At 36.5% G+C, this 142,633-nt stretch overlaps 12 protein-coding genes, 1 long non-coding RNA gene, 1 other non-coding gene and 3 pseudogenes across 22 annotated transcripts in view; 4 read left to right on the plus strand and 13 right to left on the minus strand.

Annotated features, from left to right (window-relative positions):
* The window catches only part of LOC130744211 (uncharacterized), a 6,774-nt gene extending 3,831 nt beyond the window's left edge, over window positions 1–2,943 (minus strand). Inside the window, exons 1-2 of one of the 3 annotated variants that reach the window (XM_057596404.1) lie at window positions 2,786–2,943; window positions 747–1,657 (exon numbers count right to left, since the gene is read on the minus strand). In XM_057596404.1, the coding sequence (XP_057452387.1) occupies window positions 747–1,597 (851 nt within the window). In that variant the 5' untranslated portion in view covers window positions 1,598–1,657; window positions 2,786–2,943. Of the gene's footprint in view, window positions 1–746; window positions 1,658–2,439; window positions 2,728–2,785 lie in introns of those variants that run through there. The other 2 variants (XM_057596412.1, XM_057596408.1) reach the window with 2 other exon arrangements.
* A 2,963-nt stretch (window positions 2,944–5,906) lies between these two features.
* LOC130744225 (uncharacterized) lies at window positions 5,907–10,944 on the minus strand. Its single transcript, XM_057596420.1, has 9 exons — window positions 10,838–10,944; window positions 9,729–9,959; window positions 9,281–9,512; window positions 8,477–8,627; window positions 7,965–8,187; window positions 7,780–7,871; window positions 7,260–7,395; window positions 6,659–6,990; window positions 5,907–6,236 (listed from the first exon to the last, which is right to left on the minus strand). The coding sequence occupies exons 1-9, from the start codon at window positions 10,882–10,884 to the stop codon at window positions 5,977–5,979; spliced, it is 1,704 nt and encodes a 567-aa protein (XP_057452403.1). The 5' UTR covers window positions 10,885–10,944; the 3' UTR covers window positions 5,907–5,976.
* Window positions 10,945–17,566: 6,622 nt separating this feature from the next.
* On the minus strand, window positions 17,567–23,931 carry LOC130744231 (RNA-binding KH domain-containing protein RCF3). Its single transcript, XM_057596427.1, has 8 exons — window positions 22,995–23,931; window positions 21,771–22,226; window positions 20,636–20,884; window positions 20,178–20,396; window positions 19,408–19,487; window positions 19,124–19,232; window positions 18,042–18,168; window positions 17,567–17,912 (listed from the first exon to the last, which is right to left on the minus strand). Exons 1-8 carry the CDS (start codon window positions 23,646–23,648, stop codon window positions 17,893–17,895), a joined length of 1,914 nt encoding a protein of 637 aa, XP_057452410.1. The 5' UTR covers window positions 23,649–23,931; the 3' UTR covers window positions 17,567–17,892.
* Window positions 23,932–33,045: 9,114 nt separating this feature from the next.
* Window positions 33,046–35,016, plus strand: LOC130744246 (protein PLASTID TRANSCRIPTIONALLY ACTIVE 7). The gene is made up of 4 exons (XM_057596440.1): window positions 33,046–33,188; window positions 33,338–33,397; window positions 33,502–33,561; window positions 34,560–35,016. The coding sequence occupies exons 1-4, from the start codon at window positions 33,156–33,158 to the stop codon at window positions 34,893–34,895; spliced, it is 489 nt and encodes a 162-aa protein (XP_057452423.1). The 5' UTR covers window positions 33,046–33,155; the 3' UTR covers window positions 34,896–35,016.
* A 1,202-nt stretch (window positions 35,017–36,218) lies between these two features.
* LOC130731998 (protein NRT1/ PTR FAMILY 8.1-like) lies at window positions 36,219–40,168 on the plus strand. Its single transcript, XM_057584141.1, has 4 exons — window positions 36,219–36,502; window positions 36,642–36,886; window positions 37,413–37,963; window positions 38,955–40,168. Exons 1-4 carry the CDS (start codon window positions 36,406–36,408, stop codon window positions 39,772–39,774), a joined length of 1,713 nt encoding a protein of 570 aa, XP_057440124.1. The 5' UTR covers window positions 36,219–36,405; the 3' UTR covers window positions 39,775–40,168.
* A 516-nt stretch (window positions 40,169–40,684) lies between these two features.
* LOC130744253 (agamous-like MADS-box protein AGL103) lies at window positions 40,685–41,887 on the minus strand. The gene has a single exon (XM_057596446.1). The coding sequence runs from the start codon at window positions 41,885–41,887 to the stop codon at window positions 40,685–40,687; it is 1,203 nt and encodes a 400-aa protein (XP_057452429.1).
* Window positions 41,888–45,543: 3,656 nt separating this feature from the next.
* On the plus strand, window positions 45,544–50,008 carry LOC130744267 (protein phosphatase 2C 57). Of its 2 annotated transcripts, XM_057596457.1 has the most exons (11): window positions 45,545–45,977; window positions 46,855–46,983; window positions 47,082–47,184; window positions 47,388–47,498; window positions 47,927–48,006; window positions 48,124–48,177; window positions 48,934–49,050; window positions 49,142–49,196; window positions 49,271–49,303; window positions 49,539–49,585; window positions 49,800–50,008. In XM_057596457.1, exons 1-11 carry the CDS (start codon window positions 45,664–45,666, stop codon window positions 49,921–49,923), a joined length of 1,167 nt encoding a protein of 388 aa, XP_057452440.1. In that variant the 5' UTR covers window positions 45,545–45,663; the 3' UTR covers window positions 49,924–50,008. The 2 variants fall into 2 exon arrangements, with proteins under 2 accessions (XP_057452446.1, XP_057452440.1); XM_057596463.1 differs by lacking the exon at window positions 49,539–49,585 and having other exon boundaries at window positions 45,544–45,977.
* Window positions 50,009–63,041: 13,033 nt separating this feature from the next.
* On the minus strand, window positions 63,042–64,444 carry LOC130744294 (uncharacterized). 2 transcript variants are annotated; one of them, XM_057596482.1, is made up of 3 exons: window positions 64,169–64,444; window positions 64,026–64,099; window positions 63,042–63,414 (listed from the first exon to the last, which is right to left on the minus strand). In XM_057596482.1, exons 1-3 carry the CDS (start codon window positions 64,230–64,232, stop codon window positions 63,304–63,306), a joined length of 249 nt encoding a protein of 82 aa, XP_057452465.1. In that variant the 5' UTR covers window positions 64,233–64,444; the 3' UTR covers window positions 63,042–63,303. The 2 variants fall into 2 exon arrangements, with proteins under 2 accessions (XP_057452465.1, XP_057452467.1); XM_057596484.1 differs by having other exon boundaries at window positions 64,026–64,081; window positions 64,169–64,406.
* Window positions 64,445–68,041: 3,597 nt separating this feature from the next.
* LOC130744258 (uncharacterized) lies at window positions 68,042–70,394 on the minus strand (annotated as a pseudogene).
* A 1,052-nt stretch (window positions 70,395–71,446) lies between these two features.
* LOC130744308 (uncharacterized) lies at window positions 71,447–74,579 on the minus strand. 2 transcript variants are annotated; one of them, XR_009021495.1, is made up of 3 exons: window positions 74,068–74,479; window positions 73,627–73,848; window positions 71,447–73,405 (listed from the first exon to the last, which is right to left on the minus strand). It is a non-coding gene; the product is annotated as an uncharacterized LOC130744308 (long non-coding RNA). The 2 variants fall into 2 exon arrangements; XR_009021494.1 differs by having other exon boundaries at window positions 71,447–73,848; window positions 74,068–74,579.
* Window positions 74,580–75,212: 633 nt separating this feature from the next.
* LOC130734928 (U6atac minor spliceosomal RNA) lies at window positions 75,213–75,340 on the minus strand. The gene has a single exon (XR_009018262.1). It is a non-coding gene; the product is annotated as a U6atac minor spliceosomal RNA (small nuclear RNA).
* A 14,232-nt stretch (window positions 75,341–89,572) lies between these two features.
* LOC130744275 (protein FAR1-RELATED SEQUENCE 5-like) lies at window positions 89,573–90,697 on the minus strand. Its single transcript, XM_057596466.1, has one exon. The coding sequence runs from the start codon at window positions 90,695–90,697 to the stop codon at window positions 89,573–89,575; it is 1,125 nt and encodes a 374-aa protein (XP_057452449.1).
* A 36-nt stretch (window positions 90,698–90,733) lies between these two features.
* Window positions 90,734–92,072, minus strand: LOC130744282 (protein FAR1-RELATED SEQUENCE 5-like). The gene is made up of 3 exons (XM_057596473.1): window positions 92,043–92,072; window positions 91,795–91,935; window positions 90,734–91,720 (listed from the first exon to the last, which is right to left on the minus strand). Exons 1-3 carry the CDS (start codon window positions 92,070–92,072, stop codon window positions 90,734–90,736), a joined length of 1,158 nt encoding a protein of 385 aa, XP_057452456.1.
* A 4,910-nt stretch (window positions 92,073–96,982) lies between these two features.
* LOC130744331 (cysteine synthase 2-like) lies at window positions 96,983–100,781 on the minus strand (annotated as a pseudogene).
* Window positions 100,782–100,831: 50 nt separating this feature from the next.
* On the plus strand, window positions 100,832–103,754 carry LOC130744340 (heavy metal-associated isoprenylated plant protein 25-like). 3 transcript variants are annotated; one of them, XM_057596544.1, is made up of 4 exons: window positions 100,832–101,678; window positions 102,532–102,664; window positions 102,750–102,825; window positions 103,220–103,754. In XM_057596544.1, exons 2-4 carry the CDS (start codon window positions 102,641–102,643, stop codon window positions 103,657–103,659), a joined length of 540 nt encoding a protein of 179 aa, XP_057452527.1. In that variant the 5' UTR covers window positions 100,832–101,678; window positions 102,532–102,640; the 3' UTR covers window positions 103,660–103,754. The 3 variants fall into 3 exon arrangements, with proteins under 3 accessions (XP_057452527.1, XP_057452522.1, XP_057452516.1); XM_057596539.1 differs by having other exon boundaries at window positions 100,833–101,678; window positions 102,559–102,664; XM_057596533.1 differs by having other exon boundaries at window positions 100,833–101,678; window positions 102,573–102,664.
* Window positions 103,755–107,316: 3,562 nt separating this feature from the next.
* Window positions 107,317–112,501, minus strand: LOC130744362 (secretory carrier-associated membrane protein 1-like). Of its 2 annotated transcripts, XM_057596563.1 has the most exons (9): window positions 111,931–112,501; window positions 111,453–111,553; window positions 111,300–111,362; window positions 111,167–111,200; window positions 110,949–111,071; window positions 109,423–109,559; window positions 109,146–109,239; window positions 108,579–108,674; window positions 107,317–107,794 (listed from the first exon to the last, which is right to left on the minus strand). In XM_057596563.1, the coding sequence occupies exons 1-6, from the start codon at window positions 112,007–112,009 to the stop codon at window positions 109,525–109,527; spliced, it is 435 nt and encodes a 144-aa protein (XP_057452546.1). In that variant the 5' UTR covers window positions 112,010–112,501; the 3' UTR covers window positions 107,317–107,794; window positions 108,579–108,674; window positions 109,146–109,239; window positions 109,423–109,524. The 2 variants fall into 2 exon arrangements, with proteins under 2 accessions (XP_057452546.1, XP_057452539.1); XM_057596556.1 differs by lacking the exon at window positions 107,317–107,794 and having other exon boundaries at window positions 107,820–108,674.
* An 8,028-nt stretch (window positions 112,502–120,529) lies between these two features.
* On the minus strand, window positions 120,530–124,130 carry LOC130744378 (pectinesterase QRT1-like; annotated as a pseudogene).
* Window positions 124,131–142,633: the final 18,503 nt, after the last annotated feature.

A 142,633-nucleotide genomic window follows, 5' to 3' on the forward strand; every position in this document is an offset into this window, starting at 1 on the left:
GCCACACCACCATCACTGGGCCTCCTTCTTCTTCTTCTTCTTCTTCTTCTTCTTCTTCTTCTTCTTCTTCTTCTTCTTCTTCCATGAGAGCCACCGCCGCTGGCCACACCACCATCACTGCGCCTCCTTCTTCTTCTTCTTCTTCCATGAGAGCCACCGCCGGTCACACCATCACCTCCTCCTCCTCATCGCACGAACCTAAAGGGCAGCCACCATGGCCACCACGTGGAAGCCATCACCACCATGAAAACCTAGGACCGCCGCCTTCAAAGCCCGATCTACGGCGAACCGCTCACGATCTCGACAAACCAACACCACCGCTGTGCTCCTCTCCTCGTCCGCAACAAAACCCACAAAGAAATTTCCGATTCCGACGACCTCCGCCGTGAACCGCCGTGCGCCGCCGCCGGAGGCGATTTCCGGCGACTCACCCTCTTCTCTTCTCTTTCTCTTGCTAAATTAGGGTGAAATTAGGGTAAAAAATTGGGGGGAAGCGTGTTTGTGAATTAGGGGGAATTTTTGGGTGAAAAATTTAATCTTAAAATGAAAAAGAAAATCCACATCACTACTCCGTTTGGTCAAACTAACGGAACATAACAGAAGGGCCCCGATCGCACTTTTTTGAAACGTTGGGGTGCCTGACCGCTACGTTTAAACACGGGGGGCCCCGATCGCTCATTTGTGAAAGATCAGGGGCCCAAAGTGGAATTAAGCCTAAATTGTAAAGCATTCCTCTATAGTGTTACCTGAAATGCTCGTTTGAATCCTGAAATGAACAGCCAGAAGAGGGGGTTCCAGATGTATAACCATCCGCATTGGAAGAACCAGTTTCAGCTTTCTGGTTTAGAGATGATGGTGTAGTTTTATCATGATCAAAACCCTTTTGGTAGCTGGCTCTCTGCTTAGTCTGGGGATTAGGGAGATCACAGTTCTCAATATGCTCCATTGACTTCTGAGCAACCAAGGAAGCCAATTCATCTTTTCCCGCAGTGCGCCACCATGGTCCAGTTTTCTCAGCTCCCACCAAATGTGATTCCAGATCAGATGATGTCATTTTACCTTGTTCAGAGACCAAGAAACTGGAGATATCACTATCCGCAAAATGATCATCTAAAAAATAGAAATCCATCTGATCTTTCTTCTTAGGAGTAACATGTAAATCCTTATTCCGCGAAGCCTCGATTTTTGGCATTCTGGTATTATTGTAATGCCAGGGCTGCTCTACAGATAAATTAGTACTTCCAATATAGGAAAGAGCATCAAAATCCATGACAGATTGTTCTTCTACACTCTTGACATTGCCATCAAGAAATTCTGCATAGAAGGCACTGAGCTCAGACTTGCAGGAGTTCAGATTTTGACTTGTATAATCTGCTTCACCCCCCATATTGCTCTTCACATGTAGCCACCATTTCATGTCTGGTAGCTTATCAGAATTGGCAGGAATTTGATCATTTTTATCATTACCAGGTGCCCTATCAGATACTGAGTCTTTTGAAACTGAAGATGGATGGTCTGAAGAATTCAGGGGAATCCGGAAATCTTGAGTGAAATAATTGGCTCTATAAGAAGGAGCCCTCCTTTCTGCTGATGCCATCACCTCTTGGTCTCCGAGTATTGACCTATTTTAAGAAGCAATATGTCATGGTTGCCGCATCTGTTGAATCAGAAAAGAAGACTCAGAACATTAGTTGCAATCTACGCAGATTGCAAACTCACTTAATGAAAGTGTTAATCCCCAGACCTCAAGCATATAAAGAGATTAAGAAGCTTTAAGCAGACTTAATAATAGAGAATTGCTAAGGATAATATATTTAGTTACTTTTGACATAAAAATGAAAACGAAACATAGTTTAGTCAACAATTTCAAGTCATTTTCCCTCCCCTCCAAACCTCTAAACCAAAAGATTTTCATTAAAACCTCCCACCCCCATATAGTTAGTAACATTAGATATTTATATCATCTAACCATCTTCAAACATGACAAGTGACAAAGCATGAAGCAAGACCAACAGAACAATGGCTCATGAAAACAAAGTGATCCATATATTGGTACTAATATAGTGAGTTATATTTAACTCCGCTTATGATGTGTTATAGGAGGTCCTAAACCTGGGTAAAGGAGGAAGATCTCTAATATGGATCAAATGATCCATATAGCCGTAGCCGATCTCACTTAGTGGTATAATTCTTTGTTATTGTTGCATAGTGAGTTATATTTATCATGATAAAAGAACATGGATCCAATAAGAGCAAACTTTCTCTGCCTCCTTTTCCCAGGAAAATTGAGTGAGAAAAACTAATTGCCAACACATCATCATGGACAGGAATCATGAAAAACTGAAATCAATAAAATATTAAACAGCTCTTGATGATATAGATTCAATGCAAGGGTCAAAACAAAAACTTTGGCCATTATTTGCTAGATGAGGAACATACCAATTCTGGGTCTGCAAAATTCAACTCACAAAATTCACATTGCTGATTGCAGCAAGTAAAGCAGATCAGAGCAAAACATCACAGATAAGACAACTTTCACAATTTCTTTTGCAAGTTAGACAAATAATTCATTAACCTGACACCACCCCATGTCATGAATTCAAAGAAAATCATTTTTGACAGAATTCACAACAGCATCATCATCAAACAATAGAGACATGGCTTCACAAAGAAGCAAGGAAGCACATGAATATTCGATTAACTGATTAAAGGGAATTCTGCACACAAACAAACACATGAAGAGAGAGAGAGAGAGAGAGAGAGAGAGAGAGAGAGAGAGACTTGCCTTGCTAATTAAGATCTGAAGTTTCCTTTTACACCGAAACATGGCAAAGATTCATTCATGTGCATTGAATCGAAGGACGAGATCAATGGAGAATCCCTATTATATACTATGTACTATGCGTGTACAACTGAACCTTCTTATAATATTGATATTTAATATGTGCTCAGTCGTTTACCGATTAGTACAAAGTTTGTATGAGCCGTCTCTCGCAGCTAGGTACAAGGTTAGTACCAGCAGTGAGTCGCATCGAGGGATTAGTCACTATTGTCGGTCGGGATGAATACCTAAGCGAAAAAATATTTTATATGTAGTGTAATGTAAGGACATGATAATTATTAGGGGCATCATTTTATGAAATAAAAAAAAGCTGATAATTGTGTTACACTCAACTCAAGTAAAGATCTAGTGTCTCCTTTACTTGTTCCCATGTCTTTGTTACTTGTATTTTGTTGTATTTAAGAATACACGTAATGGGTGTCCCGTCAATAAAAAATATCTGATTGCTTTTTCAAAACTGTACCAAAAAAATAAGACTCCATTTTCAATTCTCGGGAGGTTTGTGTCATTATCGCTAACCTAAAAAAGAAGATAGGGAGGTGACAATTTTGCAGTCAACTTCGTGGCTCATTGTTTTTTTCTATGAAGCAATAGGTGGTGAAGCATGCCATGTCTGGATTGTTACACTATGACAAATCCATAAATTTGTTTATGTACACATCAGTTTTCTTTATTAATTTTTCTTTTTGTCTTTTAATTTCATAACAATGTGGTTTAGTGGTAAGTATGCTAGACTCTCCTGTAAAGAAGAGATACATGTTCAAATTATTAAAAAAAACATTTGTTAGGAGAGACATGCAACTGTTTTATGAACGAGTGACGATATATATTAATAACTGAACAAAAATAATTACCTAATATTTCTTATTTCAAAATTGTAAACAAATTATAAACAAGAGGTTTAATTGCAACTTTGGTCCTTGACGTTTACCGATTCCACAATTTTAGTCCCCCCACCTAATTTAATTACACGGATGGTCCCTGACTTTGCTGTCCGTCAACAATGTTGGTCCTGCCGTTTATTTGTTAACGGAGGAGGCTTACGTGGATGTTCAATTGGAGAGAGAAAGAAGGACTGAAGAAAGAGGGAAGCACGTGAGTTGCACGTGAGACCTGCAACGGTCATCTTCTACCCTCTTCCTCCTTAAAAAACAGAGCACCGTGAGGAAGATGTTTTGAAGCTTGAGATTTAGCGAAAAGGGAAGAGATAAAGAACGAACGAGTCCCTAGAGGCGAGGAAGAAGGTAGAATCAGTTGCTGGTCTCTTTCTCTCTCCAATTCAACTTCCACATCAGCTAAGTGACCATCCACGTAAACCTCCTCCATTAACAAACAAACGGTAGGACCAACGTTGCAGACTGCCAGCAAAGTCAGGGACTATCTGTGTAATTAAATTAGGTAGGGGACTAAAATCGTGGAATTACTAAACGTCAGGGACCAAAGTTGCAATTAAGCCAACTAAAATTTTATCATGCTTTTGACAAATATGTGAATGAATAAATCACTTTAATATTTTTATTATTAGAAAAATTAAATTTACATATAACTAACTTCAATATTTTTTATTTTATTTCGATATTTCTACGGGTGAATAATTTTTTTATACGTCAGAAAATTTACGGGTGAACTATATGTTTGGGTAAAAAAAAAATTTGGGCTTGCTTACCATGATTATAATAATTCAATCATAAATGGACTAATAGTATTATTTATAAAATTTCAAGTAAAAAATGAGTGTATCCACTTATCTCAAATGCTATTAATTCATCTAGAATATAGTTAGCTAATGCCATGCGGTAAGTTAGAAAACCTTTTTTCAGTCCCTCAATGATAGGTCAAGTGGTAAGAGTTAGAGGACGTGTGGGTTGGGAATGAGAGGTTCAGGGATCGATTACTTGATAGTACAATTTATCTTTCCGATGCAAAAAAAAAAACCCTCTTTTCAACAATCATTTTCTTAAAATAGTCAATTTTTAGATTATAATCAGAAATTATTTGAAGAAACTTTTCAAAAATATTTGTTTTCAGGAAAAGAAACAGAAACCATAGTCAATTAAAAAAGTATTTTTTTATGCAGGTAAACAAACACAAATTAGCTTCTTCACAAGTTAGCGAGGGATGTTGATGGTGAGGTTCTTGCAGCAACTACTTTAGCTCTGGTCTGATGTAAGCCGCTGGTTTAGCTGAGGCCCTTTGTCTTTGGTGGGCTATGTGTCTTGCAATTGATCTTGGGTTCCAAGCTGTTTGTTTCGAGACGGATTCTTTACCGCTATTTCAGTGGTGGAGGCGTCGTAGTTGAAGCAGTTCTTATCTTGATTTAATTATTTTTTATTGTTGTTCTATTTCGTTGGCTTTTACACAAATGGATGCTTTATTTGTTCGTAGATCCGACAATTGTGTCGCTGACTTGTTAACCTGGAGCGTCTCCTCTTTTCCTGTTTGGATATAGGAGGGACCACTTGGCCTTGATGCTTTTGTTCGCTTTGATGTTTTGACCTGTGTGCTGCTTGATCTAATATATTTGATCCACTTTCAAAACAAAAAATCATAAAATCTCTTAAAAACAATTTCTTAAATGATAGATGAAACCCAATGCATTTTTTACTAATTTTTTCCACCTATACCCTCATTTAATAAGTTTTCTCTCACTTATCACATTTCATATTAACCAATCACAACTCTTATTATCAACTACATTCTTCTCTATTCAAGCAAAATTTAATATCTACACATGATACAAGTAAAATTAAATAAGGGTACTTTAGTAATATTACACTATCAATAATTGTCATCTTACTCTTTGTGCCACAACCTTAAACAATAATTTTTGTGGATGAGGGAGTAACAAAATTTGTCTAGATTTTAGGAATCTGAAATCTATCATTCACTTATTTTCACATAGAAATGTGAGTGTGTTTTACTTTTATGTTTGCAACAACTCAAACATAAGCTTGTTCTGCGGTACTAACCAACTATTGTTTCTTTGAGTTGGGGCATTAGAATTTGTGCTAAATTGTAAAGAATGCTGAAAACCTTAAAGAACTAGCACTAATGCATGATTGACTGCACATGGAAACATTTGGAGAAACGCTTCAAGCATTAAAGATAAATTACAAACATAATAAATCATATTGTTATTTCCCACTATGAGGAACCATCATCTTAAACTTCTTCCTAAGCACAGATAACCTTCTCTCTAAAGGTAGCTTTTCATTTTTTCTCCCTAGCTTATCCAAGTAGTATACAATTTTTTGTAGTGTAACCAAAACCTCTTCACTTTCATATCCAAATTCCTTCTCTTGGATATTTAAGATCCTTCTAAGAGCATCAAGTAACTCATTTTCATCCTTACCCAGTCTGGTTTGAATAGACACCAAACAATCCAAAGCCTCCCCTGCCATGCATAATATAAGATTAATAATAGTCATTAAAAGAAAAACAATATGGGGGAAAGTTAGGTTCATGGTTTTTTTCTTCATTGTAAGAATTTGATTAGCACCCTCATCAATGAAATGAGGGCGAGCCTTAGCGCAACAGTAAGGTTGCTGCCATGTGACTTTGCGGGCATAAGTTCGAGCTGTGGAATCAGCCTCTTGCCAAAGTGCAAGGTAATATTGGCTACATTAAATCCAAACGTGGGGCCAGCCCCTACCTATACCTCACACATAGCGAGAGCTTTATAGCCCCAGGTTTGCCCTTACACTCATAAGTGAAATGCAACTGAAATTAACTATCTACATAATGGCTGTTTAACTGTCTTGATCATATTAACTATTATGAGGAACCATGTTTTCAAGGAGGAGACGGGAAACTAACCAACGGGAAGAGAATAATCCCCAAATGCCTTCTCGCGGATGCGCAAAACCTCCAGGGCAAGTTTCTCTGCTTCTTCGTCGTTTTTCAAATGGTATAGTGTAACGGCAAGTTGCAACATAGGAAAGCTAATGGATTGGTCATCAGTTCCCTTATGCTTTACCATGATCTGCAAACTTCTTCTCAGCAAGTGTTCAGCCTCTGCATAATTCTTCGACCGTGAATATGAAGTTGCAAGATTTATCATGTGTACCGCTAAGTTCGGGTGATCCTTTCCATTGGACCTCTCAGTGATTAATAAGCACTCCTCTAACACCTCTCTACCTTCTTGTCCTCTTGAATTAAAGCAACAGAAACCAACCGCAATAAGTGTCGAGTTACCATATGCACAACACTTCAACTCAATAACCTACTTAGTCTTACTTTTTTCTCCTTTTTTTGGTATAGGTGGGGGGTGGTATAGTAAAACCACTAGGTTATTTGAAGATACAAAGGGTGTGCAACATGAAAAAGTAAGACACCTTATGTTGCCTGGTTTTATTCTTAAATGCTATCAAATACTTAAATATTTCTTTCTTGCTAAAAAAGTTGTAGAGAAGCTTACCTCCCAGCAGCATGGAGTAACTCAGCTAGATCTACCCTCATCTTTTCCATAATACTGTCATCCGGTGACATGTAATTTGATTCCTTCATGACCTTAAGAGCACCTTTCAACAAATTAACTGCTTCATCTGACTTCCCTGCAAAATATATCACACATCAATAAGTGCGTAAAAAAAGGGAAAGTAAAAGAAAGCAGAAGTTAGGGCCTGCTCTTGGACAACATTTTTAAAAAATGGCATGCAGTAATTTTCTTATATGGATTAACACCAAATAAACTTTATGTGTAGATATAGGTGTTTATTCCACCATTATTCTGCATGATACAAGACCCATACATGAAAGAAAGAATAGACAAAGTCTTAGCCAGGAATGATATTCCCAACAATCAGACTCCCAGGAATATTATTCCCAGGGATGTATTTCCCAACCTTCTACCTAACGCCCCCAAAGGGGAGGGGATATTTAAGAAAAAAGGAAGATTGAGACACAGAGAAAATACATGAGCAAGATTATGAAGTTACCTAGAGCACACTTCACTTGGGCTAGGGAACTCATAGCCATTCCTATTCTTCCATCCTTTTGTCCATATACTTTTGTGTATATGTTTAGAACCCTAGAAAACAACAATAAATAGAGTTAATATAGAGGAAAGAGAGCCACTACTAGACAGAAATTAGAAGGAGAAAACAAAAATAGGAAGCTTAACCTAGTAAAGTGGCTTTCTGCGTCATTGGCTTTCCCTTCTTTCAGTAAAAGGTTGCCAAGACTAAGTAAAGGTATAACCAAGTCCTTACTTTCAGCACCTCTACTTGATTCCAAGAGACTAATAACATGCTGGTATATCTCTATTGCTTTTGTTGCTTTTCCAACGGAACCAAGAGCTTTTGCCATACCCAAACGGGGTGTCACAAGCATAGTGCTATCCTTACCTAAAAGAATAAATTATATTGAGAATACAAAGATTTGGAAAAATTAAATACAGAAATTAAAAGCTAAGTTGGCTTCACAATGAATCATTTCCACTATGGTGTATCTGGAGAAGAACTTTTAAAAGTAGCTTCTAACTAGACATGCAAAATTGAAAATATCATGAAAATAGCTAAAGTTTTGTAATCAAACAGATAGGCAACACAACATAACCACACCCCTTAATTATAGCTAAATAAGATTAATTAAATAGTAAATAAGACTGGCATTACTAACTGAAAATGCACTCACCATAGGTCTTCTCCATAATGTACACAGCCCTTTGATACGCGTTCAATGATTTTTCAAACTCGCTTAACTTCACAAACAGACTGCCCATATGCACAAGTATTGAATCTATATGTGGTGCATCATCCTTTAAGTTGTCAACAACTTCTTTCATCTAATCATTAATTAAAACATAAAAATGCAAACCATAGAGAAAGGGGAGTGAGTCACTAAAGGGTGGGAATAACAACAAAAAGAGATGTGCATAATGTATGCCTTTAACAGAAATGTGGAACATAACATTATTTGAAACTGTCAGTTAGGTTAATACATACTAAGACAGATACAAAGGAAGGTACTTCAGTATGAAGGAGTAAAAAATGTGATACTAATCGAAAGTTAATAAGCATACATGTGGAAACACTCAGTCGCGTGCATGAAAACATGCCCATCAGCGAAAAATGATTGCAGTTAATTTGGCAGCACATATTTTGGTGATCAATTATTCATTCAAGCCTCACAAGCCAGGGAAAATTTGTTAACTCATGAAAGTAAATAAAAACAGTTGACTTCTTACCGTACTCTCATTTTAGTAAAAACTGGAACTATTACCATGGCATAAATCTTTACTCTTAATTCTTAAACAGTTAAAAAGGCATAGAATATGGATTACATACTTAAACATGGTGTGGATTCTGAGAGTTCAACTAATGACCCATGCTGACATAAATTTAAGTTACTATGAATCCAAAGAATCTCAAATATAATTATACAAGATATCAAAATTACTGAAGAATGCACAAGATGGAGACAGGAAGGGAGGAATACCAAATTCAACAGAGAACCAACAAATTTTAAGTCTCCAACAGCCATGTAGCCCAATGCTAGGATGTCTAACATTGCAGCTTCTTCTATGCCTTTAGTGCCTGCATTCATCTGCTCTTTCACCACTTCATAATTTGCATTAAGCAGGTCTATAGCATCATTTTTCTTTCCCGTTTTAATCATTCTTTTCACTTCAACAAATAATTCTTCCAACTCTTTCTCAAAATTGCTATATCTGTGGAATGTATAACTTGCAGAGTCAAGAGAGTTTTCATACTGAGAAATTTAAGTTATAATGATGATACAAAAATGCTTTCTCCTTAAAGGATAAAATTCTAATACATTGGTCCGGAAATTTTAGGCACAACAAGAATATTGAAATATTTCAATATACAACAAGTATAAATAACGGAAGAAAAGAAGAAGTTAAATCATTTGAACCAATTCCCACCTCTGATTGTCATTTGGAGCTGAAAAACCAGAATGAGCATCACTATGTGGGCCTGTCCCACTGAATTCCAATGACCTAACTGAGGATCTTGAAGTGCAGAACCCAGAAACAGTCCTAATGGGTAGAATGTAAAACTTTCGATTGTAACTTTGCTTCTGATTACAAACTGAGAAGCATATTATGCTTTTCAACTCACGCAGTGACAGCACATGCGGAAGCTCTTTGCTAGCCCTAAAAATAGAATAGATTAGAGAAAACATTAGACCATGCCGCCACGGCGCCACCTATCATTCTAATCAGATATTTACAACAAAATCAAGACTTCACAACTAAAAAGCAATAAGGATAACCAAATACAACTATTTTTACTCACAGATTAAAAATGCATCTTGGCCAAAACTTGCACCTGAATTATTTATAAAATTTCTGCCTCTATTCATATACATTAGTGTGCTGGTGTCCAGTTCCATCTGTTTAATGAATCTTAACTTTTCAAATACAATCTAAAAGTTCAACCCATGAACAAGATACAATATGTTTTGAATCCACTTTTAATCGTCTCAAAATCACTTCTCCTCCCACAAAAGCTACTCCCTGTAGCAATGTTAGCAAAATCTTAAAATCCCACAATTTTACGCTTCCGCACCGCTGTTTTTAGCTGAGTCAGAGTAGCTTATGAATAAGGGCTTATACCTACCTACAATCTGTTTTGAACTTATTTCAATAACTTTCTCAAATCAGCTTATGAATAAGCACTTATAAGTTGCTATAAACACTTAATTAAGTTTTTTAACAAAACTCACACATGCTCCTTTCCAAGTATCCAATACTTCAAAAAAACAGATATCATATAGGAGATGGTGAGCTATCCAAAAGCAGTTGAACAAGTTTAATAATTGTAAGGAGCATTATCCTTTATTATTCAGCACGTACTTAGTAGCAAACAAGGTTGAATTAATCAAATTGTTCTTATCTAAAGGTGATTGTTGCAGCAAATTAACAAAACAGTGGCATGTAAATGGATATTAGAGTTGAACCAAGTAAAGTGAGCACAATTCAGAAAGACCCACCTCACAGAATTGCAAGCAAAGTTAGAGAAGAGAGAGTACCTGAATCCAGTGACTGAGTGAGAGGGAAGAAGAAGCGAAGCTTCCATTGCTCATAGAACAGAAACCAACCAACCTTGTCTTGGTTCGTTTAAGGATCAAATCTTAGCAAAAACAACAGATAAAACGCGGTTTTGTATTGTGGGCTACTTGTTATTCGTTTCAGGTTGTGAGTTGGCCCATTCATTTTCCTTTATGGGCCATTTTTAGTCCAAAAAAGGGTTTCTTTGGGGGTTTCATTGCTCTTTGGTTCTTAGTTTTTAAAATAGTTATTAAAATGTATATTCTGAGAAAAACTTTTATTTTGAAATTAAAAGAGTCAAGTCAATAAAAAAGGATATCTATCTATCTATCTATCTATCTATCTATCTATAAACTGTATAAAGGGAGAGTTTGTGCAACTTTGAGGGTAAGATGGGAATTCAATAAATGAATGCACATGAATGAATATTTTTTCATGGGCATATATGTAAATTTGTGACTAATTAATTATGAAATCAATCTTGACCGTTGATTGCTTCTAATCCTAGCCGTGCATCCTTTTCTTATGAAACCCTTTGAGCAACCTTTTCACATTCTTGATTGTTTATTTTTTGTTACTTTTGTAACTCTTGATTGTGGTTACAAAAATCAGCAAGAGTCTCTTCATTTTTCTCCCATAAATTTATTAAGTTTTGAGTCTTTTCATTTCCTTTCAAATTCTTTTCATCTTTCTCATCTTGATATCCATAACCTATATTCATATGCAAGAAATACCTCCCACTGGATTCTCCAACAGCACCATTTATGCACAAGAAAATCTCCCATCAGGTTAGAAAAATTTCTTCTTCATCAATCACTTCTTCTTCATCATTTTTCATTCTTAGGCGTTAATGTTCTTCTCCATCATCATCATTCATCCGGTAAGAGCCCATTTTCTCCTTTTATCTCCATTTTGATTTATTTATTCTGATTTCACAATCATTTATTTTTCACATTTCGTTCTCAAGATACGTTCTTCTCAACCGAACTTCTTTTTTCCCATCCATTCTTCTCATTCCTCATCTTCCACTGCGATAAGATTCAGTGTTTATTCGTAATATGCATACTGTTATCACTAATTCAATCGGTAGAAGTTACCCATTTTAATGTACTTTTGTCATTGATGCATGTTTTGTTCTTATGCTATGGATTATTAACATTGTTATGATCTTTTCTTATCTTCTATTCCATTTTAAAAATTATTTTTCTTTACTTCCAGTTGTAACATTAAACGGTTAAATTCATCTCCTTTATCATTTCTCTAATTGTGTTTCATGCACAATTTTATGATGTTGCTTCCCTTACTTTACGGTAATCTTCAGTTAATGGAAGTTTCGCGCTTTTTTTATTTTCATTTTTTTATTATCAACTAAATTAACCAAATGACTGTTTCTTCGTTTAACCTAATTCATTGTAGCCTTTGTTCTCCTTTTACATGTAACTGATTTTATTTTAATTTTTTATTCTTTCAGATTTTGCCTCTATTGTTCCCATTCTTCCAATGTACTATCTTCAAAATATGTAAGTTTCTTACATTTTATGTACTTTTTTATTGTTTCATTGTCTCCTAAAAATGACTATTTAGGTAGCATCATTTTATTTTACTTTCTGTTGTTGATTGTGGCGAGGATGCAGGGGTTTTGTCTCCCAACAGATATGTCTTGAGAAAGCAAAGCGAGAAGGAAGAAAACGGTGAAGGGCAAGATCGCTCTCTCCAACTATGGTAAGAACCCTTCTTCTAATTTTTTTCTACCATTTTTTTTTGTGGAAAACGAAGCAAAAGGGAAGAAATCCACAAAGAGCAAGATCGTTCTCTCCAACTATGGTAAAAACCTTTCCTTTTTTTTTACCTTCTTTCTGCGTTTTGACTTCAGAGTTCAGACTTATTTTTCTACAATTTATTTTTCACATTAGGTTGTTGTCTTCTTTATCCTCATTTCTCCTCTTCCAAAATCTGATATGAATACCAAAATAAATGTTGGACTAATCTTTCCAACTTCAACAAATTTATAATTAATATTAGTTACATATTAGGTTAATAGCAATAATAAAATTACATAGGACATGATGAATTATTTTAATTTTCTATTAATATTAATCTAAGAAAACTTATATCAGTTACGAAATTCCTTAAGACATCATAAATTATTTCAGTCATATGTAATAAATTAATTTATATTAATACTAAAATTAAAAACAAAACTAATATCATTTATGGAATTCCTTGATAATTTATTTTTGGATTTATATAATGTATTAATTAATATATTTTTTGTGAAAGCAAAATGATATATATATATATATATATATAAATGATAAAGGGTTTGAGAACAAGCTCAAATCCAAATCCAGGGGGAAAGAATGATTAGTACATCAAAAAGCTAATTACCAAAAACCTACAAACAGCAGCCAACAAAAAGAGAACTAGAGTAACCCAACAAAAGCAAAAGAACTAGCTACCTTTTTCTAAACCTGCGAGACCTAAATGTATTAATTAATATTTATATTAATCTTTAGCAATTCAAACTTGAGATTTTACCATTAAATTTGATATTAATGTCAACTTAAACTTTCTAATAATCCTTCGACCTAAACCTAAATTTCTTATTATTAAAGTTTAATTAATATTAGTAACAAATAAAATAAAAATAAAATCATATACGGAATTTCATAGGACATGAAAATTACTTTTAATTAAAAAAATTAATATTAATATTAATCTTGAAAAAAGTGATATCAATTATCGAACTCTCTATAGTACATGGTAAATTATTTCAAATTTATAAATTATGTAAATCAATATTGATATTAATCTTTAGATATTAAAGTTTGGGATTTTAACATTAAATATGATATGAATGCGACAATAAAATTTCTACTAACCCTTGCGCTTTCACTTAGTTTTTCACTTAGTTTTTTGTTAATTATTTAGTTAATATTCTTTACACATCAAATAAAAATAAAATATTAGTCACGAAATTCCAAAAGACATGATAAATTTTCTAGGGAATTATAATATCAGTTACGGAACTTCACAAGACATGAAAAATTATTATCAAATTTATACAATACATAAATAAATATTCATATTATTCTTTAGCATAATTAATTTTAAAATTTTAACATTAAAATTGATATGAATGCAACAATAAACCTTTTACTAACCCTTTCACTTACACTTAGATATTTTATTGGTGTTTAGTTAATATTATTTACACACTAATTAAAATTAAAATATTTAATATCAGTTAGGGAAATCCACAGGACATGCATGATAATTTTATTAGTATTATAGAATATAATAAGTATTTTTTTTACAGCAAAAGAGATAATTTATTAATAGCTTAAACTTCATGAGTACAATCCACTCATGAATCAAATGAAAAAACCCGAAGCTCCATGTCTAATAAGTATAATAAGTATTATTATTATTATTAATATTTAAAATGTTAATATCATTCACAAAACTCCATAGGACATGGTAAATTATTTTGGATTTCAAAAATATATAAATATTAAACTAAGGATAAGATGTGTATTGTGTTTATGATTTTATTAAACGGGTGAATCAAATTATACTAATGAGAATTTTACCATGAATTTCTTTGCACAAAATTTTTTAATTAATATATTTAATAATTCTTTTGCTGCAAAAAAAATGTGTTATAACAAAAAAAGTTGTAACCTTTTTGCTCCATGTAGTTAATGAATGGGAAAATTAAATTAATAAATAAATAAAATCTAATTATATTTATCCGATTATACTAATTATTGTCTTATTCTATTTTTTTTCTTATATTTCGGGAAAGCTAGCGGATCAATCAAAATCTCAAGTTACATTCTCAATGTAATAATCATTCTAAGTGCAAACAAATATTAGTATAATCATTAATTATTCAATGTCTTTTATCAGCTCATATATAATATGAGAAACGGGAAGATACACTGTTGGTGTAAAAATTTTTTTACACAAACATCCAATTGTTATCCATCACATCAGAAACTATAATTGTAATTTAATTAAAATAAATGAAGAATAGACTCATTTATTCCACATGGCATACAATAATTGGAGAACAGTGTAAAACTTCTTTACACTGACAGTGTACATCCATTAAACTCATATAATATTTCATCTCAGTAAAATAAAAAATTGAATTATTATATAAAAGACCAAATTAAATATTTCAACATTAAAATAAACGTAAAAAACAAAAATTAGTATAATTATTACATTACCACAAAACAAATACAAATTAAATACATGCGACACACAAAAAAACACTACAAAATTTAAGTTAACTTACATCTAAAATTAATTTTAATTTTTTAATTCATAACTTTGTTTTTATAAACTTAATAAAGATAACATTACTTTATTAAATATCAACTCAATAAACATAAATAGTACCCCGTGCACCGCAGGGTAACAAAATAAATTTTTTCCCCTATAAGAAACTAAATTAGATTAGCGCAACATTAAACGCAAAACCCACGAATAAATAAATAGTTGTTCTTCTACAAAATAAAAATAAACACATTCTTCATGTAAAAAAATTACAAATTCGTGTTTTCTTACATTCAAAATTATTTTTGTCTTTTTAATTCATAAACTATTTTTAAATAAACATAACACAAATTTAAAATTTTTCATACAATACATACAAATTAAAATCCCCCGTACATCGCACGGGTAAAAGGACTAGTACAAGGTTTATAAAAATGTATCATTTCATTTCTTTCTTTTTAAAAAAACGACATACCAGAAAAGGTAATAAATATAGGGAGAAAACTTACATACCGTACTTTTGTCAATCATAATCTTTTCTGTTTCAATCAACGTGTCATTTTGTAATTGGACAATAGTAAAAACTATACATGTGAAATTGTATATAAGTTTTACCCTAAATATAATATAACTGTATGTGTGAATTACAAGATTTTAACATAATGTTTTAGCCATAATACAAAAGCATAGTTTTGATTATTATTTCTTGGATGATAAAAAGATGGGAGAGAACAAATATACCTCTCCGGTAGGGATGGCAACGGGTAGAATCGGGCACGAGTTTTATAATTACCAAACCCAAACCCAAATCCCATAACCCAAACCCAAATACAAACCCTCATGGGCGATAAAATGAAATCCATGCCCAAACCCATTGGGTTTTGGATTTACCCGAAACCCAAACCCAAACCCAATACTTTTATAGAAAGAAAAAAAAAATTATTCATCATCCTTATCCATCGCCAAAGTGAGACGACAATAGTTAGTTTAGAGTTTACTTTCTCAAACATACAAAAGTATAATTAATCATCAAACACTAAGAACAAAGTTTATAAATATATATGTATGAGAGTTTTTTTTTTTGCAATTTAATGTTCGGGTATCTTTGGGTTCGGGTTCGGGTTCGGGCGGATGTGGGCACGGATTTAACTAATACCAACCCAAACCCATAAACTGCTACAGTAACGGGCAAAACCCAAACCCAAACCCAAATCCAGTCAACTCGGGTTTTATCCGTCAAATCGGATCGGGTTCGGGCGGGTACCCATGGGTTTGGGCAAAATTGCCATCCCTACTCTCCTGACTAAATCTTACATACCAAGCACACCATATATTTAATTATTTATAACTGCCAAATCAAGCCAAAAATACCAATATAAAGAGGGTACTTCAATAATCTAAATAACCCTTAATTACAATTTATACCTATGAGCATACCCTTTTTTTCCAATATTTAATATCATACCTATACATGTATTAGCCTAATAGCTATCATAGGACCAAACTGGCCATTACTTTGCTAGTCCCGTTCTGGAAAATATAAACAAGATTCATCTACTTAATCATATTTTATTATTTCTATTATATTTTAATTAAAATATTTTTAGTAAATCGGAAAGATAAATTGCTCCCACCAGGGATTGATCCCTAGACCTCTCCACCCAAACTCATATGTCTCATAACTCTTACCACTTAAGCTATTATTCGGGGATTTTAATTAAATTTATAAAATACTAAAATTCAGTTTGTAACATAATTAGATGTTTTGTAAAACATATTAGGGTATTTTAAATGCAATAAAAAAATACATTCAATTTTTTTATCGAGTTTGAAATCCAAATCAGTAATCACCATTTCAAGTTATTTCTAGAACTCCATTCGTTTACTAACTTTGTTGCAGCAATGTAAAATCTTTTTGCATAATTGGCATGAAAATGGAACCTTTTCAGTACTACATGAATTCATTAATTAAATGCCGTACAACACCTCAAACTTAAATTTACAAGTAATTACAAATTAACTTTTTTTATTTAAACATATTTTTTTCCCAAATTTTCTGAAGAATAATTTTATTTTTAATAGATATTTAGCACCTTCTAATTGTCAAATATTTTGTTTTGTAATTGAATTAACATTTTCAAAATATAATAGTAATTTATTATTGCTGTCTTTTAAACAAATCTGGCATTACCATTTCAAACTCTATAGTAGAGTTATGATTCATTTCCATTTCACTTTCTCTTGAGTTACTCTCTATTCCCATATCTCTTCATCTCCTATCATTATCATATCACTCAATCATTTCCGCCTGTTTTTGTCTCTCTTGGTGTAAATTTAAAAGAAGTCTGAACAAAACCTTTTTCAACTGCAAATCAAGCGTCCATTTAGTGCTTGCTCAGTGACTGGTGATGGAGCAGTTGTAATAACAAAACAAATCCAGCATGCCATAAAGCTCAGGATTGAGATTCAAAAATATTTGTTCAATTAGGAGGTACAATGGCCATCGGAAATGAACTATACAACTGTTGTTGCTGCTGAATTTAGTTTCATGAAACCATATGACTAGGGGAGTACTAAGTACTACAAACAAAATGAACAAAGGAGCTCTCTTGGTACAACATTTACAGGGGAATACTTCTCTCATTGAAAATTCCACCTTTTTGTAACAACAATCTCAGACATGGAAAACCAATCCATGCATGGAACAAAATGTCTCGGGCACTAACTAAATCAATGGTGTATCCATAAGTCAAGGGCCATCTTCTTGAGCTGTAAAAGGGTAAAAACAAAAAAAATAAAAGCCATGTCAATTGATAACAAGACATGGGTGTTTAAGAACCAAGAATATGCATGCATGAGAATTAACATAGCTAAACCCAACACATTGATAGGACTTACTGCTCAAAATAAATCCTTGAAGTAAGCTCTGGGCTCTCTCTGCCTGCTCTGGAGTACCAGATATCTGAATAATTTTCTGCGTCACATCTGGTCTATCCTCAACAAGAGTCACATTGGCTCCGGATAACTGTTTTCATCAAAACATAAGTGAATAAGCATGACTTTGTATTAAAATTTAAAATTGCGACAATGATAATTTGCAGAATCAAAATCCCAGACAAAAAGATATTGCCAAGTTATTAAAATTTGCTTTTCATTCATAGAGCTAAAACAATAAATAAAAACGACTATCTGGGAGCATAGCAATGTAAAGAACAATTCATTAGTTATTTAAAAAAGGGTCAGTCATTCTTATTCCAGGCAGAGGTATCAATCGTGTGCGATAGCACTCATAGCAGAGTGATAGAACCAGTTCGTACAGCAGCACTCTCTTTTCATGGCCGTCAAGGCCCCTACAGCAGTGGGAATTGCACGGTTTTGGTCTGTAATTCTGAAATATATAGAAAAATCCTGTTTTTCAACGTTTAGAGGGGAATCAGGGATCGAAGAGGACAGGACATCCTTTATCCCTCTCGTCTCAGTCTCGTATCTACCTTCTTTCTCCGCCATTGCAGCACCGGAAACCCATTGCTAGACACTGTTTTATGGTCAGAACCTAGTGTTTTCTGGCAAACATACCCTCTGTCCATCAGCTCTGCATTTTTCTGACTGCCACTGTCTGACCTATTACTTTATAGTGACTTTCCAATCATGATCTGGTGTTCTCAAGACAGCAAAAATCTGCTTTCTGGCAGCTCACTGCTCCGTTTTCCCTTTTGTCTCACTACCCCCATGTTTACCCTTTTTCCATGTATATTGTTTATTATGTACAAAAATTTCAGAGTAGTGGCCACCCTGCTATAGCATTTTTGTGGTTGGCACCTCTACATGCCGCTATCCGGGATGGATAACACTGGTTCTAAGAGTAACTAAGTTGCTCATAGAACAAGGGGGAGGGGAAAGTTCCCCAATGATATAATAGGGTGCATAGGTAGTAAGCATGATAATATATTTAAGGGATTGAAAGATCTAATCACACACACCTCACTTATCTGTGCGAGCTTGCTTCTGGATTTTGCTGTAAGCTTCGGAACTGCATACTCTGGTATGACAACTTCAAGTGTACTCCTTGTGACGAGAGGCACAGCAAGCCTAACCACAATTACAAAAGGTGGGGGGAAATAACACCATTATAAAGGGAGAAGGATAGAAAGAAAACACCTTAACTATTTACACTTCAACCTACTGAAGAAAAGGATGAGATTTGGCAAGTCACTCCACACTGAAAAACAATACCCTAACATGAAATGTGGTAGGGACAAGTTACCTATTTAAACTGCCGAGCACATCATCTCCACGGTCACTTTCTTTTTGTTTTCCTGCCTCAAAGCTAGATCCTCCACTTTCCTTCAAAACAGAAAGAAAGAAAAGTAAGTTTTTTTCCTTCAAATAAAATTTTAAAACAAAATCAACATTCTCTATAAAGTGATACAAGCCATCACTGCATCAGTGCATCACTATTCGCTACCATTGACTCCCCAAACTATGGAGAACATTTGAGATAGTATGCTGCATATAAAATCCATTCCAATATAATACAGCTTGCTCTATGGGAATCTATCGAAGATTACAGGACAAACTAAATGTAAACCCACACATTGCATTGGAGACCGAATAAAAATAATTGTATTATCCATATTTGTACTTTGATACATTATATAATATTGACTTTGTGCTCATTATTTCCAATAAATTTTAATTCCAGAATTACTAATAAGATCTGATTGTATATGCAATTGATTTCAATTTAATAGAATTATTTATTGTAAGTTAAGAAGTGATCTGCTGCGCATAAATAATATGTCTAAACAGTAGTATATAGAAAATGGATGTGATATCAACTCTTGTCATTGACAACTAAAAATTTGAAAGGAAAATTAAAGAACCCTATAGGAAAGTGTATAAGTCTAAACAATAAAAAATTAGAGTTAAAGGAAAATAAGTAAAGAAGGCTAATAAATCTCCAAGACTCCAAATGCCAGTCATAATAAGCAATAAAGAAGGGTAATATTGAAGATGAAAATGGCAAAACAATACCTTTGATGGAAGGGCTGCTGCCATACTTTGCACATTCTGATAGATTGAGGAAGTTTCAGCAACTAGAGAAATATTATTGGAAGAAGATGCCTCAAAACCAGGTAGGGAGGCTGATGGTGGTACTATGTCCCTTTGAAAGAAATCCCTATACAAGTAACTTCTTAATCTTGAGGTCACCTCAACAACAGCATCTCGGGCTGCTTTTATCTCTCCCACAATCTGAAGAGGTAATAAAGAAGCAATTGAGAAATGAACAAAAACAGCATAATAATACTGGATCTTTGTTTTAACCTTATCGATAGGCAGGGCAATGTCGCACATATGCATTCAGTATCATGCTTTTAGGAATAAGATCTATTATTATCAATATAAAGTTCAATATTTATCATTCATTCAGACTACATATACCAAAGGAATCTATTAGAATGTTTAACCAAGCTGTAGGCCAAATGACAAACCTGTACCAATTCATCAGTTTTTGCAACACAGGAAGGTAGTTCTTCTCTAGGCAATATTTGAATATTAGCCCCAGTCAACCTCCTTATTTCCGATAGTGATGCATCTTTTCCATCTAAGCATTCAATGTAGCTAGAAGGAACAACAAGCCTGGTGGTTATAAAATTGTCCTTATCAAGAACAAGATCGACAATACGAGTTTGTATATGTAGCAAAGCTTCCTGAGCTGGGAACAGCACATCATCAGGACCCTTAGGTACAAAATAATAACAGTTAGAACTTTGAACATGCGGTATATAATACATGTATGTTGAAAACATATTGAACTGCATATAAAAGAGTTTAAGTTACAGATACTGAAGCAGAATTATCCCAGAACACTTCCAGCCTTAACAAGTGACCTACAACCATGGCAGTCAAATCCCAATTTTAATTCCCGAAATCCTACGATCATACGACTAGGGAGGGGGCCAGCGACTTAGATCGATACCGATTTGGATGAAAAATCCTAATCTGGCTAAATTCCACTGAAATAACTATTTTAATTCCAAAATTGCAGCAAAATCCCAATTAACATTTAGAAGAAATTCTTATTTGAATCGGGTTTTCAACCCTTTTCCTTATTTGACCCAATTTCACTAATACCCCAACCCTAAAATTTTCTATCGGCGGCTGCTTCAACCCTAAAGATTCTTCTTCCAGCAGGACTATATATCATCTTCCTTGTGCTCTATCGGCGAGTTTTCTGTTCTCCGTCCAAGTTTCTTCTGTTCGAGATTTCTTCGTTCACTGTTTCTTCCTTCTCAGTTTTACGAGTTCTCTAAGGCATATTTGTTAGATTAGACACCTAAATTCTATAACTAGAACGCTGCCATTTACTATTTAGCATTGGTGTTAAAGTTTTATGCCTTGAAATTCATCAAAAACTTGATATATGGGGTTTGGTTTTATTTTTCCTTCTTATTTTTATATGCCTACGTAAGAGTTTATATGCATTATGAATTTTGCAAAATTTTACAAAAAGGTATGTGATTTTGTGATTTACAATTTTTGCCCCTTTCCAATTTTGACTACCTTGCCTACAAGAATTTGCACTACACTACACCATAGACGGAGAAAATCAGAGAAGGAAAGTACCTCTTCGGAAGTAACGATAACTATCTGTTCATTTGAACCGCCAACAGGATTGATGACCCTTACATCTACGCCAACTTCATTCTGAAGGAACTCTACAATTCCATCTGATTCCCCAATAATACGATCAACTTTCTCAACTGGACAAAGTATACGAAAAACAATGTCCTCTCCATACAAGGGCTGTGCATCATCAGCCACAGGAGGAGCCCCTTGCTCCATTGCATAACCTAATGAGGAGTGACTATTGTTTCTGGTATTGGTGGTAGCTATTCGTGATCCAAAACCAGGCCGGTCCATAGATGATCTACGAGGAATATAATCATCGTCAGGAGAAAAGAAACGTTCTGGTGAATGTCCACGTCCATGAAAATGACCACGGTCACGGTGTTGGCTCTCCCTCAATCGGGATGATATAACTTCTAGAGCATTCTTTACAGCATTAACATCACCTGTAACCTGCACAGATCATCGTCTACTTAATTGTCTTCAGTTCAAATATCTTCTAAATCAGTAAAATTTCAGGTAGATTACATCAGATCTTTACAAATGGTCTTGCTCAACTATGAAACTTCATTAGCACAATGATGCCCCCGCTAAAAACCAGTTAAAACAGAGAACCATGAAAAATAATATCCTCATATCGGTTCAGGACTGCTTGTTTTTTGTCTGGATTAGCAGAACGAAAAACCAATCAATAAATGCATGCACTTGATCTAGCCGAGTTCTACCAGATCATTGCAGAAACACAGGATCCACCACTTAATCAAAAGCAGTTGCTAACAAACATGGGAAATGCAGCACAGAACTAACAATCCATCATAAAATGCACTCCATAAACACCTATCGAAAGCCAATCAGATTGCTTCGGAGCTGAAAAACTCTCCTCCTTTTCCAGCATTTTTAGCTGAAAGTAATAAAGGAGCTTCAAATGCCGTTCATGCCAAAGCTAAAATCAGTTATGCTTCATCATTTTTATTTAATTATGCTATAAGAAGCTGACTATTTATGATAGAAAGAAGCAAACAGAAAAGTGAAACGTGAAAATGCTGCCATTAAAATCTTCAGTTCTGCAACTTTAATTAGTCCTCCAAAAGCAAAAAAAGAACCACCAAAACAGAGCATGCTCCACACAAAAACAAAGAGTTTCAACTTTCAACCATGATGCATGCAATTAAAAAGGTTCCAAGATTCTTATTTGTTTTTCTTTAGTTCATGTTGCAGCACCTGAACAATCTCTTCTGACATGGAAACACAACGAGGTAGATTGTGATCTCTTGGTAGTATTCTAATTTGGGTCTTGGTCTCCATCCTCATTTGTTCAATAATCTTCCCTCCTTTCCCCATCAAACACCCTACATGCATTCTCGACACCACCAACCTCGTCGAAACACGGCCACTCCCACCACCGCCACCACCACCACCACCCCTTCCATACTCCTCATCCTCCTCCCCAACCCCCGCATCAGCCTCCAGGATCCTCTCATGTATCATCAGCAACGCCTCCTGCGCCGGCGAGAACGACGGCATCCTCCTATCCGGGTCCTGCCGGCGCGTGTCACTGATCTCGATGATCCGCTCCTCATCTCCGGGCATCAGCTCATGCACGTTGATCCACGCGCCGGTCCGCTGCCTGATGGACTTAATAATCCCGCCGGACTTCCCAATCACGCCGCCGGCCTTCAAGTCGTGACACAGAATGCGGTAGCTCGTCGTCACCGTCACCGGCGGCTCCTGCGCCTTAACATGCCTTCCGCCGCCACGGTGGCGGTGGGAGCTGGCACTGTAGTGGTGGTTATACCTCGGCCTGGTCCTCGCTACGGTCTCAGAATCATAGTCTTGGTCATAGTAGTAGCTTCTCTTAGATCTAGACCTCTCCATAACACTCTTGGTTTTCAAGTTCCAGAGTAGTAGAAAAATCAAGGGTTTTTGCAAATTCTCAAGCTGCAATTTCTTTGAGAATCAGTGAAATTCAATCCAGCATTATAGAAATGTTGTTGACTTGGTTGTGAAAATCAATCAATTAGAGAAGTTTTCATCATCATCATCATCTTCAACACTGTGTGTTGTTGGTTTGTTGCAAACCCTAGAAACAAGTTCAAAGCATCTTAGCAGAGTTGAGTTGAGTAGTAAGAAGAGCCAAATGTGTCTGGTTTTAATAATGTTAAAAAAAATTATATATTTATAGTGGCTTTATGCTTGCTTGCTCTCACTGCCACTCAACTCATCAGTCAAGGTCCAACTTCACCAGCTGTAGATAAGTAGATCAATATTTTAAATTTCAAATATGGTTTTATTTAGTATTGCTACAAACTTTTTCATTTTTTGGATTGTAATATTGAAAATAATTTAAGATTTCAACACATTGTTGAGAAACAATATTTGCCATAAGTGTTGTTTTGGCATACAACATGTGATGCTTTGGTGTTCACACAATATTTCCAAGAGATCAAGCTAAGATCTATACTTGCTCAATCCGAGCTAAAGTCCATTGATATCCTTAGTAGCTATTTTTTTATCCACCTTTATGATTCAACCATATTATTCCTCTAATTTACATTATTATTCGGTAGGTAAGTTAGATTTACATCGAATTATCTAGTATTATAATTAGCTGGTGATATAAAGAGCGCGTGACTTCTCAAGCCTTGAATTACGCGCCAAAAGATCAAAAAATAGAAAGATATGAAAAAATAATTGTTAGAACGAATCTTTAATGATTCATAACTTTATGATTCATTTAACACACATAATTACTCGGTCGGCAAGTTAGATTTTAACAAAAATATCTAGCACTATAACTAGCACCGCTATCCGTTCGGTGAGATTGCACAATTCTCTATGCAATGAGTCAACGACGTGGCACAAGGAAACCGAAAATATAAATATCATAAGAATGAAAATATAAACATCATCAAGAGACAATTTTAATAAAAGAGACAATCTCTTTAGTAGTGTAAGGAACATTATCGTTAGCAAAGGGGAAAAATATATATATATATATATATATATATATATATATATATATATATATATATATATTGAAGGTGGTCAAAGTAGGACAAGAAAAAGAGGTTTGAATTGTGTCATCCAAAAACTTGGATTTCTAAACGATTAAAGGATTCATCATCTTCATTAGGATCATTTGGTGCAGCGGAATTGTGATAGTAGGGAAGAAGTTAATAAACGTCATCGTTTTATCCTGGTTCACCCCCTTAGCGATAGGGCTACATCCAGTCCTTGACGATACCAAGATTTCACTAAGCTCAAGTATTAAGAACTTCTCCTTACAAGTATTATTTTACCCCTGCCTCTTCAGGCATAACAAGTATTTTTTGTCCCTGCCTCTTCAAGCAGACTAAGTATTATTTTTCCACTGCTTCTTCTTGCATTACAAGTATTTGTAGGACTCCTCCTCACTAAGTATTATCAGGACTCCTCCTTTACAACAAGTATATAGGACTTCTCCTTAAACAATCTTTTTCAAGATCATTTCATCCACAATGTTGTTACTTTTGGTTGTCTACATTTTGTCAAAAACAACCTGATATCGAAGCAGATGTTGTAACATCGTGCTGTGACATGTGTCCCTGCGAATCTGATGTGTGTTTGGCTGATTTAAAAATGAAGCTTTGGATTGTTTGCGTGGTCAACAAGTTAGGGTTGTTGAGGAAGCTTTTATGTGCTATCTAGAATATATTATAGTGGAATCAAATTTGCTGAAGAGGATTTGATTTGTTTAAATTGTGAAAATTGTTATCTTTTGTTCAAATCTTGTTTGATAAGATTTGTTACTGGTTTAAAAGGTTTGTTCCAGATCTTTTTTGTGGACTCTATTTTCGTGCAAGCCCATTGAAAATTAAGACCTGAAGAACGGCTATTTAAGGAGGCTTAACCCTAGTTGTTAAGTGTGTGTTGGGCACCCAAGGATTGGGTTTTTAGGGTTGTGTTTTGTGAGTCCTTATTATGTTATTTGTACACCACTCTACTGCCTCCATTGAAAATCATATGGCATAGAGTTGGTTTGTTTTAGTTGAGGTGTAATCTCTTCAAACATGCGTTGATTGTTGTTACCAATCACTGTGGTAGTGATTGAGAGAAAGTGAGAGAGACTCTCATACTTAGGTCGATATACTAAGTAGAAAAACACTGGGTAGATTAGGAAAAGAACTATGAGCTGATGTGTTCATGAGTGTCTGTAGTTCCTAAATCTTGAGATAGTGGATTTCCTTTCTTTGGGCGAAGCCCTCCAGATGTAGGTGATGTTGCACCGAACTGGGTTAACAATCCTTGTGTTTTGTTTACTTATGCTTTTAAGTTATTGTTGTTACTGTTAGTCGATTGTCGAACCTGTTGTCCCAGCATTGCGTAGGACATCTGTCCTGTGCGTGAACCAGAATTTCAATTGGTATCAGAGCAGGCACCCTATTCTGTTTTGGTGAGTTCCATGGAATATATTCTAGTTTCATGGACAACGTCAAGGAAGAAGGATCAATCAATAGATCTGATCTTGTGATCTCATGTATCCGCTGCTGTTTATGTTGTGTCAATGATGTGCAACTGATAGATGTTGATAAAGACTTTCTCCACCACTGTGCCCACAAGTTGTTTTAGAAAAAATTCTGCTAATAAGGGGGAGTAGTGTGATTTTGGTTGTGGTTTCTGATTTTCAGCAGTAGTGTGTTTGTTGTTGTCACATTTGCATCTGGAAGCTGTCAGGTTGTTTTTGTAAGTGGGCTGTACCGTTTGAGGGGGAGTTCCGCTGCTGAGGGGGAGTTATGTTTATCTTCTCTAAATCTCAAGTTGTTTTAGACAAAATTTGACAAAGGGGGAGATTGATGTTACTTTTGGTTGTCTACATTTTGTCAAAAACAACCTGATATCGAAGCAGATGTTGTAACATCGTGCTGTGACATGTGTCCATGCGAATCTGCTGTGTGTTTGGCTGATTTAAAAATGAAGCTTTGGATTGTTTGCGTGGTCAACAAGTTAGGATTGTTGAGGAAGCTTCTATGTGCTATCTGGAATATATTATAGTGGAATCAAATTTGCTGAAGATGATTTGATTTGTTTAAATTGTGAAAATTGTTATCTTTTGTTCAAATCTTGTTTGATAAGATTTGTTACTGGTTTAAAAGGTTTGTTCCAGATCTTTTTTGTGGACTCTATTTTCGTGCAAGCCCATTGAAAATCAAGACCTGAAGAACGGCTATTTAAGGAGGCTTAACCCTAGTTGTTAAGTGTGTGTTGGGCACCCAAGGATTGGGTTTTTAGGGTTGTGTTTTGTGAGTCCTTATTATGTTATTTGTACACCACTCTACTGCCTCCATTGAAAATCATATGGCATAGAGTTGGTTTGTTTTAGTTGAGGTGTAATCTCTTCAAACATGTGTTGATTGTTGTTACTAATCACTGTGGTAGTGATTGAGAGAAAGTGAGAGAGGCTCTCATACTTAGGTCGATATACTTAGTAGAAAAACATTGGGTAGATTAGGAAAAGAACTATGAGCTGAGATGTTCATGAGTGTTTGTAGTTCCTAAATCTTAAGATAGTGGATTTCCTTTCTTTGGGCGAAGCCCTCCAGATGTAGGTGATGTTGCACCGAACTAGGTTAACAATCCTTATGTGTTGTTTACTTATGCTTTTAAGTTATTGCTGTTACTGTTAGTCGATTGTCGAACCTTTTGTCCCAGCATCGCGTAGGACATCTGTCCTGTGCGTGAACTAGAATTTCACACAAGAGTCTCTTCTAGAAAGAGTGATGGTAGATACAATTAAGTTCATGAATCATAAAGTATTTTGTATAAGATTTGACTATAAGGTTATACTTTATGTTCAGTTACATGAAGGAATTAGTTAGAGATTTGACTCTTAAGAGAAACTTCTCTTCGTGTTGAAGCAGACGATATTGATGATCATTTCTGAGTGATGAGCTCTGAGACTTCTTTTACGCTTAGCATTGAAGCTCAATCTTGGTGAGCATAAGCGCTAATTTTGCAAGCCTTTTGTTCTTCACTTTATACTCCTGAATTTGTTATGAGAGAAAGATAGCCGTTGGAGCGTGTTCTTTACAGAGCTTCTAGCCGTTGGATCAAACGGTACAATGTACTTGATTCAGATGCGTTGCTGGCATAATACTGTTTGATTGAGACCCTTTGCCAAAATGACGTATTATGTCAGCTTGTAGGTAGCATAGGTCTAAGCTTCTATCCTTTGGTGTATAGATATAGAAATGTGATAATGACACCCTTGTACTTTATCAGAGCATGTGATCTTCACTTTGCAATACTTCTCCAAGAAGCTATTCTAAGCTATTTTCCAATTTGTCTTCAACGGTCATTAATCATACTTTGCAGCTTCATCTTTTGATAAACTTTGTTTCACTCAGACGATATGCTTTGATTGCTTTTCTGCTTCTGCCTTCTTTCCTTTCTTCATACAATCTTTCATCATCGTTCTTCAAGTCTTCAGACGATGTCCCTTGCTTCATTCATTCTGCTTTCTTTCAGATGATCTATCTAATTAGCTTGTTCTTCTTTCTTTTCTTACGACATTGCAGTCTTCATTTCCTGATAGACGTTGTTCCTTTCAGAATTTCTACTTCCATCGTTCTTCTAACGTTTAGAGGATGTTTCTTGCCTTAACCTTTTTCTCTCCGAAGATTTATCAATTCAGCACATGCTTCTTTCCTTTCTTCTGTTGGTCATTCAAGGTTGAGACTTTAATCTTTGACAAATTCACTTGTACTTCTCCTTAAGAAATGAATTGTCTTGTGTCGCCTGAATAAGGTAGATGCTTGTAGGCGTAGACAATAAGCTTTGCTCCATTTATTCATTTCTTGCTAGAGGGAGAAAGAGGAACTTTGAAAGTGACATTGTTGTACTTGTTTCGTTGATCAATGTGTTTTGTAAAGTATCACGTGATTCCTTAGCATTTGAATTTCTCCTCAAGAATGTCAGAGATATTTCCATTTGAATATGACACTCTTTTCTCTAGACGTTCTTTCTTAGATCAACCTTGAGATGGACGTGGAATGTAGATGTTGAATGCAGTCTTCTCAGAAGGTCTGATAGTTTCGCTTGATATTGCATGAGTTGAATTGAAGCTTTAACTTCTTCTGTGGATGATCTTGGAGCTCTTACTCTACTTGCTCTTTGATCTTTCTTTTCTTCTTTTAGTCAGACGATCTGGCGGGGTTGACATTCCTTATGAGTTGTCGCGGATAGATTGAATAAGAAAATGTATGAAAAAGATAAAAGATACGCACGCAAAGATTTATTCTGATTTGCCCTAAATTAGGCTACTTCCAGTCCTTTACCTTTTTAGAGGATGGAAACTTGTTTGAACTGCTAGACAATATACATGCTTCTTGCTTGAATAGTCTCATAAATACTAGAAGATTTGACCACTTGCAACTGTGGATTGGAAGCTTGTACAATATAATTCATGATAGTTGGTTGTACAAGTTTTGTAGATAATACCTTTAGATTTGCAGAGGATGATGAATGTAGCTTTGACATTCTACACATCTTTGTGAAGACTTTTTATCTCAGTTTTACTAGTACCTAAAGTGTTAAAACATCATGCCTTTACCTTTTATAACTTGGTGTTTGCTATAATCAAAACTCAAGAAATGGATTGTGAGAGCTGAATATTTGAACTTAACAGCTTGTACTAAAGATAAAATATACATGTTTTCCTCTGCTCTCTTCCCAAGTCCCCACTTATGAGGAGATTACAATTTTGGTGTGGGCATCTATTGTGATGTCAAATGTGAGTAAAATGTCTCACTTTAATGGATAATGAAGTGTTAAACAGTTTATAAGTGAGATGACTCATATATTAAATGTTATAAAGTTTTGAGTATAAAATATAATATCTAATTCACTTGTAACTTGTTCTTCAACCCATTGTAATGATCCCGATAGCTTTATCCAATCCTTTGGCCCAACACTATCTAATATTTTCTTTCCTTTACTCTACTCAACAACCAAACAAGAGAAAATATCTTGTTTCCTGTTTTCTTTCTTCATTCATTCTTTCATCTCTCCCTCCCTCCCACCATATAATTCATAAATAACAAAAACACATAATCTCTCACTTGTAGGATAACCTTTTATTACATACACTCTATTAATAAATATTAAAATGCCAAAATATTAAACATGATTGCTTTTTTTAAGAGAGATATCCCATCAACCCCAAACAAGTTAAATATATTCAATTAAGATGCATAATAATTTTCTACTACTTAAATATCAAAAAATATGATGAATAAAGGGTAAAATAGTAATATTTAATAGCTTTTGAAATTCTGGTTCGTGCACAGGACAGATGTCGAACGCGATGTTGGGACAATCAGTTCGACAATTGCACAACAGTACAGAAATTGAGCCACAATGTTTAATACAGTAGAAACAGCACAGTAGCAACAATATAACAATAAAGAACACAGAGGATTGGTAACCCAGTTCGGTGCAACATCACCTACATCTGGAGGGCTTCCACCCAAGAGAAAGATAATCCACTATTATAGAGAATCAAGTACAAAAAGGTCTTAACAGAACTGCCCTAGTTCCCAGCCTTTCTACCTATTCCTACCCGTGGTTTATTACTTAGGTCTCCCCCTAAGTATGAGAACCCCCTCTCACTTTCTCTCACAATCACTGCCACAGTGATTGGTCTCTTACACACAAGAGTATAAACGATCTCAAGATCAAACACATATTTGAAGAGATTACAACTCAACTAAACAAACCAACTCTAAGCCATATGATTATCAATGGAGGCAGTAGAGTGGTGTACAAAATAACAGAACAAGGACTCACAAAACAAAACCCTAAAAACCCAATCCTTGGGTGCCCAAGGCACACTTTGCAACTAGGGTTAAGCCTCCTTAAATAGGCTTTCTTCTGGTCTTGATCTTCAATGGGCTTGCACGAAAATAGAGTCCATAAAACAGATCTGGAACAAATCTTTTAAACCAGTAACAAATCTTATCAAATAAGATTTGAACAAAAGATAACATCTTTCACAATTTAAACCAAATCAAATCTTCTTCAACAGATTTGATTCCACTATATTATATTCCAGATAACAAATAGAAGCTTCTTCAATAACCTTAACTTGATTATCACGAAATCCATCCAAAGCTTCTAGAAAAATCAGCCAAACACACAGCAGATCCGCAGGACAAATGTTACAGCACGATGTTACAACATCTGCTTCGACATCAGGTTGTTTTTGAAAAAATGCAGACAACCAAAAGTAACAACAGCTTTAATTTTTGTTCCTCTCACTTTTTATCCAACCAAGCTCTTTACTTTTTTCACACAATTCAGACAATTTTAACACTATAAGAATAATGCTCATTAGTGTCAACCAAAAAGACGCTAATGAGGTAAAAGTCGACGACGTTACAACCATATTATAAATTAGTATTTTCTCTTTGACTTCTAACGCCTTGTGTCATTGGATCAAGTTCATGCTGACACCCAACATCGATGGGCAAAAAGGAGTAAAACGAAGGTCAGAAAAAAGGCATTGTAGGGGAAGCTCTGAATTGATTCTTCCCAAGGCTAAAGAAAGCATTGAGTGAGCTTGCTCAGAAAATAATGTAGCGTAAACTGGACTAAAAAATAGAAAGGATGATTGAGTTATTTGGTACGTGTGGTCAGGGGTTAAGAGGTTTATTCCAACCTGCCCTCATTTTTCACATGGGAATATAAAATTTAGAAAAAGTCCTCTTGAAAAAGCTTGAACGTGTCAGGTGGACCCATAAGGAACTTCTTGTGCCTATAATCTAATATAGCACCGATATTGATCATCACACGAGCAAAGTGGGTCCCACATGTTCAGTCTTTTTTAGCGATTTTCCCATAAATCTTTCTCATTAATGACACCTTATGGGAGGAAATCAACAAACAAACAAGGGGTTGCTCTAAGTTAGTAAGACTTTTCTGACTACATCATTTGAAACTTGTATAGACTATCAATTTCGCTTAAAGATCTTAACTAAAATGCATTGTACTCTTTTTTCCTAAGCCATGCTTTTTTATTTGAATTTTTTCATAAGATATTTAATGAAGCAATGTTTAATAACAGATGATAGAATGTTGTATTTTTTCTTTCACTATAATTTTATCTGAATGAATTTTTCTAGTAAAGTTTAACTATACACATTCTTAAGATATAGTCATTTAAGGAGAAGTGTTATTATTAGATTGAATGTGTATCATCATATTTAATTTGATTAAGGACAAATTTGTGTATGTTTTGATTGTATTGTGCATCCACCATTATTATTTATCTATCCCTTTACATACATAAACCCTATATTATAATTCAGATGTACTTCAATGGTTAGTTAATCAGTTATGATATATAGACCAAAAAGCATTACAAACATATCTCAAACATTACATTATAGCCCCGTTTAGAAACACAACTTGGTTTTGTGGCACAAGATGAGAATGGTGAAATTCTTGCAGCGGGTTCTCTGTATCCAACGGTGGTTTCATCATCAACAATGGCTGAAGCTCTTTGCCTCTGGGGGGCTATGGTGGTCTCTTCTTAGTTGAGATTAAGGCGCGTCTAATTTGAGACAGATTCTTTGCAGCTGTATGAGGATTGGACGGTCTGTTTTGTTTTCAGTTATTCATGATTGTATGAGTTTTTTGGGTTTATTTGACTTTGTTGATTTATCCTTTGTCCGTAGACAAAGAAATAATTGTGCTGATTATATGGCTCGGAATGCCTCTACTCTTTCTAATGTGATATGGGTAGAGGAGGGTCCTTCAGGTTTGTATAGCCTGTTACAGGCGGATCTTTTAACTTACATGCCGACTTTGATTTAATTTAAAAGTTGCTACGTTAAAAAAAAAGGTTCGAGTTCCTTGATGGTCAACTAAACATTTTTCGTTGTTAACATACATTCTTTCTGTCTTATTTCTCCTCTCTCTCTAATTGCTTACTCCCACTAACAAAGTTTTTTTTTGAAATGCACTAACAAAGTTAACATCAACATTGTATATAATTGAACTTCTTAAATATTTAATTTGGGGTTTAATCTCTTCAAGATATAACACAAAGAATATGTATATATATTTATACATAAAGAGTTAGGTAATTGCTAAAAGCATCCCTGACATCTAATTCCACCCCAATTTTTCCACGCACTTATAAGTGCTTAGTGTGTAATTTACACACCTAAAAGGTGGGGGTAGAATTAGATGTCACATGTGCCTTTAACAATTACCAAAAAATTATTGGGAGACACCAAAGTAAATTCAGCTAAACATCTCTTGAAGTTGAAGTTTATAACAATCATTTTTGGTTTTCAGATAAGGTGAAAAATTTCAGAGTAGGCGACTGACTACTACACAGGCATGAGCACCCTCACTCTCTCTTCCGCTTCACCGGTAATCCTCCGATTACTCTCTCTTTGTATCCCTTCAAAATACGCAGAATCACTTCAACTGTATAACTGTACAATTTCCCTCCTTAAACTTTCTTTCAAGTATTCATTTCTTTCACTGAACTTGTGCTTTGTGACTTCATTTTTCTGCAGAAGATAGAGTTAAGAGGTGGTGGAAATTCATGGAGCCAGAGGCTTTCTGTTAACTCGATGGTACAAGAATTTTGAAAATAACTTGAACTTGAACTTGTTTATGCATTTGTTTGTCCCTTCCTCCTGAACTGAACTTGTTTATGCATTTGTTTTACTTTTGTAAGATGATGCCCCAAATGCGAAAAGAGGTTCGTGGACGACAAATCTGGAGGCGAAGGAAATTGGTACCCTTTGCACTCATCTTGTTTTTTTTTCTTCTTTTTTACAATCGGGGTGTTTGGGGTTTTCTGTGTTTATGCTTGCCTGTTACCTGTTTGACTAAATTCCCCAATGAAATATAAGTGCTTGCATTGAGCCATTGAGTAAAAGTGTTTGCTTTGTTGTTGTATATACCTGTTACCCAGTTGGGGAAGTTTACTGGCATAATCAGATTACTTATACTCTGTAAACGTTTTTTTTAAGATGTTAATGTTAATTGCTGGACTCGTGTTTTGCAAACTGATGAGGAATGCTAATAGCACACCTGGGTGACGTTCATGTTCTCCTACTAGTGCTAAGTAGTGGCTAAGTTGTAACATGTTTTTAGTGGATGTTGCTAGCTAGCTTGACGGGTTAAGATTTCAGCTGGAAGGTTTTTGTTGTTTCAAATGTAACCTGATGAACCGGGAAGTCGTATTTCCCTATGAAACACTGACCCATGGTTTTTCATTTCTTGGAAAAGAAGGTTTTTATAAGAAATATAAACTTAGTGGAGGTTAAAGAGAGATATATTGTGCTATCAGACTATTTATTGGGTTATAGGTTTTAAAAGTAGACTGGAATTATGAAACAAAATTAGCAATCTGGAGTTTTATCTTCTGCACATGATAGTTTCATGTCATTCCAAGTAAACATGCTATCACATTTTGATGTGATGCTGCAAGGAGAACACTGGAACTTAAAACAATGAAGATGGTAAGGGAAAAGAAAACAAAACAAGGTTGCTTCTCATGGCATGTATGTTAACATTTTGCTCCCAAGTTAGCTCTCATGCACATGAAGATTCTGCATGCTTATCTTTCTCCTTTTCTAATTAATTTAACAATATTAATTGTTGCAGTATGAATACATAATGGTTGTGCTGGTGAATAATAGTATCCATTACTCATGCTATTGGCGCAGCCTCTTCTAATATCATGTGTGATTAGCCTGAATGTTAAGCAAAAGTTTATTTTGTTCACAGACGAAAAAGGATCCATATCTTCCCGAAAAAATTGAGCGTGTTCCTTTCCTTGAGGAGCAGGTGAGGATGATAAAGGAACAAGGAACGATCTTGCAACTGGACATAGAGAGGCTACTGCTATCCGAAGATAACAGGTATGATTTCGTGAATGAGATAGCTGCTGAGGCCAACTCTTATGTTGAGAACAATATGGATGAGTATGGAGATGAGAAGAAGGCCATTCTTCATGTTTTGAGCAACCGAATGAATGATGCTGGAATTTACCGACCAGAGGCATATGCTGTGCCTGATCCCTTCAAGCCTGGGCCTCATTATTTGAGAGAAGAATATAGATAAAATGTTATGCTATGACAAAATCAAAAGAAGATGAAATTATTATGCTGTGATTGTAAACTAGAGATAAGAATATATATTTTTTCTTCACATTTCATAATTGATGTCCGTCTTAATTTGCTGCTGTTGTTTTTATGCATGCAAAGCTATGTTCAAACTGGAAAATAAAATAAATGTAACTGGCACTTAGTTTTCCAATCAATATTTGCTGGGTGGGACTATGGGAGTCAATGACTCTGAAATCGGGTTTGCATTTCCAAGGGACAAGAAATTGGTTTTAATTTTTAACTTCCAACAAACTGGTCATAAGAGAAGATGATGAGGGGGAAGAAAAGTTAAACGAAGGGTATATTTGAGTTTTTAAAAACAGATAGGGGTGTGATTTGGGTGATGGAGATGTACTTAACAACACCGAATGAGATTATTTTAGAAAGTAAAGGATTAAAATATTTCACTAGAATTAAATATTGATAATTTTAGAATAGCTATAAACATTATTTTTTTGTGAAAGAACCTATATAAACATAATTTACACTAAAGATTAATTTGGTAACTGAGCCATAGTTTACTTCACGTAAAAGCATGTGGAAAGCTAATGTCATGTGGTGGTCATCCTTCCCACAGGCTGTGGCCTGCAACAACGAATGATCTAGTATACACTACTGGATTAGGAGTTGGAATATTTTTTGTCCTGGACAAGCTGGTGAGACAGGGGTGTGGGTTGGTGAGAGGAAGATAGGCGCAGTTGGTGTTCAGATATCTAATGAAATCACTTCTCATGGGATGGCATTTAACATGATCCTGATTTGAGCGGGTGGGAAGAAGAAGAAGGGGGGAGATGCTCTTATAAGTGTTACCCAATAATGATATTGCCAACAATCATATTCTCGAGAATATGATTTCTGGGAATGTGTTTCTCGACCTTCTAAGTTCTAACAAACGCCCCCAAAGTGCTTAACTTATCCTACTCTTATTATATTCTCATAAGTGGTGTGAAAAGGTTAAGAACTAGAGAGATTGAGAGAATAACAAGATACGAAGAATCATGGGACAATGGGAGATACTCACAGGACAAAACCATGACGTTATTTGACGAAAGTGCTGCGGTGATATTCAAACACATACACTCCTGTTTCTTTCTAGTGATTTGGCTTTGCACTTTCACATACGATGACGAGGTGCTAACCTGAATGCTCAATTTCTGTCACTCTGTCTTTTCTTTATCTCCACTTGCATTGCATGCACTGTTCATCAATTCTTCTTCTTTTCTATTCATTTCGGATTCGTGTGTGTTTGGTGGGTTTCTTGAATTCTTTCTGGGTTTCACTCTGCATTTTCCGATATTAAATATTCAAGCCAAATTGGCCAAATTTGGAATTCTGTTTCTGAGTTTGTAGCTGCAATTATGGATTCATTTATCTTAAGAAGCCTACAGATTGATTTTTGCAGGTAACTGAGCCTTTGAAGTTAACAAAGAAAAAGAACCGGCGAATCGGAAATCTGCATTAGTACTATGGCAGAAGAAGATGACATATATACACAAGATGGGACCATTGATATCAAACGAAAGCCAGCCAACAAGAAAAAGACCGGAAATTGGAAAGCTTGCTGTGGTTTATTCTTGGTATGATGGGATTGTCTTTATTTTTTCTGTTTCTTAGAAAGTACAAGTTATGTTGTGTAAACTTCTATGATGAATCTGAAATCTAGTATATATATCTTTTTATTAGAGAGTTTGAAGATCCTAAGATGCTGAATTATATGCATTTATGGCAGGAAATGAATGTTGTGAAAGATTGGCATACTATGGTATGAGTACAAACCTGGTGAACTATCTTGAGGATCGTTTCAACCAGGGAAATGCAACTGCTGCTAAAAGTGTCACAACCTGGTCTGGCACATGCTACATCACACCATTGCTTGGAGCATTTTTAGCTGATTCATACTTGGGAAGATACTGGACAATTGCCAGTTTCTCAACTATCTATGTCATTGTAAGTTTAAGTATAAATTTTTCTTGTTTAGTTTTTACCACTTTATATTACTTTTTTATTTTTATTTTGATGAATGTCAAGCCAACTGAATTGCAAAATATATGTTCAGTTTCATTACGTTTTGAGAAAGAAATGATACTTATTTTCTTCTATTAATCTTCATTTTTTGTTTAAACACCATTCATTATTCCATTTGAAATTTTCAAGTAGTTTTAACTTTTGTTATATTTGAACTTGTGTTGGGATCGGAATGAGACGAGGCAAATTGGCTCTCTATTTGGCTTCACATATAATCAGAGCACTCTCTGATATGTCTCACTGACACTTTGGTGCTGGCACCGTTTCTAGCTCATGGAGCTCAGCTCATTGTCTGAACCACGTTAAATCTTGGTCTCTTTTATGTTCCTCGTCTCGTTCCAATCCCAACAACTTGAATTTCATAAGCTTTTATGAGGAATAAAAGGATAAACAACAAGTAATTATCATAGTGGCTTCTGAATTTCAAAAGCTTTTATTTACTCTGCAGGGAATGGTACTTCTAACATTTTCAGCTTCTGCACCTGGATTAAAGCCAATGTGTGATGCTAATGGCTGCCATCCAACATCAGCACAAACTGCAGCTTGCTTTATAGCGCTCCATTTGATTGCTCTTGGAACTGGCGGTATCAAACCATGTGTCTCATCTTTTGATGCGGACCAATTTGATGAAGCAGATGAGAAAGAAAGGAAAAGCAAGAGCTCTTTCTTCAACTGGTTTTACTTCTCAATTAACATTGGTGCGCTCGTTGCTTCATCAGTATTGGTTTGGATACAGATGAATGTGGGATGGCGATGGGGTTTTGGAGTTCCTACTGTTGCAATGGTCATTGCAATTGTGTTTTTCTTTATCGGTAGCCGGCTCTACAGGCTTCAAATACCCGGAGGAAGCCCCCTTACAAGGATTTGTCAAGTCATAGTTGCAGCATGTAGGAAGTTTAATGTTCAAGTGCCAGAGGACAAGTCTCTTCTTCATGAAACTATTGATGTAGAGTCCGTCATCAAAGGGAGCCGCAAGCTTGATCACACAAACAACTTAAAGTGAGTAAGAGTTATTCAAGGCAACTTCACATCTGCTAGTATAATTTAACATGAGTCATGAAAATGAAATCTCTTTTTTTCTGTTCTTGAAGGGTTACTTTTTTTTAAGACAATGAATTTTATTGATAATATATAGTAAGACAACTGAGTACAGCCCAATCAGATAAGCAGAAAGAAAACACAGCAATTATTCCATTGTTGTTACAGCCCATAAGTCATTTGTTCTACTATCTTAATTGTAAAAGTGTTGGATAGAGATATCTATAGTCAACAAGTAGTACTTTTTAGTGATGATTTCATTATAGGATATTCAACTACTAATGAATATAAAGGATCAAGCGTTAATAGGAGATATAACACTTCTAATGGAGATATAACACTTCTAATTGCCTAATCTGGTCTGCATCCTTAATTTAATTTAGAGTGGATTAGTCAATTTGGTTGTTTAAAGATATAGGGTTGATGAGGAAATGTCAAGGATTTCCATCCTTAATTTTATATTTTGCTTTCGAAAAAAAAAAAGATATAGGGCTGGTCAACTTTGAATTAGTCAATTTGGTTGTTAAAAGATATAGGGTTGGTCAACTTAGTCCCTGAATGATGGAAATAGACAAAATAGTCCCTGAAAGATGGAAAACGGTCAATTTAGTCATTGGAAGAAGAAAATCACAATCAGTATAATACTTGAAAGATGAAAAATGTGATTCATTTTTTTTCCCAGAAGGACTAAATTGAAAATGTTTTCATCAGGTGCTATTATGCTTATTTTCATAGTAGGGGATGAAAGTGACCGACCCAATGTCCTCATGGGTCCGAATTGATAAATGTCATTTTGATTTATATTGTGTCTTTTCTGATTACTGTCAAACAACCACTTATCCCAAAAGCTTAAGCTGTTGGGTAAGAGATTTCCCTGCAGGAAGAGAACATGCTCCCACTTTAATGGTTTTATATTATATCTAACAATTACGAAAGCGCGGATTCCATCCAGGTGTTTGGATAAGGCAGCAGTAGAGACTCAATCTGACCGCATGAAAGACATGCCTAATCCTTGGGGGCTCTGCACAGTTACACAAGTTGAGGAACTCAAATCCATAGTTCATTTTCTTCCAGTTTGGGCATCACTGATTGCCTTCGCAACTGTATACAGTCAAATGAACACAATGTTTGTTCTACAAGGTAACACAATGGATCAACACATTGGACCTCACTTCAAAATCCCCTCAGCATCGCTCTCCCTTTTCGACACACTAAGTGTTATATTCTGGACTCCAGTCTATGACCGCATCATTGTCCCGTTTGCAAGGAGGTTCACCGGCCATGAGCAAGGATTCACACAGCTCCAAAGAATGGGAATCGGCCTCGTCATCTCCATAGTTTCCATGGTTATTGCTGGAATCTTAGAGGTTGTTCGCCTCGACATGGTTCGGAGAAACAACTACTATGATCTTGAGATCATTCCCATGTCAATTTTCTGGCAAGTACCTCAGTATTTTCTTGTTGGGTGTGCAGAGATTTTTACCAACATTGGCCAGCTTGAATTATTTTATGGTCAGGCACCTGATGCTATGAGAAGTTTGTGTGTGGCTCTCTCACTCACAACTAATGCCATAGGAAATTACATAAGCACTCTGCTCGTTACCATTGTGACAAAAGTTACCACAAGGGATGGAAAACTTGGTTGGATTCCAGATAACCTGAATAGAGGCCATCTTGACTATTTCTATTGGCTCTTGTCCATTCTCAGCCTTCTAAACTTCCACGTGTTTCTCTGGATTGCAAAGAGGTATAGGTACAAGAAAGTGGCATGAAATACTCATTGAGATAGTAGCTCAAGTGTTTCATAGCTATATTTGTTTAAGAGTTCTTTTAGTTAGTTTTTATCTTGTTGTTTGCATCATTATCTGTATATATATTTGGCAGTTGTTTGGATGGGTAGATAAACAGGAAAATAGGCTTGGAAGCTCTTAAATGAGCTTAATTTTATTGATTATCTTAGGCGGGTAAGGGTCCTCATGATTTAAAATATAAAATTTGTGCTAGCTGCTAATTGCTTTTTAAGTTGTGTTTTGCATTTAAAGTAAGTCAATTATCTTGACTTCATTGTAGAAATCTGCATCTCTATGTCTTTTGTTGTAATATAACCTTTTGATTGCAATCTCTCTGCCATTTGCTAGAACTCTCTGCAAATGGTGAGATAACGGTCTTGAGAGAAATATTTTAAAAACTGTTCCAAAACCTCCTAGCCCTAACTTGATACAATCATGACAAGATCCAGTAGCCCTGTCCAATGTAGAGAGAGTACTTCAAGTTCAAGTTATAAGTAACCTGAAGAACTCTCTTGGATTGCTCATGGGAACACCACATACATATACAAAAATTAAGTGAAAAAAGAACTTGTCTTCCTCTCCTTCTCGTGTGTTCATGGCTTCTGCTGACTGCTGCATGCTTATATATGTTTAAGAAGGTAACTTGAAGTTCAAAACAAAATCAATGTCCAACGTACAAGTAATTCAATGTCCAATAATCAGTTATGGAATAGAAATTATGAAGTCATATAAAACCAACTAAATAACAATGTCAAACGTTCAAGTAATGGATTACTATTAAATAATGTCTAACCAATATTTAATTAATAATTAACTTACTGTAAAATAAATAAATAATAATGAAAATTCCAACAACGAATAGATAGATATATGCTTAGAGTAGTAGTATTGACTACTTCCTTCCAAATCCATGCATGTGGCTGAACATATGAGCCTGAACCACATTTGTATGACAGAATCCTTTAGGTTGGAACCCAGGTGGTACATCTGACATAAAAGCGGGAGAAGGATATTGAGTATGCAAATTACCAATACTATATGGCTGCTGCATTCTCTGCATATTTCCATTGTAATAGCATTGTGACAAGTTTTGATTATTTCCAGCTCCACCTCTATTTATAAGCATACCAGTTGTGGAATCATAAGCAAGAGCACCAACTTGATTATCCCAACCCACCGTTCCATTTTGATCAAAGTTAAGCAAGGAAGGTGATGGTTGAGGACTCTGGCCAAAGTCATTAAATGATGGGAAGCATGCTAACTGGTTTTTATCATTGTTCATACCAGTTGTGGGATCATAAGAAAGAGCACCAACTTGATTAGCCCAATCCACCCTTCCATTTTGACCAAAATGTAGCAAGGAAGGTGGTGGTTGAGAACTCTGGCCAAAGTCATTAAATGACGGGAAAAATGCTACCTGGTTTTTATCATTGTTTGCCTTCATCATATTCATAGGATGAGGAGGGAAAACTTGGGCTTGAGACATGTTTTGCATCATGAGACCATTGAGTTGGTTCATAGGATTTGAGGCTAAGTAGGGTGGAGGAGTAACCTGTGTATCATAGCCGGTTGGGGAAACTGTGACAGTCTCTCCAAACATATGATACTCTGCTTTTTCTTTTCCCCCAAGATCATGACCTCCTTTTAGGATATTTATCCTTTGATTACAAGCATCAAGCTTAGCATCCAACTTGCTAACAAACGTCCTCAATTGCTCCTCTCCATGATGATTGAAAGAGTCATCCCAAGTTGGGTACAAGATCTTGTGCTTCTCCTTGTGCACTTTGGAAATCTCAGCTTCAATTTTTTTCACCTTATCCTTATAGTACTCATGCACATCATAGATCTTAGGACGCTTATCATTAGTTATGTTACAGTATTTTTGAATGATACGTTGAACCTTTGTGTCTTCTAGAGGCCATGTTTTTGGCTCAGCAAATTCTTCAGCATACATAATTAAACAAACATCAACATCACAAAGAATGGAAAACTCCTCCAATTTCTTCATCAGACTGTCTCTTCTCTTCCGGAATGTTGTCCTGCGAGTCTTCTCATTCTCAATAAGTTCCACAGGTATTCTTCCACCACGGCCCATTTTCTAGTAACAAGGATAAACTATCATTTAGAGTAATGCATCTTAAAAAAAAAAGAATAATATTAATAATAGCATTGACAAATAATATATAGCTATATGTATGCAATTTTATAACTAATATATTATATGTATATGCATGCGCATATTCATTATTTACTTTCCCCAGGTAAATCAACTTGAAAGAAAAAGCAACGAATTTTTTTAGTTTAATTTTTATGCACTAATAAGTGTAAAACAGTTTTACAAATACATCCAATTAAACTATGTCACATAAGACCACAAGCAATCCTTCTTAGATTTAATTAGAATAAAGTAAATTTTTAATATGAGGGAAATTAATCAGATTCCCATATAAAAAAATTACACTAACCAACATTTTTTTCCCTTTCTATTAAGTCCTATTTTTCGGAAAATTAGCAAAAGGATTCACGTTTTAGATTTTTTTTCAAAGCTTACGACATTAACCCAAGAGTTCAAGACAAATGACACTTACAAATTAAGGGAATCAAGTTTTAGAGACGATTACTTTCAAAAAAAGAAGTTCTAGAAACGATTAAGCCAAAACAAAAGACACTTACAAATTAATTAAGAGAATAAAGTTCTAGAGAGCATTATAGCATAGCACCACATATACCATTGAAGAACAAAGCAAACTCTAAATCTCTAATCCACTTGAATAAAGAAAATCCAACAGAAAAAGGAAAAACCATACATAAAATCACGATTGACTGCATTTAAAATTGATATTAAATTTCTGATATCGCTCATTTGATACAAGTTTTGGATGTGATTAATGTCGGTTGGTATTAAGCTCAATCAGTTTTCTATTTCTGTGAGGCTTAACAATCTGGAAATTGAGCGAAACGGCCCAAAATAAAATATAAAAACATTTTTATTTTCTTTGAACACAAGAAAGAAAAAAACCTAAACTAGTACGGGCCAAACGGTGCAGCACAAGAGCAAGAACACTTTAGTTGAACTTGTAAATGATTTACAGGAGCACATGAAGTTCAAACAATACATATACATATACAAGTAGCATATACACCAGAAAAGAAGAGAAGAGAAAATTATTACTTGATGCAAAAGTATGTCCTTGCTTGATTGATGGCTTCTTCTTTCTACTCCTTGTGCTCCTTTTTTTTCAGAAAAATTAACCTTGCCGTGTCCTCAATGGGCATTAACTATTTATAACCCCATTTTCAAATCTTTAATTACCCTTAATATGTGATTTTATTTTCTCATTTTATTGCAATTGATTGATCTTTCGAGTTTTTTTTTTCTCTTTTGGTAGTATTTGATTAGATTCAGTGAATAAATCAAAGTTCAACCATCAGTGCTCTTCTTTCTCGTTTTGCTTTATTTTTTGTTTAATTTTTGGATTTTTGCATTTCTTGCCTTTTTTTATTACCATAAACATCACTGCTACCAGAAAACAATTTACGGTTGGATAAAACTTTTAAGACATTTCCTATTCTATTTCAATTAGAATTTATACAATTATTGATAGTTTCCATTTGGTATATTTCCTTCCTTGTGTTCCAATCAAAATTATTACCATTAAATGGTATATTTCAATCAGATTAATTTCCTAAATGGTATCTTGAAGAATATTCTGGTAAACCGACTTGAATTTGTCAATTGCGAGGCATTTATAATTATAAGTGATATATATATATTTCCTAGCATTTATCAAAAAGGATCACTACAAGAAATCTGAAGATTATCAAATATTTCCTAGCAATTTTGTAGCAGCTTGTTAGAAAAAGAAAAACTAGGTTTGGCTGCTAAACTTTTTGTAGCATGAAACAAGAGGTTTTTTGGTGTAAGACATGTGTCTTTCTTCGGGTAAAAACTCTTCCAGCGGAAGTTTTTTCCATCCACAAAACTCGAACCCAAAACCTTGCTTAAGGGGAATCAAACATGTACCACTTGAACCAAGTTGATTAGCTATTCCCAGAATTAAGCCATAGCAAAATCTTGTTAAAATTTATACTCATAACTCTCCTAGCTACGTAGCTGTAAGAACTTCCAGCTTTTCCTAGTTAATTGGTTGAAAAACTTTGTAGCAATATTTAACCAATTCATAGCTAAGCTAATGTTATGTTTATCATAAGTTCAAAAAAAAAATGTTATATATTTTTAATTAGGATCTACTGAATCCTAATCCTAAGAATCCCATCTACCATCCACTTATCATTCAAACCAAGACAATAATTAACAGACTTTATATAGGTATGAGATGTTAGCCTAACAAAGCAACCAATATTATTTGGAGCAGAAGTTAAGGAGCTCCCTTTATATAAGGGAATGAGAGATGAGAGGAGAGAGACATACCCAATGTGGGACTTAAAAGAGTTGACCAATGATTGACAACTATAGTGTAAAATTTCAATTTTTCTTGGAAACTTTGATAATATTTTTACTATCCAAACATTGGAATTAGAGCTTGGTCATTCTCACAATATTTGTAGATGATGACATTATCTTTTAATGTGACCGAATTTATATCAAAATGACATCTACAACTCTAGATATGAATTCTTGTTTACACCTCAAAAAACATGTTGTAACAACATATTGATTTTGTCTTCTAAACCAATAGTAGACACCTAATTTGCCTCTTAGAGTGTTCATAAAAGATTAAAAGTCATGGACATTAGTTCTGTCTTGCCAAAAAGATAAAAATCAACCCAATATCATTACTATGACGTAAAATACACCTGAAATTGCACAAATTTTCTCATTAAAAAAAGTGCAATTCACTCCAAATTTTGCATACAACCTGTGATGCTTATTACTAACAACACTAATGTGGAGTCGAAGCTGGGCAGTTTCCCTATCTCACATTTCTAGAGAGATTAACATAGTTGCATATGCGTTGGCTAAGAGATAAGAGAGAAATGTCACGTATAAAGATTAATGTTTTATTCACACGTTTTTTACATTTACACTAAGAGAGAAAAATAAAAGATATAATGAGTGATTGATAAGTAAGGAAGTGTTAGATATGAAGAAAAAATTAGAGAAAATGAGATAAAAAAGAAAATTAAGTGTGAATGAATTAAAACTCGTGCATAAGAAGAGTGTATTGCTATATGATGTGCAGTAATGCAAACCGACATTCAATGCAAGATAAACAAAAAAAAACTCTTTGTATGAAACTATGTCAAGTTGCGCTAATTAGTATTGGAACACACGAGATTAATCCAAATTAAGCAAAGTTATCACTACAAAGTGCATGTTTCTCCATGCACCAACGTAAAAATTAGAATTTGCTACATTGAGTTTCCTGTGGATCGAAAAATTTAAAATTTTAAATGTTGCCCATGTAGATTCACGTTAAGTTCAACGAGCAAAGTCGCGTATAAAATATTTTTTTATAGACAAATGTTTGTTGTTAGTAAATTAGTGATCCTCAGGGTTCGAACCTTGAACTCTTCACCCATCAACCCACCCAATCCTTATGTCTCTAGATCTTACCATTTGACTTGAGCTATGGGCAGTCGCGCACAAAATAGAAGTTGAGATGGGATGTACCACGTTGCAGTTTTTGCCATGTCAGTATGTGGGGTGGGTCCTCTCAAGTCTCAAAAGACAAAATCATGAACACCTCTTTAAGGTTAATTAATCCACAACCTTGCAAGGAATCTCATCCCTTCATAGAATCCAATCCGTTAGTGCAGTTAGAGGCTTCTATTAACTCACTTATCATCTACCCGCCACTAAACACCAAAACCCAACACACACTCTCACCTTCACCTTCAAACCCTTCAATGGCTTTGTCAAGCACAAAGCTACAAAGGTTCCTCTTCAGCAAACTCCATGGCCGTTCCACCATCTCCAAGAACGCCCACAGAAGCAGCTTCACCATCGGAAACAGCACTACCCGGTGCTGCTCCGCCATAGCCATTGATGCCCCATCATCTATGACTGAGACTCCTGCTATAAGATGGGGATCGGTTTCTCTGCAGGGTCCCCGTGAAGAGATGGAAGATGATATCGTTGTTCGATCTGATGGGCTTGATGGGTTCTCTTTTGCTGCTGTGTTTGATGGCCATGGAGGGTTTTCTTCTGTTGAGTTTCTCAGGTGTTTGTTAAACTTTATTTTGCTCATTGCATGTTTGTATTTATGCTTAGGTGCAATATTTCATGTGCTTTTTGCTTGCTCATATTTTATATTCATTTGAATGGGGTTTGGGATGTATGAACTATGAACTGATGCTGCTGGGTACAAATTTCTAATTTTTTTTTTGCATAGATTACTTGAAAAGAATTGAAAAGCCCCAAACTATAGCTCACTTCGAAGTTCAAAATTAGTAGCATAGAATTTTTGTTCTGAATACTCGAATTAGATTTCATTGGTTATCCTCTGATGGCTTCAAGTTGAGAATAGTGGGGGTGAACTTGCAAGTTAATGCTTATTCATGTTTTAATTAAAGTCTTATAGTTGATGAATTTGCAGATTGTGGGTCACTGCCCCTTTTTAAAAATATGATATAAAATTATTAAGCTTCTTGGATAGTTGGTTCACGACACGAGTTTCAGAGCCTCTGACTAAGAGGTCTAGAGTTGGATTCTTGTTGCCCTCATTATCTAATAAAAAAAATGGATTTCAGCATAAGATAGATGAGTTAGTGCTTTTGCGCTTGCTTCAAGCCCAATGGGCCATTGTGTGAGCGAGTGAGTTAGAAATATGATATAAAACCATCTTTGTGTTTTCACCCAAAAGCTTAAAATTTTATAATAGTTTGGTTCATGGCACCCCTTGATCTATGCAGTATTTTTCAGCACTTTAACTCATCATATTAAAACTTTATTTACATGTTAGAGAGTTCATCCATCTTTGCACCCACCCGTCTCTGTTTCGTAAGGACATGTGATTACTTTTGATTCTGAATTGATTCTGCTGAATTCATCCATCATTCCACATAATCTGAATTCAATTGTTCATTTGGTAACTACAGGGATGAGCTGTACAAGGAGTGTCTTGAAGCTTTACAAGGTGGGTTACTATTAGCTGGGAAAGATTTCAAAGCCATTAAAGAAGCACTAGAGGAGGCATTTATCAAGACTGACGCAAGGTTATTAAAATGGTAAGGCCTTACACTAGTGTAGAGTAGATAGTCTCCCTAAAATGGTTCTAGATAGCCTTACACTTGTTTAGACTTTAGACAGTGTTTCATTTTTGAAGGCTTGAAATGAATGGGGAGGATGATGAATCGGGTGCTACAGCAACTGCAATGTTCACAGGAGATGATGAGCTGCTAATTGCACATATTGGTGACTCATCTGCGGTATGTGACTGTGTATTATCCATCCTTATCATTCTCCCAATCTGACTCCAGATTTTGATGAAAAAACTTTACTTTATATACTTATCGGTTCACATGATCTATCATGAGGACTAGTCCGATATTCAAATTTAAATTAGGGTATCTAAGAGATTGAATGTTTTGAAAATAACATGACTTCTATTAAAGGTAGTTTATTCTTGTAGGTTCTATGCAGATCTGGAAAAGCAGAAGTGCTGACTAGTCCACACAGACCATGTGGGAGTAACAAGACTTCCCTCCAAGAAATCAAGAGAATCAGAGAAGCAGGTGGATGGGTGTGTTTTCCTTGTTCCTTCATTCTTTTACATACTATTTGATCATCTTCTGCAGTCAATATTTTACATAATGAAAACTATATTCTGACTTGAAAATTGAGGTGTTACAACTTAAGACATGGATAAACTTGAAGAACATATAATATATGTAGTTTCCCACAAACTGAATCAATTTATCTTCTCCCCCTGTAGCCTGTCATGTGATAGGACATTGGTCACTTTTGAAATTCAATATTTCATTGATATTTAGGGTTTCCTTTTCAGGCTTAATTCATGGTTCAAAACTTCAAATTCGGTTTTATTTTTTTAAGATCATTACTTTTAATTGAGCTGGCACTGGGCCATCATTTTTTTTAATGAAGGTTGTCACCATTCTTTATAAATAAAAGCTCATTACATGGCTGATGATAAATGTATGCTGTCTCTAGCTTAACAATGGTAGAATTTGTGGAGACATTGCTGTATCTCGTGCATTTGGGGACCAGCGATTCAAAACAAAGAAGAATGAGTATAGTCCCTAATCTCTACATCATTCCTTCTTGTAGAAAGGAGCTTGTGCTAAATTTTTCTTATAAATGGTCTATCACTGTTCCTAAGGGTTGTCTAACTTTTGCATGTGAAAAAGAATGCTGCAAAAAGGAGTTGAGGAAGGAACATGGTCAAAAAAGTTTATTTCTCGGTAGGTAATTTCCATATTTGTACCTTGTGTTCTTTTGTATTACATTAACATTTAGCAAAGAGAACGGATATGAGTTGTTTTGCCTTGATTAATATGTAGCTAAAAAATAAACCACTAGAAAGGCAAAAGGGGCCTAAGGAGAATAGGAATTAACATATAATATGGTCAGTCTCCTAGAAAGTGTTAATCATGCTTCTCTGTCCCTGGAAGTCCTGATTTCTATAGGAAGAATGGTTCAAAGCTTCATTTTGATTATCAAATGCTGAGAAATGAGTAAGTTTGCCACACTGTCTTCTATAGCACATAATCCGGATCTTCAGCTCCTATTTTCATGTGCATCAGCCTCATTCTGCAACATGCAAAGAGGACAATAATTTATACAAGAGGAAGGCTCCGACCATAGGCAGGGTTTGGGGAAGGCTCCGACCATAGGCAGGGTCTGGGGAAGGCTCCGACCATATGGTCTATGCAGTCTTACCCTGTTTTTTACACAAGAGGGTTTTTTAGACAAGAGGCTGTTTCTAGAACTTGTGTTGTGTTTTTTACACCCAGCCTCTTTGTTCTACAATAAGAGGACAATATATGTAGAAATTTCGTATTTTTCATCCTTGAGGCTCTTCTGTCATATTGACATTGACCTTTAACTGATTTTAAAAACTTCAAATTTTAATATAACAGCAATGCTATAACTACCACTTGTATTTCGTATAGTAACATTTAGTACTTTCCTTAATATAATGATTCTTTTTGACCCAGTGTACAGTTCAACAATGACTTGGTTGTTGCATTCCCTGATGTTTATCAAGTAGCACTTGGCTCAGATACAGAATTTGTAGTACTAGCATCTGATGGCTTATGGGATTACATGAGCAGGTCTGTTGCATGACACTTAGAATCATTTCTGCTACCCTTCTTTTTCTGACTCTCTAGAGAATTACCTTCACAATATTGCTACCATTTGCAGTTCAGATGCAGTTTCTTTTGTGAGGGATCAGCTACGGAAACACGGAAACATACAGGTACACATAATTCTTTATATTTGAGGCCATTTATCCAAGTTGCAGCTATAATTTTTTGCTTGTTCTTATTTCAGCAAGCTTGTGAAGCGCTTGCAAACGCAGCTCTGGTAAATTTTATCGCTTTTTTAGATCACCTTATTTTTCCTCAAAATCAATCCTTGCACCCTAAAGCTACTCATAGAAATTTACCTTCATAATTGATTTTGACTTTAGAATAAATTTTAGAAGAATTTTCAAACATGCACTTAAAAAATTACACGGGAGCTGTTGTCATCATTTCATGAACTTATTATAATGTTGACACTTAAGAGTTTTATTGCTAACGATGTATATACTCTGCAGGATCGGCGTACACAGGATAATGTCAGCATTATAATTGCTGATTTAGGGTATGCATTTTTTCAAGCTAATAGAAATAGTTTTTATAGGACAAAATTTGATTGAGAGGTTTAACTGTGAATTCGAAAACACTGAATATTTAGTAAGATGTGGTGTAAAGCATCTAGAAAACTAGTATAAAGTTTATATTTATCTTATATAATCAAATTATTTGATATATATTTTTCCATTAATTACCCTGTGTCTAATTTTGAGTGCTTGCAGGAGGACAGACTGGCAGAATGCGCCTGTACAGCGACAAAATGTTGTATTTGAGCTAGTCCAAGCGCTTGCTACCATTGGAATTGTGTCTTTTGGAATTTGGTTTTCATCACAGCTTTCTTTATAGATTCATAAAAAAATAGGCTGTCTTGTACATAACCAAACACATACTTGAACTTCCTGCTTGTATAATCTAAAGTGTACATGTCTCACATCTCAGAATCTACTTGGTTTAGGGCACTAAATAATTGGTAACAATAAGTATTTGTTCACACTCTAACCGCATTTACCCGAAGATAGAGAAAGAAAAATAATGACAAAATATGGTAGGAATGGCAACCATTATCTCTGGTTTTCAAAGACTTTTGGAAAATGGCCAGTACATAAAAGAATGAACAGTTTAAGCACACTTAAGTGCGTTTTGTTCAAAAGTTATGAGTTTATGACTATTGACCACTTGAGTGCATTTTGGTAAAAAGTTAGGACTATTGACCTGAAATTGAACTATCAATTTATCATTTCAGTTAATGATTATAAATGTTTTGAGGAATCAGACCATGTTTTTCTTAATTGTTATACTTTAAATGTAAATTCTATTTAAACATTTTGATTATTTTATTAAATATAAAATGAGCTAATTGACTAATTCAGACACTTTTGTCTTTTAAATAAATGGTATATATCAGGATAAAATTATGTTTGAAAAATAAACGGAATAAAATAATAGGCTCAAGTATAATATTGACAGTGTCCTACATATATGAGGATAAAGATTCATAATTGAGGTAATATATCAACTATTGTCGGATAAATATCTATTAACATATCCCTATTATATCTATACATCTCTATCATATCTATACATGATTTCCTCCATGTATGTTACACCATAGTGAATAAATAACATTAAGGGGTCCTTAGGTACACTACATTTTAACATTAATCCTTTTTCTCCCTTAGCTTTGTTGACTTGAATGTCAGAGTGCCTTGCAGGTACCCACCTCCAGTGCCCAACTGATCACGAGATACGAGAAGATGAAGTCCTTCCACGGAGAAGTCCAATGAAGTACACCTTCTACATTACCTCACATCTTTACTCAGGTTCGGTAATCGCTTACTAAAATATTGACATTGTCTGTGAGGAATCGATAAACAATATTCTCATCCACCTCTACGAAAAACAAAAAAAGAAAACAAAGAAACCACACTCCCTCCTAAGAAGGAATGCATGTCACGCTGGATGAGGGACATTGTGAGACCCAAGTTTTTAAGCTTAGAATAAATTAATTAAATTCATATTCACGATTAGGTTTCGATGTATCGCGAAGGAAACCTGAACAAGTGTTTACCGAATGGAATAAATTTATGAAGGAGAAAGTTTAGGAAAAGACTAAGAATAATATTAAAATCGATATAAGTTATAACGCGAGTCTTATTCGCTTATGCCTAGGGCAAGAGCGTTAGTATATGACTAATCCGCTCTTAAAGCAATGTAGAAGCGAAATTCAAAAATCTTCAGAGGAATATAAGAATTTCTCTTATTCCTTTCCATGACAAGTGTTCCGATACGAAACCCTGAAATGTACGAACGATCGATTCCAATTCTCGGAAGTTTGCCGAAACTAAGTTCCTGATAGCTCAAGAAACCCAAAATAAACGGTCGATGAAGATTTTTTCTATTCGGAGCTTCAAACGAAGATTCCACACGCGTACACCTATTTATCTCGAGTTTTCCAATCTTTCTTCAGAAAGAAGTTTTCTCATCCGACATCAACTGCAAAAAGTAGTTTTTCGGGTAAAATAAATTTACACCGACTTTGGATCGTTTGTCTTAATTCCAAGAAAACTATTTTGAGTTCTGGAATTCTGTCGCCAGAACCTATCTTAGAATTCACACAGGAAGGCACAGGAAAAATCGGAATTGTGAAATTTTCATTTTTCCGCGTTTTCCATCTCCTATAAATAGCATAAAAACTCAAAATCCTCACCATTTTCACCATCAAGGCCGCGAGCTTGAGGAAGGAGAGGGGAGGAGAGCTTTTCGCCGTTTCTTGCCTGATCGTCGCACTGATAGTTGCTATACGTAGGCCTCGAGGTACTAATGCTATTCCTTACCTCTGATCGTCAATTCTATTGCTTTTCTCTATGTCTTTCTATGCTCAAAGTTTTGAGCTTTTTGTAAAAGTGTTCAAATAACTTGATTTCAGTGTCTAAACTTATTGCCTACATGCCCAAGAGCATGAATATCCAGTTGTTTTCTGCTGAATATCGCCGAATCGTCGCGGAGCTTCAATTATGTGAAAATACCCATTTTCTGACCAAAGCTTCGTTCTTTGGATTAAAAACTCTCGACTGAGCTTAATGTCAGTAGGATTAGTTGTTATAAATGTCGTTAGGAACACGCTCATCAAATTTATTTTTCAAAATTTCGACTTTGAGTTTTCGGGCTAAAAACACTGACCAAAATACCACTGTGTTAGTTTTCGTCCCGATAATTTTTCTGAGAGTTTCCCTGACCTAGATATCACCTAAGAATACCTAGGAATTAAATTAGATCGAAGAAAAAGTTCGGGAAACCCTACTTTGATAGTGGCCGAAACTTATTTGCTATGGTACGGTGTCCAAAACTAATTTTTGGGTCTGTATGACCTAAGTTATAGCGTAGCTCTGTCCGTTGTCGAAATTTTGGCTTTGGTTTCGTGTCATTTCGGGTTCTGTAGCTCTAGTTATGCACGTTTTAGCGAATAAAGTGTTTTTGTACAAAACTTAAATCGAGTCAAAACTCATCCATTCGGGGAAATCCCTTCCATTCGTGCCTAAATGTTGTACTATGAAGCTCCTTGAGCTTTGTCTAACGTTAGTTAGTATTGTTTCGATTGTACCGACTTATTTTGATTGATTTTTGCTTTGTTTGCTATAAGGTTCGTTTGTGGAAACCTTGGACTTGACTGAGCAAGCTTGTGAGCGTGACTTACACCGTGATTCTGGAGGAACTAGAGGTGAGGGCAACTTACCTTGCTAGCTAATGTTTTAGGCGTCGATGAATTCGACATGATTTATTGTTTATGAACCTGATTGTGATTGACTGGGAAACGTTTTCTGAGGCTTCGGTCGACATTGGTGATTGAGATTTATTTATCGCTTGATTTGCCATTGATTGATTCATATGCTATGTGCTAAATGGTTAATCTAGGATGTGTTGATATATGTCCCATGACTTTTGGATTGTGCTAATTTGATTATGCAATTACACATATATCTGTTGTATGTCAGAGTGAGGATATCGGGCAATTATGCCACACTTATCATGAGATTTTGGGAAAGTTTGATGGGACGAACCGATGATCGGACCCTTATTATTTTAGTGGATCGAGACCTTCTTTGGGAGTTATTTGGGATGATGAGATCTTTTAAACTTATAAGATTAGAGATAAACCTAAATGGAAACTATTTTACAAGGAAAATTCATAATACACTAAACAACCTCTGAACCCGTTTAATAATGATAACAATGTCAGGTGAAAGCTTAGGGCTTGGATATTAGTTTTGGAAAATGAGAAGTGTCGCCGAATCCAAGTTTTGGGGAAACTAATAAGTTTCTGAGTATGTTGGTACTCTTCGCTCGATGAGTAGTTTGTTGTTTGGCTATCTAAAGGATAAGCCGGGAAACTAATAAGTTTCCAAGTACATTGGTACTCCTTCGCTCTTTGAGCAGTTTATTTAGCCATCCAAAGGATGAGCCGGGAAGCTTCACTGAGGCGTGAGACTTCGCGAAAGCATGGAACTTCACTGAAGCGTGAGACTTCGTGAAAGTGTGCAAATTCACTGAAGCGTGAGACTTCGTGAAAGCAGAAACTTCACTGAGGCGGGAGACCTCGTGGAGACTGGAACCTTCGCTGAAGCGGGAGACTTTGCGGAGGCGTGAAATTTCACTAAAGTGTGAGACTTCGTGAAAACAGAAACTTCACTAAGGCGGGAGACCTCGTGGAGACGGGAAACTTCATTGAAGCGGGAGACTTCATGAAGGCGCAAAACTTCACTAAAGCGTGAGACTTCGTGAACGCGTGAAAATTCACTGAAGTGTGAGACTTCGTGAATGTGTGAGATTTCACTAAAGCGTGAGACTTCATGAAAGCGTAAGACTCCATTGAAGCGTGAGACTTCATGGAAGCGTGAGATTTCATCGTCCTTTACCCTAGGGAAACGACAGGGAACATTGGTTTAGTTGGACACTTGTGCATTGGGAGGGCGATACATTGTTTGACTAACCTTATCACCTAACTTCATATGTTGAGATTTTGATGATTTGATATTGGTAAACATCGTTATGTTATTTGTTGAATTGTTGAGATATTGAATATTGTGTTGTTACTAGAGATTCGATAACATGCCATGTATATACCTTAGAGTAGGCAATGCAGAATTTATATGTATATATACAACATATATATATACTCCCTTATTCTTCACATGTTGCTAGTATTATCTATTATATTCTGTGAGTTGACCCTCGCGCCTTGGCATTGTGTTCATGTTTGTGTTTGGGCGGTCGGTCTGCTGCCAGACGTTCAACAGCTGATTCGTGACGGTTCATCGTTCGGGGAGGACCCGGAGCGAAATGACTACTACTGAGCCTTCGACGTGGACCCGGACTTCATGCAGGATCGGATGAGGGTCGATGTTAGGGGTGTAGTATATCGGGTGTCGTTGTCATAGCTCTGATTGTTATTTCTTATTTTGGGGCAGGGTAGGTCCTCGACTATTAGCTTGTTGTGTGGTTTTCTTCCATGAGGATCACAGGGAGTTTGTCGGACGTAGGAGGTCTTTTGGAGGCCGTTCTAGGCTGACTTACTTTCTTGGAGGACTGTATTTATAAAGGTTATGACTTTGATTATGAGTCGCACTTATTTTCCCGCGGGCACCACTTTCAGTTACTTTCTGTCACTTGAGGACACTCGTGACGATGTTTCTAGTTGCAGCGAGGGCTGTACTTATATCGTATGTTAGTCGCTGTTAATCGTGATTGGGTTGAGTCTTTATTTCGACAAGTCTTTTTATTTAAACAAAACGAAAAAAAAAAATACCTGCTTTTCCACTTTATTTGATTTTTGGTTACTAAAGTGACGTCACCGAAATCGGGGTGTTACATTGTGGTATCAGAGCTTGTCGAGTCTTTCGGGAGTCTTTGGGGAATAGGTCTTCTGTGCTAAGTTGTGTGACTCTGCAAAGAGTAAAACCTTGATTGTCTGCCAAGCGATTTTCGCTTTAATTGATTGAAGTTGCTACCTAATCATATTGTATAGCTATGCATAATACTATCTTATGATTGGTACTGACTATTTGCTAAACGAATACAGAACATGGTGAACGCGAACCAACTTGCTGAGATGGTGGCCACTTTGGTCCAAGCAATGACTGTACAAACGAATGACAATGCACATAGGCGTGCTGCTGAGGATGCACGCGAGCTACACCGGCTTCAAAGAGAAACAGCCCTGGACAAGAACATGGGACTGAATGATTTTAGAAGGCAGGATCCACCCAAGTTCACGGGTGGAGATCTATGGAGATCTATGGATCCAAGAGATTGAGAAGATTTTCGAAGTACTACAGACTACTAAAGGGGCCAAGGTGGGCCTGACAAGTTATCTGTTGCTGGGAGATGCTGAGTACTGGTGGATAGGTACTAGAGGAATTGTGGAAGCTAACAACGAAGAGGTGAATTGGAACTCTTTCCGTACTGCATTTCTAGAGAAGTAGTTTCCAACTAGTGCTCGAGACGAGCGAGAGGCACAATTTCTGACCCTTTCTCAAGGGAGCATGACCATACCTGAGTATGCTTCCAAACTGGAATCATTGGCTAAGAACTTCCAGTTTTTCAACAACCATGTTGATGAACGCTACATGTGTAAGCGATTTCTGAATGGGCTGAGAGCAGACATCGAAGATTCAGTGAGGCCGTTGGGGATTATGAGGTTTCAAGCTTTGGTTGAGAAGGCCACCGAGGTGGAGCTGATGAAGAATAGGAGGATGGACCGGGCTAGAACTGGGGGGCCAATGAGGTCGAGTTCCCGGAGCTATCAAGGAAAAGGAAAATTTCAGATGGAGAAGCCATATCAGCGTCCTGTGGGGGAAAGGTTTACCCCAGGATCGTACAAGCCTATGGTTACTGCTGCTGCTGGAGGAACGGGAAACCCGATTGCAACCCAAGACGTGAAATGCTTCAAGTGTGGAAAGTTGGGGCACTATGCAAGTGTGTGCTCAGAATCGAGGCCCAAGTGTTTCAACTGCAACCAACCGGGGCACAACGCCAGTCAGTGTAGGGCACCCAAGGCGGAGCCGTCTGTCAATGCTGTGAGGGGAAAATGCCCCGCTACTAGAGGAAGAGTTTATATCATGGACGGTGAAGGATCGGAGGGGTTAGCCAGAGGAGAGCGCAAGAGCGATGGTAACCTACTAACTATTCTTTCTCATTCTAGTATAACATGCCATTCATTACTCTCGTAGCGTGTGCAACACGCCTAACTTGCTTTTACTGTCTGAGTTTTGACCTTATGGTTATTACACCTATTAAGACTTTATTTGACGGTTACTCGTGTTTTAACTATAGAAGTACACGAGGTTTAGAATAGCACGCTAAGCCTAGAAAGTAGTCTTGCACTGATGCGTTTAAAAGGAAGCGAGAAGCTAAAGAATGAATCTCAGAGATATTCCTTATGGGTAGTGTACGTATTATGTTGAAGGTGTGTAGTTCCGTAGCGGTAATATCAGGGTATTTGTGACTACTGGATGATAGGAACTCATTGACTGTTCCAGTGGGTTTTTCTAAATTTCCACCTTCGATGTATTAGGCCTGATCAACTTAATATTGAGGGGGTGATATTCGGAATCACAGCTGGCTATGGACTTTGATAGAAGGATTGGTAGGATTAACTTGATTTGATCGAGGATTAGTCGGGTTTGGGAGAAAAATTTGTGTTAAGTATTTGTTTTCCTTGCGAAGGAGTTGTAGTTTTAAGAGATGAATATTCTTTTAGGAAATGTTGAAGAGTTACAGAGTATCAGAGATCCAAACTTTGAAAAGGTTTAGGTTTTAAGTCTATGAATGCTTGTCTAAAAGTGCGTAGGACTCGAAGTTTGTCAGAATTTGATTGAGAGATTAGGAAGTTGATTGACGAGATGGTGATCAAGTTACAGAAAGGAAAGTGTTAGTATTAAGATGAATACTTGAGGTTTTCGTATTTGGACAAGTTGCTTAAAGTCTAAGAGTGAATGAAACTTTGTTATGGATTTTGATGATGCATATTAGGGTTAACAAGTGAATTTTACTAAGTTGAATGAGAGTCCTAGGGCTAAGGTTGACCTAGTGAGCTGAGATTCATGTACACTTAAGAGATTTAGTGGTGTTAGCGGTTACGATAACAGTTAAATCTCAGAAGGTTGGAGGATCGGATGATAAAATGACTAGTTAAGTCCCTTGAGGTATAGTTATGATTTGATCTTCTAGGGGATGAGTCCTTATTTGTGTGAAGTGTTAAGGATTTCAGTAAGTGTAAATTGGTTTGAGTGAGGAAAGTTTTGAGGAAGGAAATGACAATAATGGATTGTTAGATATTAAGAAGATGATTAGCTTATCGGTTGTTTATGAATTGATGTTAAAGGGAATGAGTCTAGTGATGCACAAGGTATAAAGACTCAAGTCGGGTTTTAATTCGAATGGTGACCAAGTAGAAGATTGATTTCATGGTGCGAATGGGGATAGTTACGAAGTTGGAAGTGACGTTAATGGAATAGTAGATTCCAAGGGAATAATTCGTCTAGGAGTGATCAAGCGATCGAGTTGAGTTTTGGATCATGAGTGAAGAATATGAGGAAGAGTTGAACATTTACTTTGAAATGACAGAGATGTACCGAGTTTAAGAAGAATTTCGGACGACCGAAAGTAAAGAAGCAAGTGGTTAAGATTGTGCGATTGCACGGAGTGCCAACTAGTATTATTTCAAACGGAGACCCGACGCAAGTGGTCGAGCCGGACAACATAGAGCTGAAAAATGATATGTCTGTTGAGAAACCTTCGGTCAACATTGGGGCTAGAAGAGTGAAACAATCGAGGGGAAAGCAGAGTGCTTTAGTGAAAGTTATTTGGAACAAAGACACAGACGGTGCTATATGAGAGTTAGAGGAAAAGATCAAGGAATAATATCCGGAGCTTTTTACTGAACTCTAAGTTTCGAGGTCGAAACTTTCTTTTTGGAGGGTAGTAATGTGGGACCCAAGTTTTTAAGCTTAGAATAAATTAATTAAATTCATATTCACGATTAGGTTTCGATGTATCGCGAAGAAAACCTGAACAAGTGTTTACATAATGGAATAAATTTATGAAGGAGAAAGTTCAGGAAAAGACTAAGAATAGTATTAAAATCGATATAAGTTATAACGCGAGTCTTATTCGCTTATGCCTAGGGCAAGATCGTTAGTATATGACTAATCCGCTCTTAAAGCACTATAGAAACGAAATTCAAAAATCTTCAGAGGAATATAAGAATTTCTCTTATTCCTTTCCATGACAAGTGTTCTGATACGAAACCCTGAAATGTACGAACGATCGATTCCAATTCTCGGAAGTTTGCCGAAACTAAGTTCCTGATAGCTCAAGAAACTCAAAATAAACGGTCGATGAAGACTTTTTCTATTCGGAGCTTCAAACGAAGATTCCACACGCGTACACCTATTTATCTCGAGTTTTCCAATCTTTCTTCAGAAAGAAGTTTTCTCATCCGACATCAACTGCAAAAAGTAGTTTTTCGGGTAAAATAAATTTACACCGACTTTGAATCGTTTGTCTTAATTCCAAGAAAACTATTTTGAGTTCTGGAATTCTGTCGCCAGAACCTATCTTAGAATTCACGGAGGAAGGCACATGAAAAATCGGAATCGCGAAATTTTCATTTTTCCGTGTTTTCCATCTCCTATAAATAGCATAAAAACTCAAAATCCTCACCATTTTCACCACCAAGGCCGCGAGCTTGAGGAAGGAGAGAGGAGGAGAGCTTTTCGCCGTTTCTTGCCTGATCGTCGCACTGACAGTTGCTATACGTAGGCCTCGAGGTACTGATGCTATTCCTTACCTCTGATCGTCAATTCTGTTGCTTTTTTCTATGTCTTTCTGTGCTCAAAGTTTTGAGCTTTTTGTAAAAGTGTTCAAATAACTTGATTTCAGTGCCTAAACTTATTGCCTACATGCCCATGAGCATGAATATCCAGTTGTTTTCTGCTGAATCTCGCCGAATCGTCGCGGAGCTTCAATTATGTGAAAATACCCATTTTCAGACCAAAGCTTCGTTCTTTGGATTAAAAACTCTCGACTGAGCTTAGTGTCAGTAGGATTAGTTGTTATAAATGTCGTTAGGAACACGCTCATCAAATTTATTTTTCAAAATTCCGACTTTGAGTTTTCGGGTTAAAAACACTGACCAAAATACCCCTGTGTTAGTTTTCGACTCGATAATTTTTCTGAGAGTTTCCCTGACCTAGATATCACCTAAGAATACCTAGGAATTAAATTAGATCGAAGAAAAAGTTCGGGAAACCCTACTTTGATAGTGGCCGAAACTTAATTGCTATGGTACGGTGTCCAAAAATAATTTTTGGGTCTGTATGACCTGAGTTATAGCGTTGCTCTGTCCGTTGTCGAAATTTTGACTTTGATTTCGTGTCATTCCGGGTTCTGTAGCTCTAGTTATGCACGTTTTAGCGAATAAAGTGTTTTTGAACAAAACTTAAATCGAGTCAAAACTCATCCATTCGGGGAAATCCCTTCCATTCGTGCCTAAATGTTGTACTATGAAGCTCCTTGAGCTTTGTCTAACGTTAGTTAGTATTGTTTCGATTGTACCGACTTATTTTGATTGGTTTTTGCTTTGTTTGCTATAAGGTTCGTTTGTGGAAACCTTGGACTTGACTGAGCAAGCTTGTGAGCGTGACTTACACCGTGATTCTGGAGGAACTAGAGGTGAGGGCAACTTACCTTGCAAGCTAATGTTTTAGGCGTCGATGAATTCGACTTGATTTATTGTTTATGCACCTGATTGTGATTGACTGGGAAACGTTTTCTGAGGCTTCGGTCGACATTGGTGATTGGGATTTATTTATCGCTTGATTTGCCATCGATTGATTTATATGCTATGTGCTAAATGGTTAATCTAGGATGTGTTGATATATGTGCCATGACTTTTGGATTGCGCTAATTTGATTATGCAATTACACATATATCTGTTGTACGTCAGAGTGAGGATAACGGGCAATTATGCCACACTTATCATGAGATTTTGGGAAAGTTTGATGGGACGAACCGATGATCGGACCCTTATTATTTTAGTGGATCGAGACCTTCTCTGTGAGTTATTTGGGATGATAGGATCTTTTAAACTTATAAGATTAGAGATAAACCTAAATGGAAACTATTTTACAAGGAAAATTCATAATACACTAAACAACCTCTGAACCCTTTTAATAATGATAACAATGTCAGGTGAAAGCTTAGGGCTTGGATATTAGTTTTGGAAAATGAGAAGTGTCGCCGAATCCAAGTTTTGGGGAAACTAATAAGTTTCTGAGTATGTTGGTTCTCTTCGCTCCATGAGCAGTTTGTTGTTTGGCTATCTAAATGATAAGCCGGGAAACTAATAAGTTTCCAAGTACATTGGTACTCCTTCGCTCTTTGAGCAGTTTATTTAGCCATCCAAAGGATGAGCCGGGAAGCTTCACTGAGGCGTGAGACTTCGTGAAAGCATGGAACTTCACTGAAGCGTGAGACTTCGTGAAAGTGTGCAAATTCACTGAAGCGTGAGACTTCGTGAAAGCAGAAACTTCACTGAGGCGGGAGACCTCGTGGAGACTGGAACCTTCGCTGAAGCGGGAGACTTTGCGGAGGCGTGAAATTTCACTGAAGCGTGAGAATTCGTGAAAACAGAAACTTCACTGAGGCGGGAGACCTCGTGGAGACGGGAAACTTCATTGAAGCGGGAGACTTCATGAAGGCGCGAAACTTCACTGAAGCGTGAGACATCGTGAACGCGTGAAAATTCACTGAAGCATGAGACTTTGTGATTGTGTGAGATTTCACTGAAGCGTGAGACTTCGTGAAAGCATAAGACTCCATTGAAGCGTGAGACTTCATGGAAGCGTGAGATTTCATCATCGTTTACCCTAGGGAAATGACAGGGAACATTTGTTTAGTTAGACACTTGTGCATTGGGAGGGCGATACATTGTTTGACTAACCTTATCACCTAACTTCATATGTTGAGATTTTGATGATTTGATATTGGTAAACATCGTTATGTTATTTGTTGAATTGTTGAGATATTGAATATTGTGTTGTTACTAGAGATTCGATAACATGTCATGTATATACCTTAGGGTAGGCAATGCAGAATTTATATGTATATATACAACATATATATATACTCCCTTATTCTTCACATGTTGCTTGTATTATCTATTATATTCTGTGAGTTGACCCTCGCGCCTTGACTTTGTGTTCATGTTTGTGTTTGGGCGGTCGGTCTGCTGCCAGACGTTCAACAGCTGATTTGTGATGGTTCATCGTTCGGGGAGGAACCGGAGCGAAATGACTACTACTGAGCCTTCGACGTGGACCCGGACTTCATGCAGGATCGGATGAGGGTCGATGTTAGGGGTGTAGTATATCGGGTGTCGTTGTCATAGCTATGATTGTTATTTCTTATTTTGGCGCATGGTAGGTCCCGACTATTAGGTTGTTGTGTGGTTTTCTTCCACGAGGATCACAGGGAGTTTGTCGGACGTAGGAGGTCTTTTGGAGGCCGTTCTGGGCTGACTTACTTTCTTGGAGGACTGTATTTATAAAGGTTATGACTTTGACTATGAGTCGCACTTATTTGCCTGCGGGCACCACTTTCAGTTACTTTCTGTCACTTGAGGACACTCGTGACGATGTTTCTAGTTGCAGCGAGGGCTGTACTTATATCGTATGTTAGTCGCTGTTAATCGCGATTGGGTTGAGTCTTTATTTCGACAAGTCTTTTTATTTAAACAAAACGAAAAAAAAATATACCTGCTTTTCCGCTTTATTTGATTTTTGGTTACTAAAGTGACGCCACCGAAATCGGGGTGTTACATTGTGGTATCAGAGCTTGTCGAGTCTTTCGGGAGTCTTTGGGGAATAGGTCTTCTGTGCTAAGTTGTGTGACTCTGCAAAGAGTAAAACCTTGATTGTCTGCCAAGCGATTTTCGCTTTAATTGATTGAAGTTGCTACCTAATCATATTGTATAGTTATGCATAATACTATCTTATGATTGGTACTGACTATTTGCTCAACGAATACAGAACATGGTGAACGCGAACCAACTTGCTGAGATGGTGACCACTTTGGTCCAAGAAATGACTGTACAAACGAATGACAATGCACATAGGCGTGCTGCTGAGAATGCACGCGAGCTACACCGGCTTCAAAGAGAAACAGCCCTTGACAAGAACAGGGGAGCCCCTTGCAAATCCTTGCGATCAGCCATAATGTAAGTTAGGCTCCAGTGATTACTCAAATAAGGGGCACGACAAACATTTTGTGCTTTAGTGAAGATGAGGAGTCTCTCACTTTCTTGACTCCTTACTCTCCGACTTCGGTGGCCATACAACTGCCCGCGACCGAGCCCTATTTACGAGTAATTGATCCCCGAGTCCCGAGAACACCTTAGCGTCTTCAAAGACAAGATCAGCAGTCTCAAAGTCGCACACACGATCATGTTAGATACTTCCCCAAACTTTGAGCCCGCTTTTACGTGGTTCCAGAAGTGAAGCCTTTGGCATCCGGGTAGATCACGAGTTGGCATGACCTTTCCACCTAGTTCATGCATCATTGGATAAAAATAGGGACCTTCTAAGGAGACAACATGCCTCTTGAACTTTTCTCTCCGGGTTCTATTTTGAAGCCTCTTTAACTCCTAATTTTCCTCACCGTACCATGTTGCATATTGCAGTGGAACTAAGTCTATAGTTCTTTTGCTTTTGCTGCTTTGTTGTTTAATTACATCTTAAAACAAAAAACTGAAGTTATCGGAAAATATTAATGATGACAAATGTGTTCTCATCAATCTTGGAAGCTACTTATGTATCTTGTGAGATGGCAACAAATTTAATTCTCATTCATTTCTTATCCCCTTAAACAAGAGAAGTTACACACATCAATGCTAAAAGGAAAGCTAGTTGGAAAACAAATGATAAGGCTTTATTCTCAAATTCTCCGCTTATTGTCCATACATACCCAACATATCTGGTGTACATAGTAAAATATGACACTTTATTATCTCATAAAGTCACAACACACAAGTAATGGCTCCGGTGAGGAAACTCATTTATAATCATACCATGTCTCCTCATACATAAACAAAATATTTTGAGAGGGCGTAAGGGAGATATTATATTTATATATAGGTTTAATCTATGATTAGTTCAGTTGTAAAGTCATTCAAGGGCCCTTGCCAGGTCTCTTTGTGTGCTTTGGGTTGGGTCCTGCTTCATCATAGTCCAACACAAAATTATGGGCAAATAGCTTCCTTGAGTTCATCTTCATCCCACCCTTCATTCAATACCAAAATGAAAAGTACTTGTTAGTTAAAAGAAAGAGATCAAATAGTGAATTCAATTAATGCATAAAAGTTTATAATTCTTAAAATTGTTGTTCATAATGGGGATGAAGATCCCTCTATCTTCAGTCTCACCCATGAAACAATGCACGAGTATAACAATTATAACTCTACGTGTCATTTAAACGTGTCATTTTTAAATGACATGATATAATTTGATTGGTTGGATGAAGAAGGGAAAATCAAATGGGTACAGAAATTTCATTTGGGATTGTAAAGTGAATTGAAATCTTGTCTCCAAATTGTCTTTCATTCTCTAAGAAACCAATAAAATTTTAACATTTTAATTAAAAACTATCATGTAAGTTTGTAACTGCTCAACTCATATACTTTTTAATTGGCCCGACAAGATTTTATTGCGGAAGCAGAAAATCAAGTCACCATTTGTATACAGAAAATCTTGATCATATATGTGACATTAGTAAACCCAAGCAAACATCTACGTTGGCCTCAATGTAGCTCAATGGATATTTATCTGAAGTATTCTGTCTTAGAAGCTTCATTCTTTACAGTTTAAAAACAAGAGAGACAGATACTAAGGTACCTTGTAAAGTGAGTGATGAACATGATCCACCCTTTCCCTGAAGCCTTCAGCCAAGCCTAGAAGGAAAAAATGTTCTGTTACATGAGTGGAGAAGTTAAATGCTTGCAAAATTGTGTCCACTTACATAATAAAGACTTGCTCACCTGAAGATAAAGGAATGAGGACTAAGAGAAGAACTAACAGAAAAGTCTTGTTCTTGAGAGCCATGACAATTGTGCAGGTAGATGTGTATGGTTCCTCTTGATATGACTAGCTAGATTTTCATTAAGAAGATGACTTACACATGCCTTGGAAGGGAAGTGCAGGAGGGGCACCCCCTTTTAAATTTGGGGAGGAGGGATATCTTGTAATGGTGTACCCCACCCAATAGCAATTAGCAACAGAGTGATGATGAAGTGCAATAACTTCTAGGCTTTTCACCACAACACCTAAGTCAACTGTACTATTCTTAATGACTAAATATATAATTGCATCAAGAAAAACAATCAATTGTTTGCATGAGCACATTACTAACATTTCTGTGCATGGATCAAAACCAGCTTGTGCTCCTTTCCCCAAGTCAACTTACTTTAGTTTTCTACTTTTCAAGTGTTTTTTGTTTTCATGATAAGTGAGTTGCAAGGATTGACATATAACTTATCGTATGTGCTTGTCAATTTTTCAATTCCATGTTAATATATGGTTCATATTCTAAGTCCAATCTTAATTTGATTTACAACAGAACACCACACTTTCATGAATTGGTAGTGGTGAAAGCTGCTGCTCCTGCTAAAGGCATTTTGGACTAAACTACACTTATATTCAGCCATCACTCTCTTGGACTGCCCCACAGTGCAAAAGTTGGTCATCCAGCAACGAAGCTTGCACATGAAAACAAATTGTGTTAGAATATACTATAAAAATATTCATGTTTCATCGCCTTGCTCGAGCTTATGTGATAATTGGTACATGAGAATTTCTTGTAGGTTTTAATTTTTCCGTGGTACCAATCACCACTTTAGTGCAATGGTGCTTTTGATCCTCACATTTCAGCTTTCGTCACTTTTCTTAGTCAACGGATGGAGAGTGGGCTACAGAAGAATTCAGATAGAGAGCAAGAAGAGTTGAATGTGGATTGTCCTTAGTGGGTGCACAAGAAAAAGGAGAGGGGAACAGCATTACTAGTTTAATCCTACATTAAAGTAAAGAAATGTTAACTAAATCATCTTTTAGGAGACCATATTATGTGTTGGTAATAATGGTTCTAAATTCTAATGGACTGATTAAACTTACTAATACTTTTCTGAGTTTATCTGTTTTTGGTAATGGTATGAACAGAAGGCTAGTAGGGTTCAAGTAGTAACACTTGACATGTTCCCACAAACCTACAAACCATTCTACAAGTACTACAAAAAATAAAATTTATGTTGGGGTAAGTAATAAGTACCATCCGCCCATTAATATGCATATATCCTTTACCCACATGATGAAGAATTTTCCATATATGCACATGGATATCTTTATTTTACTTGTATCTTTACATGCATATCTATCTTAACCCATATGTGAAATTGTGCATTCTCCATAAGTCCTTTTTATTAATCCCTGGGGAAAGGGGGGAATTTGGTTTGTGTGGCTTAGCATTGCTCATGCCAACAAAATGGAATAAACTATATATTGTTCAAATAATATGCACCAGTTAAAAATGCTGCACACATACCCTAAGAAATAACAATGTTGCACACTTCCATCACATACCCTGGATTCTTCATCTTTGTTTAAAAAAAATTAGTGTATGTTCTTGTATGATTGATTATAAAACTAGAATTAACTTTGGATATAAATTTCTGTGCGTAACTTTAGGTTTCGAAATTGATTATGAAAAAAGAGAAGCTCATCCAAACATGTTATTAAGAGTCTTGACTTCCATCACAGAACTGAGAGCATCAAGTGGCCACATATGCACAATTCTTAGTTGGAGTAAACATAGAATGGTGCAATTTTTCTATCTACTATTGCACATGTTGAACCATTGTTATCAACACACGGACAATGTGTATGTGTGTGACACTGTTTTCTGAAAACTGAACTGATCAAAGAGCCAAATAGAGGTGGCGTGTTCAGTCACTACTACATAGATGCTCAAAGTGGAGATGCTGTTCATTTTGGATGCTTACTTTGATTTCCTTGGTACATTTACCCAGTTTATGTAATCATTTTAGGAATACATATGTACACTACGTTTCATTCAATGAGTGGTATTATATCATATATAGTAGTCAAAGAGTCCAAATTCAAGTTAGTAATTCACATGGGAAATGAATTGACTGCAACATTTTAAAAAGAACTTAAAAGAGAATTAAATTAGAAGGACGAAACAAAATCTAGATTCACGTCCAATCAGTGGTTGATTCAATAATATATGTTTAATTTCCTCTAAGCAGTATTTTGAATTCGAATTTTATGTATTTAAAAATCTCACTAAGCACCATTAAAACGTGAATGTTGCTACCTCAGGATTGTCTATGTAGAAAATTGCTGAATTTTATTCACATAATCACATCCAAACCAATGCTTTATGAGATATACATTGGTGGCGGTCAGATCAGAAAAGCTAACAAGCACTTTCTCTGAACTACTTTAAAAGTAAGAGAGTTACCCACATTTGATCCCTTTCTTCTCCATTAAAAACTCAAATTGTATAGAGCATGGGAAAACCTAACTATATCATTTCCTTCTTTGAACAATCATGGCCACTTGGCACATAGACAGGACATATATATTTTTGAGATGGCCTTTCAGGGGTCTCATGGGACAAAAATACATCTTGCTTCAACACCCTTCTCTCATACTCTAATCACTTGATAGATTAGTTACTGAACTTTTGGCGGTTCACAATCTAAACCATGCATATCATCAGAAAGCAAGCATAAAGATTTGATTGTATCGTCATTGTAAAGTTTTATACGAACTAGATATACACTTGCGCATTGCATGGATCTTAATGAATAATGATTTAGGTTGAATTCAATTCATACTAAATTGAATTTTAAATGCTTACCACCACACCATGTATAATTGACATCTACATATTATCATGCAATTTTAAGATTATTGGTCTTTTTCTTTTTTATGGTACATATTTTTTATAATTTCATCTATGATTTAGAACTAGCTGAGGATAATATACAATGCAAATCAACCCTCAATGTCCCCAAAAAATAGCTCAAGTGGTAAGAGTTGAGTGACATATGAGTTGAGCAGGGAAAGGTCCAGGGATCAACTTATGGCAGGTGCAATTTAACTTTCCGATGTACCAAAATAAAAAATCAACACTCAATATTAAATATTGTATAAACCTGGTTGAGAAAAAGGTGTATTTAATTTGTAGCCCTGATAGAGGAAAGAAAATGGACTTTATAGGGGTGTAAGCGGATACGGTCCGATCCGCAAATCCGACCAAACCGATCCAAACCGAACACATTATGGTGGGTTGAATTGGATCATCGGTTCGGTTCGGATTTTTCTTACTACATCCGATCACCATCGGTTCGGGTATCGGATTTGAGGATTAAAAAACCGATCAATCCGAACCAACCCAATGAATTGAGAATTAGTTTTTACATTCAGCCCAAACACTCAAACCTTACATACATATTTATACTTTTACTAGTACTTTTTACCCGTGCGATGCACGGGGATATTCATTTTTGGAGTTTTTTTTTGTGTTTTTTGTTAAATATGTTTTTATTTAAATATATTTTATTGATTAAAAGATTATAAAAAATTATACTATGAATTCTTATGTTTTATTTTTATTAATTTTTTTTATATTGTTACTTTGTTTTTGTCTTTTGACTTGTTGTTTTCAAATGGAAGATTAATATTATTTTTATCTGTATTAATTAGTGTATCTCAGCTAGTTGAAGTAACATTGTTGCGCTAAAGAATAGGTGGTTTTTTTTTGCAATTGCCATTATTTGATTGAGAATAAAATTGAGAACGTAATATTTCACATTTTTGTAAAAATATGTCATTCACATTACATTGCGAAATACTTTTTTGTAAACTACATTTGAAGTACTATTTGAATTATTGCCATCACCATCACAAATGAGGATTTTTAATCCTTTACGATGGGTAACTCTAAAGAAGGCTACATATAATTGGCCATGTGAAAACATTGGTTTTGGCAAATATAACCCTACCCTTTTCAGAGATTGTCCTTGACTTTTGTTTATTGTCATGACAAAAGAGAGCGCTATAGGGAATTGTCTCCTTTGAAACTTGAAAGGAATTATCCTATCAGATGGGGTCAATGTTAATCTTGGTATAGACACCCTTTTTCCGGCCTTTGTTCCTGATATAACCTTGCCTTCCAAAACATATTTTCCCATTTCAGCGATAATCAGACGCGTACTGTTGCACAATCCAGCTGATTGGTCGATGTTTCTCAAAAGCATCACTGGAGCTCCCTTTTTTAGCCTTAACATATGATTAGGCAAGCCTGAAGAGTTTATTGTGTTTAAAAACTCTGGTGTATGAATATCATCCGGACTGTCATAATTGATATTTGATGAACATGTGTTATCGGCACTCAAATAAGTGTTCTCATCTCTTGGCAACAATGACATCATGTATTCATTCAAACTATCAACAATCTCATTTGTAGGAGTTAAAATAGCACGGTTTTGGAAAAATTCTAGATTTTCGTAGTTCTGAACGAAAAATTTTGGATTTTCGTAGTTGACAATAGAAGCCACTGCATCACCTGAATGTGGGATCAAAAAATCCTGAGGGATGTCTATGACTGTTTCACCTTCTATCTTCTTACCAGCATTTCCATCTCCTATGCTTAATATCCATTCTGAAATTTTTTTTAGCTCATCAACCTCTGCAACTGATCTTCTAGTTTGTAGCCTCATATTTTTTGTTAATGAAAGTACCTGCTCATGATTCAAAAGATAAGAACCATTGTTATAGTTCAAGTTGTTGGTTAATTTCTATTTTATTGTATTATTTGATCAATTTAAAAGCAAACATTATTGGGGGAAATGGTAATGTATCTGACAGTGATCCCAAAGATAAGAAGCATTGATGGTGGCATGGACAATATCCTGTCTTCTACCTTTAGGCATCAATGGCAAATTTGCCTAAAATCTCCACCTAATACAACAACTTTTCCTCCAAAAGGTTTGTGTTGACTGTTGTTGTTAGTAAATCTCATAATATCTCTTAGAGTTTGATCCACCGCTTCAAAACAATGTTTGTGAGTCATGGGTGCTTCATCCCATATTATGATTTTAGCTCTGATGATCAATTCTGCCAATGGACTTCCCTGTTTAATGTTGCAGGTAGAGCTCTCATCAACATTAATTGGAATACAAAACCTGGAGTGTGTTGTCCGGCCGCCCGGAATGAGCACAGCTGCAATTCCACTTAATGCAACCGCTAAAGCAATCTCTCCTTTGGATCTTATAGCTGTTGATAATGCTCTCCAAATGTAAGTTTTCCCTGTCCCTCCATAACCATTGAGGAAAAACAAACCCCTTTGTCATGAGTAACTGTATCCATGATTGTTTGATAGACTTTTTTTTGTTTTGACGTCATGTTAGACAAAAGATTTGCATGCTCTATGGTTAAAGCTTGTCTATCATAACACAATTCATCCATAATAAGTCTATTTTGAGTAGCTGATATAGTGGATCTATCAATTTGAGGCATTTGTGGGAAGTCTGCTAATGACCTGTTGTTGCTTTGCAGTAAAGTGTCTATTTCGGCAAGAGCTAAATTTTTTATTTGCTCCACAAAACTTCCAACAACTTGGCTTTTTGAAAGTGTCAACACACATGAAGGATTCTTATTTTTAAACCAAAACACAACAGCAGAACCACTTGGATTTTTGTAGATCATCGGCATTGTTGGTTGTTTAGGCAAATGGAATATTTCACTCATAATATCAACATTCTCTTGTTTCACATTCACAGGCCAACCATGATATTTCACCTCAGCAAATGTTGCATCCAAAATTGAAAAGTGAAAGTTATAGTTGTTCACATGTTTCAAGAGGAACCAGCAATTTCTTGTAAAATTGTAGAATTGCCGAAGTTCACACCATCCAAGAATTAGGTAAGCCTTGTTGTCTACCACAGTAAAGCTCACATCTTTGGTCACACCCAATGGGTCAGTAAGGAGAAACTCTCCATCATCTGGGAGTTGTAAGTATTGCACCACATATTCATCAATCTTACCATAGTTCTGCGACAAGTATATAAGAGCCAAAATGAAAACATATAAGAGAGAGTAAAATAATAGAGAAACAAAATTGATGATTACCCATGATTCAGTGTGCAGAATCGCAAATGCAAAGGGAGGGACAGAGTGAGACATGAGAGAATATGAACCTATAGAGTTAGACATGACAAAATATTAGCTCTTGCTCTGATGTTTATGCACATACTATTGTATCTATATATAGAGCTCAAGAGTGTGCATTTTAACTTTAAAGAAAGGAACCAAAAGGCAAGTATACATTAAATTTTAAATAGACTAATAAATACAAATTTATCATATAATGTATTGAAATTTTTTGTCAATCTATTTTGCATAGGTAGCTGGATCATTCTTATTTTCCTTGTAGTTTTTCCTTAGCTGTGTAGTGGGTGGTTAATTGACATCAATTTCATTTTTAATAGGCTTAATGGTGTTTAATATTCAATTGCAACCTTTACTAAAATTCCCTTGGGATTCCATCACTTTGTAACTCTCCTAACAATATTTCTTTAAAAAATTAATTTAGTAATTTATGCACCTTTATTGTTCAATTGTAAGCTTCACTAAAATCTCATTGGGATTCCATGACTTTGCTAACTTCCCTATGTTCTAGTTTAATGAAATCATTGGGATTCCATGATCTGTTGTCTTGTATATCTTCTCATCCTACATAAGTTCCTCACATTTATAACACCAAGGTTACTTTTCTGTTGGCTCTTAATCACTCGACATTAAGTCCCATGTAGCATTGCAGGTCTTATAACTAAGCAGTGAAATTTTCCTTTCAGTCCGAGATAATTTTTTATCACATATCACACATGAAGCATTCCTTCATTTCAACCACCCTGCTTGAATCTTATGATACACTCAAGGTTTACATTGAGACATGTGGTATTTTATACTCTCCAAGTTTCACCTCTGTATTTAAATTAGTTATGTCTTATGCGAGCATCTATAAATGCAGAAGGCTATTTATAAGTTGCAAGTTAGGAGATGCCAAGAAAGCATTAAGAAAAAAATGATAGATTTAGTAGACACTGGCAAATGAGTGCCTTATGCAATCACTATTCCGCAAAGAAACTCCAGCATATGTGATGATTATATAAGAAAAAAAAAAGATATCTATTGAAGCACTAAGCGAACAAAAATAGGTAATTAGGAACAAATAATTAAATAATGATAGGTATTACATATATGTAAGAGAAAACAAATTATTACATATAAAATAAGCTCTAATAAAAAATAGTATGCCATAATGTAACATATGGCATTCACCAATGTCAAACCATCTCTATAGCATAACATGTGGCCATGAAACTTGATAGATGAAACATAAACGTATCATAAACATGGATCACTTTTTTATGATAAATAAACATGGATCACTTTAAAATTAATGCTAGCTTGATTTCACATTCTCATGTCACAAAGAGGACTGTTTGAGACCCTTCATCATCTCAGCTTGTAATTTGAAGCTGAGAAATTTGGCAAGAATAGGACTGTGGCAGGAAGATGAAGATGAGCTTGAGGATGGAGCTTCACTAAACACATGCAAACATTCTCTAGGCTCTTGACTTGGTACTGTATTTGATGTTCCCATGAGTGAGCTTCATGATCCTCTTGTGTGTGCTCCACCATTGACTTCTTCTTGGCACAACCTGCACTTTGCTTCTTCTTGATAACATATTGAATTCATTTGGTTCTCAGTGCTTTGGAGGCCACTAAGCGTGAAAGCAATGAATACAAAAGCATGAGTTTGTTTCCTGGATCTTTTTCAGCAAGCCAACAAATAAATAGGGAGTGAGTAACCGGATAGACAAAAGAATCTAGAAAGAGTCATGAAAAGAAAATTTTCAGAAACTATATACTCATTGGCATGCATTGCAATTGTTACATCAGAATTTGAAACAATCAAAATAATATAAATTTGAAAATAGACTTAGTCAAACAATTTAACCGGTAGAATCCTACCACCCTTTTCTCTTATCAAGTTTCCTCTTTTAAGCGATTTGATATTTTAGAGGCCAAGTCTTATGTAAAGTCAAGTGCTATTCAATGCCTAAAACTATCCATTCAAAGCTTCCTAATCTATTACTCAAGGGCAAATGCACACAAATATAAAATTCAGCACGGTAGTATCAAGATACAACTAATAAAAGCAGAACAGACCTCAGGTTATGCTCATTGAAACAAAAATACATGAAACTACTTTTTTATAGACACACCCAACAAATCATGTGTGAAAGCCAATAAACACGTGCACAAAATCATGTAGTAAAGATAGAAATTGCAAGAAAGAGAAAATTGCAAGCAATAAAAATGAGGAAACAAAATAAGCACCTACAATTCTTTTAATTTGCCAAGTAGAAAGGGGATTCAGATTAGTTCAAAGATAGAAAAAAGTATTTTCATGAGAGATACTCAAGTCAAAAGGTTTCAAATGAAGGCTCTGTAGAAGGAGATAAATTAGAGAAAGAAAAGAAGTACCTTCAATCATTTTCCTCTTGTGCAGATAACGTTATGCTCATTGAAACTATAGTACTACCTACTACCTAGTCAATAAAAAAACCATGTGAAGGAATAAGGGTCCCTCATATACCAAACAGCCCCTTAAGAAAATCATCAAACTCCAATAAGAGCCCCTCAAATTGGGAGAACAAAGCATGTTTGGGCCTCTCAACTTCTAACAAACTATTAGATTAAAAGATAAACACACCAAGATAGGGTAGATAGCCACTAATCCAGAAGGAGCATAGAATTAGGAAGTATATTACTGACATGATTTTAAGTTGCAGATGTAATTTTGCAGTAGAGATATTTGAATGTACAACATAGATCTCAAAGGAACCCCGTGGTCATCTCATAATATGTGAAGTACAGAAATAGTGCTTTTCAATTGAAAGATTTAACACCAAAATCCTGATACTCATTATCCCCCAAAAATAACATATCAAGTTCTACAACAGACAAAAGGCCATATCCGTTCACAGCTCTTAAATTCTGAAAATAGCAACAATTTCCCCATTTGATGAATTATATGTCAAACCTTCTCATTTCCATCTTGGTGAAACTCATCTTTGAGAGTCACAATACTGAGGGAATTCACACTCACATAAACCTACCCTGACCTGGTACATAGATAAAGTGATTTCAACATGAGAAATGTTACACAGCAACGAAAATTCTTGGAACAAACAATTCTTTATTAATTATTATAAGTGATCTTTCTCTAAATTAAGAATATTTTCTTAGATATATAGTCTTAAAAAATAGCCTTGTAATATAAAACCCAGTTATATCCTACATCATGATAGGACTTGGAAGGTAAATTGAATTTCAATGATAATACCCCCAATTGATATTTGATCAAAGCCTGAGATTGTTGCAAAATGCAGCTGAGTAGCACTCAATGCTTATCTCCACTCCCCAACCAAAAATAGTGCTTCCACATCCGATTTTATCAGTAGCACTCAATGCCAATTTTAAGCAGATACTTTGAATCACCACTTCAACACCATGTCAGCCAAATGCGCTTGTATTCTTCTTCTGGACCTCCTAGTAGACTACGAACCTTCCATAAACCAAAAGGCAGAAAAATCAGCAAAAGAAATTAAAAAATCCAAACTCACAAAACCTAACATGATTAAAATCAATCTGAACCCCCTTTCGTTCAAATTAAACTGGGTCGAACAGATTTTCATAGTCTAGAGGGGTAGCTGACAGATTCAGAACAGAGAAAAAAAAAAACAAACAAAGAATCTGAGGAGATAAATTCGAGAAAAACCCTTACCACAGATAAGTGAAGCCGCAAATCTGCCAAGAAGAAAATAATGTTAAGCCGCAAAGGGCTGCGATTTAATATCTGTTGTGCAAATCTCGCAGTCGATTCCTCAGTTCCTAATGGACGGGACAGATTCCTCAGTTCGCCATCCACCTATCTCCCCTACCTCGCAGGCCGCCGGAGCCCTCAGGGTCTCCACCTCGTCGTCGATGTCGATGCCGCTGCGGAAAAAAACGACAGCCACAACTTTGGGGGTTAAAGAGAGGGCCTTGCGATGTAACGGGGAGAGGAATCCCTGGCCTCAACATCGCAAACAAAGAGAGTGAAGATGGAATGGAAGACATGAAAGGAGAACGTGCACGCGATTAAAAACACCAGAAGAATGAAAACAGATGAAAAAGGAGAAACCAAACCATCAGTGAAATAAAGAAGGAGATTGCTGGAGGATTTGGATGGCCAAGATTTGATCCATAAATAATAACTTATTGTAAATCGATGGCTGAGATTTAATCCAAGTGAAATAAAAGGAACTTTTACCAAAATATCCATAGTCAAGCTTTATTGTCTTTAAAATTATTTGTTGATTGACAGATTTACCCCAAGGCTGCAAAAACTCTCCCTTTATAAAGTTTATAGATAGATAGATTGGAGATGTTGGTTTTATTTGGATTATATGAATTATCTCATTATCGAATGTTTTGTTCTTTGGAAATATTGGATTTTTCAATAAATTTTTTTTTCACTTTTTTAGAATAATTTTCATGCAAATTTTTAAATAATGTTTGTATATTCCAAATCCGACCATCCGATCCGAACCAATCCAATTGGGATCGGGTTGGTTTGTTGTATTGTTTAGAAAGTGAGTAATATTGTTTGTTGCCAAGTGAACAAAACATTATTCACTGGGTGAAGATACCGTGTAATGTGTAGCGAGTTATGATATATACACACTTCTCCACTTCTTTTCCACCTCCATTCTATTTATTTATCTTTTCTATATCAATCAAATCACGTATCACATCTTTACTTTCTCTCTCATTTCTTCCTATCTCTCTCTTCTTCCACCTCCCCACACCTCAAAAGTCCAATGTGTAGCCTAACCAAATAAATTCTACAATTTGATATAACTAATTAAATAAAAGAATTGGGTTTTCAAAAAAATTGGGTTATAGATCCACCTCATAGGTGGGTAGCCTTAACCGATATGTGTAACAGGAAAGCCCGAAGGCTGTTCCCATCCCTGTCAGGGGAGATGCCAACCATCTCTCCTTTTCACGAACACGACTTCATAATCTGAAAATTTCAATTATAAACAATGAACAAATCAGAACAGCACCCGATGTGAGACTTATTCATGGGAATATATGGCTACATACTGCGATTGCTAATTCTGTAAAGAAACTCTGCAAATATCCTATACTTACCTATACTGTTAATCATCTGTTTAATAACTCATGTATTTGTTTTACTATAAATGGAGAAAAATTGCATTATTTTACTAATATCTTCAAATATAATTCTACTGCCCCAACTTTTTCCAAGTGGATGAGCCTTTTAGAGATGATCAAAATTGGGTTCATTTTGATGTTAATCAAGGTATCTCTAAAATTGATATTCATGAAACTAACCTCTCACTTCACTGTTAGCGCACTAAGTGGTAGAAAATTGACTAATGAATTTTTTTCATTCACAAGAAGAATTGAGAATCCAACCCTCAACCATTTAGTACAAAAATTGGGTTCATTTTACTTATGAAGTTAAAAAGATCATGTGATCAATATGAAAATAGAAAAATAAAATCAAAAGATCCACACGTTTTAGCACCGCCTGGTCTGAAGCTCTCAGCTAAGAACAGATAGCTTAAAACTTATTTGGGAACGACCATGATGGATTGGAAGCCACTACATTCACTATCCGGTTTATCAATCAAGCCTGAAGGCTGAAGCATCATGTCAATTGAAGTCCAAATAAGCTACTTGCCACCAAAATTAAACCAGTCATTAACTAAAGCTATATCTTGATACTTTGCACCATTGAATGACTCGCATGCTGTTCCACGTTTTATAAAGTCCAGCAAACTTATCTTATTGAGCACATTCATGCTGGCAAAAGTGGGGACAAAGCACAATTACAGCATTCTCAACAAGGCTATCTCAACAAAAGCAGTGAACAGTCTGAGAGCCTATAGGTGTTGGAGCACCTCACGTCACTTAAGAAAGTGGGAGGTGGAACTAGTTAACTAGTTAAAACAAACATGGCGGAAATCCTAACGATAGAGAGCAGAAAAACAACAAAAGAACACCAAAAAACTATACACCTAAGAAAATCAAAATATACAGGTAGGTAGAATGCTCCAAATTAAATCTTCAGCTTGCATATTACAAATTTGCTCCTTTTGCATAGAAAGAGATAAGCTAGTGCGATGTAACTCTACTAGTACGCTCTATGGAAGCACACTATTATGATTGTGTATTGCATCAAGGTGGACCCAAAAGTGATTTCAAATAGAGGGAGGAGGTGGTTTGAGGTTGCCAGGGGTGGTGACGGGCTTGCAGGCAGAAGACAATGGAAGAAGGAAAAGGGAGAAGAACTCACATAAAAAGAGAAAAAAACTCACTTATTGTATTAGCTAATTCACCTAAAGTGAAAGAGAAGCTACTGGGAAAAAACACCTACCAAGCTGAAGAAAAAACCTTCTCAAGGGGAATTTGATTATTGTTTACAAACATAAACATAAAAATTCAAACCAAATGAGAAACTGTTCGATGAGGAATACATGACTATGTGATCGTTGCAGCTTATTTTAAAACTGGTCCTCTCAATTTCCAAATTATCTAATCATTTCTTTATATTTCTCAATGTATCCCCACAGCCGGCAGCTATGAGATTAAACATCGGAGCCTTGAAAATCACATTAATTTTTTTTAAGAAAAAAAAAAATATGCCACACAGGATAATCTCTCTCCTAATAAGCATACACGTCAATTAAAATGTGCCACATATGATAAAAACGTTAGAAATTTGACGGAAGGACTAATTTTGTTGACGGAGGGTAACATGGGAGACTCAAAATGCTATATTTAAAGTTTGGGGACCAATCTTGCACAAATTGTATTCGTGACGGACCAAAAGTGTATTTAAGCCAAAAAAAAAAAAAAAAAACCTTCAACATTAGAGAAATCAACCCATAATTTATATACAACTCATAATTTATATACCCATCTTTGCATGAGATTTTCAAAATATACAATTCTTAGGAATCAATAGTTGTGGTCTCGTTGAGCCCAACCTTGACTTTTTTCCATACTAAAAGCCTATCGATTCACATAAGAGAAGTCACAACTAAACTCTACAATTGAAAGAGATCAAATTTCTCCTCGCCGTCACCTCCACGAACTAGTGCGAGGGGGGAAAATCCTCTCCTAACAGAAAAAGAATTAGAAAACCCCCATAAACATAAACAGACCTATTGTCCATGCTCGAATTTCTAGGTATGCTACAGTTGTTGTTGGTTGAAAACCCATATCTCTGAGAAGGTCGATGGAAAGGAGAAATTTTTTTTGGTGGTGGGTGACATCTTGTTCCTCCCCTTGCTTCCCTTTTTTTGAAGATTAATATCTGAGCAGGTCATGGCTTGTCAGATCAGGAATTTGGGATGGTGGAGTAGGGTTCTTTTGAATTTGGGGTTTTTGTTAACAGTGGTGTGTTATGGGCGTGGAGGAAAAATAAGGGAGAAGAGAAGAAGAAGAAGCTAATCGATCAAGACAAAGATTTTGCCTTTTCATCTTCTTCTTCCGGTTTTTGTTCCTCTCTCTTTGATCTCTGATCTGCACTCGTCCTCTTCAATCCATAAGCTACTGGAACCCATGTGTTTGTGTGAAAAAGTGGGGTTTTGTTTTTTTTTCTCCCTGGTTCGTGATAATCTGATTTTTCGCATGCTTCGCGTTGTGAATTGTTCCTTACTTGGAAAGTGATTTAAATGTTAGGTTGAAATTTTGATTGGTTGTATTTGCGCAATTGCACAATTGAAGATGATAATAATTGAATCGAAGCTTGTGTGGTTTTGGTTTACTGCATTTAGGACTTTGGTGACTATAATTGCACATTTTCTGGGTTTTTGGTTGTATACCATAGAAGAAGAAGATGAAGATCATAGGTAAGAAGATGAAGATGTTATATCTCTAGTTTTTTATTTTTTTTATTAATTTTTTTTCCAAAAACCGTCAAGTTTTTGAGGAAAAATCATAGTTGCAAACATGGGCTAATGTCAGGTATCAAAATGCAAATAATTTTTGTAGGGGACCGAAATCGTGGCTTTTATAAACGTGGGGACCAAATGTGCAACTAAGCTAATGTATTTTTATTTGACCAAAATATTATATATACTAAAATTGTTAGTTAACCAAAATATTATATATATTAAAATTGTTATAAAATATGTGCTGCTACAGTTGTTATGGCCTGTTTGGTAGGTTGTATAGTATAAGATCTGATTGTATTAGGTTTGATAGGAGAAGACCTGATATTTTAATATTATACAACGTTTGGTTATACACTGTATAATTTGGTGGCGACACTGAGAGTGTGGTAATGGCAGTTTTGGAATGTGATAATGGTGGCAGTGGTGGTGGATGGTGGCGACGACGACAATGGTGGTGGTAGCGGCAATGATGGTGACACTGGCGGTGGATGGTGGCGGTGGTGGTGGTGGAGGGTGGAGGCGGTGGTGGTGTGAAGGTATCAACGATGGTGGTAGTGGTGGAGCATGATGGTGGAGGCGCGCGACAGTGGTGGCGGCGGCGGTGGTGGTAGAGGGTGGTAGTAGTGGCGATAACGATGACTAGAGTGTGTTGGCGGTGGTGGCGAAGGTGGTGGTGGTGGCGGCAGTGGTGGTGGTAGTGGTGAAGGCGGTGGTGGTGGAGGGTGGTTGTGGTGGCAGCGACAGTGGTTGTGGTGGCGACGACGGTGGTGGTAGTAGTGGTGGAGGCGGTGATGGTGGAGGGTGGTTGTGGTGGCAGCGACGGTGGTGGTGGTGGTGCCGACGATGGTGGTGGCGCCTGCGACGACGATAGTGGTAGTGGTGGAAGGTGATTGTGGTGGAGGTTGAATAAATATATTGAAGTAATTTATACATTACACTCTTATCATGCCTTATCCATCATCTATAGGGTGAATTAAATAATCTAGAAATTGCACTTTTGGTCCCCCAACTATTGCCTTCCTGCGAAAATCGTCCCCAAACTTCAAAATTAGCAAAAAAAAACGTCCTCCAACTATACACGTCGTTGCACTTTTGTTCCGCCGTTACAGTTCCGTCTGAAAACTAACGTTTTGTAGGTAAAAACCCAGAAATATGATGAATATTCATCTTCTTCATTCATCATTCCAAGTTCCAACCCAGGTGAAAAATTTAAATCCCTATAGTAAAATAATTCAACCAAAAGGTGAAAACTTTGAGAAAATCCACCACACTTGCTCAAGATGCAAACAGAATAAAACACGCAGCTGCTTCACAAACCAAAAACGTAACCCAGGAACAACTCCCCCAAGATGCAAACTGAATTGAATTGAAGTTCAATAAATTGTTTTGCGCACCCGGTCACACCAGTGAACATCACCTTCAAAGGTGAAAACTTTACCTACAATCAGAAATGGGTATGAACAGAGGTTCCGTGAGCAAGTTCGATCCCAACGATGTGGACTGAGGAATGGAGATAAGGTACCGCTGGTGACCTCTAAAGTGAACCCCAAAGCCATGCAGGCATCAACCTCTAAACCTACAGATCCGGCTCTCCTAATTTTAGCGGCCATCTCTACCTCTCCATTTGAGGGAAAATTGATGGAAGCTGGAAAATTTAGTGGTTTGCCAAGTTCAGATCGACACCAAACCCATGTTCTCCTTCACAGGTTTGATTCACTTATGGTCTGATTGCTGGGAGAAATTGGGATTGGTGGTGGTACGGTGGTGGGGTAGTGGCGGTGTGCTCTTCGTTCCCGTTTTCCTCTCTCGCTGAACCCGATCTAACAAGGGAGGCGTTGATGATGGTGAAAATGGGTTTGAGATTAGCTTTGTAAATGACAAATGTAACCAATCCAATACGAAATTCAGATTAGCTTCATCATCTTCCCTTTAGATTAGCTTGATCAATAGAAAAACAATGTTTCTTGTTGAATTTGAAGCGGGAAGAGATACCTAGAAGTTGGATCTGACCATGTTTTTGATGCGCAGGAGCTGAAGATAAGAGTTGATGTTTTTGATCGATTATTCTTCTTCTTCTCTGGGTTATTGTGGGGGTGGGTTTCTGGGTTTTTGGGGTTGGGGGTTGGTTTTTGGGATTTTTGGTGGGTTCTTGGGTATATGAAGATGAACTTCATCATGAAGATTGAAGAAGATAGTGAAGAATGTTTGAAGAAATAGATGAAGATGATGAAGTTCATATGTATATTATTATTATTTTATTTTTTACCCAAAAAACGTTAGTTTTCAGACGGAACTGTAACGTCAAACCAAAAGTGCAACAACGTGTATAGTTGGAGACGTTTTTTGCTAATTTTGATGTTTGGGGATGATTTTCGCAGGAAGGCAATAGTTGGGGGACCAAAAGTGCAATTAAGCCAATAATCTATCATTTTGATGTATAAGAGAAGATTGATGTATAAGCTTATACAATACAATGTGAGCACCAAACAATGGATAAGTCCATAATGTATTGTATAAGCTTATACTATCATGTCTAATACGGCGTACCAAACGAGCCCTTAATGTATGTTGTACAAACTCAAATATCATTTAGCATAACTAGCTTTTTGAATGTACATATATCATTATTTTTGGGTGCGAAAGCTACTTTACTACTGACAGTCATAAAACTAATCAACTTGAGGTTTGAAGATCACATTAAATGAGTAAAATTTTTACAACAAATCATTCTTCAGGTGCACCACCTAATCATCAAACCCTAAATAAGATCCATAAGAAATTTCGATATCTACCCACACTGAAAATGTGCTAGAATGTGTTGGTTACATATATCATTATTGATATTACAATGCATATGGTGTATTGATTCAAAGTAAATTCATAATTTAAAAAAAAAACAAAACCAGTAAATTCATATAAAATATAATTCTTTTTCATCCATAAAAAACATTTTTTCTAAACATTTTAAAACCCTACACAAGGTCAGTTTAATTATTGTATAAACAAATAAATCTAATAGTTTGTAAGATTTGTTTTTGGTTACAAATAGTTGTGAGATTTGAGAACCGTCGCTCCAAATATTGGGGGCGTTTAACATGGACCAGTTTTTTCTGGTCCATGGTTGCACCACTCTCCTTTTGACCTTCTATTACAGGTTTCCTGGTTTTAAAAAGTAAATAAAAATACATATTTATTAATCACAACAATTAATTTGTGATAATTTTAATTAAGTTAATTAAAACTAAATTCCCTAGAATCTCTCCTCTCTCCTCTCTCTCCTCTTCATCTTCTACCTCCCAATTTCAGAAATCAAAACCTCTCATCCTCTCATCATCCACCCAACCACCACTGCCCCCACCGCCGCCACCCATTGGTTCGACCCTCACCCCCCAGATCTGAAACCCAACTCACCAAACACTGAAATTTGTTTCCTCTTCCTCCTCCTCTTCTGTAGATCATGGTTCTCGTTCAAAGCTTCAAAGTTTCTGGGTTTTTGGTCGGGTTCATGGGTTACAAGCTTCGAGCTCCCCCTCTCCAGACACCATATGATAGGTTGAAGCTGTATCTGTAACAATGGTTTTAGATCTGTAAAAAAAATCTTGGATTTTCTTCTCTGGTTTTCCTTTCTCAGTTATGGCAGATCTATTGTAAGAGGGAAGAAGGGGTTTGTGGGCTCAATTTCTGGGTGGGGTTTGGGGTGGGTTGCGATTGGGTTTCTGGGGAGGGGGGTGGGGTTGGGTTTTTTCCACCGCCACTATCTCACTCATCTTCTCCAAGCTTCCACTCAACCACAAATCAAACCCAACTCGTTTCTTCGAGAATGCCCAGAAGAAAAAGCTTTGTTTTTCGGCGCGCTGGGGGTTCTAGTCGCGACGCGGTGGATGAGGGTCTGGTGTGAGGAGGTGGTTCTGGGTTGTGGTTTGCTGGTGTGGGTTCGGTGGAGGGAGAGGTGCAGAGTGAGAAAGATGAGATGAAGATATGGAGGGAGAGATCTGCAACTTCTTCTTTTAGGGCTGCAACTTCTTCTTTTGGGTTGTGAAATGGATTTCTAATAGTTTTCGTTCCTATTTCTCTTATTCAATTTTCTAATTTCATGAGGAGATGAGAAACTGGGATCTGCAAAGAGTGTTGAAGAAAAACCCAAGCTTCTAACCATTGGGTGTTGAAAATCAGATTCAAAAACACCTGTTTTTAAGCTCAGCTTGTGAACTTCTGTTATGCACCTACAAGTGCTGTACTGCTCTCTAATAACTGCGCAATTTTATTTCTTTTGTATTGGGTTGGGCACCCCATGTGCACCCTCTTAATCAAATTTGGTTATTAAAAGTAATTAAACAATTAAACGAAAATTTGAAAAATATAAAAGTTCATTGATGTGATTATTGTGAAATAATATAATATTTTGTGCTTAAGAACAAGGATTCGTTTAACACGGGTAAGCAAAAATCTTACCCAAAGGTGAGTCCCTTAGTTTGATGACGTATTTTGCCTGTGAACCATGATGTCAGCCTTGGGATATGTGTTGAAAGGTTACTTGTAACCAGTACACCAAGTAGTTGTATGGAAAGGATATTTTTGGGATGATAAGTTTGGACCAGGGGTATTTTTGTCATGTTCTTATAAGCGAATGCGGGTTCATTTACAGGGAGGTCGGGTTTTATAGTCGGATTAGTGTTTGAATGGTGTCTTTCGGTACCCCCAATTATTTGATTTTGTTGTGACATTAGCAGCAATGAGTAGCCGATTTAGCTGCAAAGGATTTTAAATTTGCAAGCATTCAATAATAAGGATGGGTCGAAATGTTTGTATATGTAATCCGTAACAGAGAACCATTTTAACCGTGTTGAAGGCGACATTATTTGGTGGATTTGATGCTAGATTCGATTGGTAAAGAAGTCATTATTGGTGGATTTGATGATTGGATCCACAATTGGATCGTGTTGAAGGCGACATTATTGGTGGATTTGATGCTAGATTTGATGATCCGATCCTTAATTGGATGGTGTTCATGATCTGGGTTGTTTTAGTATTAACCGCGAATAATGATTTTGAAGTGGGTTAATTGTTGGGTTGGGCCTTTAATTTTTTTGGAAATTTTATGTGGATCCATGTTTGTATTGACCTTCATTAGAAAAAATTGATTTTTGTTGTCCTAAAAAAAGTATCACAAAAAATAACCTAACGTAGGGTTGACCTATTTGGACATTCTCAATCCACTGGATTAAGTTAGTGATTAAGGTGAAGTCCTCGTTCCACTTTCTGATTCCACCGTATCAAGGTAGCGATTAAGGTATGACTTACTATCTGATTCCACCGTATCAAGCTAGCGATTAAGGTTTGACTTAGTTTCTCGTTCCATCGTATCAGGCTAGCACTTAAGGTTTGACTTACTTTCTCATTCAACCGGTTGAAGCTAGCGATTAGGGTTTGACTTAGTTTCTCATTCCACCGTATCAAGCTAGCGATTAAGGTTTGACTTACTTTCTCATTTCACCGGTTGAAACTAGCGATTAGGGTTTGACTTAGTTTCTCATTCCACCGATTCAAGTTAGCGATTTAGGTTTGACTTACTTTCTCATTCCACCGGTTCAAGTTAGCGATTAAGGTTTGACTTACTTTCTCGTTCCACCGTATCAAGCTAGTGATTAAGGTTTGACTTACTTTCTCATTCCACCGGTTGAAGCTGGCGTTTACAGTTTGACTTAGTTTCTCATTCCACCGGTTCAAGTTAGCGATTAAGGTTTGACTTACTTTCTCATTCTACCGGTTCAAGTTAGCGATTAAGGTTTAACTTAGTTTCTCGTTCCACCTTATCAAGCTAGCGATTAAGGTTTGACTTACTTTCTCATTCCACTGGTTCAAGCTAGCGTTTACGGTTTGACTTAGTTTCTCATTCCACCGTATCAAGCTAGCGATTAAGGTTTGACTTAGTTTCTCGTTCCACCGTATCAAGCCAGCGATTAAGGTATGACTTACTATCTGATTCCACCGTATCAAGCTAGCGATTAAGGTTTGACTTACTTTCTCATTCCACCGGTTCAAGTTAGCGATTAAGGTTTGACTTAGTTTCTCGTTCCACCATATCAAGCTAGCGATTAAGGTTTGACTTACTTTCTCATTCCACCGGTTCAAGCTAGCGATTAAGGTTTGACTTACTTTCTCATTCCACCGGTTGAAGCTAGCGATTAGGGTTTGACTTAGTTTCTCGTTCCACCGTATCAAGCTAGCGATTAAGGTTTGACTTACTTTATCATTCCACCGGTTCAAGTTAGCGATTAAGGTTTGACTTAGTTTCTCATTCCACCGTATCAAGCTAGCGATTAAGGTTTGACTTACTTTCTCATTCCACTGGTTCAAGTTAGCGTTTACGGTTTGACTTAGTTTCTCGTTCCACCGTATCAATTTAGCGTTTACGGTTTGACTTAGTTTCTCATTCCACCGGTTCAAGCTAGCGATTAAGGTTTGACTTACGTTCTCGTTCCATCGTATCAAGCTAGCAATTAGGGTTTGACTTACTTTTTCATTCCACCGTATCAAGCTAGCGGTCCCAAGCTAGTGATTAGGGTGAACTTTGCATTGCATGTACTTTTTTAACCACACATCACATGTGTTGGAAACAGGAACCTGGAAAGCATGGTGACTTTCAGGATAAGTACAGGTACGACACTAGTAATATATGGGATACAACCTATTTCTCTTATGGCTTGTCCCAATCACATTCAATGCATCCGATTTGGTGAATGGATTTCGGTGACGTGGTTGAATGTGTGCCTTTGCTTTTCGTATTCTTCCAAGTGAATGGTTGTGACACACGTTTACTTGGACGCATATTTTGACACATTTTGCAGTCGGAAAAGACAACCATTTCAATTCGATTTTGACTCGAGTCGATGTCACAGCCAGAGGATGAAACCGCGCGCTTTTCACCCTGATATTTGGTGTTTGTAATGTGATTAAATGATCACAACTATCCCCCAACTACTTGTATTAATTCGGGACACGTGTCTTACTAATGAAGCATTCCCATTAAATGGAAAGAATATGCTACATCAAATATATATGACTAAGCTGCGAGACATGAATGGATGAATGGTAGGGGCGGAAAAAATGCACAGATATAAACGAGGAAAAACATATGTTGTTATCGCTGGGCGAAATCCTGGGATATATTCCTCTTGGGCATAATGTAATGGCCAGGTCTCTGGGTTCTCTGGGAACTTGTTTGAGTGCTACTCTACACAAGAAGAAGCAGAACATGTTTGGCAGAGTTATTTGGATACAACTCAAGCGGTGGCATTACCAGGTCCTGCTCTGCCACATATTGAAGCAGATGAAGCGGAGCATGGCTTATTACCAGTCCTAACTCATACTAGGATGTTAGTTGCTGGGTTACTGGGATTCTTATTTGGGGGTGTTGTTGTAATGGTTCTAATGGATGCTTTCATGTAATGGTTCCAGGCAATGGTATCATGTAATGGTTCTAGTTTTTCGTTTTTTCTATGTCCAAGTTTTATGCTTTCATGTGTTGTCGTTTTTTCCATGTCCATCATGTCTATGTGGGATCTATGTGTATGGTGACATAGTATTTCGTGGCATTTCATTTTGATGGATCCATTTGTTAGTGCGGTTGCATGTTGTTAAACTTGTTTTATTATATGGCCTAATCCGGATCCTGGAACACAGTTGTTTATTTCATCATTATCCATTAAACACACACAAAACGACCCCGTTTAAGTACCCGTTGAAGTTCCGATATTATTTGTTTAATGAGCTATGGGATGAGCTATGACGTATAGAGTTCTGTCGCCTACTTTTTGCACTCATCATTTTTCTCGAAAAGCGTTACCTTTGACACAACAGATAACCTTTGTGTTTAGGGTTATATACATGTGTGTTGGACTTAACACCTACACAACTGCGTTTGCTATGTTGAAACTCAGAACAAGAGATCCCAGCGAATGGCTTCCCAACGTGATGAAAACTTGGAAATTGTGGAAGACGAACCTGAGATCCCAACGAATCTGACGCCGGTTTGTGAGTAAGTTCAGCAAACTTGTTCATCTTCTTTTACGAAACTGAGTAATACGGATTTGGAGTAATACATGTTTATGACTTTTTGTTATCCTCAAACCCTTTTAGAATGTCTGAAAACACACCAAGAATGGGTCCTACAGTAGAGACTCAGAGTGAATGGGTTCATGAGCTCAAGGTATATTTAGAATAACCTATGCTTCAAGTATATTTCCGATGTGGTCCTATCTTTACTACCGGCTATGTTAACATAGTTCTTTAAAATGTAGACTATATCAAGTAACTTTGTGGATTCAGCATTGCACTCAAGGGAGTTCATGATGTGGTCAACGACGCTGTCGCTAGATTGAAGGTAGAAAAGAAAATATTGACTTTTTTTGTTTTTACCGCAACATTTCTTTATGATATATACCCTAACGAGGATTGTTGTGTGAAACTAAGGGTTGTGAAACGCGTCTGGTGGATCTCCAAAATCTGTACATGAACCTGAAGGAGGATTTAAGTAAGGTTCATACACCCTTACCCATACATCATGAACCCACATCTGCTAATGGGGCAACTAAGATTCCTCATGCTGTTGTTGATAGCAGAACCACAGTGAGCAAGGCCAAGAAGCAAAAAAAAGCCACCTCTGAATCCAACTTGGAACCGTTCACAATAGATATTGACCTAGATGTTTCCGACGACAATCCCAACACAGCTGCTGAAATAAGTGACAACCCTGACAACGAAGTGAATGCTTCCCTTGACGCCACCTTCAAACCAACTCTTAGTTGGGGGAATTCATTCACGACCTCGAACACACAACGTTGTGGACAATATGTGCCTAGTAGCGAAAGTTCTTTTCGAAGGACTAGAAGTACAAAGGTTGGCATGTTGTTAAACTAATAACTGGCAATGTAATTGCACTAAACTTACAACTAACATAAACATTTGTTCATGTGTTTTTTCAGGAAATTATCGGCGCATTTCGAAGTGTGAATGCTGAGATCTCGAAAAAATTATTTCATTCACCAACCATAGAAACCCCTACTTCCGCAATTAAGGCAAAATCAAGTGCACAAGGAACAAAATCTGCAATAAAAGCCAAATCAACTAACAAGACAAAAGGAGCAACCCCACTAACTAAAATTGTGAAAATGAAGCCAAGAGGGGCAGTACTACCGAAGGTTATTAATATGAAATAGATCAAAATGCATCATCATGTTATACAGGTCTTAACTATGTCATTCTAATAAGAATCCCTGTTTCAGGGTGTCAAATCTTTGTTCAAACCTACTCCAGAAATGGGGTTGATGCAATATGAACTAAGGACTGCAGCTTATCTATTCCATCCGGACTTGGACAAAGAGTAAATAAAATACTTTGTCATGGTTTAAGTTTTTGTTCACATATTAGTCCTCATAACTGACATGGCTATATGCATAATATTTTTGTTCAGAGAGAGATGCAAAGCTTTTGTCCTGGAAGACCAATATTGACCAAGGTCATAGATAACCATAAACACATCCAATATTTATAGTGTGTCGTTGAATGATAAACACTAGATTCGTTCAAAACATTGACTTGTAATGTTTTTCCTTTCCAGATGTTCACATTCATGGCATTAAGAATTGCTCACAATCAACATTCACCGACTAGGCAAACAGTTTGGACTTTGCCCGCGACATTTTTGGTACATTGAAACCTAAAAAATCTAATAATGATATTCCTTGCGTTCAATCTATACTACTTTCTGATTCATGTACTCAAAAACGTTTTGCAGGAAGATGTCTTCGTGGATAACCAAGTGAATGAGGAAGCTGCGATTGGTAATGCTGATTCGTGGATGCCACACTATCCGAATCTATCATATGTGAGTTGGGACTTATTGAAACATGTACATACATTAATTTCATGTATGATCGGTTGCTTATGTCCATGTGTAATTTTGACCATCCAGATATATGTTCCTATTTGCACTGCCACTCGACACTGGTTCTTGATGATTATCTCAATAAATGAAAAAGTTGTATATCACTTTGATTCCCATCTCAATTATCATGACATTGAACCAAGGAGACAAACAATATCTGCTGTGGTTAGTTAAAAAGTATGATGCAATTTATTTTAATGGCACTAAACCTTGCAGATATCGATTGACATTTTTTTTATCTAACAATCAGTGTGAGGTACTCTTTGTCCTTGTGCGATCAAACATGTATCCATCTGGCTTTCTCAACGGTCGCACTAATTTCTCTTCATGGGTGATTAAGGAGCCAAGGGGTATTCCAAACACGGGAACAAGTGTGACATCTACCACTTATGTTGCTGCCTGGTTACAGATGGAAGATGGGTTCCACACAAATATAGTTAGCTCGGTAAGTTCGAATAAACTATGATGCCACTTATACGATGTCCATCTTCGCAGTAATTAACATGTCTGTTTTGTGTTTCCAGCAAAAGGATGATGATAGCATTCCTCGGATGAAGCTGGCAGTGGACTTAATTGCTGGGGAACACAATGGAATGCAACAAGCACTTGACAAAAAAACACGTGAACACTGGGAGACAATGTTGGCTGCTATATCTTAAAACATGTGTCAGCATGTTCTAGTGCATGGAACCTCGTTGTAGTTAGTTGAAGATTGTGGCCTTTTGGTATTACTATGCCCACAATCATGCATATTGAGGTGATCCATTTGGTGTTTTATGGGTTTTGTTTTGTGTAGGAAATATGTACTACTTTGTAGTAATTTGAAGATTATGGTCTGCTATGGCCTTTTGCTTTTACTATGACTTGTAATTTTATGAACATCAACCATATGTAATTATATGGCTACATTCATGACTTGGGATGAATTGGTCGTTATATATGACCTATGATCTACGATCTATCAATATGTTGTGCTATATTACTTAATTACAAGTCAATCATGCTAGTACCTGAACCATTCCACAAACAAATCTTGGGCCCAAATAATGCTACAACCACAAACATTCCACATAAAAATAAACGGATCCACAAACAAATCATACTACAACCATAGAACCACAAATATTCCACAAACAAATCATGCTACCACACATTAATCAAACAAGTCGAAATCAATTACAACTCAATAAAAATGAAGGAAGGGAACGAGAACCACATAACCATAAACTAATCAAACAAGTTGAAATCAAGTGTTCTTGTCTGCATCAAGATATTGTCATTCGTCATCCCTAGTTAATGTATGCATAGAAAAATAGAAAAAATATCGTAAGATAAAATTCAAATATGATTTGCAACAATATCGTAAGCTAATAACTTACATTGTCTCTCATTGAATCGCATGTCAATCTGTTGAGGCCTACGCGTCCACAACGACCACAGTGCACAACACGCTTGGCTCTACCACCCCTTTGTGAAGCATCCTTCGAAAAACCCTTACTCCTCACCATTTTAGGATCTCTGACATCCCCATCAAGGCATTCATCAACATTATTCTCATCCTGGTTTACCCCGCCATTGTCAACTAATTCAAGTTTATTCGAATGAGACATTATAAGGGAATTGGTCTCCTCAAACTGTGCTAAGGACCTGCTTGCCAACTTACACATGCACCTGCACCTTTCCCTTAACGCCTCATATCGACATGCAATCAATGAATCTACAACACCATTTTGCAGACCCTCACATGACACTTTTGCATCTTTTGTCCATCTTTCCAATACCAAACACTTTGGTATTTCGTCCATATCTAAAAACGCAATCACAGCAAGTAAATGCTCACATGGAATACCGTTGGACTCCATCCTCAAGCAAGAACACTTTATTTCACTCATTGATGAACTAACAACAACAAGCCAACGATAATCACTACAGCGATACTTGGAGACAGAATAAATTGTGCAGATTAAGTTCTGTTTGAAAACAACCACCCGAGTAGTTAATGCTTTTCTTAACACAGTACGAACTTTGAAAAAGATATTTGTGGTGTCTATCTTTGAAGCTAACCTCTCTATTAATCTAAGAGGCATTTCCAATGAATGTTCACCATGTGAAGACTCAAAGTCTGCGCAAACTTCCTTGAATCTCATCAAATCAATACACCTTTGATAATGTTGTACGAATTCCACAAGGTTATTGTTGAAGTTTATGAACCTTCCAACATTAGCATGCAACCCTTTTACATGAGAAGTAGTCCTAACACTAGCAAAGAAATTGCCACGAATATGTGCTGCTGCCCACATTTGCCTCCTATTATACAAATCTTTAACCCAAATGTTGTCTTCAACACCACACTTTTCAACCATTTCACCCCACTTCCTCTGAAATTGACTAATGTCATAATCACCAAACATGCATTTTCCAAACAAGGAAGTAAACAACAGGTTGTGCACATTGCTTGTGGCATTCCGTAATAGATGCCATCCACATAGCATGTGGTGAGCTGCTGGTAACACCTTACCTATTGCATTTCACATGGCTGGGTCACCATCAGTGATAACATATATTGGAATTTTACCCTTCATTGCAGTTAATAATTGTTGAAGCAACCATACATATGTGTCTTCCTTCTCATTAGACACAATAACACTAGCAAATATAATAATTTGATTATGGTGATTCACCCCAGAAAAGACAACAAAAGGACATTTGTACTTGTTCTTTTTGTAGGTTGCATCAAATGCGAGCACATCCCCGAATATTGAGTAATCTCTTTGATTGTGGCCATCTGCCCAAAACAAATGCAACAACCTACCATCATCATTCGCAAGATGCTTCCAATACAAAGACGGATCACTTTTTTTAAGCTGCCGAAAGTGAGCAAGAACACCCTTTGCATCCCCAGGGCGTTTGCGCCTCTCCCTTTGTACTTCATTATGCATATCCTCTTTGAAGAATGGCACTCGATCATATCCACCCATTTCAGTAGCAAATGTACCATAAATCTTAGAATTCCCAATACCCGCATTCCTCATTTTATTCATCTGCACAATATCCCCATCATCCATCCCCCTATGGCAAGGTAATAAACCGACATGCTTATCATTAACTAATGAGTGATTGTGAGAATCGTTAATATAAATTACATACCAACGACCACTGTAATAATCAATGTGAACACGACATAAGGCCTGGCACCCACACCACGCGTCCTTCCTTGATCGACGCCTCGGTCTATTAACATCCACAGTTCTCTTCTCCTTCTGCCCTTGCCTATAACAAACAAGTGTTTGTTGAATCGGAACACCTTTTTTACTACGCAATAGGCTGCTTTTACGAGCTGAAAATCCTCTCAACCTTGCATACCAATTGTAAAATGTGAAAGCAACTTCACGATCTACAAAGTGATACTTCATTAAATCTTCCCTACTCAGATTCCTGAAATCAACATTACCCATGTCCTCCGGTCCATCTATACCAATTGTATTAGCAGGATCCACAACTGAAGTATGGGATTCCTCATCATTCGAACCATGACCATCATTATCATCATGCTCTGATTGTGAACCATATTCATTGTCCTCTGACTCACCGGAGCTATCCCCATCATGTTCTGAATCAGTCCCACCTCATGATCATCATCATCAAAACCTTCCTCTGAATTTGAATCTCCATTGTTAAAATCTCCATTATCAATACTTCGATCATGTGTGTCTGTTTCCATTCTAGCTCCCTGCAAAATTGCCAACAACAAACTTTCAACATTTATTTCTTACTCAAAAGAGGGATCTGGCCCGCAACAATATCGCTGACACCGTATATTCCATCGACACCACATACCTCTATTTCTACTTCGTCGATGGTGGCCATCCTAATTTCTCTTAAGCGACGCCGGACAGTGGCAGCTTCACTAAGTTAAAACACAACATGCAGGTCAGGAATCAATTGATGTCTAAAAACACAAGATGGAAGATCTACTTTGCTCAAATCATGTATCATATAACAGCAAATGCTTACCACAAAATTGGGTCTTCTTTCTGGATCCCTTCTTTCTCGTTTTAATCTCGTAGGTCAAACCCTTACTCAACCTGTCTCTCACTCTCGATCGATCACGAGATCCCTGAAATCCCGTCGTCTCTCAGTGTGAAATGAACCCTAACATTTTACTTTGGATGATAATGGAGAAGAGAGAGGCTAAATTCAAGGAAATCTACCTGGATCCAACCGACCCATGCAAAATACCATACTTACCCCTTTTATTTTATATTCAGATTTTTAATTGTAAAATCAAACATTACCTACAAAATCCGGTAAACTAAGTGACCCACCTTTGGGTAAGATTTTTGCTTACCCGTGTTAAACGGAACCTAAGAACAACATATCTGATTATTGTGACAACTGACAAGTATTTCCTGAGACTGTTACTTCAAAAGTTCAAATTTTTAATTTCTTGAATGATTATTTTATATTGTTTTTATATACGATAAAATGAATATAACCATATGAGAATATCAATAGTTCTTTCAATGAGTCGCTATATTTTAATTTCAATAAAATAAATAGTTTTGACTTTGATTACTCTGTCATTTCATTAATTTCAGGACAAACACCTCTAGTCTAATCCCCCTTCGTACTCAAATAATTTGAGTTGAACATATTTTGTCGATGAATTTTCATTCCCCACTTGAATCAATGGTGGTATACTAACAAATGATAGTCTATAATGTATCACAAATATAATGGACTTGTTGGAACCTTGATCGTGTATATGGAAAATGATTTGTTAGCAAAGGTAAAATCCACTTCGGTTGGGTCGAAACAAGGACAGAGGATTCCGATCCACTTCGGTGATCTCTACGCCACAAAGTATGTTAGTCTCTGGCTATCTGCTATTGGATACCCTTGGTTAAAAAAAGGACTTGTAGGTGTAAGAATAATTTTGATCTAAACATGTCAATTCACTAAACAACATATTCAGATCAGTTAACAGCGGAAGCAAAATGAAGATCATGTTACATACCTCCAGCCATTGCGAGAAATTGAGATGAAGGAACTGTTGTCTGCTTTGATTTCCAAGCCCTCACTCACTCAAACTCTAGATGGTGTTGTTTTTTCTGAATAGATGAGTAGGTTTAGTGAACCGTTAATCCTCAGAGAGCAGCAGAAGTCTTCTTTATAGAGTTTCAAAACCATCACAAACTCCACGTGATTGAATAATGGGGTAGTTTCCTAAATTCCCTCAACTAACTTAGTGGGTATCAAGATTCCCTTTACTAAGTCAGTGGGCTGAAATTAACAATTAAATGGACCATAACCTGATTAGTTTTATCTTAATTAAATAAATAGAAAATCCATTATTTAATCTTTAATTTAAACTTAATAGATAAAAAACTAACATTCTCCCACTTGGTCCATTTAACCCATCATCAATCTACATAAGAAACAAAATATATGGATCATGGCGATAGATCCTCTAACTTCAAGTAATATCTTCCATGTATCACAATATATAAAGTCTCTCAATTTATGCTCTTAACTTAATGAATAAACCATATGTCTATTCTAGGTCCAAACATATAGTATTTCTCAAATTAAACAATTATGTGCACAAATATATGAGAAAACATCAAACTGAATAAGAGTTTCATTGTGAATAATAAATTGTACTTACAATGAAAATCACATCATGGAACCGAGTCCCATTCGTACTATATGATCCTTAAAATTCTTTGGTGGCATGCCTTTAGTCAAAGGATCAGCAATCATCAACTCAGTGCTAACATGTTCAATGACCACTTTCTTTTCCTTAACACGTTCTCTTATGGCTAAGTACTTAATGTCGATGTGCTTACTTCGACTTCCACTCTTGTTGTTCTTAGCCATAAATACTGCAGCTGAGTTATCACAGTACATCTTTAATGGCTTAGAAATAGAGTCCACAACTCTAAGCCCAGATATGAAACTCTTCAACCATACACCATGTGAGGTAGCCTCAAAACAAGAAACAAACTCGGCTTCCATAGTAGAAGTAGCAACCAAAGTTTGCTTTGCACTTCTCCAAGATACAGCTCCACCAGCTAGCATAAAAACATAACCAGATGTAGATTTTCTGGTATCAATGCTACCAGCAATGTCTGAGTCGGAGTAGACAATTACTTCCAGATCATCAGTTCGTTTATACATGAGCATGGAGTTCTTTGTTCCTTGAAGGTATCTCATAACCTTGTTTGCAGAGCTCCAGTGGTCAATACCTGGATTACTCTGATATCTTCCCAAAACTCCAATAGCATATGCAATGTCAGGTCTGGTACAAACCTGAGCATACATAAGACTTCCAACAGCTAAAGCATATGGGACATTCTTCATGTGTTCCCCCTCAAAATCATTTTTGGGGCACTGACTCAAGGTAAATTTGTCACCCTTCACAATGGGAGCTACACTTGGTGAACATACTTTCATTTTAAATCTCTCTAAAACTTTGTTGATATAGGTCTCTTGAGATAAACCCAAAATACCTCTAGATCTATCTCTATGGATCTTAATGCCAATGACATAAGATGCATCTCCCATATCCTTCATATCAAAGTTTTTCGAGAGGAACTGTTTCACCTCATATAGCATACCCTTATCATTAGCTGCAAGCAAGATATCATCCACATATAAAACAAGAAAACAAATCTTACTCCCACTAACCTTCTGGTATACACATTGATCCATGATGTTCTCTTCAAAACCAAATGAAGTGATGACCTCATGAAATTTAAAATACCATTGGCGGGATGCTTGTTTCAATCCATAGATGGATTTATTAAGCTTGCAAACTAAGTGCTCACCTTCACTAGAGGAGAATCCTTCAGGTTGCTTCATATAAACCTCTTCCTCTAGATCACCATTGAGGAAAGTCTTTTTCACATCCATTTGATGTAACTCAAGGTCAAAATGAGCTACCAATGCCATAACTATTCGAAGAGAATCCTTTTTAGATATGGGAGAAAAGGTCTCTATGTAATCAATTCCTTCCCTTTGAGTGAATCCTTTGGCCACAAGTCTTGCTTTATGTCTCTCAATGTTGCCTTGAGAGTCTTTCTTAGTTTTGAAGACCCATTTACATCCAATGGCTTTTACACCATTAAGCAACTCAACGAGATTCCAGACTTTGTTAGATTCCATAGAATCCATCTCATCTTTCATGGCATTAATCCATAAGTTTGATTCCTTACAACTCATGGCTTGTGAAAACGTCTCAGGGTCATTTTCGGCTCCTATGTTATAGTCTGATTCTTGTAAATACACTACATAATCACTAGGAACTGCAGGCTTTTTGACTCTAGTAGATCTTCTTAATATTGCTTCATTATGTTCTTGAGCAACCTGTTGTTCAACCGGCTGTCCAACTTGTTCAACAGGTTGTCCAACATCATCTGGTTGCCCGTCATCAACAATTTGATCTACAAGGTCATTTGCATGTGTTTGTGGAATTTCAATGGCTGGTTGTCTAACACCCATTTGTGCTTGAGGGGCGTGTATGACAATCAATCTGTCACTTGATCCAGAAGGTTGATGCTCAATGTGATCCTTTTCAGAAGAAATATCCTGAAATTGATCACTCCCACTGATCAGGTCATTCTCAAGAAATTTTGCATTTCTTGATTCCACAATTCTAGTGCTATGTGATGGACAATAGAATCTATACCCTTTGGACTTTTCAGCATATCCAATGAAATAACCACTAATAGTCCTCGGATCTAGCTTCTTTTCTTGCGGGTTATAAACTCTCACTTCAGACGGGCATCCCCAAATGCGTATATGTCGCAAACTCGGTTTCCAACCTTTGAATAACTCAAAAGGTGTCTTTGGGACAGCCTTGGTTGGAACTCGGTTCAATATATATGATGCTGTCTTTAGTGCTTCAATCCACAAAAATTGAGGAAGTTTTGTAGTACTCCTCATACTTCTCACCATATCCATTAAAGTTCGGTTTCTTCTTTCTGCTACACCATTTTGCGTATGTGTCGCAAACTCGGTTTCCAACCTTTGAATAACTCAAAAGGTGTCTTTGGGACAGCCTTAGTTGGAACTCGGTTCAATATATATGCTACTGTCTTTAGTGCTTCAATCCACAAGAATTGAGGAAGTTTTGTACTACTCCTCATACTTCTCACCTAAAGTTCGGTTTCTTCTTTCTCCTACACCATTTTGCTCTGGAGTACCAGGCATAGTGTATTGGGCAACAATCCCATGTTCTTGAAGAAACTTCGCAAATGGTCCAGGTGCTTGTCCCTCCACCCCGATCTGATCTCACGATCTTAATTTGTTTTCCACATTGTTTCTCTACTTCAGCCTTAAAAATTTTAAAGGCATCCAAAGCTTCATCCTTAGAACGAAGTAAGTAGAGATACATATATCGTGAATAATCGTTTATGAAGGTGATAAAGTATTTCGGACTACTTGCGTCCATGTCCGGACAACAAATATCTGTATGTATGATTTCCAATAGGTTTGAGCTCCTCTTGGCATCCTTTTTAGACTTGTTAGTTTGTTTACCCTTAATACAATTCACACAAGTCTCAAAATCAGCAAAATCCAAAGTACTAAGTACTCCTTCATTCACTAATCGCTGAATTCTCTCAATGGAGATGTGTCCCAATCTCCGATGCCACAAAATAGAGGATTCCTCATTCACAACACATCGTTTTAAACCAGCAGTTACATGCATGGAATTATAAGCAGCATGTTAAACCAGAATCTGAGAAATTGAAATCAAAACCCAAAGGGGCAAGTTTCGAAACTGAAATCAAATTCTTAGAAAAACTAGGAACACAAAAGGTCTTTTCCAAACGCAAAATAAAACTGCTACTTAAGACTAAACTGCAGGTCCCAATGGCTTCCACATGTGAACTTATCTTTCTTCCTGAATAGATGTATTGTTCACTTCCCACTGGCTTCCTTAGATTTTCCATACCCTGCAAGGTATTGGAAACATGGATTGTAGAACCAGAATCAATCCACCATGTGTTGTGATTAACACTAACCATATTAGATTCATAACAGACAAAAGTAAATGGGGTACCTTTCTTGTCAAGCCAACTCTTAAACTTCAAGCAATCTTTCTTCATTACAGAAAAAGCACTTTGACTCCTTTGTAATGTCAGCCTGAGGAGGAATGATGCCCTTATTCTTGGCATGATCCTTCTTATTCTTTCCCTGAACAGTCAAGTTCACCTTCTGTAGGCCGAAGTCTCACTCAATTAGACTCATCACTTAACCTCATGATAAAACTATTAAATTATGTTCCTTTCCTTAATTCCTGTGGGCAGATTAAGAAATATAACCTAATATTCTATCCCAGTTAACCATACAAATATAATAAAATTCCTGTGGGCAGATTTCATCACATTACATATGATTAACTACAAGTAATATTCTTAATGTGATTCTGAAACTTAACATACAATCTTAATTAATTAAAGATGCTGTGGCCACTCCCTAATTAATTGAAATCATATCAATCACTTAACATTTAGAATTGCATAACTTAAAGCAAATAAAAACAGTAACTTTGCAAAAGTATTATTCATCACTATTACATGTATATCATCATAAAAACATGCATACAATTCTCAGGAAATAAATAATACATGTGTGTATATATTATTCACAACAAAGTCATGCACTAAGTAAACCGATAAACATGCTGTAGATTCAAATAGCTAGCTTAATAAATTCAATCTTAATAAACTGTTACGGAACAAACAGATAGCAAGTAGATATCCGTGTGATAAAACAGAATTTTGTGATAACAGCATGACATCAGGTATACAAACAGATTCAGATTGCATTTCAAAATCTGCAAAAAATAACAGAAAAGGCCTCAGATGGGCGTTGAACCCAGGCCACGAGCGTAATGCAGCAAGTTCACCACCACTCGGCCAAATCATCTGTTGTGTTAAACCTTACGTTATATATTATATAACCCATATAACGTTCGGGAATACTCAGCAGCAAAACACGAAAACAAGGCTGCATCAGAGTCATCTTTTTCCTTCATCTGAGTCATAATGACCCAGTTAAGGCCCACGAACGTTTTAACACACAAGATGGATATCAGGATAATCGAAATAAAACATCCTAGGTTCATTCATGGAAATCAAAAATTACCACGCAAGGCAGAGATGATACAAGCTCTGATACCAAATGTAAGAATAATTTTGATCTAAACATGTCAATTCACTAAACAACATATTCAGATCAGTTAACAGCGGAAGCAAAATGAAGATCATGTTACATACCTCCAGCCATTGCGAGAAATTGAGATGAAGGAACTGCTGTCTGCTTTGATTTCCAAACCCTCACTCACTCAAACTCTAGATGGTGTTGTTTTTTCTGAATAGATGAGTAGGTTTAGTGAACCGTTAATCCTCAGAGAGCAGCAGAAGTCTTCTTTGTAGAGTTTCAAAACCATCACAAACTCACACGTGATTGAATAATGGGGTAGTTTCCTAAATTCCCTCAACTGACTTAGTGGGTATCAAGATTCCCTTTACTAAGTCGGTGGGCTGAAATTAACAATTAAATGGACCATAACCTGATTAGTTTTATCTTAATTAAATAAATAGAAAATCCATTATTTAATCTTTAATTTAAACTTAATAGATAAAAAACTAACAGTAGGCGTCTCAAAACTCTGAAGGAACATAACTCATTTGATAGCCAAGAACTCCAATCCAGTTGCTTTTGGTGTCAACCCAAGCTGGGACAAGTACTCAGCATTATAAAACTTGCTCAGATGTCTCATTCCACTGTCGCAGAGAATGGTTACAATTGTGTGACCAGGGCCAAGTGTCTGTGCTACTCTAACAGCTCCAACACAGTTCATTGCAGAAGAACTCCCCAGGAATAGCCCATCATTCTTTAAGAGAAATCTAATACATTAAAAAAAAAAAAGACAGTGAGAAAAAATTAATGTTAGCACCAGAGAAAACGAAAACAGACAATAGCATTCATTTCGAGATAAAAAGTGAAGAGACACTTCTTATGATTGGAATGAAAGTCCGTCCACGTTAGAGTCAAATGGTATCCAAACAGACAATTCATGTAACACTTCTTCCAATTGACACACAAAATAGGACAAAGATGGAAAAAAACCCTTTAACATGGCATAGAGAAGAGTAAGGGCTGACCTAGCCATTTCAACAGCTTCCATATCTGTGTGTCTAAAGGCCCCATCAAGTTTTGCCATTGCAAAATTCCTTGTAACCCTGTTAATTCCAATCCCTTCTGTTATGGTGTCGAATGGATTCTTGAGTCTTTGTCTTAGTATACATCACTCCCCTTGTTACCTTGTTAAACAAGCCGGAACCAGGAGGATCGATGAGGTAGCACTTGATTTTTGGATTCTTATCCTGTTTAACATAAGACAAGAAATTCAGGCAACTTTCACAACCGAAATGACAATTTTTAAAATATGGAGGAAAGAGAGATGAACCTGAAGGAACCTAGAAACACCAGCCACAGTGCCACTAGTGCCTGCTGCTGCAATGAATGCATCTAACTTTCCATTTGTCTGTTCCCAAATCTCAGGCCCTGTACCCTCGTAATGGACCCTGAAGTTTGCTAAGTTCTCAAACTGATCAGCAAAACAGCCACCTTGACAATCAGTAGGAAATAGTGAACTGTGATTGTCTCCATCAGATTTATAACCATTTACTTGCTTTGAGTCTTTGCCATTCAATTGTGAATTTCTATGCTTCAACGCAAACTCATTTGCTTCAGATGCTCGTCTTCTTGCAATATTGACAAAATGGTCTTTGTGAGTAATTGACACCGGCCGTACTCTTTCAACAGTTGCTCCAAGAGCTTCAAGTATTTGAGACTGGAGGAAGGTTCCAATAGAATATCAAAATGCTTCAGTATATAAGCAAGGAAAGTAGAGAGACTCAGAAGGAAATAAGGCCACTTTCAAATCAACAGATAGATAAGTAATGAATAAAAAATAAATCAGAAACTGTGCTTCTCATGACACATTCCTAGGGTTCAACAACTCAGCTATAGCAGCAAATGTTTCAAATTTCAGCATGTAAAGACATAGTTGTGTAAGCTGTAACTTGCTCTTGATTTATTCAATAATTTTTTTCCACAAACAAATAACAATGTGAAAAATAACCAGGGCACAAAAACGGCCTCACGGGTTTTTGGCTTGTGTTGAATCTAGATGAATTTCAAGTTCAGCTTTCTTGAAAATATTCCTCATGAAAGGCAATCATCTACAAAAACTTATGGTTGTGGCTAGAATAGTAGAATGTATCATAGACTTGCTTGATTAAAATTACAAAATACCTTCTCAATGGCAGCATCATCCGGTATAACGACGTGGCTTTTGCATCCATAGGCAGGAGCAACAGTGGCAATGCTAATGGCAGTGCTTCCAGCACTCCCTTCAGTAACTATTCCACCTGGACGTAGCTGGCCAGATTCTAAAGCCTGCATGAGAAAATCATTTGGAAAATAAAACAAAAGCCAAAAGAGTAGTAAGTCTGAACTCTGAAGCTAGTTATTGACAAAAAGACAGACGTCAACAATAAAAACAAAAACCTTATCCCACTAAGTGAGGTCAGTTATATGGCTCACACTACGCCATTGAGCTCGATAAAAAACCAGATTTTGGGAGATATAATTGATAATGAGGTCATTTTTCTAATGTTCTTTTTGGCCTCTCTACCCCTCTTCAGTCTTCACAAGACTAAAAAGACCATATTATCAACCCTTTTATTGGTCTCTCCAAAAGTCAGTACACGTCCATACCACCTTAACTGATTTTCTGATAGCTTCTCTTTGACGGGTGCTGCCCCAATATCTCCTCTTATATGATCATTGCGCATCTTGTCCTTTCCAGTGTGTCTTAACCTTTGCATTTCTGTTAAGATGGATGAGTCATGAGTGGACACACTAGAAAGGATGAACTCTCCCCAAAGCTAAAACTAAAGCTAATCTTACTCTGAAAAGTTCACACCTCTTACATAAATACACCAATAGTAGAAGTGAAACTTGCCAAGAATCTGAACAACACACACACAAGAGTTGTAAGGAGAAAACAGAAGAAGTAAAACTTCGGAGAGGCTGTTGATTCGAATCAAAGGGGTGTTACCAATGGCTTCAACGATTCCCTTCTTCTTCTTTTGAGGTTTCTTCTTGGAGATGAAATAGGCCACCACCAACGACACGACCAAGATTGCACCAACAGCGCCTGCGCTTCTCGCATTTTTGGACAAGATGGTGGGTTTTGCTGTGCAAAGGGCCCATGGATTTTAATGGCCCAAGTCCATATTTCAGCTTCTAAAACCCCAAATTCCCAACAGAAGAAGAAACCCTCATTCCACCCAATCTCCTTCCTTCCTATAGCTGCTGCCCCATCCACCTCCGACCACCGCTCCGCCCATTCCCCGGTTACCTGCCGCCGTGCGACCACCAAGCTCTAAGGTAATTTTTCTCTGCAATTGTTTCTGCGTCCTCTCACCTCTGTTTCTCAGTTTCCTCTGTTTTGCAATGGCAAGTGGCATTGGCACTACATTGGGAATTGGGATTGGGATTGGATGATTAGTTATTTAGATTAAATTCTACTCTTTAGACTTTATTTTTCATGTCAATTAAAACATAAAGTCGTCTTGAATTTGTCATGATGTTTTGGTAATTGATATGTAATATGCTCAATGAGAACATCAAGTCTTGTACCTATCTACTATCTAATATCTACTTTTGTTATGATATTTGCTATTGTATAAGTTAGCAGAATTTTTATTTGTTGTATTGTATAATTGCATTATATAAGTTTTTAATGTGTGTACGTATAATTATATATATATATATATATATATATTTATAATTTTTTTTATTAAAGCTGCCATGGCAGCATCGCCATAATTATATGGCGTTATTTTGGCTTTTCACTATGGACCGTCATCCGTCATTGATAACACTGCTATCAGGTCTTATGCTATACAACATAGACCTAAAAATAATTGCCTTGTATAAAACAAAATATAAAGATAAGTGTTGAATTGATTTGATAATGTTTTTTTTTTGAAATGTAATTGATTTTATAATGTTGATTGCGGCAGTGTTATAAAGGGAGATAATTTCACTTAAATGAGGGAGTAAATTTTCAGAAAGGGAAGTTTGATATTTTATGGAAACAAATAATGGGATGAAATCAAATTCAAAATCTGGTAACAAAATAAACACAAGATGAATAAAGGGTTATGAGATATGCATATAAAAAACCAGATATCTGTTGATATTATCCTAAAATTCTCAAGCCTTTCTTACTCAGCAGTGCAAAAGAATTTGACTTTTGCCGCAGTGTAAATTTTGCAGTTTCTGGATTCAGACAAATAAAACTAAATATGGCACCGTTTTGATGTTTTTTCGGGAGGACTTGTGCAATGGAATACTCTTCCGCTGAAATGGTAATACATATTCATCTTTTCATGGTTTTGTTTTAATCTTTTTTTGGCGCACCTTGTAATGGCTTCTTTATCCCAATTTTTTCAGGTTTGTATTCTAAAAGTAAATACCAAGTGTGAGGGATGTAAAGTGAAAGTGATGCAGATTTTGCAGAGTGTTCATGGTATTTTCTATATCCTGATCTCCATGATTGATTTCATATTGAAAATTGTTGCAAATAGTCTAAGCTTTTGATATCGCCAGTCCCATCCCAGGGACGGAACCAGAAAAATTGGGTAAGGGGATGGAGAAATTTAGCACACTAATGATAATAATATTTGAATACTGTTCTATTGAGGAAGTTTTTCCTCTTGGGGAGTGACTGCCCAATTTTCACCTTATGTCGTTCCGTCGTCCTTGGTCAATCCCTAATTTTAAACAACCAAAAAAGTATTGACATCCGCACACATTTCATTTTTCTCTGTGTTCTGATCAAATCATATCATATATCATACTTTTCTCAACATTTTGGTTATCTCATCTGCTATCAGTTTCTAAATTGGAAAATTCATTTTCAGGGGTCTACAACATCACCCTTGATGGGGATCAAGATACAGTGAAAGTTACTGGCAGAGTGAACCCAAATACATTGTTGAGTGTGCTTGAGAGACATGGGAAACATGCAGAGATCAAGTATATCAAGTTTAATGGTGAGGCTATGGACATGGGTTCTTATTATAATTATGGAGATTATGGATATGCTCCTCCTTATGGTATGGAATTTTCACCATATCCCTCATTGCCATATCCTCAACACCAGTTTTATCCACCTCCAATGGCGCCACCACCACCACCACCACCAGCACCAGCACCACCCGCACCACCACCATATTGGGCAGCACCACCACCTCGTCCTTATGGACCTCCTCTTTTTACATCTACCTTGCCGCCGCGGCCACCTAAACCTGCTCCCCCAAAGAATGTGGTAAAGGAAAAGAGCCATTGTGCAATGATGTAGGAATTATTATTGCAATTATTTGTTTTTCTTGAATTATTTGATTCATTTTGAACTCGCATAAGGAAATAATAATACGCATAATTATTGCGGAACAATTATTATTTTTTTTTTGATTCGCGGAACAATTATTGCGATATCTATCTATTTATCATCATATAGTAATACTAAATCGTGGACTGTGACGACGTCATATCATCTCTTTACATTTGCTCAATTTTTCCACATCAGCTTCTGATATGAGGTGGCAATGTGCCAATGTGAACCATTTCTTTCTTAGGCTATTGCAGTACCTCTTTCATCTTCTCAAACTTTTGTAACAACAAACGTTGTATATTACAATTAAATTTCTCACTTATTTGTTTTAGCCGTTAGTTTTGTATGCATCCTTGACCGGTTAAATAAAATTTTAGAAGTTTTAATTTAATGTATCTAAATGTTATGTAACAGTTTGAGAATTGATTGTCTTTAAATTTTACGTTCTCAAAATTGTTTTAATCGTTGGCATGCTTTGAGAATGCTATATATCTTTAAGCAATTAGAAAGGTGAGTTTATCTGGTAACAAATATTTAAGTGTGTATTTTCGCGGGTGGTGTGAACTCTCTTGGAGAGAAGTAGAGATCAACCTCTCCTGTTGAGAATGAGAGAACACTCCAATGATTTAAACACTCTAATGATCACCAAAACACCCACACTTCCTAATAGATCAACAATTACAAAAAAATTATCTCAAAATTTTCAGTTTCTACTTTAATGCACCAACTTCTATTTCGTTTCGATGTTTCCTTCATGCAAATTTATCCATCTCAGCGATAATATCTGTTTGTGATACGTCCTCAGGAATTGTGTATCTTCTTCTTACGAGGTAATGTATCAGAACTTTTCTTTTTTCCAATTCTTAATTCCATTTCAGCTCAGATGAGTGAGTGGCAGAGTAAATCTTTTGGTAATGTACTTGAAGATTGTTTACTATCCTACGAGAAAATTTAACCTCCATGACGATGATGTTATCAACTTTCCCTCTGATGCCTTTGTATATGACTCAATAACCCATGTGGTGCTCTTGCTCTTTGAATTGTGAAGACATATTTTCCCCTTTGTGTTTGAGAACATGTATTAAGTGCTTTAATGGATTAAAAAAAAAGGATAATTTTTGAATCTGATAATTTCAAATTCAAATGTGTTGAGTAAAAGAGTATGACATTCACCATCAATGGTTTATAGGAAGTGTCTCAAAAGTTGCAAATTTAATAGCATTTCATAACATGGCCGGTTAGAAGATGGAAGCAAGGCTGCTAGCTCATCACATTTTCAAGGACAACCTTTTAGATTATGTGAAACCATATATCACGTGCAACCTATTTGCGGCAAATTGCAACGTAAGGTACTAGTGTGTCCAATCAATATATTGGAAGTTTTTTAGTCTTAATAACCATGGACTAGCTCACTAGCATATGTATGAAGGTGATGGCTTTCGTTTTCTTATTTGGAGTGTGAAAGAAAAGCTCATACTTATGTCATAGCCTCAGCCTTAAATCAACTAACTGTCAAAATTGCATGCCATTAAAAAGAAGAAATTATTTTTGCTAGATTACCATGATTTATTCTTGCATGTCATCATCGAACCCGTGCGATGCGTGGGTCACAGTCTAGTGGGTGGACACTCTAACCGTAGCGCCTACGTCACGGTCGCTTGACCAAAGGGGACAAGCTGCACTAATTAGGTTGGACGTGTTGACTTCCTCCTTGATCCTGCCATGGTTGCAGGATGTCCGACTTGCTGCCGTAATTATGGGCGATGTCAAAACCATATTATGTTGACTATGCCGTTGCTTGGGTAAGGATGGGCCTCAGGAGTAGCTCGACCGACCCGATAATAGTGTCTCGTCTGCTTTGCCCGAATCATAAGACGTCCAACTTGAATGATCTAAAGTCTTGACCATAATGACCATATATATGTTCATTCTGGTCTCACTGACGCTTAGTATGCGCTGATCATGAGGTACTAAATTATTTCCATTAATTGTGAGATATCTTGGTTGATAAAATAAAAATAAAAATAAAAATAAATTTGTTCCTTTAAAAGAACCTGCCTAGTCTAGAGTATTGGGAATTTTCAGTGAAAACCTAGTGCAATGTGTATTTTTTCATGTGCATGTGCAGTAGAAGTTTCACATAAATAGCAGCTTGGAGTAGACAATTTCCAAGACCAAAACTTTGAAATTGAAGAAGAACTAGTGTTTTTTTACCCGTGCGATGCACGGGGAATACATATGTCCCATTTTATACGTAAATTAATACGTTGATTTTTTAAAATATTATAAATAAAGATGAAATATAAGAGTCTAAAATGCGATGTAAACGATTGATTAACTAATAAAAAGATTGGTTAACGAAATCTCAAATTCTACAAAACATATAAGGAGACGGATTTATCGTATTTGATACATCAATCGATACGTTTTTTTTTATACGTGAGTCAATACGTTTATTATTTTAAATATATTAAACAACGGATGAAATTGAAGAGTCTGATACGCTGAGCATAGTGGCATAAAAGTCTTAAATTGAATCACTTAATAGAAATTTGTGCCGTAGAATAACTAATAAACAAAGATGAAATAGAAGTGTCTGAAATGCGAAGCAAACGACTGATTAACTAATAAGAAGATTGATTAGCGAAACCTCAAATTCACCAAAACATAAAAGGGGACGGTTTTACGGTGTCTAATAAACAGTAGCTGAGTTACTCTGCAGTGACCGCGATCATGAGCATCAATTTCCGCTCACACATTCTCAAAAACTTCTTTGTAAACAACATTAAAAGGAAAATTAGCTTGTACAGTGAACAAATAAAAGTGAATACATTATTTAATGGAAATAAAATAAAGGTAAATCTCCAATGGTAACAATGTTAATGTGAACCTTCTCCTCTATCATGACTTCTTGAATTGTAGAACATAATCCAAAGATTTTCAAGTCAAAAAATTACAGCAATAAACTAATTCAAAAGGGAAAAGAGATCAGCATGAAAGTACGCCCCTTGGGAGCCATTTTTTACAGAGATAGGTAAAGCCTAAACATGTAAATGAAGACTTGACAATCTGAAGATATTAAGAGGTGTGGAAAGATAAAAGCTAAAAATAATTTCCAAGACCACATGTACCCCATGATCATATGACTTTTATTATGTAAATGAGATTTTAACAGAAATCATTCATGCATATATCAATATGTAGAAAAGAAAAAAAAGACTAAAGAAATAGAGGCTCTTAGAGTTTCATTTATAAGCCAACCGGAACTTGATGCCACTGCTGCTCTAATACCAATGCCAACAATATAAAGCTAACTGCTAATCATAAATAAATAAGAGTAAGAATGGTAACCGCTTGAAATGAAAACCAAAACATAAAATTCATAAAAACCCAACAGGGAACAAATCAAGGAAAAAATATTACTTCTCGTACAAACTTTTAAGTCAAGGAAAAAATCATAATCATGATAAATTAAACATTTAATTAAACGCACTTGTCTTAACCAAAGTGCAAAAATATTACTTCCCGTACAAACTTTTAAGTTTATTTCCCTGTAATTGAACATAAATAAACAAAAACTGTTCACAAATTAAAATATTTTATAATTCTCATACTACATTTTTTCACTACCAAATGAGTGTTGCCCTCTTTACCATTAACAATCTTATAATTCCAAACAAATGAAACCATGAGATCCCAAAACTGTTCTGACATGGATAAATATATCAGCCACCTTCTAATTCCCCACATTGCAAAAAGATTGAGATAAGATCATACATGTACAGTTCACAATATAAAAAAGAGAATGAGCAGCTTCCCAACTAAATCAACCATTGTAAGTTCTCGTTATTAATACATATATTACATGTTTAAAGATGAAGAATCCCACAATATTCATGGTCTTTGCAAGCCAGCAAATAAGTTTGAGAACTCATATCCTCTAATTCACCTGCAGTTACTTGCTTATCCACTATGGTCTTTGCAAGCCAGCAAATAATTTTGAGAACTCCTTCTATCCTCTAATTCATCTGCAGTTCCTTGCTTATTCTGTAGATCAATCATCCTCAGTTCAAATCAAGTATGGCACTCTTTATCCAGCACACTTTCACAAAACCAAAAAAAAGGTCATTATAATATCTGGACAGGTCACATGTAATCAAAGAAGAAATTTTATAGATACCATGTAAGAGAGCAACTTGGAATTTTTACCCACAAAGTTATACAATATACACTAAAATCATTACCCCAACAGAAGCTAATCATCCTTGCATTTGCTTCTCCAACCTAGAGTACTTATCAACTATACATTCTTGCAAGACATTCAACTTTCTACTTTTTAGCTGTATATAATTTCATTTATATTATTGCTCAATATAGGCTGCAAAAGATAAGCTGCAATATGCAGCTAGAAAGGGCAATTTCTTAAGTATGCAAAAACAGCCATGTAAAGAGGAGCTGTGCAGATAGAAGAAGCAAAAACAAAAGGATTTTTGTTAATTTGAATTTTTATAATGGGACTGTTTAAACAAAATTTCTTGGAAATAAGCAGCTAGAATATGAAGGGGTGCATTTTAACCGGTGCAGCTGTTTGGAAATTGGAAGTAAAATGTTGTAACTGTCACATGGGGTGGAAAGAAAGTAGTGGGAATGTAAAGATTCAAAAATACTCTGTCTTTTCTTTTTTTACCATAAACACAATCTAGAGTTCTAATCAAATCCATTAGAATCAGCAAATCACTTTATCTAAGCTTCTACACCTAAAACTTCTTATAATATTAGTTTTTAAGTGTTGTGCAGTTACTTCTATTCAGGTTGATACATATCAGCGGTATTCTTCCTCACTCCTCAGGAACACAACATCAAGATTGTAAAAAGAGAGTATATACCTTACTTGTAACACTGCCTTATAATAGATGAAACCAAAATCTTCCTTAAATCTTCTATTACTATGGTCTCCATCATACATCTCCCATGGAAAAACCCTGAAATAAAGATAACTAAAGAAATCAGAAGATTTAGCTAATAGCTACAATAAGCTTGCACTGATGATGCTTTGAGCAGGCATGCCAAACCTAGAAATGGTTAAAATATACTAAGAAAGTTCTCATTCCCAATTTCCAATGGAGATAAAAAGTGAGACACCATAGAAAGATGATAATCAAGTTGCATATATAAGAATATACTGGACATAATAAGTGTTATCAACATTGAAAGAAAAAAGAACAAATAACTATAGACAACCAAATCTTGGCCAAAAGACATGAATATAACTCCCATAATTCTAGTTCTATTAGGTAGTTCAAAAAAAATTCAATATAAACCCAGAGACACAGTAACCAACCCTATGAATGAGAAAAAGTTGTTTGAGATGATTAGATATGCACTATTCACATACTGTATTAATCTCATGTTTCTAATAAATCTCAATGTATACTGCATATACATTTTATCACCTTTTTCCTTTTATGATTTTTTTCCTTTGTTGAGTGTTTCTCCTTTGCAACAGTAGCAGCATCATTCCCTTCCTGTTTATTCTTCAGTTACAGCCTACAGAATCAAAGGAAAGTAGAAAGTAGTCACATTCTTAACATAGTTTGCCAGATCAAACACCTCCAATACAAAATTTTCTCCCCTTCCAGCACAAAATAATTGATTAAAGATTAATAAGACACTAAACTCAGATTCTGCGGCTCTAATCTTAATTTTCACATGAATAATGAGAACTTCTACCTTGGTCTATTGTTTTGTTGCCATCATCCACCTTCTTCTCTTAATCTAATCCTTATTATTCAGCATGTGTCATGAACTCAGAAGCTGAAAGAAACCCCCCGATTAATATTTGATCTGAGAATATTCATATAAGGAACCTGCGACATCAAATCAACCATATATGTTATACATGTCATAGTACTAAGAAAGTAAATAGAGTAAGGGAAATAGAGAATGTAATAGTGCAAACTGTGTTGTTGTAGCGAATGAAATGCTTTTATCAAGTCTGTAGAGAATGTAATGCTTTTATCAAGTCTTATGGTATCCCTTGTACCTATTTCGATCAAACCTCAACATGTGTTTCTAACGTGTATAATTTGGGACTAATATGACTAACATATATTCAAGGGATTGATTTAACTATTTATACACCTTAATTAAATTGAAATTGAGGGGCTAGTAAATTACATACCTGTTGTGCTCCTCTTCTGACTCTACATGGATATAAAATAGATAGAAACCTTGCTGCAAAGTGCAAAGGGGTATCATCCTTTTTCCAGTCAATTGTTTGGTCATTTTTTTTTCCTAGGGGGTGCTTACAGGTGCAGCCATATTGAATTCACCTCCCTCAAAATTTCTTCTTTTTACTGAAATGTGTTATGTTTTATTGTTTATTACATTGATACATAATGCACCCCTTTAATTTGATTTCCCTCTATTTATAGCTAATATTCTCCTAGTACTAACTAAATACATTAATAACCCCTAACTAACCTAGCAGTCCCTAAGTAACTTACCCTTCTGCTACATCCTAACATGTGACTTACAGCTGCTTGAGCAGCAAGCATTTAGCCTTATAACATCAGGATGCATATAACCTCATGATATTCCTTTCTGCTTGAAAACACAAAGAACCATAATCTTCAAGTTTTACCCTAAATCTTCCAGAACCATTATTAGATAAATCTTTGTCAGTTTTTCCATAAATCTCCCAGAACCATTATTCACCAAATGGAACCTACATTTGATGTTAAAGCTCATCAGCTTCAACAATGTGAGAGAAGAAAAATACTGAATTAAAATTCAAATAATTGATTTAACATGTCCCCTATCATCATACTATTTTGCAACATTACACATCCTAAACCTTGAAAACATGAGAAGAACCAAATAAAATGATATGAGAACAAAGTTGCTATAAAATATTAAAAATTAGTAGCAAGCATTGTGCCTTATTAGTGATATGCAATTCAGAACTTGAGTTGCATAAGGAGTAAGGACACAGAACAGAAAACAAAACTTTTGATTTGTATTTCTCATACAACTGGCTGAGCTGTGTAATTTAAATTAGTCAACCCACTGCATAAAAATTAAAATATAAAAATTTAACAGAAGCTATCCAGGGGTTGAAACATAGATAGTATAAGGGAAAACATTAGCCACGACATCACAAATAGAAATTTATCAAAACAAAACTCCTTTTAGCATGAGATTTATCAAGATCAAGACTTACAAATCATTTGGAAAAAAGAGGAACTTCAACATACCTAACCATGTTGTAAACGCAACATACTGGATCCTTTGAAGATGCAATGGTATTTCTTTTGAAATTTCATGATGAATGATGGGGAAAAAAGGAGGCCAATTCTTTTCCTCTATAACTATTCCAGCTGCAAACGAAAAAAGCGCAATGTAAACCACCAAACTGAAAGCAAATTCCTGTAAATCATATTGGCTTCAAGAAGTATAGATGAACTCAAAATACCTCGGGCTATAGCATCTTCCTTTCGTTTTAGCTCCTACAAAATATCAAGAGATCATAAATTACTTTCTTAGTACAAAAGATATAATATTCAGCTCACATAGAAACGCAAAAAAAGGAGATCAGGATGACTAACCTGTTCCCTTCTTTTCAATTCAGCTTCTCTGGCTTGAAGTTCTTTCTCCTTTGCCTTGATGTCCTAAAGTTTGAAATGAAATAATGAATGAATATTTGGTCAACAGCACTATGACATCATAGTTTTGACATTTTCATAATCTGATTTATCTACCTTTGAGGTATCAAGAGGAATGTCAATAGTTGCTCCGCGATCATAAGGCTCAGGAGGAAGGGTTTGAGCTTTGAGGTTGCAAGGGGAACACTTCCTGAGTTCTGCAGATTTATAAAAATAAATGTAGAAATTTAAAGAATCCATGGATCAATTAGTGGTAAAGATACCACAATTCAGCAAAAGATGAACCTAAAGCTGGAAATCAGCAAATGAATTTTATCAAGAGATCATGATTAAATTCCCAGTTCAAAAAGGCATATCAGTTTTAAATGGTGGCAGTGAGCATGCTCACATATCATTATCAGCGTGATGGGTTAGGTTTTCTAGATACCCAAAATTCAAAAGACCTTAAATTCAATAGTAAGGAATTGATTCAACGAAAAACCAAATCAGGTTCAGCAGATAAGGTATTAGAGACCTCAACGGATCGATGAAAGGTTTTCAATCTCAATCGAAGATCAGAAGAAGAAATCCAAACCTAGAGGATGTTGGCTTGGCTTTAATGGAGTTATCTTCATCTGCACCCTAGCCGGCTCCATCTCTGAGAAGAAATCCATGCCTACATAAAAAAGTGAATTAGAAAGCTAATTTGATCGCTTCTTTCTTCAGAATGAGGATGAGAGGCGAGGGTTGAGATGGCCGTGAATGGATGGGCTCGCGGCGAGGGGGGTTGAGATGGTCGGACATAGGGGAGGGGAGAGAGAGAGATAGACCTGTCGGCGACGGTTGCGGTAGACGGAGACGGCGACGGAGACGGCGACGGTACAAGGAGTGAGCCTCAGAGAGTAGAAGGTTGATGTCGAAGGAGAAATAAGGTAAAGAAAAATCATGGCACATGTGGCAAATAGGGCCAAGGTGGAAAAGTTGATGTGTAAATTATTAAATGAGAATTAATAGGTGGAAAAGCTGACGTGTAAATAATTAAGTGAGAATTAATCTCAGAGCGACACGTCACTATATTGCATTAGATTTTTTTGTAGCTTTTTTACCCGCGCGTTGCACGGGGAATATGTCTATTATATTTGATACATCGATTCATATTTTAAATTATAAATATTTAAGATGCTAAGAATGTAAGAATAATCATAATAAAGATGTAGATATTTAAAGAGCACAAATTTTGAAAAACACATAAGTTAATAAACCAAAAACTTTAATTTTTGCATATGTGAGGTATAACTGAATTTTGTTTGTGAAGATGTATACTCGTGTTGCATAAAGGGTAATGCTTTTGTGTTTTAGATATATAACAATACATAAATATATAATTATTTTTTAAATTATTAAAAATACACTTAAGTTATAGAAAATGAATTTTTTTTAACTCGTACAAATTTTCATTTTCATGTAAAATGTTTCTCCCCGTGAGATCTCGTAACTCTAATTTGTTAGCACTAATAAATTCAGGTCATAATTTTATAGTACATATGTATTAATATTTTGTATTCCTCTTACTTTTCTTATTATCAAATTATTATAGTTATATACTTATATAAATATACACTCTTAAAATTTTGAAAATAATACTAAAGTTAATTATATTAAATTTATTCTATTAAAATAATATCAATTAATTAGTTTAGAATATAATGATTGTATAAAAAAAGTATAATGATATTTTTTATATAAAACAAAATCTCACGTAGATAGCATTATAGTACTTTAAAATTAAAACATACAATTGAAAATTATACGCAAATACAAACAACCGCTTTTAGGTTTCAGAGCAGACTTAAATGCAAATCATCTTACTCAATGGATTCTCATTTATCAGAGAAACAAAATCTTATAAATTTCATAAATCAATATAGAAGGGAAAATTCTAGTGTTTTTTTACCCGCGCGTTGCACGAGGAATATGTCTATCGTATTTGATACATCAATCAATTATTTGATTATTTAAAATATATTAAACAACATATGAAATAGAAGGGTCTCAAATGCTAAGCAAAGTGGACCAAAAGACTTGTCATCTAAGCCTGATTGAGTTCAAGATGAAATCGTTTCACATTCTTCATGAACATGAAAACAATGACACAAATAATAGATATAAGGAATCACCAATAAAGCAAACGATAAACACATATTATGGAAAAAAAAGGATGTGATAGTAACACTAATCAGGATTGTAAAAGATAAATCATAAAGTATGACATCATTTTGTGTTTATACCAAGTCATCCAAGTTTGAGTCAATATTGCAAGGTACCTATAAAATTTATGAAATATATAGGAATTTTTTTTTTGGTTTGTTTGCTCTGTCCTGTTTTCTTTCCGGCACTTTCTAGGTTTTCCTATCTTTCTGTCTTTGGGTTTCTTCTGTTTGGTTTTTGTCTGGCTCGATCTTTGGGTGTACTTTCGGGTTTTTTCCGCCGGTGTTGGTTGGTTTGTATTTCCTGCTTAAGAGTTTGCTCTCAAGCCTTTTGATATTATATATATATATTTATCTTTCAAAAAAAAAAGTTTGACTTTTTTATTAGTAGTTTGTCAACACTACTTTAGTTGCATATAATAATAAAATGTGTAAGAAATATATATTGATTCGTCTACTTGAAATTTGTCTTCTAAAGGAGAAGAGCCGAAATATATAGGGAGTTTATGATCTTTTATAGTATATCAAGTAACAATTTTGTGTCTAAGGGTGATAACTGTCCTATTACCACAACGTGATTCCACCCTTAGTACATTCATTAAAAAATTATTCTTTTTTTGAAAATGGAAGAAATAGCACGTGATTCTTTTTCTAAAAATTCAACGTGTCAATACATTAGATAACAACTGTGATTCTGTTACATATTTAATTTAAAAAAAAGTGATTATTAAACAATAGATGAAATAGAAGAGTCTGAAATGCTAAGGAAAGTGGACAAAAAAGAATCACCAATAAAGTAGATGATAAATACATATTAATCATGGGAAAAAAAAGAACGTGATAGTAGCACAAATCTGAATTGTGAAAGATAAATCATAAAGCATGACCTCATTTTTTTTTTTATTTCAAGTCATCCATGTTTGAGCCAATATTGCAGGGTGCCTACAAAATTTAAGATATATATCAGACTTTGTACATACTTGTTTTAATAAATAAAGAATTATTTCATTGTAAGGGAAAATAGAACGAACCTTAAACCGACAATAATATTTTTGCATCAGATGTTCATCAACTTATAAGATGTCATAGACATCATGTTAACAATGAAATAAAGTTAGGTCACTTAGAAGTCAGCTTGTATTAAAAAAACTATTAAGATAAAAAATTAAACTAACCACTCATATGTTCTCAAAAACTTCTTGGTAGACAACATTGCGCTTGGAGTTTGAAACTACCCCTTGTTTATCCCCTAGTGTTTTTTACCCGTGCGTTGCACGGCAAATTGATTGTTGGAGTTGACATTAATAAAAAATATAACAAAATGTGATGAGTATAGAGAAATACGTGTGGTATAGAGTAAATTATATAAGTTGTTTGTATGAGAGCTCTGATAGTAGAGAAAGAATGACGTAGATTCTCTTCCATCGTTGGGTTAAATAGAGAATAAGAGAGGGAATTAGTTTGCCATGAATCGACATTTAAATAAAAATAAAAATATCAAAATATAAAAACAATGATAGGCTCAATAAATTAATAAGATTACTCCCTCCCAATAACCAAAAAAAGTTAATAAGATTACAATTGGAAAGCTAAAAAAATTGATCAAACTTTGTTCTATGTCTACTCAAAATGAGAAGATTGAAAAAATACATTGGACCCACAAAATCTGCCCCCTTTATCTCTCATCCCTTGCCAATCAAACACACTAACTCTTATCTCTCTCTCCTCTATTTCTCTCTTCTCTTTCACTACCATATCAAACAAAGCATTAGAGAACCTAGTTGAATAGTTTAGCAAGGCTATAACAAAATGGCATAGGAGTTCTTGGAAAATAATTTTAAAATTTCTTTAAATTATTTTTCAAATCTTATCCAATATAGCTTTTGTTTGAAAGTAACATATCCACTTCATTAGCATTCTTTGTGTGCAATCACCCTCCTCTCTCTCTCTGTCTCTCTATTCTCCTGCCTACAACTCATTTCCTTCTTCTAGCTTCTCATACCTTATTTCAAGTAGTGCCTTGATTTCTTTAAGGCATTTGATTCAAATTAGCCTAATTGAACCAACCAAAACACATAAAGAATAAAATTAAAAACAGACACATAAGTAGCTTCAAACCAATACATTAATCTTATGAATCAAATGCTAGACATAAAGAACTTTTAACTAAAAGGATTCATTCTCCTACCTCAGAAATTAAAAGCATTAAGCCACATGCTTTTCCTTCCCAAACTCTATCTCGAGCCTTTAATGTACTTCAACAATTCTTCTCTAATTTTTTTTTGAAATCTCCTGCATTCTTCATTCCTTTGCATAGTCTGAGAAAACAAATCATAATATGTCTTAGATCATGAAAATCATTTCAACCTACAATATTATATCAAGAAACTAATTTTGGAGCAACACGCGTAGGTAGATTGGCGGAACCATCACCTATAACCCGAGTCAAAATAAGATTAGACATAAACAAAACTATGCAAAGAAGGAATTTGAAGAGGAAAAGGGAGAATGCTCACCACTTTTTCCGGCCAGCTCTCCAATTGAGTCATGGAACGTGACAAAGAGGGGAGTCGAAGCCATCATTATAAATTTAGTAAGGAGTAGTAGTAAATCTTCTTTCAAAATATAATTTATTTAAATCTTAGATAATTAGGGAAAATCTTTTAAAATTCAGGTTTCAAGATAAAATAGCACAACATAAGAGAGGCTATCTAACAAATTGACAATAAAAACAAAACAAAATCTTTAAAAAATATTTAATAAAAATACGATAAAAATTCGGATTTTTTTTAGAGTATTAATTAATTTAAGATAAAAATAAACAACCTAAATCCTAATTGATTTATACTCTAAAAATAACTCTAAAATAGAATAAAATATTTCCTGTAGAATCACATACAAAGGAGAATCAGAAAACATAAAAAACAAATCAAAATATTGCAAAATTCCATATAGAATATAAAATGGACTCACCATCCATGGCTTCCAAAGAATCTCTTTTGGTGGAATATCTATAAAAAAAAACCTGAAGAAAAGAATTTGAAATTAGCATGGCAAGTGATGAACGAAATTGACCTTGAAGTCAAACATGAGTGAATGAAAGTTAAAGGTAAAGTAAAATAAAATTGAAAAAAACCATAACATATTATGCAAGCAAAGGAAGAAAATAATTTGAAACCTCCATCTGCAACCTTCCCAATCAGTCCAAGGCAGCAAATCGGAGGGATGCGATTGCAAGTCGATGGCAAAGTGGTTCCGTTGAGAGATGAGAAGATTTTGTGGGGGTGGTTCCGTTCAGTGGAGAGATGAGATGAAAATTGCATGGAGGAGATGAATTCCATGGAGGAGATAGTGGAGGTTTTTGCTGATGGGATGTATTATTAATTTAAATCACTTATCACAGATTTTATATTAAGATAAAATCATGAAATAAACAACATAAATCCTAATCAAATCTAAAATTAAAAAATGTACCAAATAAATATAGATAAAAACTATCAAAATCTAGCAAATCACAATAAAAACTCATAAAATCAGGAATTAATTAAAAATCCGAAAATTCAATAAAAATACAATAAAAAAATAAATAATAATATAAATTAAGATAAAATACAGAAATAAACAACATAAATCCTAATCAAATCTAAAATTTAAAAATTTACTAAATAAAAATAGATAAAAACTATCAAAATCTAGCAAATCACAATAAAAACTCATAAAATCCGGAATTAATTAAAAATCCGAAAATTCAATAAAAATACCATAAAAATTAATTAATACTCTAAAAATAAATCAAAAATAAATTAAGATAAAATCAAGAAATAAAAAACCTAAATCCTAATCAAATCTAAAATTTAAAAATGTATTTTTTTATTAAGGAGAAATAAGGTAAGGAAAAATCAGGGCACATGTGGCAAGTGGGGCCAAGGAGAAAGAGCTTACATGTAAAATATTAGGTGAGAATTAATCTGGGAGCGACACGTCACTAACTTGGCATGTGAGAGCGACACGTCATGGTAGAAGTTGTTCTTTTCTAATATATATAAAATTTAAAAATGTTCTAAATAAATATAGATAAAAACTATCAAAATCTAGCAAATCACAATAAAAACTCATAAAATCCGAAATTAATTAAAAATCCGAAAATTCAATAAAAATACCATAAAAAATAATTAATACTCTAAAAATAATATAAATTAAGATAAAATACAAAAATAAACAACATAAACCCTAATCAAATCTAAAATTTAAAAATGTACTAAATAAAAATAGATAAAAACTATCAAAATCTAGCAAATCACAATAAAAACTCATAAAATCCGGAATTAATTAAAAATCCGAAAATTCAATAAAAATACCATAAAAATTAATTAATACTCTAAAAATAAATCAAAAATAAATTAAGATAAAATCAAGAAATAAAAAACCTAAATCCTAATCAAATCTAAAATTTAAAAATGTATTTTTTTATTAAGGAGAAATAAGGTAAGTAAATATCAGGGCACATGTGGCAAGTGGGGCCAAGGAGAAAGAGCTTACATGTAAAATATTATGTGAGAATTAATCTGGGAGCGACACGTCACTAACTTGGCCTGTGGGAGCGACACGTCATGCTAGAAGTTGTTCTTTTCTAATATATATAGATATTTGGATGAAGATACTAATATTTTGGTTTGTGGAACCCGGTCTCATGCTGAAATTTAGAAAAAAAAAAAAAAAAGATGCAACGTTGCAACACTTGAACATTCGAGTTATGCAGAAGCTATAAAAAGCATAGATGGTAGAAGAGTTTGGAGATAAATATGATAGAGAAAAATGAAACTTGTCCGACAACTTGTAGGAGTTACAACCAAATTTAATTGGGTTTGTCTAAATTCCAACTCACCTATCTCCAATGTGATTGGATGATGAGTTATTTAACCCAAACTTTCACATGGGTCATTTAGACAACCCCAATTTAATTGGATTTATAGAACCCATAATAATGATGGTTCTACATATAAGAACAAACTTAAGGCAAGATTGGTTGTTATAAACTGGGTTTGGTATGATTGCTAGGAACCACAATGGTGAGGTGATGGCTGCGGCTGCTCTTGGTTTCATAAGTGCACCTTCTGCTCTTATGGCCGAAGCGTTAGCATTCCGTTGGTGCGTATCTTTGGCTAAGGACCTTGGTTTCTTCCGGGTGATTTTAGAGACGGATTGTCTTCAACTTTTTGAGGCTTGGAAGAAGAATAGGCCGGGGGATTCTTATTTATTTTCTGTTTTGAATGATTGTCGAGACATGGTCTCTTATTTTACTAGTTTTGAGCTTTCTTTTGTTCGTCGTTCCGGTAACAGTGTGGCTGATTTCTTGGCTAAGAACTCCTCAAAATTTTCCAGCGTTGTTTGGATTGAGGAGGTTCCCCCGGAATTGGACCTTTTGGTGACTTCGGATGTTTTAGCCTCTATGGCGTTTTGATTTCAATATATTATCCAGTTTCAAAAAAAAAAAAGACTATTATCAACATCATGAAATTCATTTTTCAAATACTTTTGCTCGATCTTGTGGCAATACATGGTACAATCAAATTGTTTCTCAGTAATGATTTTCTTGTATTTAAATGATGTTAATATGAGTGAAGTGTATGAGTTGAGTTCACATTACCAACAAAGACAAGGAGGCCATTGCAAAGGAGGAACATAGAGTTCTTGTCTATGTTGTGGGCATAGAGTTGGGAAGGGAATGTAGAGAAGTAGAATTTGAAGTAATGGAGGAAAGCAAGCAAGGAAGAAGGTGAAAAGATGAAGGAATACACAGATACTGAAATGAATAACTGTGCAAGCTTCACTGATATGTTTTGGTATTTGAGTTCACCCATAGTCTCCACTGAATAAAGTGAATGGAACTAGGGAGAGGTTGGTATATGAAAGTTGTTGTTAGATGGGGTGTTTGGTAATGGTATATCAAAGCCATGAAGGGCTCCTTATATATAGTGGTGAGTGGGGTAATCCTATTTTTTTTGGTTTCTAAAAACAAAAACAAAAATGATGTGTGAATATTACACTTTTTTAAACACCCACGAAACATGCAATTTGTGATAGTTTTAACCTCTACAAATTATGAGTTTATAAAAACAAATATGCGGTTTGTAGAGATAAAAAACTGCCACAAACTGTAGAAATCGCAAGTGTCACTAAATATTTGGTGTACACCAATGGGGACTCTTTCAAAAATGCCCATGGTTGGCAAGGACATGGCACCTTAGGAGCTATCCAAAGGCTCAGCTGCTTTTCTGGGGTTTTGTCATGAACTGAGATTGCAACTTGAAGGGTGAGTAACAGCTACTTGTCAAAGTCAAAGTACTATACTACTTGTCCAGTTTCTATCTTCATGCTCAACAAATTGAAGGTTACTTGTCAAGTAGCATTCAAGGCATTCGGGGGTTTAAGGGAATTGGGGCCAAAATCCAGGGGCCAGCAAGGCTGAATAAACCTTTTTGAGAACTCATGCATAAACTTATGATAATGACACTTATTGTCCTTCTGTCATCATTTAATGCTTGTTTAAGACACCCGTGTCATGTATGGTCACCATGTGCGACAAAACCTCTGCGTAAGTTAGAACAACCTAACCCCCTATTTTTAAAAATTATCTCACGCTAGTTGAACTACACGTTTGGTGGTAACTAGTGTTTGTATTTCATTACATATAAAAAAGTAGGGGTGTAAAATTTTGATTTTTTTTTTCAATTTTCTTTCTTATTTTCTCTTCATTTTGTGAAAGAGTAAATGGTTAGTTTTCCCATTTTCCCCATTCATTATATATATTTTTTCTTTTCATTTCTGCTATCCATTCAAACAAAGCACTTGGATAAGGTAAAAGTGTATAATTTTCTCCACATTTTTTCCTACTCATTCAATTTTATTTTTTCTGTTATGAATTCAAACAAAGCATGTAGGCAGCCATATATTGTGGCAATAACAAAGACAATACTTGTAAGTGTTGCTTCAAGGGTAAAAACATGTTGCAATTCATTATGATTTATGATTATGAATTTATAATACAGATTGAGCATTTGGGACTCCCTACTAAAGTACTAATCATAGCATCAATTTTTTTTCATTGGTGATATGTATAAGATAATGAACAAGGAGATAAATAATGAAATAATGTATGTAATACAATAAAAGGAAATGTTACAATCTGAGCCACTGATCTCCATTTATGAAGCTCTTGTCCAAAAAGGGCCTAGCTTCTTCATAGTTGAATGATTTTGACCAAGGTACCCTGTGTCTTCTATCTGCTCCTCTTCCATGACACTGATACTCACCAAAAACTGCAGTCCTGAAATACCATAATCTTAGATATAAGTATGCACTTTTAATTATAGAATCATAATCTCAAATCCAGAACAAGTGAGATATTATACTTCTTTCTTTCTGGATGATTCCATTCAGACCATCCTTGAGGATTAATAATATTATCCATGTTGCAATTTGAGTATATTATTCTTGAGTATTCCCCCCATGCTCTCCCAAGGTACACATTGCCACCACTTCCTCCAATGCTACACCCTAAAAAAGAAAAGGCTTATTAGCACTTTTGGTCCCCCAGATTTCAAAAATGTGCAAACGGAGTCCACTAAGTTTAAAAATAGCATTTCACTACCCCGACGTTAAGCTCCGTCAACACTTTTGGTCCCCCGCCAGTTTTCCATCCAAAAACTAACGACTTTGGGGACTAAAAGTGCAATTGAACTCAAAAATTAATTAAAAAAATAGAAAAACATTAAAAGCCCTGCAAACCCTTGATCTTCATCTTCTTCCTCAATCATCTTCAAATTCAGAACTGAAATTCACACAAAAAAGAGGTAATATGACATTGCAAGAACCATACCACTACCAGTAGGGAGAAAGTAAAGAAAAAGAAAATAAAAATATCAGCACATAACATACCCATTCCTACACATTGGCCATGTAGGGAGGCCAATAATAGTGTGGGCATCTTCGAGCAGCTCAACAACTATCGCCCAGTAAACAGAACTTGAAGAAACCTTCATGTGATTAGAGTTGATTTGTGCATAGGAGAGGGTTTTTCCTACCCATAAAATGAAGAATAAACCCAGAAAAATAACCTCATCAACCCACATCAAAAAACCAATATTTATCAAAACCCAAACGAAATTTATCACAAAAGATGAAGCAGAGACCCAAGTCGTTCCAGATCCAGATCCTTGTTCTATACACCAAATCGAAATGACCCAAAACCTACAGTCACCACCGCGCCATCACAGCTTCCACCTTCCTCGTCCTTCGATCTACAACTTCCATTGTTTCTTGTTTATTGTGCAATTCATCTTTTGTTATTGCTTCAATTCATTCCTTGCATGCTTGATCATGTTGTAGAGAATCAATCTGTCATATTAAGGAATTAGGTTCATTTCATAGTTAAAGAAGAATGAAATGAAGATCAGGCTTCATTTCTTAATTGATTTGGAGAATATGGAGATGTTTGGGAGAGGAAGATATTTTTTTTTTGGGTTTTTTCTGGGCAAGGGGATGAAGATGATGAGGGAGATGACTGAGGAGATAACTTTATGGGTTTTTGTAGGTTTTTTTAATATTTTAATTAATTATTTTTTGTTTAATTACATATTTACCCTTAGAACCGTTAGTTTTTGGATGGAAAACTTGCGGGGGACCAAAAGTGTTGACGGAGCTTAACATCGGGGTAGTAAAATGCTATTTTTAAACTTGGGGGACTCCGTTTGCACATTTTTGAAACCTGGGGGACCAAAAGTGCTAATAAGCCAAAAGAAAAACCTGTATCCTCATGTGGCGAATCCCTGTGATGCGCTGCAATGGCTCCGTAGTTCTCAGCTATTGACTCAATACGACAGTTCTGCAAGTGTACGTTTGAAAATTCTCCCATAATTGATTCTAAATTCAAGCTTATGTGAGTAGTTTCTGAATTTCAGAATTGATTCTGAGGAAAAAGAAGTTGATTCGAACATACTATAAATGGACTCGTTAGCTACTTTATAATCTTACCTCATATAGTGATTTTGCACTACCAAAGATGAAATCAACTTTGCCTTGGATGAGACACTTGTAGAAGTAATGGGTTCCTGTGCTGTCTAAAAGAGTGTCCTGTGTTCCCTTAATCTTAACTCCATAGAACATGGCTCTATCACTGTCTACTCTTAGTGTCACTGCTTGCATTCCTTTTGTACCAGGTGCTGTAACTACTGTGTTCTGCAACAACCACCCAATAATATCACAAATTCCAAAATTTCTCTTGGTAATTCATTATGTGTTTATGCAATAAAATATAGCCTGTTCGATTGCATACTTATTGGAGCTTATCTAGTGTTTTGTCAAGTAGATAAGCTCCAATAAGTGCTTTTTGATTCGCATCCCATCCAATTCATAATGTTCTTACCTCAAAAGTGATCTCAGTTGCACAAAAATAATCTGATTCTACTGCTACAGTTGCTGAGCCATAAGTGCCTAATGCTTGGCCATTTGGACCTTTATCTGATGACTTGCTATTCCAAGTAATCACAGCACTTGCTGTTTGATTTCTTTTACCTATAAATGATACATAAGGCTTGGTTTTTGTCACAAGCACTTTTTCTCTGCACAAATTGCATATAAAAAATGGTGAAAAAAACATAAAAGTTTTTTCATGATAAGGTAAGGAGTAAGTGTAAAGCAATGAAAATTAAGGCAAAGAATGAAAACAAATGCTTTTTACTAGAACAAGATAGTGAAACAAAGGTGATTAGGGTTTCAAATTGTGGTAGCGGGCAAATGCAGGTTGAAAGGGCCGCAATTACCGCGATGCGGCACAATTTAGAACCATGAAGGTGATGAAAGTAAAAGAAAAAAAAAGAAAAATTCTGAAAAATGTAGATTTTGACCTGTAAACTCCTGGGAAAATATAGATTTTGACCCTTTGTGTGTTGTGATCTGGAACCATATCCACTGCACCTTGAACAGTTTTTGAATGTCCCCTTCCATGCTGATCAACCATGATAACTCTAACATCTTTGCTCATCCACCTTCAAATCTTCCCAACTAATGTAGCTCCTAACTCTGTTGTCCTGTCCACCTTCTGCTAAATCTACCTGAGAAAACATCATAAAAGCCAATACAAACAAGACTACAACTCTCAAAGACAACCCCATGATTTGAAACTCCAATGAGAAACAAAGGGTGAGTTGTTCATGAAATAGCTGGTTGCAATAAATAAGCAAGCATTATGATGATTCTTTCAAATCCTAATGGTAAGGCTTGCATTGCATGATGCCATTATGAATCATCAAGAGGAAACTTTCATAATATATGCAAGGAATGAAAATGGGTTTTTTTTTTTTTGAGTTTAAAAGGGACCCTTTGTGTTAAAGCTTTTTTTTTAGCAAAATGAGACTCTGCCTAATGCAGTTGAAAGAGTGTTGTGTAACTAAGTGTGTTTTTATTTGTAAACTTGATCATGTAAAGTGTGAGACGGTTGGTGGAATATTAGTTCAGAAAGGGTGAACTTTGCAACATGGAGAGCGGTTGAAGAATCATGGGGTGAAGACACTGGTTGCAAGTGCAACTACCCCCCACTATGGTCTTGGTTATTTCTTATTTTTGGTGAACTAGTTTTGGATCTTTTCAAAATTTTCATATTTCCCTCCTTTAAAAATGATGAACCACCAAATCAACTGTCACTTGCTCAAATTTTTGTTTAATAGTTTTTCATTTTCATTTTCATTTTTATATTGTTTTGCTGCAACATATGAATTACTGATGAGATTTTGGAACTTTGTTGATTTTTGAAGTTATGGTTCAGCTACTACTACAAATGAGAATATTTTACTAATGAGAATATTTAAGGGTTTTATGCTGAGAAATCAGTAGATAAATTATTATTAGGAATGATGTTGGTCCCACACCTAAACTCTTGAATTGTGAGGACATGATGAATTAATAGTTATTGTAATGCTCTTTTATATGCCATAAGATAAGATCAGGAGATCAAATACTACTTGAAAGCATGGACGGACCCACGTTGTGGCTGGGTGTGGCTATAGCCACACAAATTTTTTTAATTTTTTTTTGTTAACATCATATATAGCGGCGGTTCTGGATCCGCCGCTAAAAGTTTTGTGTTAATGTATGGTGACGGTCAAAAGCGCCGCCATAGCTTAATAAGTAAAAAAAATTAAAATTCACGCTTAACATCAAATTAGAACGCGGTTTTCTTTCTTTCTTTCTTCCATTGCTGCTTTTCGGCATTCATCAACTTAAAACCCTTTTCCCCAAAAATTGAAAACCCACCAATTTTCACCTTCATAAATTTCTCATCGCATTGAGAACCCTGATCACCGCACCAATCAACCACAATTCAAGAGGAAATTCAATTTATTCATTGTCTCTCAGGTAAATCAACTTCGTAATTCACCTTACTGCGCTACACACAATTCATGTTGGATGATCTTTTCCTATTTCTATTTTTTTTAATTTTCAATTTTTAAAGATTTTTTTTTCGGTTTATGAACTTATTGCATGCGTTGAGTTGGATCGACTTTTTGGGTGAGAACTTTCGCTTGTGAACTCAGCATATTTGAGTTCTTTGATGGAACCATGTTGGGTTTGGAGCTACCTCCGTTTGTTTTTTATGATAAGTTTTCCTGTTTTGATTCTTGATTCGTGCCTGCAAACTTTGGAATGTTAAATTAGAAGCATTGTAATGTTTTTCCCAAAAAAAAAACAAAATTTATCCTTTTTACTGCACAAATTAGTCTTAACTTGCTGCTTTTCGGCATTCATCAACTTTAAACCCTTTTCCCCAAAAGTTGAGAACCCACCAATTTCCACCTTCCTAAAGTTCTCATCACATTGAGAACCTTGATCACCGCACCAATCAACCACAATTCAAGAGGAAATTCAATTGATTCATTGTCTCTCAGGTAAATCAACTTCGTAATTCACCTTACTACGCTACACACAATTCATGTTGGATGATATTTTCCTATTTCTATTTTTTTTAATTTTCAATTTTTAAATTTTTTTTTGGTTTGTGAACTTATTGCATGCGTTGAGTTGGATCGACTTTTTGGGTGAGAATTTTCGCTTGTTAACACAGCAGATTTGAGTTCTTTGATGGAACCATGTTGGGTTTGGAGCTACCTCCGTTTGTTTTTGCTGATAAGCTTTCCTGTTTTGATTGTTGATTCGTGCCTGCAAACTTTGGAATGTTAAATTAGCAGCATTGTAATGTTTTAAAGCAAAATTTATACTTTTTACTGCACAAATTAGTCTTAACTTTTCATGGTTGAATAAACTTTTGTGCTATTCATGTGAGATTATAGTACTTCTTGCTTGCTACCTAATATAATTTCTACTTTGTATTTTAGTCTATAATTTCTTTTATGTTTAGCCACACCGATATATAATGTCTGGATCCGCCCCTACTTGAAAGGCAAGTGTTATTATTTTGTCAAGGTAACAAATCGTAGATACTTCTTCTATTCATGATCGGCTTAATAAACTGCAAAACCATGTAATGAGTAGCCATTACATGATCTAATAATAACTCAACACACACATGCTTCCATCACCCGTTATATGTAGGCAATATATATATAGTTGGTTAGGCTCATTGAATCATTTCAACATGCTCAATTTAGTTGGTTTCTACAATTTCATATAGCAGATTCATCAAGAAAATAAGTTACGAAATGGGAACTTCTGTTTTTTGGTTAAAGCAGATTAATCTTGTAAATTGTAATTGCCTTAATAATCTCATTTTTTGCGTTTTAATAGAGATTTTAAAATATTAGAACTGTTTTTCTAACATGAGATTAGTTAGTCATATTTTTTTTCTGTAAGTATCTGTACGTGGCTTAGCAAAAAAAATGTATCTGTACGTAATGAGTGTTTTTAAGATTAAGTAAAACATGTAAGTAAAAAATTGTATAGACAGAAAAAGCTACAAACTAATGGGCCTATCTATTAACAGCAGAAGCTCCAATATGGAGTGTGTAACTCAGAAAATCTCCAGAAGATGCACCAATCTTTGCAAGCAAGCTAGTCCACCGGAGAATTAGCTTTTCTATAGGAATATGTGATACTCACGGGCGGAACTAGAAAATTTGGGTTGGGGGGACTAAAATTTAGCACATCAAACAAAATTAACAATCACTAGTTGAAAGGGAAGTACAAAAAACTTTATGGGGGGAGAAAAATAACTTTTAATACTATTTTATTAAGGAATAATTTTCTCTTGGAAGGCAACTGCCCCATTTTGCGACTACCTAGTTCTTCCTCTCGAGATACTCCCAATTTCGATTAAGACTTGGAGGGGAGGGGAAGGGAAGGAAAGGAAGGGGAGAAATTTTAATTCTTAAGGGCATTTTTGTCTAATAAACTATTCGTCATCCAATTCCCCCAAATTTGAGGGGAGATAAAATTGAGTTATGAGGGATATGAAACATTAAAATCAATCTGCGATTAGACCTTTTTGTTTCTGGCTATCCTGGCTTGTTATTAACATTGTTTTCTATTTTTGTTTGAAAGTTGCTCTGATTATGTCACTCATGCCAGCTTTCTTTATGTAGCTTTTCTATTAAGTATGATTATACAAGAGAATTTTTGTTTGGATTCACCATTTTCAAGGAACATCAACATTCTGCCACTATTGGTAAAATTGGTCAATAAGCCAGGCTAACTTGTACACAGGTAAGAAAGAAATTTCAAGTTATGAATGGATGGGGTCATGGGAATATGATAACTGGAAGTACTATATTTGCTTGCATCACTGGCTGTGGAAATCTTTGTCAGTAAACTATAAGTCCTAACTCTCAAGTCTCATGCATATGATCTTTTTAAAGCTACTCCCTCCGGTCCTATTTATAAGCAACAAAAAAAAATTCACATAGTTTAAGAAATGTAGTTAAACTAGATAAAATGCATTAAATTTGTCTTAAATTAAAATGAACTTCCAAAATTACCCTTTATTATTAGTGTTGGAAAGTGGAAAAGAGAGTGAATAATTAATGAGACACATTTTACAAGTTAGAATTAATAAGGGCATCATTGGAAAAAATTAATTAATATAGCTCAAACTTTCATTTGGTTCTTATAAAAAGGACCAAGATTTTTCTTCTCTTTCATGCTTATAAATAGGACCGGAGGGAGTAATTTATTAAGCTGCACTCACATGTTGTAGGGTTCTAAACCAGTAAGTAAACCCTCAAATTCAGCCTAGGATACTGTGAATCGTCCATTTGTATATGATATGATTGGTTCCAAGATTCAACTAAATTTATAAACTAATAGATGGAAACAAACAAAAAACATCTTTTCTTAAATTTTCACTTGGTGGACAGCATCTAAAAGGATATTAAGCTAGTTTAAATAAATTGCAACCAGCTCTTAGTTTAAGAATAAAATGTAAGGTAAGACTGCCTACATTAGATCCACAAAGTGGACTTAGCCCCTCCCTGGTTCTCGTACATAGCGGGAGCTTTATAGCACCAGATTTGACATTTGCCCTTGTATTTTAAGAATAACATACATCAGCTATAAGGTGTGTAATAGACAAAAAGATAAGTCAATCTGTTTGACATTTGGTCTGCAGAAAATAGGACTAACACGGATCCTCACTGATCAACAACACTATCCTTCTCTCTGCACTTTTCCTCATGGAGGATCATTTCTTATCCTTCCCCATCCTTCTCTGTCTTACCCTCTTAATGGTTATGATCTTAAGCACCATAAAGAGATTCAAAACAACTAACACAACCTCCAATCTTCCTCCAGGGCCATGGAAGCTGCCGATTTTTGGAAGCATACATCACCTCATTGGCTCCCTCCCCCACCGCCGGCTGAAAGAGTTATCCCAAAAATATGGCCCTCTAATGCACCTGCAGCTTGGAGAGACATCAGCCATAGTGGTTTCTTCTCCAGAAATTGCCAAAGAAGTGTTGAAAACTCATGAAATCACATTTGCTCAACGACCTCGCTTTCTCGGTGCAGAAATTGCAGCTTATGGCTGTACTAACATTGTCTTCTCACCATATGGAGAGTATTGGAAGCAGCTAAGAAAACTATGCACAGTGGAGCTGTTGAGTGCTTAACGTGTGCGATCATTCCAATCAATTAGGGAGGAAGAGGTATCGCATTTAATGAGATATATATCTATGAACACAGGATCCTGTATCAACCTCACGGATAGAGTTTTATCTATGGCATATAGCATCGTCGCAAGAGCAGCTTTTGGTGATAAATGCAAGGACCAAGAAGCATATGTCTTCTTCATCAAGAAAAGTAAGAGATTGGCTGAAAGTTTCAGTGTTACTAACTTGTTTCCTTCCCAACGTTGGCTACATGTGGTTACTGGAATGATGCATAAGTTGAAGGAAATACATAGAAATAATGATATAGTTCTTGAAAATATCATCAGTGAAGCAACAACAAAGACTGGAGGAGATGGAAGTCTTCTGTTTGTTCTTTCGAATCTGAAAGATCATGGTGCCCCTGAATTTAACTTGACAATCAACAACGTAAAAGCCGTTATTCAGGTTAGTTTATGTTTCTTTCTGCTTTATTTCATGTTTTCATTTTAAGACTAATGTAAGAAATTACAAATTGGACATTATTCCTTGTTGGTGATTTTAGAATCATCAATGTATTTTAGTAGTAATGTGATCTACTATAGGCTGATGCAATTACGCGTTAGGCTCGGAATCGAGTCAGGTTAGTGCGGAGTGCACGCTCGGTGAGCCAACGCATAATTGACCGCGAATACGAACCGGGGTCCAAGGGGCGGAGCCCCTGGCTGGGGTCCCGCTGGCTGGAAATTGTTTGAACAATTGTGACTTTTCGGAACAATTGTGACTTTTCGGAACAATTGTAGCTTTTCGGAACAATTGTGATCATTCGTGCAAACACAACCTTCTATATAAGGTTGCTTGCAGCCTAAGGAAAGAGATACAGAAAACCAGAAAACAGAATTCTGAAACAGAAATTCGAACAACACAACATCTCTCTACTTTCTTAATCTGTTCTCTTGTGCCAAGAAACAGATTGATTGTCAAGCATTATCCCAACAAAGATTTCGTGAACCCAGGCAATTATAGGGTCGAAATAATTTGTTCGGAAAGTGGACGCTCACGATTCTTGACTTTATCCAGGATTATCACAACCAGATTTCTAACAAACGAACAAATTATTTTTCTGATAATCATGGCTGGAGAAGGCGCTGTCAAGGAGATGACTACTAAGTTCGGGAAATTGGACAAGTTTCAAGGACAAGACTTCAGGCGTTGGCAGAAGAAGATGCATTTTTTGTTGACAACATTGAAGGTGGTATACGTCCTGTCTACACCGATTCCTGAACTTCTGGAGGAAGAAACTGTTGAAAATATAAGAAGCAGATCAAAGTGGGAGAATGACGACTACATATGCAGAGGACACATTCTTAACGGTATGTCTGATCCTTTATTTGATATTTATCAAAATGTGGAATCTGCAAAGGAATTGTGGGATTGTCTTGAAGCCAAGTACATGGCAGAGGACTCATCCAGTAAGAAGTTCTTGGTGACTGATTTCAACAATTACAAAATGGTTGAATCAAGGTCTGTCATGGAACAATACAATGAACTTCTACGAATTCTTGGACAATTCACACTGCACGGATTGAAGATGGATGAAACAATATCTGTCTCAAGTATCATAGACAAGTTGCCCCCTTCATGGAAGGATTTCAAACACAATTTGAAGCATGGAAAAGACGAACTGTCTTTGGTCCAACTTGGAAGTCACTTGCGCATAGAAGAATCTCTAAGAGCGCAGGAGAGTGACAAGGAAAAAGGAAAAGAAGTTGCTGGTCCCTCGGTTAATATGATCGAGGAGGGTAGTAAGAACAATAACAACAAAAACAAAGGAAATAAGCGTGCTTTCAAGAACAACAAAGGAAGTTTCGGTTCTAACAAGAAACCGAAACTAGAATGCTGGAAGTGTGGTAAGACAGGCCACTTCAAGAGGGATTACCGTTCTGGAAAGAAGCATGATAACGCGAATGCAAGTGGTTCGGGAAAGGGGTCTAAGGATCAATCCCAAGAACAAGGTCAGAAATCAATTCATAACTTGAATATTTTGATTAAACATTCAGCTTCATTAATTTCTGAAGCATTTTATGTGCAAGATGATGCTATTGCGTGGTGGATTGATTCTGGCGCCACAACACATGTTTGCAAGGATCGTTTCTGGTTCAAGACTTTTGTTCCAGTGGAAGATGGATCTGTCCTCTACATGGGAGATCATCACTTTGATCCTGTTGAAGGCAAAGGAAGCGTGGTGTTAGAATTCAGTTCTGGAAAAACTATTACTTTGTTTAATGTTTTGTATGTTCCTAAACTACGTAAGAACTTAGTTTCTGGTCCTGTATTGAATAAGCTTGGATACAAGCAAGTGTATGAATCCGATAAATATGTATTATCAAAGTCTGGTGTGTTTGTAGGATTTGGATATTATAATAATGGTATGTTTATGTTGAATTTGAATGGAGTTCCTAATGATTCTGGTTCTATATTTATGTCTTCTTTGAATGTTACCAATTCATCTTTATGGCATGCTCGTCTAGGACATGTACACTATAAAAGAATGCTTGAAATGTCTAAAGATGATTTAATTCCTGTTTTTGATGGAAATATAGAAAAGTGTAAAACTTGCATGTTAACAAAGATCACTAGGCAACCTTTTAAAAGCATAACAAGGAAATCTGTCATACTTGAATTGATACATAGTGATTTATGTGATTTGCATGCTACTCCATCATTAGGACATAAAAAGTATCTTGTCACTTTCATAGATGATGCATCTAGATTCTGTTATGTTTATTTGTTGCATTCTAAAGATGAAGCCTTAGATAAATTTAGAGTTTATAAAACTGAAGTTGAATTGCAACAGAATGTGATGATTAAAACATTACGTACGGATAGAGGTGGTGAATATTATGATCCTGAATTCTTTCAATCCGTAGGAATCATTCATGAGACTACGACACCTTATACACCTCAACAAAATGGTGTGGCTGAAAGGAAGAATAGAGTTCTTAAAGAAATGGTGAACGCCATGTTATCCTATTCTGGTTTGAGTGAAGGGTTTTGAGGAGAAGCCATGTTAACGGCTTGCTATTTATTAAATAGGGTTCCTAACAAAAGGAACAAGACTACCCCATATGAACTTTGGTATAAGAAACGACCCAACTTAACATTTCTACGTGTTTGGGGTTGTAGGGCCGTGGTCAGACTCCCGGATCCTAAAAGGAAAACTTTGGGTGAAAAGGGTGTAGCTTGCATCTTCGTTGGATATGCTGAACATTCCAAAGCCTATAGGTTCTATGTTATAGAACCTAATGACTCGGTTTCTATTAACACAATTATAGAATCAAGAGATGCCATATTTGATGAGAATTGTTTCTCTTCTATACCTAGACCAAAGGACCTTATATCTAAGTCGGATGAACCCACAAAGGATGATCATTCAACTGATGTACCAAGTCAGACACTCGAACATCGGAAAAGCAAAAGAGCTAGAAAACCTAAATCTTATGGTAAGGATTTTCAATTATATTTAGTTGAGGGATCAAAGGATCAGATTGATAATCAATACTATTATTGCTATAGTATAGAGGAGGATCCAAGAACGTATGATGAAGCTGTGAAATCTCGAGATTCTGCTTTTTGGAAAGAAGCAATTGATGAAGAGATGAGTTCTATCATGGAAAATAATACTTGGGTATTATCTGATTTACCACCAGGTTGTAAACCATTGGGTTGCAAATGGATCTTCAAAAAGAAGATGAAAGTCGATGGTACAATTGACAAGTTTAAAGCTAGATTGGTAATCCAAGGCTTTAGACAGAAGGAAGGGATTGATTACTTCGATACCTATGCTCCAGTTGCTCGTATCACTACTATTAGATTGTTGATTGCTTTAGCGGCTATTCACAATCTAGTGATCCATCAAATGGATGTCAAAACAGCATTCCTGAATGGTGCTTTGGAAGAAGAAGTGTATATGAAGCAACCTGAAGGATTTGTAATGCCTGGTAATGAGCATAAGGTGTGTAAGCTAGTTAAGTCGTTGTATGGGCTGAAACAAGCTCCGAAGCAATGGCATCAAAAATTTGATGAGGTTGTTTTGTCTAGTGGTTTTATTCTAAACCAAGCTGACAAATGTGTATATAGCAAATTTGATACATCCGGTAAAGGAGTCATTATTTGTCTATATGTGGATGACATGTTGATCTTTGGCACGGACCAAAATCAAGTTGATAAAACAAAGATTTTCTTGTCATCAAAGTTCTCCATGAAGGATATGGGAGAAGCGGATGTTATTCTTGGTATTAAGATTAAACGGGAGAATAAGGGGATTGTAGTTACGCAATCTCATTACATTGATAAAATACTCAAGAAGTTAAATCATGAAAGTTGTTCTCCGGTTAGTACTCCCATGGATCCGAGTGAAAAACTTATGCCAAATACAGGTAAACCTGTGGATCAGCTCGAATATTCAAGAGCTATAGGCTCTTTGATGTATGCTATGATTAGCACTAGACCGGATATTGCTTTTGCGGTTGGAAAGTTGAGCAGATTTACTAGTAATCCTCGTAGACATCATTGGCATGCGATAACTAGGGTATTCAAGTACTTGAAGGGTACTAAGAATTATGGATTGTCATATGTGGGATTTCCTTCGGTATTAGAGGGTTATTCGGATGCTAGTTGGATAAATAATGTTCAAGACTCATCCTCTACAAGTGGTTGGGTGTTCTTGCTTGGGGGATGTGCCATCTCGTGGGCTTCCAAGAAGCAAACATGTATAACTAGTTCTACAATGGAATCAGAGTTTGTGGCATTGGCTGCTGCTGGTAAAGAAGCGGAATGGCTAAGAAACTTGGTATATGAGATTCCATTATGGCCTAAACCGATATCACCAATTTCTATCCGTTGTGATAGTGCTGCCACATTGGCCAAGGCTTATAGTCAAATGTACAATGGAAAGTCTAGACACTTGGGTGTTAGACATAGTATGATTAGGGAATTAGTCTTGAATGGGGTGATATCCATTGAGTTTGTTCGGTCGCAACAGAACTTAGCTGACCACTTGACGAAGGGGTTAGCTAGAGACTTAGTGAAGAAGTCGGTAATTGGAATGGGATTAAAGTCCATTTAAATCTACTTCCTATGTTATACCCAATTCCCTTCTAATACAACGTTAGAAGCTGAATTCAATGTGGAAAGATCATAGTTAGAGATTGGAGCACTTGTGTTTATCTTCCCAAGGTATGTGCTCAGACCTGCAAGTGATGGCTAGGTTGAAGTATATCTTCTTAATGGTTCTTTTGGAAAATTGTAAATGCAGGTGCAAGATTAAAAGGATCACCTATGTAAGCATGAAGTTTTGCCGCTTCAAGAAGCTTGGACTTGGCTTCCTATATGCTTATTATTGGATAAGGACACATGGCTTGTAAAGTGTCAAGTATGAATAGTAGAGTGTTGTAGAAACATATGTGTACAGTATCTTTAGATATTCAAATGGGTTGACGGGTTCAATCTTTAAAGACACCCCGATTCTCGAGTATTTGGAATGTGTATTTGTACTAAAGTGGAAATTCAATCGCAAGATATTTTCATTTATGCATTTGTTTGATCGTTATATCTGTGTGTTATAAACTGAGTAGATCAAGGATTACGCTAAAATGGGGGGGGATTTGTTGGTGATTTTAGAATCATCAATGTATTTTAGTAGTAATGTGATCTACTATAGGCTGATGCAATTACGCGTTAGGCTCGGAATCGAGTCAGGTTAGTGCGGAGTGCACGCTCGGTGAGCCAACGCATAATTGACCGCGAATACGAACCGAGGTCCAAGGGGCGGAGCCCCTTGGCGGGGTCCAAGGGGCTCCGCCCCTGGCTGAGGTCCCGCTGGCTGGAAATTGTTTGAAATTGTTTGAACAATTGTGACTTTTCGGAACAATTGTGACTTTTCGGAACAATTGTGATCATTCGTGCAAACACAACCTTCTATATAAGGTTGCTTGCAGCCTAAGGAAAGAGATACAGAAAACCAGAAAACAGAATTCTGAAACAGAAATTCGAACAACACAACATCTCTCTACTTTCTTAATATGTTCTTTTGTGCCAAGAAACAGATTGATTGTCAAGCATTATCCCAACAAAGATTTCGTGAACCCAGGCAATTATAGGGTCGAAATAATTTGTTCGGAAAGTGGACGCTCACGATTCTTGACTTTATCCAGGATTATCACAACCAGATTTCTAACATTCCTGGCCTTAATTAGCATGTTTATATATACTACAAATCAATTCAATGTTGGGGTTTCACCTATTATGTGCATTCTCAATATGTTTGTTCACACACACTGGTTCTGTCTTCAAAACTAACAGCTTTACACATCTTGCAGGACATGTTTATAGCTGGAAGTGAGTCATCATCTACTACTTTATGGGCATTCTCAAAAATGCTGAAGAACCCAAGAGTAATGAAAAGGGCTCAATCAGAAGTTAGGAAAGTTTTTGGTAGCAGAGGGTATATTGATGAAATGGCTCCTTTACTAGTACCAAGAGAGTGTGGTGAAACTTGTGAGATTAATGGATACACAATACCAGCGGGAACACAACTATTTGTGAATGCATGGGCAATTGGAAGAGATCCAAAATACTGGAGTGAAGAAGAGAAGTTTTATCCTGAGAGATTCCTGGATTGTCCAATTAACTACAAAGGGTCCAATTTTGAATTTATACCTTTTGGTGCAGGTAAGAGAATATGCCCTGGCATTATATTTGCTCTACCAAGTATTGAGCTTCCTCTAGCACAACTGCTGTACTATTTTGACTGGGAACTTCCATTTGGAACTAGTCATGAAGATTTTGACATGACTGAAGCTTTTGACACTATAGTGAGAAGGAAAAATGATCTAGTTGTGATTCCCATTTCTTACAATCCTGTATCTATTGAATAAAAACACATGGATTATAATGTTAAGTAATCCATGCTTGGCTGCTGCAACTTTGTATCTGTGATTCTGTATCAATATTTCCACCTTTATCATAGCTGTTGTATTTATACAGGAATAGTCTTCAACAACTTTCTTTTTTGTTTCCTTTTCTGAACTCTTGTACGGTAAGCTGTATATCTATGGAACTTTTTAGCACAATGGCTATATAGTCAATGAATTCAGATTCTCAGGGGCCTGCCTCTGCAGCCAATAAATCATCATAATTTGAACTTCAAGATATTTTTTTGAGGGAAATAATCTCAGACTCCTTCTCCAGTTACATTTTCTCTCCTTCTTCCCTCCTTAGAATGATAGCTATACTTTGGTTATAATAAAAAATATTTGTATCGTTTTCCTTTTATATTTGGTCTTGATTTTAAAGTAAAGTTTGCATATTTAGAACTTGTGGGTTAAATATGAAAGTATGCCCCAAAAGAAGGTTGCAATGGCTTTGTAAGTCTTGGTAGGGATACTTTGGACATTTCACAACTTCTACCCTCAATGCTAGAAACATTCACTATGATGCCATGCCTCCATAGATAATATTATAGTAGATCAGAGATTACTTGGGTTTTCTGTAAGTAGCTATTATCTGATAGCTTCCTTTTTAATTATTTGAATAGGGACTAAAATGGAGAAGCTACCTAAGAGGTATTCCACTACATAATCACAGGTTGGTTGAAAGCATACGAAAACTAATCCTAATACCTTCACCAGAAGCGCACCAAAACTAATTCTCTACACTTTAGTTTATTCTCTTAAACATTCCATACACTAATCCCCCCTCCAGGAGTAAACTACCCTACTATCGATACGATTAGTTACTTTGTACAGGATTAATCGCATAAAGAGAATAACACAAATTATAAACGAAATAGAAATAGCATATAAAAACTTGGTCAAATTATTTCCTACATTGCAACCTTGAGAGAGGATGTTTAGCTACTCATAATCATAAAGCTATACATCACATAATTTCTAGTAGCTAACATCTTACAGAGAATTGAAAATGCAGTCTTCAATCTTGCTGTCTTCTCTCTCTTCTTCTCCAAATCTCTATGATAGCCTTTTCTCGTGTGATGGCACTGTTGCTTGATAGCCTCCTTAACATTATGCTCTAACTTGGCCTCAAACCCTCCTTTAATAGAAATAATTAGGGGAGGAACGGGCTCTCTGCCAGGTGAGTTGGCACAACTGTGCCTCTTAAGTAGAACAGCCGTGGCAATTGAATCAGCCCCCACGGGTGTGTAGGGTGTTGTCACGGCCAAGACTTGTAAATTTGATAGAGCACTGCACAGCCGTGCCCTCTAAGCTCCACCACCTTACTTATAAATGTTCTGCATTACATGATTCAATGCATAAAAAAGCTTTTTAATAATCTGATTTTACTGCTACAGTTGCTGAGCCACAAGTGCCTAATGCTTGGCCATTTAGACCTTTATCTGATGATTTGATATTGCAAGTAATCACAGCACTTTCTGTTTGATTTCTTTTACCTATAAATGATACATAACGCTTGGTTTTTGGCACAAGAACTTTTTCTCTGCACAAATTACATATAAATACTGGTGAAAAAAATATAAAAGTCATTTTTTCATGATAAGGTAAGGAGTAAGTATAAAGCATTGAAAATTAAGGTAAAGAATGAAAAACAAATTCTTTTGACAAGAACTAGATAGTGATAGAAAGGTGATCAGAGTTTCAAATTGTTGTTGCGGCAGCTGCATTGTGGAATTGTGGGCAAATGCAGGTTGAAAGGGCCACAATTACCACCGTGATGCAGTTGTGAGGGCTCCGCCGTGATGCAGTTTTGAGCTTCTGTCTTCTTGATCCATGGCGGATCCTGTGAATAATTTGTACTTTCTTCATCTTTATGATCATCCTGATCTTGTATTGGTTTTGCAGCCTCTGTCTGATGAAAACTACTCATCGTGGTGCGATGGCCATGGCTTTGAATGACAAAAACAAACTTGGATTCATTGATAGAACAACGAAGGAACAATTGTGCAATCACCTCCAGGTGATTCTCTTCTTGTCTTTATACTTAGAGTCGTCTGGTCTTCTTCCTCTGTCAAAGTTAGCTCATGCTCCCCAACCGTGATATTAAAGTTCAGAACCCTAGCAGACATCATAATTAATAGATCTCTCTAGTTTCTTTGTTTCTATATGGTCTCCTATACAAGAATCTGGAATATGTGTTGATAGCATATTAGGATTAGGATTTGGATTGGACCTAACTCTACCGAAAAGCTAATAAATTATAAATATGAATTTCTTCGAATCTCAATGGAGTATACCTTACCAAATGAAATACATAGCGTTGATTTGTTTGATTTGACCAATTTAGAATCAATCCAATGAACACCAGTTGCTCAATAAAACTTGCAATTATTACCTCATCATCTTTTTTTGAACCAATAAAAAAAGAGGTAAAAAATAAAGCCCACTAACTTGCCTGAGTGAGTGTAGTTGCATCTGCAATAACAAAGGGAACATTTACAAACTGAGCCAAGGTTTTGGCAAGTAACGTCTTCCCTGTCCTTGAAACAGCATCAAAGAAAAATAAGTTAAACTAGTAACCAGGAGAAACAAGATATTGATGATTTTTGCAAAGAAATGAAGGTGGAGAGAGGAAATGTCCCAAACTTGATTGTCTCCACTCTCCCCATTAATTTAACAAAAAATATGATTTCACAGTAGAGTTGTAAGCCAAAGCTTACACAAAATTTTAATACATCTTATGACTGAAAAATGACAGTACAGAACCGTAAAAAAGCAAGAAAAGGAAAAAAAAACAGGTTTACGTGATCCTGTTGGCCCAATTAGAAGGATATTGCTTTTCTCAAGTTCAACTCTATCATCATCATCATCATCAACAATAGCTTCAGCTTTATTACCATTATCACTTGAATCTCCTGCAGGCCTAACATTCAAAATATTAAGAACATGGGAATAGTACTAGCATCTACATACAATTAACAGAATTAACAGAGACAAAGACAAGTGTTACTTAACACTAGCACCTAACAATAATTAAAAAGGAAAAGAATGGTGAAGTAACGTAAAGATGCTGAAGTAATATACCAACCACTTAGACTTGACTGAAATATTCTCTTGAAGTGATTATAAACTGCCACAGAAAGCACCTGCAAATTTTGCAATTCATTAGATAGAAAAATTCAACATCAATCTCTTTCTCTCCTGTCCAATCACGAATTTGTCAAATCTCTTTCGGCGTAGGGAAATTTCCCCCCAAATTAACGAGGCAACGACGCTGTTGTTCTGGGACGACCAGGGAAGGGTGTCACCTGAGCGAGACGACCAGGGAAGGGTGTTACCCGAGTGGGGCCCAAGATGGACGACCAGGTAAGTGCGTTACCCGAGTGGACTCGACCACGAGCGGGACGGCGCTCACCCCTAGCCCGAGGACATGGACCCCACCACCTAGGGGTTGACCTAGGCCAACCACCCTACGGAACTAGGGTGGTTGGATGGTGGGCTCCCTAGGCAATCTAAACCGTTGGATCACTGCAAACCGCAGAAGGAGCAGGAGGATCCAACGGCCCTTGGCCCACCAGTACAAGCCATGCATGACGTTGCATGGCTCCAACCCTAATACCCCAACTTGTATATAAGGGGGGCAGCTCACTCATTCTAAGGTACGTTATTCTCTCCAATTTCAGCTACCCCTTTACTCGATTCCCTTACTCACTTTGGCATTGGAGTCCCTTGCAGGAGCCCCTCCCGGGTCCGTTCAACAAGCCCAGCACACCGGTCCCACTTCTTCGCTTGGCAGCCCCACTCTCGTGATCCCCCCGATCATTTGGCGCCGTCTGTGGGGATCGAGTAAACTTTTCCTTCACCACGTGCCGTCAGAGACAAGTGCAGCTGCAACGAGCAATGGTAGAAACCCGACAGACCTCTCGCCGGTTCAACCGAACCCCCGAGGGTCATGTGGAAACTCTGGACGAATCCGCGAACCACCAACACTACCCCCGGCCCCAGAGGACTACTCCTCCAACTCCACCTCGCGGACGATCCCCGGAGGCAGGGATCCTTACCCCCCATGCCGCGCACGAAGCCCTGTGCAGGCTGGAGGCCCAGGTTAGGGCGATGGAGGGGGAACACTCTCCGGAGGAAGGGCAGGAACGCAATGTCCAAGCCCGCAACACTCGGGATGAGATTCGCGCCCTGCGAGCGCGCCTCCGCCAGCTGGAGGAACTGGAAGATCTCTCTAGACAAGAGCCGGCGTTCTCTCAAGAGGGGGAGACGGGAAGGAGGCCACCCCCCTCCCCCCGTCGGACTACCACAACGATCATGGCCAAGAACAAACCACCGAAAGGGCCGTGAATCAACCCCCCCATCACCGCAGGTACCACTCCCCGCGTAGAAGTTACTCCGGACGGAGGAGCCCCATTTCCACCAGGGAACCCGTCAGGGACCCGATCCACCCACATGGCACCTTGGTGACCTTACCTCAGATTATCAATGGTCCTCTCTCTCCAGGCATCATGGCGACCCCTTTTCCCCCGGGATGGTCAAGACCCAAAATGAAGCTCTATGAGGGTGACTCCGACCCGACGGAGCACATCAACTTCTTCGTGGGGGCCATGCAGTATGCCGGGGCTACTGACCCGATCTACTGCCGCTGCTTCCCGATGAGCTTGGGGAAGGGCCCGATGAACTGGTTCCAGAACCTCCCCAACAACTCCATCCACAACTGGGAAGGAGTCATGTCCAACTTCTTGACCCAATATTCCTCGGTAAGAAACATTCCGAAGTCAGAAGAAACACTGGCTCTGATCAAGCAGGGCGAGAAGGAATCCCTGAAGGCTTTTCTTAACCGCTTCAACAAAGAGGCGGGAGACATTCCGGACCTCCTCCCTCAGGTCCGCCTGATCTTGGTACGACAAGTGCTTAGGCCAGGCCCCTTCTTAACTTCTTTGGATGGGAAGAAAGCCAGGACACTGGAGGAATTCCAGACCCGATCAGAGAAATATATTAACATGGAGGAGGCAGCAACATTAAGGTCCACTAATCAAAACCCAGGCCATAGGCCCCCTGAGAAAACCCGTGACCCGGGTGAACCTAAGCGCGATCGCGAGCAGCGACGGAAGAGCCAAGACGACAAGAAGCCGAAGCGGAAGAAGTTCGATAGTTACACCCCCCTGAACTCTCCCTCTCCCGCATCTTGCGGGAGAGAGCCTCTACTGACCTCAGGGACAAACCCCCCCCGCTACTCACGCGGGGGGATAAGCTGGATTCCAAGAGGTTTTGCGAATTTCATGACAGCCCCGGTCACAACACGGACGAATGCCTGAACCTGAAGGACAAGGTGGAAGAACTGATTAGAATCGGGAGATTGTCAAAGTACGTAGCCCTCTCCTCAGGCAACCTCCCCCGTCCGCATTCGCTACCTCCCAGGCGGTCACCCACCCCACCCAGGGCCCGTGCCAGGACTCCCCCCAGGAATCGTGCACGTACACCTCCTCGAGAAAGGAGCCCCCGTCATAGAACCCCAGACCGGCGCAGGAGTCCCGAACGACGTAGAAGTCCGGATCGGCGCCGCCCTCCAGATCGGCGGGAACAAGATGATGTACGACGACGCCATGGGACCAACCTGATCGACGTCGGATCGATTGCGGGAGGATGGGCAGCAGGGGGGCCATCAAACAACAGTCGGAAGAAAAGCACTCGAGTTATCATGTCAGCAGCTGGGAGGCCTCGTCCTAACTCCCTTCGTACGCCGCAGCAGAAAGTTCCCATTACCTTCACAGAAGACGACTACGGCACGGACACCGGCGAGGAGGACGACCCGATCGTCGTAGAAGCCCTCATCGCAAACGGTTGGTCGTGGGTTCGATCCCCACAGACGGCGCCAATTGATCGGAGAGCGACCAAACTACCCGTGAGAGAGGGTAGCGAAGAGAGGTGGAGGAGTGGCGAGCCGGCGATTTGGACGTTCCCGGAAGGGGCTCCTGCAAGGGACTCCGATGCTAAAGTAAGTAGAGGAATGAAGAATGGGTAAGTAAAGAGGTGAAGGGAATGAGTTACCTTAATATGTAGGAGGAGCTCTCCCTATATACACGAAGGGAAATTAGGGTTGGAGCCATGCAACGTCATGCCTGGCTCGTACTTGGTTCATCCTGGGCCGTTGGATCCTTTGTTGCTCCCTGCCGCAAAGCAGTGATCCAATGGTCCAGGGTCCCTTGGGATCTGTGCCTCCAACCACTAGTAGCGTAGGGTGGTTAGGATAGGTCAACTCCTACATGGTGGGCCCGGTGATTGTCTTGTGCTCAAAAGGGAAGTCTCCTCCATCCCAAGTGGGTCGGGAGGAGGTAGCGATCGTTTAGTGGGTGATCGTCCCATTAGGTCCACTCCGGTCGTCCGTTCAAGGGTTTCCTGGAGCGGTGGTCGTCCACGGGCGGTGGTGGCCATTTCATTAGGTTTCCGCCCCAGGCCTGCTCTAGTCGTTCGTGCCATCGTTTCCCAGAACAGTAGTCCCCTAGCTCTGGTCCATTGCCACAGTGGAGCATGAGCTTTAAGGGCGGCGTTTTCGCGGAGGAGTTACTAGGGTTCTCGGAACAGTCATGCATGCCCTGTATGCGGGTGGCTCCCAGTCGTTCGATCATCTTGTCATTCCTGCGATGCCAGTGAGATCTCACGGTCCAGGATTCCCTGTGTGGTAGGTTCAGTCCCTAGCTTTCTAGGGTGGTTGAGGGAAGTTAACTCCTAGGTCCTGGGTCCCACCGTTGTCCTTTGGTCGGACCTAGGTATTTCCCAAGTTCCCAGAACAGTAGTCCCCCAACTCTGGCCCAATGATTCAGTGGGGCATGAGCTTAAGGGTGATCTTCCCACCCGATCTCCCTGCAGCTTATGATGTGGGTCTATGGGTGGACAGTTGCGCGGTTTGCGCGCTGGGCCTGCTCTGGTCGTCCGTGCCATGGTTTCCTAGAACAGTAGTCCCCTAGCTCTGGTCCACCAGGGTTGTGGAGCTTGAGCTACCAGAGTTTAGAGGTCAGGAAAGG

Source organism: Lotus japonicus, chromosome 1, assembly GCF_012489685.1.
Source record: "Lotus japonicus ecotype B-129 chromosome 1, LjGifu_v1.2".
NCBI classification, from domain to species: domain Eukaryota; kingdom Viridiplantae; phylum Streptophyta; class Magnoliopsida; order Fabales; family Fabaceae; genus Lotus; species Lotus japonicus.

Excerpts from the sequence above, each read along its gene's own strand:
- LOC130744340 (XM_057596544.1), top strand. The coding sequence starts at position 102,641 with ATGGAATACTCTTCCGCTGAAATG. Across the intron at positions 102,665-102,749 it reads AATACTCTTCCGCTGAAATG|GTTTGTATTCTAAAAGTAAA; the intron begins GTAATACATATT and ends CAATTTTTTCAG. Across the intron at positions 102,826-103,219 it reads GATTTTGCAGAGTGTTCATG|GGGTCTACAACATCACCCTT; the intron begins GTATTTTCTATA and ends ATTCATTTTCAG.
- LOC130744275 (XM_057596466.1), bottom strand. The coding sequence starts at position 90,697 with ATGCTATGTGGATGGCATCTATTACGGAATGCCACAAGCAATGTGCAC.
- LOC130744246 (XM_057596440.1), top strand. The coding sequence starts at position 33,156 with ATGAGCACCCTCACTCTCTCTTCCGCTTCACCG. Across the intron at positions 33,398-33,501 it reads GGCTTTCTGTTAACTCGATG|ATGATGCCCCAAATGCGAAA; the intron begins GTACAAGAATTT and ends TACTTTTGTAAG. Across the intron at positions 33,562-34,559 it reads TCTGGAGGCGAAGGAAATTG|ACGAAAAAGGATCCATATCT; the intron begins GTACCCTTTGCA and ends TTTTGTTCACAG.
- LOC130744362 (XM_057596563.1), bottom strand. The coding sequence starts at position 112,009 with ATGGATTTCTTCTCAGAGATGGAGCCGGCTAGGGTGCAGATGAAGATA. Across the intron at positions 111,554-111,930 it reads GCCAAGCCAACATCCTCTAG|AACTCAGGAAGTGTTCCCCT; the intron begins GTTTGGATTTCT and ends ATAAATCTGCAG. Across the intron at positions 111,201-111,299 it reads AATTGAAAAGAAGGGAACAG|GAGCTAAAACGAAAGGAAGA; the intron begins GTTAGTCATCCT and ends GATATTTTGTAG.
- LOC130744231 (XM_057596427.1), bottom strand. The coding sequence starts at position 23,648 with ATGGAGAGGTCTAGATCTAAGAGAAGCTACTACTATGACCAAGACTAT. Across the intron at positions 20,397-20,635 it reads AAACTGATGAATTGGTACAG|ATTGTGGGAGAGATAAAAGC; the intron begins GTTTGTCATTTG and ends TTACCTCTTCAG. Across the intron at positions 19,233-19,407 it reads GTGCTCGGCAGTTTAAATAG|GCTTGCTGTGCCTCTCGTCA; the intron begins GTAACTTGTCCC and ends AATTGTGGTTAG.
- LOC130744225 (XM_057596420.1), bottom strand. The coding sequence starts at position 10,884 with ATGGAAGCTTCGCTTCTTCTTCCCTCTCACTCAGTCACTGGATTCAG. Across the intron at positions 9,960-10,837 it reads CACTCAGTCACTGGATTCAG|GGCTAGCAAAGAGCTTCCGC; the intron begins GTACTCTCTCTT and ends TTCTATTTTTAG. Across the intron at positions 7,872-7,964 it reads GCAGAAAGCCACTTTACTAG|GGTTCTAAACATATACACAA; the intron begins GTTAAGCTTCCT and ends GTTGTTTTCTAG.
- LOC130744267 (XM_057596457.1), top strand. The coding sequence starts at position 45,664 with ATGGCTTTGTCAAGCACAAAGCTACAAAGGTTCCTCTTCAGCAAACTC. Across the intron at positions 48,178-48,933 it reads TCAAAAAAGTTTATTTCTCG|TGTACAGTTCAACAATGACT; the intron begins GTAGGTAATTTC and ends TTTTTGACCCAG. Across the intron at positions 49,197-49,270 it reads GGAAACACGGAAACATACAG|CAAGCTTGTGAAGCGCTTGC; the intron begins GTACACATAATT and ends TTCTTATTTCAG.
- LOC130744294 (XM_057596482.1), bottom strand. The coding sequence starts at position 64,232 with ATGGCTCTCAAGAACAAGACTTTTCTGTTAGTTCTTCTCTTAGTCCTC. Across the intron at positions 64,100-64,168 it reads CCTCATTCCTTTATCTTCAG|AACATTTTTTCCTTCTAGGC; the intron begins GTGAGCAAGTCT and ends CTCATGTAACAG. Across the intron at positions 63,415-64,025 it reads TTCATCACTCACTTTACAAG|GGTGGGATGAAGATGAACTC; the intron begins GTACCTTAGTAT and ends TATTGAATGAAG.
- LOC130744282 (XM_057596473.1), bottom strand. The coding sequence starts at position 92,072 with ATGGCCACCATCGACGAAGTAGAAATAGAG. Across the intron at positions 91,936-92,042 it reads TCGACGAAGTAGAAATAGAG|GGAGCTAGAATGGAAACAGA; the intron begins GTATGTGGTGTC and ends GCAATTTTGCAG. Across the intron at positions 91,721-91,794 it reads ACATGATGGGGATAGCTCCG|GAATCCCATACTTCAGTTGT; the intron begins GTGAGTCAGAGG and ends TCGAATGATGAG.
- LOC130744253 (XM_057596446.1), bottom strand. The coding sequence starts at position 41,887 with ATGGGCCGTGGTGGAAGAATACCTGTGGAACTTATTGAGAATGAGAAG.
- LOC130731998 (XM_057584141.1), top strand. The coding sequence starts at position 36,406 with ATGGCAGAAGAAGATGACATATATACACAAGATGGGACCATTGATATC. Across the intron at positions 36,503-36,641 it reads CGGAAATTGGAAAGCTTGCT|ATGCTGAATTATATGCATTT; the intron begins GTGGTTTATTCT and ends GAAGATCCTAAG. Across the intron at positions 36,887-37,412 it reads TCTCAACTATCTATGTCATT|GGAATGGTACTTCTAACATT; the intron begins GTAAGTTTAAGT and ends TTTACTCTGCAG.